Here is a 142,088-nt window from a genome sequence, read left to right on the forward strand (position 1 = left end):
GGGTCAGGGATACTCAGGTACTAGGAACTTCAGACTCCCACGGAGCTGGCATTCCGTAGATTCAGGCACTCTGGGGGTAAGGTTTACTCCTGGGGTTAGGGCACTCTGAAGTCCTGGCACTCGAGGTGTGAAACACTGGGGTGGGACACTCCAGGATCCTGGGCACTGTGTTATTACAGGCACTTTGCGAGTCCAAGGCACTCCGGAGTTCCCGGCGTCTGGGTTTCTGGGACGCTCTGAAGTTATTCGAACTCTGGGAATCCAGAAACTCCGGACAGTCTTCAGGTACAGGATGCTCCTGGGTCCCGGAGCCCCGAGGTTTGCAATAGGGCTAGGTCCTAGTACTCCAGAACAGGTACCGGGACATCGCCGCAGGGGCCGCTGGGACTACGCGTCCCAGCAAGCCGTGCGCGCGTCACTTCCGGCAGCGGGCGGGAGCCATCGAGTGTTTACTTCCGGCCGCCGGCGGGGCTGAGGCCGAGCGAGGCGCGGGCTCCGCGCAGCCATGGACTGGCTCATGGGGTGAGTGGCGGCGGCCGGCGTAGCGCGGCGCTGCGCGGGCGGCGGCTAACGTAGGGAGCGTAGGGCGGCGGGCGGCGGGTTCCAGGAGGGGCCGGGGCTCGGGAAGACAGCCAGCCGCTGCGGAGTACCGGGAGGCCGGGCAGGCGGGCGGGCGGCCGGCCGGCGGGAGCGAGGCCCGGTCCCCGAGGCGCTGTCTCGAGAGGCCGCAGTCCCTCGCCGCGGATTGACCGGCTGCGAGTCGGGCACCCGGCACTGTCGGTCGCCGGTCTTCGCGGGGCCTGCGAAAGTTCTTCCGCCCAAGTGACTTTCTTCCAATTTACTTTTGAGGAGAGTGAGAGGCGGGCGCTCCTAGCCGCGCGCTCCCCCGCGTCTCGGTTCTCTACTCTGTGGCGGTGCCCGCGGCCCTGCTGTTGGGTCAGTATAATCCTACTTGGCCACAGAGATGCCGGCCTTCGGATTCGGCAGTGCGAGAGCTGCACGGGACTCTGGAGATAGAAGCCGGGGAAGGCGGAGGAAAGTGTAGTGGTGGTACTGTCAGGACGTCTGAGACGATGGAGATGGGTTTTGACCTCCCAGTGCTGCAACCTAAGGAGAGGGCAGACTAAAGGAGCAGCCACAGGGATAAACAGGAGACTAAGGGTGGCTGGGAGCCACATAGAGCCATTTAGGGTGCTAAGTGTGAGTGACACAGGAGGACCAGGCGGAGGACCCATCTGTTTTCTTCAAGAAGCAGCACTGTCACTGGCTCCCCTCTGCTTCCTAGCTGTGTGGTCCTCTCTAGACTTGCTTTAAAGGATTGCCTGTCAGATGGAAGCTGTGAAATCCGCAGAACAGGTTTACTGAAGGGTTAACTGAGGTAAGGGCCAGCACATGTTTTGCATATGGTAAGCTTGGCAGATGATATGTCCTGATCGTTTACAAGGTCTCTGAAGTCCAGAGGTTTTAAGTGTAGGACACATATCTGTATCTAGCCTATTCCAAATCATTCTTCCTTTGTGCATTTGTGGAGAGGGCCAGCACTGACTATACTTGGCCTACCTGCAAATATGGTTTCAGTGCAAGAGAACTGGATCTGTCAGTTTGGTGACTGAAGAAACTGCCCACTGCTGTATGTGTAATTTTTATAGGCCCATGCCCATCAGTGGCAGGTGCTTCTTGCCTGGAGACTGACCAGAAGCTAGTCTTTAAACTGACTGAGGACTGTGTTTTGTGGACTGAATCATCATTGCAAATATGCAGATATTAACCATCGTCAGCCTTTGGAGGCCCTGGTTCTTGTGACCCTTGTCAAATCCCTGGTAACAAGGAGCTCTGTGGGAAAGGGCAGCAGAACCCTTATCTCTCACTCCAAGATGGGGGTTATTCCAGGCCCTAGAGTATAGCTGAGAGATACTTCTGCTTCTGGGACCTTTGGAAAGGAGGAAATAATCTGATTCACTGTAAAAAATAGTTGTAGTTACAAAGGGCAGTAGAGATTTTTAAAGAGGGATCTGGCTGCAGGGCAATTAATTGTCTTTGTGTTCGTGTTCTTAAGTGTCACATGTTACATGTTGAATATTGGTAGTCATAAATTCTTAAACAGTTCCTTGCCTAAAATTCTCTTTTGTTCAGTGATCAGGTGTAGTTCCTCCTTGGTATCTTTGGAAGATAAAGACAAGCTGCCCCAATATTCCTCATTCATCTTTCATAGTATTCTTATAAAAGTAGGAAGAATGGAAGTGAGCCTTCAGAGACACCTCTCCTCCTCCCCACCAGATATACTCCACTTTGTCTTCTGATCCCCTGTGAAAGCTGGCAAGGTGGTCAGTAGGAAGTGAAGCCATTTTTTTTGCTTCAGAGTACCCACTGTTTGCTCAGGACTGAAACTTTATCTGCAGTTAACCATTTAAGTACTTTTTTGTCTGGAAGAATTGGATAAACATATCTTTTTCTTAATTCAGACCATTCAATATCAAGGAGGAGTTTGGAATGTGGTGCTCATGTTTCAAGGTTTGCTTGCTTGCTTGCTTATGTTAAACTGAAGGTTCTGTTAAACTTCTTCATGTTGGGTGAACCCAGTGTGGCATGGGAGAGTGTGAGCCGGAAGAGAGGTCTACAAAGGTGTAAATGAAAAGCTGCATCTTACCCTTAGCTGGCTGAGGATCACGCTGGGGCTTTGAGCATCTCCTAGCCTTATCTTCTGTGTTCCAGCTGCTCAGGAGGAAGGTAGGCCCTGCAGGGAAGCATGCTTGGGATAACCATAGCAGAGTTTGGCACGTTGGGACTTGGTGGTAAACCTGCTGGGACTTTTCTGGAGAATGTTGTAGGTGTGGCTCTTAGCCACCTCTTGTCCTGTAGGTTTGTTCTGCTTGGAGAAGCTTTGAGCTGGCTGTTAAACAGTGTATATAGTCAGACTGCCTTCATTCTTTATTAGAAAGGGTTACAACTTTTGCATAGTAGGTCTTTGTTCTGTTCTGGACAACCAAGAGCAGGGTAACATCCAAGGGGAAGCTGCTCAGAATTTGGAAGAGGGAACCTCAACATGCTGTGGGATACTTTAAGCAACACTTGAGTCTTTTCTGGGGCAAGCATTTAACCAGGAGGTCTGAGTGTAGTTTGAATTTTATCTAGCAGAAAGCACAGTCCAGAAGCCCCTTGGAGTCAAAAGAATACATTTTCTCCTCTTCCCATTGATGATAGTGAATTGTCCTTTCTGCCTGGCCACCTTTACTGAACCTCTGCTCTCTCCAGTAGTCTCTCTCCAGCCTGCTACTGTGGCTCCCTTTCAGGGTGTACCTGACTCTTGTGGAGCCTTTAGATCTCTCTAGTGCAGGTAGGAGATGAAACCTGGTGTTGGCTATTTGATACAGTGTATATTCGAAGGTCTACTCTTGCTCAGCTCACAGATTAAAGCTAAATGGCCTCAGGCTTTCTAGCCTGTCTGGAGCAGGCTTTAGCAGCTTTGCACTTGGAGCAGTTGTATGCAGGTGTGTTTGCAAGGTTGGCATGGGGGTGAAAGGCTTTATCTTCTGGGAAAGTATTTCTGGTGACTGACACCTGACTGGGCTTGTAAGAGTCTGTAGGTTTTGTTTGAACAGCTTCATGTGGTATCATTCACATACCACTAAGTTTGCTCGATTCAAGTATATGATTAGGTAGTTTTTAATAAAATTATAGACTTTTGTTTAATTTCAAGTAAGAGAGAGAGAAAGAGAGAGAGAGAGAGAGAGAGAGAGAGAGAGTGTGTGTGTGTGTGTGTGTGTGTGTGTGTGTGTGTGTGTGTATGTTGCTAGGGGTGGAACCCAGGGCCTTTAAGCATGTTGGGCAAGCCCCTTACCATGGAGCCACCTTCTCAGCCCAATGGAACATTAACGGTTATCCTTTGAAAAGCCCTCTGGTTGCTGCAGGTGCCCACCTCCACAAGAGGCAGCATCAGTCTGCTCCATTCCATTATTATATTTAAATGGATGAGATCTGGTGTGTGATGGATTCAGTGGTGGGTGTCAGCAATAGTGTCCATTTGTTGCTCCACTGGGCATTGTGAGGAGACCTGCATATTCTGTTTCTCTCTTTACCTGTGGGTAGAGGTGGTTGTGGAAAATTCGCAGGCATGACTGATGATGCTGTAACCGTCTTTTAAAACTGAATTGTACTACTTCCTCAGCCAAGAATTCTGGGCACACCTATGCTGAGGGTAAGGCTTCTGAGGGCTCCAAGGTCAGTGCTTTGAGGGCTAAGGCTGGCAGAGGAGGAAGACGAAGGTGCCATCTCTTGCAGCCAGGCTCTCCAGTGGATGGCCCCTCTGCAAGATGTGATTGTAGGAATAACCTCATGAATAGCCTCTTTCCATGAGAGGCTGTCCACGTGGTTATCTGGGTTGGATTTGCAAAGGTGTCTGCTTGGGTCTCTTGTGCTCCCATTCCCTTTAAACAAAGCAGTGGTCATAAATGTTGTATACTTCAGGACACTCTGAACAACACTTCATTTCTCTTGTTTGCTTAGAGTGTCCCCTAGTAGTTGGTACTGCATTGCCAAGCTGGCCAGCAGTGAACAGGGTGAGGCCAGTGGTGTATTACACAAGAGCCCTGTTAACCGGGGACAGTTGGGTGGTACTTCTGTGCTTCCCTATGAAGGTGTGCCTGAGCATAGTGTGAAGCTAGTGGTTAATATCCTTAGTGTCCTCCGTTCAGCTGTTGTCTGGTGCTACTATAATCTACCTGTTCGGCAAGGCATCTTTCCAGGCTGCCTCCAGAACTTGCTCTCATTATTGCCTGTGGGATGACAGTTCAGAGTGTGCTTACTTGCAAGACTTCCTCTCCTCTGGTATAGCAAGGTATTAAAGGCCAGCTCAGTGGGGAACTCCCATTACAGTGGTCCTGGTAGCCCAACATTTCCTGTATCTTCCTTGCAGTGGCCATGGAAACAGAAACACTCAAACCCCATTTCCTGTGTTTGTGTAGATATGCTGTATAACCCTGAGGGAAGCTCAGCCTGAATGGTTGGCAGGGTGGGTAGACCCATATCCTGGTGGGCACCATTTGCTCTCTGCTGTTCTGCTGGGTAACTAAAAAGTGTTGGGGTGAAGTGGTTAGGCATTTCCTGCTGGGGATGTTCGTGCATCTTGCCTGTTATGGGCTAATCTGGCAGAAGAAGGTGTGAGCTGCTCCTGCCTGCCTTGCCAGAAGTTCTTCCCGTTCTGTGCCTACCTCCTGTTTGTTTTTCTTTCTGGACAGGATTTCTCAGCTGGGGCACACCCGCTGGTGCTCACTGTAGCTCCATGGGATGGTGCCTGGGAACACGGAAGTTAAAACAATTGGAATTAAAACAAAAGGTTCAAGAGAGGAGGAAGAGGTTGTTCAACAGGGCATCAAGGCCACATGTGGCCCATGGCCTCTCCACTTGGCATTGTCAGAGTCTGTGCCACAGGCCATGACTATATCTGCTGGTTTTCTTGTCTTTGAAGGTTCCCTTTGCCAGAATGCATGACCGTCTGGGTTATAGTTTTCATCCAGTTGGTCTTATAATCCTTAGTGGGCACTTCCCTGATAGGGTCATGAGGCCATGTATAATTCAGTCCATAGAGTTATGTTGTATTCTGCTTTGGGCAGCAGTGATTTTGGCTGAAGTACGTCATTGTTGTGGTGTGTCAGGAAGGCATGGGTGCTCACTTTTGTTTGAGTTTGCCCCTATAGGTTATGGATGGTTGAAGGAGAGAAGGCCTTGCTTGTCTCTGCCTTTTGCCTGTGACCTTCTGAGGGTAGGCACTTGCTCTCAGTTGCCTTTTCACTGACACTCCTTTCCTTTCCTCCTTGAGCTAGCTTATTCATTCTCAACCTTCCTAATGCTACGACCCTTTAATACAGTTCCTCATATTGTAGTAACCCCCATATAAAATTATTTTTGTTGCTACTTTGTAACTAAATTGTTGCTACTGTTATGAATCATAATGTAAATATCTGTGGTTTCTGATGATCTTAGGTGACCCCTGTGAAAGGGTCATTGGACCCCAAAGGCAACCCACAGGTAAGAACTGCTGAGCTAGCAGAAGGGACACCATCTTAGGAGCCCTTGCAGGGTTTGGATGTCAGTGTCCCTGCTGAAGGCCGCAGCTCTCACCTTGTGGGGCTATGTCTTGGTCTTTGAAAAGGCCTGACAGTGCCAAGTGGCCCCAAGGAAGTGATGTCTGGCCTTGGGAGTAAGTCCAGGAATGTAAAATTAGCTTAGACATGGTGTGTGTGACACAGAGCTTGGCTTGTCTGCATGGGACCTTGCCATATGAAGTCCTGGCTAGGTTCCCAGGCCTGTCTCAGGGTCCTTTGCAGAGCTTCTGTAAGCCAGTGGGAGCTACTCTGCCACACGGCTTACTTTACTTGCCTTTCTGCTCCTTAGCCTGTTCCTTTGGTGCCGTATGTGACAAGGCAGTTTGTGTGAGTTCTGGTGTTGTGAGAAACAGAGTGAACCAGAGACTATGGTGGAATCAAGGAGCTATCAAAGGTGGGTACTATATGAACAGAAAGGTAAGTGGCCTGCCTTTTGTGGCCACTCCCTGCTGCTTAGGGGGACCATAAGGAAATTGGAGCATGGTGGATGTAGGGTCAGGAAAGTAGTTTTAGTAAAGATCCTGAGGTTTGAGAAGGTGCTATGAAGATGACTGGACTTAAGGAGAGCTGACATGGTGGACATCTGCACAGAAGGACTGCCTGTATTATGTTTCCTAGGCTACCATAGACTTGTTCAGTCTTATAGAGTCAAGCACAGTTTATTATTTATTACTTTTTCTTATTTTCATAAGCGATTTGCCCCAAATTTAGCTAGTAGAAGTACTTTTGAATTGTCTCTTTACCCCTTGAATGGGAAAGGAGTTGGGAGAGGTGGGTGGGAGGTAGGGGATCTGAATTTCACTCTAGGGAGGTGGTTCTTAACCTATGGATTGAAATCCCTTTGGGAGGTCAAATGACCTTTTCACAGGGGCGGAACATCAGATATTTGTATTACGATTCATAACGAGCACAATTATAGTTAAGAAGTAGCAATGAAAGTAATTTCATGGTTTGGGTCACAACATAAGGAACTGTATTAAAGGGTTGTAACATTAGGAAGGCAGAGAACCCCTGTGATGGGGTTATGGCAAAGCTATTTTGACTCATGATTTGGCAACTGTCTTTTGAGTATTGTGGCTTAAAACAAGTGTGTGTGTGTGTGTGTGTGTGTGTGTGTGTAAGTGTCAGGGCTTAAAACAAGTGTGTGTGTGTGTGTGTGTGTGTGTGTGTGTGTGTGTGTGTGTGTGTGTGTGTGTAAGTGTCAGGGTAATCAGGAAACAAGCTTCCCTCCGTCCCCTTTGGGTTAAGAGTCAGTCTTACTTTAACCTGCCCCAGTCTATGAGTAGTGGAATTAAAGTGTCTGAGACCATGCCTGCCTTTATAACCAAGTTTTTTGGGGACGTGGGCAGGAAAAAAACCAAAATAGACAATATAATAAACTAACAAAACCCCTATAATGTTTCATTGGAGTTGCTATGAACTTACAGTTCTGTACAGATATTCCTCAGTATACTGAGGGGAGTGGTCTCCTTAAGTACTCAGTGCTCAGATGCTCATATTCCTTATATAAGTGACGTTTATATAGAACATGGCCATCCTCCTATATACTGCAAATCATTTCTATATTTTATTCCAACACATGACAGGTCAACCCTGTGTGAGCAGTTGCAAATTTGTATTATTTAGAGAATAATAACAGTATCTGTTAGCTGCTCAGCTATCTTTCATTTATTTCACTATCATTTCATTCATTTCACTATCTTTCATTTATTGGTTGGTCGGTTGATTTGAAACCGGGCTGGTCTGTAACATACTACCACCCTTTGAGTGCTAAACTTAGAGTTACGTACTACCACACATGGTTTATACCCTAGGGGGGGTGATCAAAAACTTCGTACCCATGCTAGACAAGTGTTGTACCAACTAAGTCACATCCCCAACCCCAAATACACACTCAAAAGTATTTATTATTACTAATGGTGTGTGTGTGTGTGTGTGTGTGTGTGTGTGTGTGTGTGTGTGTGTGTGTGTGTGTACATGAATGTAGGTGCCCACAGAGACTAGAGGAGTTAAATCTCCCCAAAGCTGTAATTATAGTATGTTGTGAGGCACTTGATATGGGTGCTGGGAATCAAACTCCAGTCTTCTGCAAGAACAGTTTGTATTCTTGACTGCTGAGCCATCTTTCTAACCCCTTCCAGATACAGTTAAAATAAAATTGAGTCCTGTTTGGGTGAATCATGGACCCCACAGATCACTGTAGTGTTTCATGGCTGTGCTTTAGACTTTGCTTGTATATGAGGAACATTATGAGTTGGCCTTGACTATTCTGGTACTTGGATAAAACCAATGGCAAGAAAAGTCCTCTCCGGAGCCCTTCTTTATTCTTCCCATGGTGCTTTTGCCACATCCTTTTGAAGTAGTGTTGGTTCTCAGCAGAGAACACAGCTGTCTACTCATGGTGCTCACTGTTTCTGCACACAGCTAACAGGGACCCTCAGTGAGGGAATGTGTATATCGTATGGCAGCTCCTGGGGCAAGTGAGAATCTGGCTCTGCATCTTTGACTGTGACCGTGCCTCAGCAGCTCAGATGGAGCTCTCCCGAACCTTTATGCTTCAGACAAAAGGGTTTTTGTTTTGTTTTGTTTGTTGTTGTTTTTTCACCTAGCCTGTCCTAGGTTTCCAGGTCACTTGTGCTGACTCCATTGATGGCTATCCTGGGAGGCCCAAGAGGTTCTTGCTTTCTTGAATGTCTTGATATTGGTTGTCTACCAGAGCATGTTTCCCCTATGTAGCTTTTCTTATATGAAGCTTCCTCCTTGACCTAGAGCATTCTCAAACTTTTTGCTCCTAGGACCTCTTTACACTCCAAGTTTTAACTGGATTCGTGTTAGTTATAGGTATCAGTATTTACCATTTTACATGTTAAACAGAAATATCTTTCACCATTTAAAAAGGATAAGGACTAAACATAGTTTAGCATAAATAACATTTTTAAATGGAAAAAGAACTTTTTCAAAGTGGAAAAGCTGGCAAGAAGAACAGCCTTGCTTTTTGCCACCCCTGGAGCTGGGTTCCAGGGTGGCTTTGTGTTGGTTCTGCTGGGATTTGGCCTTTACTAAGCCTATGCAGAGCTGCATTGAACACTAATAGGGTGAGGGTGAGCAAGGGATTTTTGGCCAACTTGTGGGTCTGGACCCTCCTGAGCTCAGTTCTCCTCCCTGGAGGAGCTTCCTACCACAAGGGACATAGGTGGAAGGGGAGAGCAGCATTTGTGTGTCAGCTTCTGTTGGTTAACATTATAGCTGCTTGGATAAGTGGGGAGGGCTGGGAGGAAAAGCTGGTTTCTGGGTGAAGTGAGATTATTGTTGGTCATGTTAGCCCTTGGTTCTGTTCCTAATAGGAAGCTGGGCAAAAGGGTAAGGCACTAAACATTACCAGGGTGACATCTCTTTTCTTACAAGGTGGGTGGAGTTCTGTGGCAGTTTAGCTTCAAGTGACCTCCAGACAGGGTGAGATAGACTTCTACCTATATCCAGCTACTTAATCCCATCCTTAAGTGATCATTACCTTCGGTTTGTGCCTGCAGTTGCATTCTGTAGGGTCACTTCTGCTGTAAACAATGGAGAGCTACTGAGGCCTGACTCCTCACTACTGAGATAAAAGGAATAAATTCTCATACTAGTTTGTTCTCAGTAGTGTGACTGGGCTCTTTCCTTGGCCCACTGTTCTAACTGTGTCTTTTTTCTGTAACCTCGTGATCTGTCTTTGTATGCCATCACAAGATATGATGGACTCTAGTACTCAAGGGCCAGTTCTCTTGACAGCTAACAAGGGCAAACAGAAGCAACCATATTGACCAGCAAATGGGAGTCTGCTTTGTCCCTAGCCTGCCTGTGTTAGGCTTTGCTTTGTATCAAAATGATTATTTTTTAGTAAAATGTTTAACTTTTGGTTTTGTTTGGTTTTGTTTTTTGAGACAGGGTTTCTTTGTGTAGTCCTGGCTGTCCTGGAGCTAGCTGTGTAAACCAGGCTGGCCTCAAACTCACAGAGATTTACCTGATTCTGCTTCCCTTGTGCTGGGATTAAAGGCATGTACCACCATTTCCTGGCGTTTAACAATTTTTAAATTATTTCTTATTCTGTATGAATGAGTATTTTTCTTGCATTTGTATGTGTACCACATGCATACTGTGCCTGCTGCTGTGGAGGCCAGAAGAGGGCCCGATTCTCTGGGGTTGTAGACAGTTGTGAGGCACTAGGGTCCTATATCCTCTGGAAAAGTAGCCAGTGCTCTTAATCGCTGAGCCATCTCTCCAGTCTTTAGTGGAATGCTTTAAAAATATCATCCTCCATTTGTATGACAACCTCTGCATGCTGACCTGCTCTGGTCTTTTTGGTGGGAATACTTCCTATATGGAATCTACTCTTCATTCTGTTCTCTTGCAAGGGACATTGCTTCCTGGTGTCTTCCTTTGGGATCTTGCTATTTCCCTCAACTTAGCCTCTCATCCCAATGCAGATAGACTTCTTTTCTACTGTCTTGCTTGGTTCACCCAGTATGGCTTGTTCCAGATATTTTGCTGGCCTCTCCCTGCCCCTTCCTTGTCCTCTGTCTGGGCAGGATGTGGCCACTTGCCTTTCCTGCCCCTTATTTCCTCCTTCTTTTCTTCTACTCTCTAATTTCACCTCAAGGTTCCTGTGACTGCAATACCAGGGAAGGGAGTGAGGTCATGAGTAACTACTATGCCCACCCCTCTCCAGTTTACACTCTAAAAGGAGATAACTCATATCATGATGGGACCACATGCCGGATGGAGGTGCCACTGGAACCACAGGCCTCCTCAGGATTGAGCCCATCTCAGGGACTCCTTCCCTTGTGCATTTTACATGAAGCCTGCATTGGGGAAAGTGTTGCCCTATATCTTGAGTTATAGCAGGACTTTGTTGGACCTCCAGCATTATAAATAATGACATAGAAACTGCTAATACAGTTTAAAGCTTAGGCCTTTTGCTTGAACAGTATCCCAGCTAGCTCATCTAACTTAACCAGACTATTTAGCGTACGACTTGTAATGTGGCTAGCTCTATACCCTATACCTTCCTCTGTTCCCTGTTGTTACGTCTGTTCCTTTCCTTGTCAGCTCCCTTAATCTCCCTCTTTTCCCTGCATCCTCTTTGCCCAGAAGTTCTGCTTCCTACTTCCTGCCTAGCTATTGGCCATTAGATCTTTATTACAACCAATCAGGAGCAAGACAACTTCTCATACAATTTTAGATTGCCTTTAGGTAGGTGAGGAAGGACGAATATTTACAAAAGAGAAAACCCAGGGATTAGCAATAGGAATGACAATACCAGAATCCTGCTGTTCTCTGCTGGTACAGAATTAACAGTTGAAAATACAGAGACACACCTTCATACAAAGTTTAAAAAAAACCAGGTTATCCCAACAGTGAGGTTATTTCTTAGTATCTGGAGGGAATGAAAAGGGATAGTTATCACCTTCTTTCACACTGATTTTGTTCCTAGACATCTAACTTGCCACTCTGCTGTGAGGACAGTAAACTCGTGAGCCTGAGTAAAGTTCCAAACCTTGCCCCTTGTTCTTAATATAAAAAAGCAGTTCTCAACCTGTGGATTTCAACCCCTTTGGGGGTCAAATGACCCTTTCACAGAGGTCACCTAAGACCATTGGAAAACACAGATATTTACATTATGATTCATAACTAGCAAAATTACAGTTACAAAGTAGCAATGAAACAGTGAGGTGACATGAGTGTCTGTTAAAGGGTTGCAGCATTGAGAACCACTGCTCAAGAATGAGAAGTGAGCACAGCCTTACTACTGTAGAAGGCAAGAACATGCTGTATGTAGTGTGAGTAGCCAATCCCACTGTGTTTGCAGAAAGGGTAGAGACTGGAGGAACACTGTGTTAGATTTGGTGGGTGGGGCCGTTACCTTAACCTGATGCTTTGACTCTGTCAAGCAGGTGCTCTATAGGAACTAGGGTATCTGAGGAAGGCTTAGTGGATGGAGGCTTTGCTTCAGCCTGTGTAGCTTGAGGGCTTTCTGTATTGAGTAGCCCCTGTCCCAAATAAAAGGACTGAAGCACTGTTAGAACCACTTAAAGCATTAGTTATATTTTGGCTTCTGAACTCAGCTAGCTCTCTGAATGCTTTACGCTGCTCTTCAGGTACTTCAGAAGCTGGGACTCAAGGAAAGCCAGCAGAGAGTGACCCATCTAGGAGGTAGGAGGAACCTGTGATTACCATCCAGTTCTAGGTAGTCAAGAACTAGAAGCTTCTGAAGCAAATAACTGTTGTTCACATGCTTGGGCTGTCTCCCCTCTTTGTTGAGCTAAGATGCTGAGGGAGACAGGTGAGAGAGGATCCCCTGTCCTACAGCTAGTGTTTCAGGAGTACTCAGGGCTTCTATCAGCACAGGCGCTGCCAGCCAGTGATTGTCAGTGAGGGAGACGGGCATGCAGTCTGAAGCCACCATTTAGCTCCAGTGCTGTACTGGTGGTATGGAGTCTATTTCTGGTCTGATTTAGTGCCCATGCTGTTTGGGGCTTGGCCTGGCAGATTTGTTTCTTGAAGCAGAGATCCTTTGACTTCCATCTGGCTCCACTAAAGCGTCACCTCCCCAGGGCTTTAGGTAGCACCCTGAAAGATAAGTGTTGGAGTTGCTCATTTAAGAAGTGTTCCTGAGTCCCCATCCTTGGTCAGGGTACTCAGCATTTCCTACATATCCTGGATTCACCTGCTGAGTGTGCTGCCTGGCACCTTGTAATTGGCAGAGTGGTATTGCTGAAGGAGGGAAGAACCTGTGACAACAGACCAGGGCAGGCGGCTGACTCCTGTGAGACACTATGCTTCCACTTAGTGACTGTATCTAGCCAGGTTTCTTTGGGAGCTGTTCACCTTAGTCATGGGCCTGCACTGGCTTTCTGGCTTGCTGCACTCTACAACAGCAGACTCCACAGGAATTTAGCAGTGAATAGAATCTGTGTTTGAGGGTCCAGTGGCCTCACAGGGAGGGTAGGATGGAGGTAGATAAGAGATTATCATTGAGCTGGACCTATTCTAGCAAGGTAGAGGATACACCACACATGGCAGTAATCTTGGCTCTTGGCTCTAACATGTGGTCTCTCTCTGAGTGAATCATTATCCTTGCCTTACTGAAGGTAGAGACAAGTCATTTTTGCAGTGGTACCCCACACAGTGTCTAGAACCTGGGAAGCCAGTAGGAAAAGTTAGGCTACCATTTTGCCTTGTTGCATTAGTGATGTTTACGACAAAGAAGAAAGGGTATAAGAAGGGCACTAGATCCTGCTGCTGTATTAACACAAAGGGAAAAGAGTCAGAATAAAGAGCCCAGAGGGCACTGCCAGTCTTGGGTAGAAATGGAATCAGGTCTGGCCATTGGGAAAGATAGGATTGAGGCACACGTTTCCTTGAAAATGTGAGCTTTTCTATCCTAATGAGCTGTTCCCTGGTGGTCTATCATGCTGCCATGGGGTTTTGATGAGGCTGGGCCTGGTGAGTGTTCACAATGCGTATTGGTTTCTTTGCCCAACTCTGAAGTTGTGTCACATCTGGGAACTTAGTACATAGGCATGATTAAAATCCTCTGTTGGATTCACAGTCCTGTCTGTTTAGAGCTTATGGAATTCTGATGGGTGTGCTTTGAAGCCTTGTATGGGATGTCATGGGAGAGGGAGCAGGTTTCTTCCTCTTATGAACTTGGTATTACATGTCTATTGTAGAAGGATGAATCACAGCAAAAACCAGAAAACAAAGTTAATTATCCCATCACTCAGATGGTTCGAGCTGTCATACTCTGTCCCCTTTTCTGTGCTGGGCTTTTAGATGTTTCCAGACCAGATTGTGCCTTTAAAGGTCCAAACTGCTGTACCTGATGTTTCAATGGGTGGAATTCTTCAGTGGCTACTAGCATATTCTACAGCAGTTCTGGCCTGTACTTATCCCACCTTTCTTGGTAGCATTAGGCAGAACAGTGTCATCGCATGGCACTGGGACCATGTGAGTTTTCTTTTGTGATTATCTGCTTTACTTATTTTACCTTGATTGGTTTTGTCTTCATTTGATGGGCATTGAGTTCTCTGTATGGACAAGGTTCTGAGTATTAGGATTTAGCTTCGAGTAGATTCCTAGAGACAAGTGAAAGCCAAGGCAGACACCATGAGGCAGGATAGGGCCAAAGCATCTCTATTACTCTGAGCTGCAGTGAAGCAGAGGATCAAGACCAGAGGGCAGAGGTACATGGGGCCAGGCAATGGTGGCTGGAGGGGTGTTGGGGGTAGCAGAGGTAGGCCATGGCATACCTGGCATTTGTTGGGCTCTGTACCTGCCCTTTCCTTTGCTGACCCTTGAGGGGTGCTCTTGAATTTATTGTGTCTTACCTTTACAGCCTGTCCCTTTCCTCCAACTGTTAGGTTCCTTATTTGGAATTCAAGACGCATTATTGACTCCTAGCACCACATTGCCTGTATGTGTTCAGTGCTGAAGCTGCAGGGAGTTTTGAGAAAGCACTGGGTATAGGACACTGTGGAAGGCCTACAGCAGTTCCTCAGACTGTCTTTTAGGGAGCACTTGTCAAGTGAAATGACCAGGTGAGTATAGGAGCCCTGGATAAGTCTAGGAAGCTTAGTAGACAGTGGTAGGGCTCTGAGCCATTCTGAATAACAACCAAGGTTGATTGTAACCAATGACTTCCACTCCCACTTCTGTCACCTGTTTTCCATACCTAATATTTACTCCCATCCTGGGGCAGGGTTGTCTCTTCCTAGTCTTTGGTCCCTGTCCTCTTCTTAGCAACTGGAGGTGATAGTAGAACAGTAGAAGGGACAAGAGACCTTCAGGACCTTGGATGGCACAGAAACATCCTCCTGTTTGTCTTCTTTTGTGTTTATGGGGTACAGATGGAGGTATAAGCCTGGGTATTCCCCTAAGCGGTCTTCCAGAAATACCTACTTCTTGCCATAGATTGTTGAGCATTTATCACTCAGTGATCTCCCTTCTATGCTCTGGGTAAACAGCATGGTGGCCCAGGTCATAGGGTCTTCTGAATTAGGACTTTCTGCCTGCCTCTCCATACCTGGCTGAGGATTCCTACTAGCAGCAGCTCTGTCTCCTAAGGACAGCATCTCTCCCTCTGTAACAGCAGTATCATTTGTGATGTTCTTTTCTTATATCATCCTTGCCTTGATAAAATGTCTTCTACATACTTGCTTTGTCTTTTCTCTGGTCTTTTACTTCTTCCTCACTCAGAAAGACAGGGTAGACCAGGAGTGGTGCTGGTTGAGTCCCTCTGCCTGCCTGCCTGCCTTCTTCTGATGATAAGCAATGGGGCTGTATTGAGTTATAGGCAGGAGACTTGTCTCCTATGCCTTGGAAATGCAATAACACTGATGGCAACACCTCCTTATCCATCACTGGAGGCCAAGGCCTTTCTGAAAATGACACTTTCAGCAGGAAGGTCACAATATCTTATTTTTCAATATATTCTGCTGTGTTTGTGAGAATGTCTTCTGTATTGGTTAAAGTGGTGCTTGGTACCTTGAGTTCTGCTATATCTCCAGGCATGAGTTCTCGGTAGGTCAGGGTGTTAGTCCTGAGTATTAGGATTTAGTCATAAGTTGTTTTTAAGAGACAGGTGAACACCAGAGCAGATAGATACCCGGGGTAGCTTAGGCTGAGGGCATATCTCCACCACTCACAGTTGCAGTGGGGATCATGGGAAAGTCAGTATGTCTGGCCGTGCCATGTGACTCTCATGGACTTCCAAGGCCACCATACTCAGTGACTAAATACTACAGTCATTTGGTTCATGTGTGTTTATACTCTTCTTGTTCTGGTAAATATTATTTGGGGGTTTCTGTCCCACTTTATATCATTTAGTTCCCAAGTAAAAGACACAAAACCTTTTATATTATAATAAGCCTTAATGCATTAGAGCTGGGGGATATCAACCCTTTACACCAGTTTGTCTACCTCTGTATCAGTAACTCCGAGGTATCACTTGCCATGTTCCACCTGGTCTGCTCCTACTCCAGCAGGCCGGCCCGCATGGCCATGTGCATGTGCGCATGCTCCCCCTCCTCAGGGTGTCTTCTTCCTTCTCCTCTCTCCTTGTGGTCTCTCCTCAGACCCTAAGTCCAGGAACTGAAGCTCTGATCACCTCTCTTCTGTCCAACTATAGGCTGTAGGCATATATTACCTACATCTTTATTAACCAGTAGTTTTAAATTAAGGAGAAAGGTTTGCACAACAAAAGCTGGCATATATGAGAATTCACTGATCTTGAGGCAACTAGGCCTTGGGATAAAATATAATAATATAGCAATTGAGACCAAACCTCACTTTTTGTTGTTGTTGTTTAAATTAAAAGGCTCTTTTTCTTTTCTTTTTTTTTTTTTAAAGATTTATTCATTTATTATATATAAGTAGACTGTAGCTGTCTTCAGATACACCAGAAGAGGGCATTGGATCACTTTACAGATGGTTGTGAGCCACCATGTAGTTGCTGGGAATTGAACTCATGACCTCTGGAAGAGTAGTTGGGTGCTCTTAACTGCTGAGCCATCTCTCTAGCCCAAAGGTTCTTTTTCTTATAATAAACACTATTGTCCTAGTTAGGGTTTTACTGCTGTGAAGAGACACTATGACCGAGGCGACTCTTAAAAAGGACAACATTTAATCGTCGCTGGTTAACAGGTTCATAGGTTCAGTCCATTATCAAGACAGGAAGGATGGCAGTGTCCAGGTTGGCATAGCTGGGGAGTTGCTGAGAGTTCTATATCTTGAGCTGAAGGAGAAGACTGTCTCCAGGAAGCTAGGAGGAGGACCTCCAAGCCCACCCTAACAGTGACATGTTTCCTCCTGCAAGGCTATACCTACTCTAACAAGGCCACACCTCCTAATAGTGACACTTCCTGGGCCAAGCATCCAAACCACCACATTACACTCCCTATGATCCCAACAGGTTTGTTCAAACATATGAAACTGTGTGTGTGGGGTGGGGTGGGGGGGTGGGAGCATACCTAGCTATGGCATAAAACAAAATATATTTCATCCAAGTTCAAAAATCCCTATAGTCTATCATAGTTTCATCAATGTTTAAATGTCCAAAGTTCAAAGTCTCTTCAGAGATTCATGCAATCTCTTAACTAATCCCCTATAAAATTAACATCAAAAGCAGATCCAATACTTCCAACGTCACAGACTATACATTACCATTCCAAAACGACATAGTGAGGAAATCCTGGACAAAAAAGGCAGCCGGGCAAACTTCAAACTCCACATCTCCATGTCTGATGTCCAACTCCTTTCTGCTTTGTTGACTGTAGCACAATTTTTGCTTTGGCTGATTCCATTCCCTGTTAGCTTTCCTCAGCAGAAGTCCCACAGCTCTGGCATCTCAAACATCTTGGGATCTCCAAGGCAACTTCACCATCTAGCTTTTTGTTCCAAAGTCTGGGATCCACACATGATCTTCTGAGCTCCTCCAAAGGCCTTAGGTCACATCTTCAGCTCTGCCCTTTGTAGCACTCCAAGGCCTAGTTGATGCCACTCCACTGCTGCTGCTGTTCTTGGTGGTCACCCCACGGTACTAACTTCTCTAATTAGCTAGAGTCTTCTCCTGCATATAATAGCCTCTCGTAGGCTTTCTTCATGCTGCTAAACCTCAACTTTTTTGCATGGTCCCTTTAGTTCTGGGCCATTAACTGCAGCTGAGACTGCACTTTTATCAGTGGTCTGCCCTGGCCTTTCACAGTGCCAAGCCTCAGCTACTTTCTATGACTCCTTCATGCCTTCAAAACCAGTACCATCTAGGTGCTTCTTACACATGACCAAGTCCAGCTGCAGCACGAGATAGAACATTGGCTATCTCTGGAACATAGCTTTGTGTTCTCAGAAAACACTTCCTAGAAGATTTCACCTGAGTGATGCTGGTCTTTTCTTAATTACTCCTAATTTCTTAGCTCCAGCTAACTACCATGGTTGGGAGCTGTTTTAAACTCCTGTGTTCTTACTTATGAGTTTTATTGGGGTTCTGAACTTTGCTACTACCTTACCAGTTCTTCTGTCTGGTGGCATGGTTCACAGCCCCACAGATAACCAGATCATAATAGTACCTAGGCATAACTATTCCTCGTTCAGTGGCAAATGCATAGACAATAAGCTTATCTGGATGGGATCTTGCCCCAAAGTCACCACTCCCTTAATATGTTTATCTTCTCCAACACAGGATTTAGCTCCATTTCACTTCCTGGTGCCCTTTATAACTTGAACCATATATTTTGTACTTTTCCTTTCAAAGCTTGCTACAACTGATCAAAATGCTTGAGACTAAACCAGAGAACAAAGTCTCTGCTGGGTTCTATTGAGACTTCCTTTGTCAATGCCATTAATAATCCCTTTGCTTTAGCCTCAGGTAGACTCTTCAGACAGAAGTGTCAAAAGCAGCCATACTGTTCACCAAAATACCACAAAAACAGTCTCTAGGCTACATACTGAAATTCTTCTGCACTGAAACCTCTTGAGTCAGGTCTGCACAGTTCAAATCTCCCTTAGCACCAGTGTCTTTCATATTCCTACTAGAATGGCCTGTAAGCCCCACTTAAAGCATTTCAAAGTCCCTAAACCCACATTTCTCCAAACAAAAGCATAGCAGGCCTATCTAAGCGATACCCCACCCTCAGTCCCAGCTTCCATCTTAAAGTTTTACTGCTGTGAGAGACACCATGAAGCCAACTCTTACAAAGGACATTTAGTTGGGGACAGCTTACAGGTTCATAGCTTCAGTCCATTATCATCAATGCGGTAGCATGACAGTGTCCAGGCAGGCATGGCTGGGGAGGAGCTGAGAGTTCTACATCTTGATCTGAAGGCTGCTAGCAGACTGTTTCCAGGAAGACCTCTAAACCTACCCCCACAGTGACATGTTTTTTCTGGGACTGGAGTTAGAGATATTTATGAGCCACGTTGTGGGTGCTGGGAATTGAACCAGGGTCCTCTGGAAGAGCAGCTGGTGCTTTTAACTACTGAGCCATCTCTCCAGTCTCCGAGGTGATTCTCTTTTTAAGTTACCCTTCTTCTTGAGCCCTGTTACTTTGTGGAGTTTTGCACTTCCCTGTCTTTTTTCAGCCACTTGACCATGAATCTTGAACCTACAAGGGCCAGATATCTACCTCCCTGTGGATTCTGGCACAGGAGAGCACACTCGGGCACTATTACTTCCTGGAAATTGGAATAGATGTTTTAAAAACCTATGGGTGAGTTGAGTGTAATGGTACACATCTTTGATCCTAGCACTTGAGAGGCAGAGGCAGAGAGATAGTATGAGGTTGAGACTTGGTCTATATATTAGAAGTTTGGGGACAGCCAAGGATATATAGATTCAGATTATATTTATGGGGAGAGAGAGAGAGAGAGACAGAGAGTGTGTGTATATACATATATATTTACACACACACACACACACACACACACACTAACAATGAAGAAAGAGGTCATCAATTTGAAAGAAGGCAAAGAGTAGTATATGGGAGGGCTTGGGGGAAGGAAGAGGAAAGGAGAAATGATGTAATTATGTTATAATCTCAAAAATAAAATTAAAACAACAAAAGCTTGTGCATTTGTAGTCCCCAGATATTGGTGGTGTTTAGTTTCTCTAGCATTTATGTGAATATCCTAAAATCTTTCTGTTCCTGGGCTTTCTGATATGTCTCCATTTCCTCTGACCAGTCTCTCTGTCTTCAGCAGGCCTTTCAGATGACCCTATGCATGAGGGTCTCCCTCAGTCTTTCAGTCTTGAAAGCTACATTCTATGCATGGTATTCTTTTAGCCTGCTCTAATGTCAGTCTGTTGTTTCTTGGCTTTAGCATTGCTATTGAGTTAGCTGTTAAGGAGTCGCCGTGCACACAAATATACATACATATACATGTGCACACAAAAACACCCTTTTCCTCTAAGCTTAAGAGTGATTTGCTTATTTGTCAGCATATAATTGGTGTGCAAATGTCTGAGGGCACTAAGACACTGAAGGACTTTGCTAAGGGATCAGACTCTTTCCTTGTTCAATACAACCCTCCACCCATGACTAGATAGCTTAGGATGGCTTTGAATTTGATCTACAGTCACTTTTAATGAACAGTAAAGGAAAATGAAGGCTTATAGCTGATGCTAGGTATGGTATTAGGGTAGTACTTACTGTTGTGTAAACTGTTGTGTAACTCTCTCTCTCTCTCTCTCTCTCTCTCTGTCTCTCTGTCTCTCTCTCTTTCTGTCTCTCTCTCTCTGTCTCTCTCTCTCTCTCTCTCTCTCTCTCTCTCTCTCTCTCTCTCTCTCTGTCTCTCTCTCTCTCTCTCTCTCTCTCTCTCTCTCTCTGTGTGTGTGTGTGTGTGTGCGCACAAGAAAGTTATAGAGCAGGGTCCCTTGGGAATGGAAGGAGCCAGCGGGACCTCTACTCTCTGTTGCCTCAGGGCACAACCATTTTAGTGACTAGGGGAAAAGCATAGCTGCTCCCTAAAAGCTGCAATAATGTTGAAGTATCTTCACACACTTGTGTCTGAGACCTTGGAGATCAGTCTCTTCTCTGGTGACAGGAAAAGTGAGCAGAATAGAAGGGAGGAAAAAGACGGGATGTACAGAATGCTGACCCCACTTCTTTGTAGAACAATATGCAAAATCTCAGGCAGTCCTTAAGTCGATGTAGCAGTCATATAACTGCTATAACCTTGGTCTTCTAGAAGAGCTCTAAAGAACCCATCACTGGTGAACATAGTCAGACTCTGTTTCCCCTTCTCTCTGCCAGTTTAGCAGTCTGGATTCTGAGTTGTATAAAGAAAGAAACTCCAGGCCACTTTCGCTTCTGTGGATTATGGATCTCCTTGCATTGTTGATGTTGAGCCAAGTATGAGGCTAGTGATTCTCAAATCCATTTCTAGACACTGTCCTAGATGAGATTCCTTTTCCAGCACAACTTAATCCCGAAGTTCTAGTTTTTATTTATTTGAAACTGTAGCCCTGACTGTTCTGGAACTCTTCGTATGTTTGGCTGGCCTCAAACTGACAGATTCTCTTGCTTCTGCCTAGGATTAAAGGCATGTGCTCTATTATACCTGGCCTGAAGTTCTGGTTTTAGTGAGACCTTTCTTGTTTGTTTGTTTTTCTTTGAAACAGCATCTTATATAGCCCAGGCTAGCCTCAAATTTGGTATATAGTTGAAGCTGGCTTCCTGCTTCCACCTCCTGGGTACCATATAGGCATAACACACATATATGACCTAGTATAACTTTTTTTTTTTTTTTTTTTTTTTGAGATAAAGTGGTCTCCTGGTCCTACCTTTTTGCTTCCCTAGTGCTGAGATTACAGGGATAAGCCATCTCATTTGGGCCTAATGTAACATACATTTATTATTATTTTGAGAGAGAATCACCCAATCATGCCTCTGCCTCCTCACTGCTAGGATTACAGGAATGTGTAACATAAGTGATGCACTTGAACTACTAGAGCTATACTAATCTTTTTGGTGTTCCTCAGCCTGGCAACAACCCAGAATATCTTTCAGCTTTCAGAAACTTATGCTCAGTAGCAGCTTACTCTCTGACCTTTGTCTTATGTCCCTGGCCAATGCTGTGATCTATCTTTACTACCAGAGACTGTCCAGAAATGATCCAGGTCCACATCCCTTTGCTTGCTTCTATCCACTGTGTGCCGATATTCTCTCCTCAACACTGGAGCCTGTTCTTGCAATATCTCTTCCTATAGACTTCATGTGCTAGCCTTCCCCTAGAAACTGGATGGAATAGTTAATTCTTGCTCTTTGTGCTATGGATGGTCTCATGGAGCTGGCCTGGGAAAGACATTGTGCATCAGTGCTCCCTCTGTTGCCATTGCTCAGCTTCTGGCTGACACTCTAGAGAGGCAAAAGGGCCCTTCCTATGCATGTAGCTTGTTCAGGGTATTTGCTAAGACAGAGCCTTGTTGTCTGTTTTAGAAGGCTCCACAAGGTACTCAGGAGAAATGTGGTGACTTCTGGTAGCTAGACTCTGAACATGTAATTCTTGGCTACTTTCTTTATACATCCTTGTGAATAAGAGTTAGGGGCCTTCTTGAATGGCTTGGGCAAATATCAACCCACTTTAGAGGTTAACTGTAAATGGGTCCCAAGGCATTAAACCCACCAGGGTACAAGAGCTTCTGCTAACTGTAGTGGATATGGTGTACAAACACTTTGTTCCATCTGTAGTCCATGGGTACCTTAGGACCCTGCATCTTTCCTTGTTAGCATAGCCCACTGCTGCAGCTCATTGCACACTGCTTGGTGTACAAACTTACAGCCTTAGGGCAGAACAGACAGACAGGTCACTACTTGGACTACCTCCTCTTCCCTCATTCAGAAGGTCTCTGTCCACGCTTGTGTCAGGACAAGCTATGGCAAGTTTTTGCAGTGGCTAGGGCAGAGAGGCAGTTTCACTGGGAATTTAGCCAACTTACCTCCCAGGTCAGAGTTGGACTTGGGTTCTCATTCACTGTCTGCTCTGCTCTGTGTTCAGATAGCAAACATGTGCATCTTTCACCTTCTACGTCTTTTTATGTAGAGCTCGGGATTTGACTACAGGTTTTATGGTCTGATTGGGGTGCTTAGGGGCTAGTCCAGGAGGAACCTGAGGCTGACCTTGGTTCTACTCATGTCTTGATTATTTCTGCTTTCCTGTACACCTGGACTGTCTTGTCATACCTCCTCAATTCTAGACACTGACTCCTGCCTTCACTCACACATGACCCTGAGCCATTAGGACTTCATTTTTAGGGCAGGTATATACACAGACTAGAGCCTGTGAGGAAACTGAAGGGGGCTTGCTTTGTGAGTACTAGGCGAATGTATACCTGTTTGATATGTTACATCTCCTGCAGGAAGCTCTTCCTCCTGAGAGACATTGGAAGAGCCAGAGAGGTATCTGAGAACTTTTCAGAAGCAAGAGCCTGTAAGTCTTGGGCCAATTGCCCAGCACATATTTTTACTCAAGCCCTAGGACTACTTTTGGGTCTTTGGTTGCCACCCTTTTCTAGTGGGAGCTCTAGTGGCTTCAACTGTGTGGGTGTGGTAATACATTGGTGCAAGAAATTGCTGTTTCTAGATTTGGCATCCTCTGCATGCACCCATGATAAATGGTTTCACAGCTGTTGTTCAGGAAGTGTGGTAGATGTAGCTGGTTACGTTGTGTCCTGAGGTTGGTAAGGGAGAACTCAGAAGGGCCATTTCTTCTGTGGAAGCTGCTTGTGAGGAAGGAAGTGTCTGTGACCTCATCGAAAGGCTGGACCTGAGGGCAGACCAGGCCAGGTCTTCAGGTCTGTAATGAGCTAATTGGGCTGACACAAGAGTCACTACATGGTATCCTGGGTTTAGAAAAGCTGTGTCAGGGTGTATAGTGCAGTGGAAGGTGAACCTGAGAGAGTTCTGGGCCTGTCCTCCTTTTTCCCTTCTCATTTCTTCCCTTGATGAAATGCCAGCCTTTCTAATCATGCCATAATCATAGTTATGTGGGCCTCTGATGGAGCCCAGAAGGCTGAAGGGCATAGCCCTTAATGTGGAATGTTGCCCAGACCACAAAATCAGAGAATGGTGTGGATAGCATCAACTTGTGGCCAAATTCCTGCTTTCCTTTCTATACCTTTCCCTTCCTGACCAAGCATTTGCTGAGCTTTATTTCTGTACATGGTGCTGGGGAGCAAACTCAGGGCCTCATACAAGGTAGGTAGGTATTTTACCACTGAACTACACATGCTTGCAACATTCTGCCCAAATATGTTGAAATCTTAGTATTCTCTTGGAAGTATTTCAGTGTACATCTCTGAAAGATGAAGTGGGTTTTGTTTTTGTTTTGTTTAAGATAGGACCTCACGTTGTCACCCAGCTTGGCCCATAACTCCCAATCCTCCTGCCTCTGCCTTCCAAGTACTTGTAGATGTATGCCAGTACTCTAGTCACAGGACGTCTTCTTTCAGTGTTCACACTTGCCTAAGCACCACATAACTATTCCTCTTCCAGCTTTTCACTCCATTTGCTTTCCCTTTACTTATCCCTCCCTCCCATCTGAGACTCAGATAAATCCCTGGGTGACTCTGTTGGTGTTGCCAGATGCCATCTGAGCTGTAAGAGCACCTTCTCTGTACTACTCTGTTGAGGAAACAGGTTTTGCTGGATGACTATCATCTGGACTTTGTCTTTCACAATGTTCGTGCTTGGGCTAACTGTCCATAGGTATCTTGGTAAAGGCATAGACTTCTTCACCAGTGTAGGTGCTTCCTCAGTTTTGGTGGTGCTGTCAGCCACTGGTCATTGGCAGGATCCGTGAAGTGTAGATGCTTCTGGACACTTCAGGATATTTCCCTTGTCTCTTTTCTCAGTAGGTAAATATCTGTGAAGAAGTGTCACTTGTGCCTGCCTGGCACCCCCAAGAAAGTCAAAGTACATGCTTGTCTTTTTTCTCAGTTTGCTAGCTGTCAGAATAAAGAAGCTGACCCTAGTTGTCTTTCAGAAGTGCCAATTTAAGATTCATATATCTGTAAGCACTTTTAGATTGAAGGCCTGTTACCTGTTATGGCTTTCACTATACCTATGAAAACCATGTCCCGTCTCGGGCCAAGTTTGTGGTCTGCTCAGCTCTGGTATCTACTGGACCTCTCATGTATATATTCTTCAGCCCTGTCAGGCTCCCTGATGCTGTCTGCTGTCTGCAAAGTGGTCCCAGTATGTTTCTTAAGCCTTGCCTCAGAGCTACGGGTGCACGTAATGCATGTACTGGATGGACATCATCACTTAAGCCCTCCCTGAGAATGGAAGCCTGAAACGGGGAAACTTGGGAAGTAGAGAGGAGGGGGGCAAGCTAGATACAGTTTTCCAAGACTTAAGTGAAGGTCACATGTAGAGGGGTTTAGATACTTTGCAGACACTAAAGCAACAGTCTTCATGGTTCAGCATGACTATATTTGTATTTTTGCAAGAGCACTTTGATGATTCAGGGAGGATTCTATCTCATAAGTATGGCTTGTTGGAGCTATGATCACATCCCACACATCTACCGTAGAGGCAACCTCTCATTTTTCTCTGTGGCATGAGATACCTGGGCAGAGAGATGTCAGATGGACAGTGAGCATAGGATAGGTCCAGCCAGGCCTTAGGCAAGAATAAGATGAGTAAGGGTGAAGTAAAGAAGGAGCACAGAGAAGTGGGACACAAGAAGGCCTGCATGGTCAGGAGTAGGGTGTAGGGAGGGATGATGAGAAATAGCAGGTGAATTGTAGGTGTGTAACTCTGCACACAGAAGGTCTGGATACAGAGGTGGCTCGTTGGATTAGGCTTCTCTGGGGATAAAACAGGGCTAGCAGTGTCAATGCAGTTAGTATTTGGCATCATTTGTCTGGCAGCTGGAAGATTCCTCTTCATGTTCATAGCAAGCTGCTCAGACAAGTCCCCTCTGCTAGGGTTCTGTTAGATTTGAAACACTACTTCAGTCTGTCCAGACTTTCTTCAAGTACTGACGGCCTTTCCATTTCCAGGTCCAGGTCCAGCCAAGGCTGTCCAGGGCTATTGCCAGATTTCTAGAAAAGTGCTATACTCTGCTCATTTGAACACACCTGAGCCATTATTTTCACTTCACAAGTAGGAAGGTAAATCACAGAGGTTGATGAGCCCAGGAAGTCTGGTTCTGCAGAGCCCACCTGGCCTGTATGGGGAGCTTCTGTGGAGCATTCAGTCAGTGTCCAAGAAATTATTTCTCCTTCAGGACCTTGCAGCCACTGTGTAGCAGTGCCTGTGCTCTCTAGCTTTCTGAAGACCTCAAGGATTGTAGGCCTGGGACCTACTGGCCCAGACCAAGGCGGCTCATGTGGAACCCACCAAAGCTGATTGAGAACTGGCTGTTGATCCTCCTGTTAGTTTGTCCCATCCCTATATGTGTCATCTACCCTCACTTCAGAATGTAATTGCATGCAGGCTGGGCTAGGCCTTGTTTCCACTAGAGGGCACTCTTGACCACTTAGGGCCCCACAGTGATCCTGTACACAGTACAAAGAACTCTGTGTAGTTGGTGGATTCTCCTGAGTTGCTGTGGGGTTAATGAGAGAATGCTAAGGGATCTCCGCATATTGAGAGCATATGCAATACCAAGTGCAGAGTTGGCATTGGGGCTAGTGCCTAGCAGCCTACACCCTTAGGTGTGTCTGTACACATGCACGCGTGACCCAGGAGCTGTGCCCTCACACTGGTGGTGTCTTGTCCCAGGAGTGGTGGGAAAATCTGAGCACTCATTTGTGCCAGCTTAGGGGGACACTAGCATTTTCATCTGTACAATCAAGTGGGCCAAAGAGATTATTCTAATTGGATCACTTTTGACCTTGTTTATTTTAACCCACCATCCTCATTACTGATACTTTGTTTTAATGGTGTCAGGTTACCTTTGACCACTCCTACATCTCAAGAGTAGTAAGGATAGCTATGGGAACATGTCCATTCTGTTTCTGTCTGGTTCTCTTGGCTCTTTATGTAGGGGTATGTGTTTGTTTTGTTTTATTTTATTCTTTTTGGAAGGAATGTCGAGAGGAGCAGCATTGACTCTTTTAGATAGCAACCCTGCTTAAAGATTATGGTCTGCTACTATCCCCTCTCACAGATTGCCCTGGGTTTGGGGGGTCATGTCACTGCCAGGATTGAGGCTGGTGTCTCTGTACCAGAGGGAGAGGGAGATTCTGAACCATAAGTCCACCTGAAAGTGGTTGCAGAATTTTGTGTGTGATGGATGTGAGATAAGAACACAGTGTTAAGCTGTGATGAGCTTGTGTGCCTCATTTCCAGTGACCTGGTTTGCTGCATCCTTCCCTGTATGTGTTGGAGAGACAATGATTGACAATTCTGCCCAAGGCAATAGAGAACATAGCTGGGTGTCATTTAGTCATTGGAATAAATCGCCCTGGAAATAGTACATCAGGGTTTTGTTATGATTTTGTTTTCTTAGCTTCTTTCTTTCCTTTTTTTTTTTCCCCCTTTTTGGTGCTGGGCAGGGGTTGAGGAGTGGAACTCATGCCCTTGTGCATGTTAAGGAAGTACTCTACTACTGGCTGTATCCCCAGCCCAAGGAGATCAGTGCTGAAGCCTTAAGCCAGGACTCTGGTGTGGTCCATGGACTTGGACAAGATGGAATCCTTGACCTTCAGGGTCACAATAGTGACACTTACCATGGAATAGGTGTGGAGCAAAGGTTCTGTCTTAGGTCTGTTTGCTAACTGGGAAGTAGGGTAGGTGTGGAGCCAACCCCTTTGTCGTGCATAGGAGTCTGCGTTACAGGCTTCCTTTGGATGCCCTAGAGTCTACCAGAGAGGGGATGGATGTTCTGATGTGCCCAGACCTCCTACCACATGGACCTTCTACCTTACCAGCTGCTATATTTGTAGAAAAGCAGTCTTGTAGCCCTCAAGAGGGTGAAGGCCATCTTGCTCCTTTTGGTACGTCATTCTATAGTTAGTGCTTCATTCAACCTCATTATTTGTAAGTTATTCTGAGTTTTGATGTTTGATTAATTGCTAAAAAAAGTCAAACTTTTTGGTCCATGGGTGTTCATGTTTTGCATGCTGAAGCATTCTGGGCAGGGAATGCCTGGCTTGCTGTGATGGAGGATGGTGGTAGTCATTGTCTTTAATTGGTTCTCCGTTTGTTTGTTGGCCTTTTGTTCTCCCACTGCTATTGTGTATATTTTCTTCCATGTCTTTTATTATTGTTTTTAGGTGTAGTAGGCATATCCTTGAGGTTGATCTATAAACACTTGAACCTATAGCATTGCCCCTCTGCTGTTTGGGTCCTTCTTTAAGATTCAGGTGACTACAGCCTACAGACCAGGCAGGACAAAGAGGACAGTACTCCTAAGTAACCTTGGGAAGATTCATAAAGATTTTCAGGAGCAGTGGGAGCCTCTGGGCAGAGGGCACAGCAAATGCTGGGGTTTGAAGAAGGGCTGTGTATGCTAGCACTGTAGGTCATGGGAGGCTGTAGAGACCCTGTGAGTCTGAGCAGTCAGAGCAAAACAAGCACTGCTCTGGCTTAAGTGTGCTAATGCTAGTGTTGTACATAGGCAGCATTCCTGCTTGTTCTTTGTCTTTTTTGCCCTTCTGCCTTAGCATGGAGACCTTCACTAGATATCAGTTTCTTGGACTCAGGAATGGAGAACTGAATGAGCCTATTATATATTTCCCACCCAGGTATTACTATGTTACATCGGCAGGAAATGGGTCAGGATGGGCTTTGGAGACTTGGATCCAAGAGTGAGTTGGGCAAGCTTGGCTTTGAGAAGGCTTTCTTTGGCCAAGGGCCAAGGGTTAGCAAGTTGCTGAAAGGTAAACTACCCTGCCATAACTGTCTAGTGAGGCAGGCAGTGCTGTCAGGCCTCTCCTCAGGGGCAGTGGGCTGGGGTCCTCTCCAGAAGCCACAGCCTCTCAGTTGCTGTTTCCTTGAAGGACGTGATGGATGGTCCCTGGCCCCTGGCCTGCTGCTGCTCTCATTTAGAACACAGGCAACTCCTCCATCTAATGCCTCCCCTCTATCTTTAAAGACAAAAACATTTTCAATTAGAGAGGAATGTGCTTTTGAGGGGACTGCCTGCCTCCCTGGTGACCTGCAGCTGGTGGAACAGCTGACCAATGAAAGATCAGTGCCCTGTGTCTTTTTGGTGTGCCACCTTCCTGCCGTTCTACCCACCCAGTCTTTCCCTATACAAAATGACAAAGACTGACAGAGCCCTGGCAAGGCCTGGTGGTTCTCCTGGGCACCTCCCTCATCTAGTATTTGTGACACAACAAACAAGGACAATACCAGGTACTGCACTGACCTCTCAGATCTAAAGAGTCCACTTGGTTGTTTCTGACTCCTCTCTAGAATCATAGGCCAGACATAGTCCTGAAGGGCTGTACATCATGCTGTGTGGTTGAAGATGCACCCCTGTGGCAGTGGGCGTAGGCTTTTCCACCTGCATCAGGTAGTGTTCCTGATGGGCTGGGGGCTAGTCCTCAGTGGAGCTATCTGCGTTGGACTCCTCTGCACTCTCTTCTGGAGCCTTTTATCCTTCCATAATGGTTCTCTTTCATTTTCCACAGATAGACAGCTTCTCTGTATCCCCAACCTCACTCCCTCCCCACCCCCCTCCCTGCCCGGCTTTTCTTTTAGGGGGAGGAAAAAACCCTCACCTAAATCCTATTGATTTTCAGGGTTTTTTTTGGTTAAGTTCTGTAATAAGGGCTCTATAAGAGGTTTCTTGCCTAGTATATAACATGGATGGGCAAGGTTGGAACCCAACACTCAGAGAGCAGAGGCACCCAGCAGGTTCAGTTGCTCCATCTAGCCAGCTCTGCTCCATCTAGCCAGCCTTGTCAGAACTGCTGCCTCCCTCTTGTGTAGGGCTCCCTGCCTCCTCCCTGTGGACTGAGCTGGGCTATATTTTGCAGCTGAGGCTTTTATACCACCAGGCAGGGAGGGGCAGCTTGGCAGGGCTGGCCATCGCCCTTTCCTGGCTGCCTGTGCTCAGGGCCTGTACAGCTTGGTGACATGCCAAGGGTGTGTGATAGACAGGATGTCATAGTCTTCCTGCTATAAATGAACTTGGCTTTGGAACCTATATGCTCCTGGGAATAGTGAGTAGTCTACTTGGTGGGTGTAGGCCCCACCTGTGATTGCAGATGAGCCTAGAACTGGTTCTATGTCTCTCTAGTATAGGGAATGCCTTAGCCATAAACACAAGTCTTCCTTCCTCCCTATACCTTCTTCCCATTTGCCACGTGTGGTAGCCTGCGAGCTTAGGACATCCGAAAGGAAGTGATGCCAAGGCCCTTTAACACCCCTGCCCTCCTGTTAGTACAGGAGTTGGGCCAGGCAGGGTGACTGTGTAGACTCCAACAGACTCTGTAATCGTTCAGTTTCTCGTGGGACAAGAGCTTGGAACCAAAGGATTTGGGTGGCTTCTTTGCCTTCTAAATTTGTCCTAGAATTCTTGCCTTCCTTCTTTTCCCTCTTGATTGTACCAGGCAGCACTTTCTTTCCAGCCTTACCTTGTTGCTACTTCCTTACAATCAGTGCCTAACCTTTACCTTAGGAGGGTGCTTGGACTGCTGTGTGGCCCCTGTGAATCTTATGCTTGCTGCCTTGGAGGTGGGACTCTTGCTAACCTCTTGTAGCTGAGTTGTATGAGTTTGCAGAGCATGAGGGGGTTTCACTTGGCTTCCTCTTGTAGCTGGGGTACCCTGCACACTGCCTACATCTTAAATCATGTGGAACTTGAGGTATAGGGACTGGGTTAGACCCCACAGCAAGGGAGGGTCTGCCTCGGCTACCAACCTCTACCTCAGTTTCCTCTCCTCTGGGTACCTGATGCTGGTAATTAAGCTGGTTCTAAAAGCTCTCCATGTGTTTCCAGCCTTCATGGCAGCTCCTTTTCTTGTGACTGCTAGGATGTTAGTGAATAGTTGAAGCTTTTCTTAAGTTGCTTCTGTGCCTCTCTCCCTCCCCTCTCCCTTTCCCTCTCCCTCCCCCTCTCCTTCCCTCCCCCACTCTCTTTTAATGGGATTTAACTGCCTTTTAAAGATTTATTTATTTTATTCTATGTTTATCACTTTTTCCTCATATGTATGTCTGTGCACAATGTATACGCCTGGTGCCCATGGAGGTCAGAAAAGGGCATTGAATATCCCGGAGTTAAGGTGACTGTGATCTACTATGCGGGTCCTAGGAATTAAACTCAGATTCTCTGTAAGAACAAGTGATCTTAACTGCTGAGCCATCTCTTAAACCTTGTGCTAGTTTTTCTCTTGCCTGGCACATAGAGGTTTCTCAAGGAGTGGTTTTCTTTTCCTTTCCTGGAATTTTAGCCTGTAGTTTTGTACTGTTGTCAGAAAGCAACTGCTTGGTGTCCTTGCCTGACTTCTGCACAGGCTATCCTGTTCCACCTAGACTAGCCTGGGATTGGCAGCAAGGTTTGGGTCTGGCCTCGAAGCCTCCATGTAAAGGATACACCTAGCAGGTGTGGAAGCCCTGTGGTCAGAAGGAAGTCTGTAGCTACTGCTATAGTCATCGCGGCTACCTCTACCCTTCCATTTATTCAGGCTACTTATTCCCCTGAAGGGAGCTGATAAGATGAACCCCTGAGTGGGATAATCTCCTGCCATTCAGAATCTCATGGTATAGCCACACAGGGTGGATGAGGCACTTGCATGCAGGAGGCCTTCATGCAAGAGGATGAAGGGTCTTAATTAGCCTTCCTTCCCCAGCTGAAAAGGTAACAGCCCACCATCATAGTTTTGAACCCTGTGGCACACCAAGAAAAGAGTATGCATTGTCTGGAAGTAAGCAGAACAAAGACTGTCTCCTAGTCACTGATTGCCTGAGACTTCTGGGCTCTGGAGGAAGGACTGCCAGGAGACTGGGACAAAGCAATCTTCACCCCAGGAGCTCTTACCCCTGACCTTGAGCAGGCAGTGCTCCTTCTGCCCATTCTTGGCTCCTTAGCTATATTGCCTGGGAGTTACCTCTGATCCTGCAGACTCTCCCTAACTCAGGGAGGAGCAGGGAGCTACTGCAGTCAGTCATTCTAGATTTCATTCTGGGAGTCTTTTCCACAGGCATGTGGCTTGTGAGGAATTGTTCCTATAGCCTTGATCAGGTATGTTCCCAATGGACTGGGACCTGGCATGCTTTATGTAGAGTGACTAAGATTGTGTGGTCGGTAGGAGCATTATTTACTTAACCTGGGCCAATTAACTAGACTGTCCAATATATGTCTGGAGGACATTCTTACTTTGCTTGGGAGGGCTCTGAGATGGCTACTTTGTTATGGGATCTATGTTCCTGGCTAGAGTGGATCTGTGGGCCTTGGAGCTTCTCAATCAGAAATTTGCCTCAAGTGTGCAAGCTAAAGGCATATGTGTGCACAAGGGTGCTTGCCTATGGGCACCTCTTCTGTGGGTAGGTAGTCCTGTGTGGGTATCTGCTGCACCTGAATCTGCAGTGTAGGAATACTTCATGATGATACCAGCTTGTTGGCCATTCATGAGTGTGAACTGCAATCGTCTAGATGCAGAGCCCTGAGTCTTAGGAGGAAGCTCTCTAGAGGCATTGTCCAGCACGCTGGAGCAAGTCTCTCTCCATCTCTTGTATGGGAGGTCAAGGCTGAAGCCAAGGCTGATGCCTCTACATTGGGATGTCAGCAGAGGTAACAATGTTTCTACCTACCATGTGGTTACCTAGGATGTCTGAGTGCACTGGATCTTTCTGCTTTGCTCTGTGGTGCCAGTGACATCTCTGCTCTCCTAATTAAATCCTGTTCTCTTAATTTAATCCTACAGGAGCTTTCCAGGTCCTCAGACCACAGTTTAGACCTTACTTCGGTCCCTAGAAGTTCCGTCCCTCTTATTCATACTCCTCCCTTTAACCTTCCACTCTTCCTTAACCCCTGAGCTTTCACCTCAAGACGCATTTCCCTGATCCTTTCCCAGTTGCCTGTTTCAAAGCTTGGCAGAATTGAACTCTCAATATAGACTAACTGCCCAGTCTTACTAGCCTTGACTAGGCTTTGGTAAGCTTTTGAAGAAAGGGCCTGAGACCTGGGTACAGGATATGAAGCCACATATCTCACACAAAGGACTCTGAATCTATAATGCAAGGTCCTCCCTTAATCTATGGGGCGCACTGTGTGCTGTCCTCCTGCCTGATGTAAACTTGGGTACCAAGGATTACTAGTTGGAGTCTTCTTTGAAAGAACATTTCAGCTTCCGTGTGTTTTAAGTACCCTCATTATGTTTAGGATGGAGCCCTGAAAAGTGGCAGGAGACTCAATTGCTTCATAGTTTTGATTGAGATTTTTGCTTTATGGATGTATTTAGCTCACCCCAGGGATTTTGCTTTGGAAGACAGAGCTTTGGGTGCCCTGCACCAGAGTAGTAGTAAACAGCTTCAGTGCTTGTCAGAGAGGTAGGTAAAGGGGTGTGTGTGTGTGTGTGTGTGTGTGTGTGTGTGTGTGTGTGTGTGTGTGTGTGTGTGTGTGTTTTTGCATGTATGCATACTTGTGTGTATGTGTGGTGAAGGAATACAGGAGAGCAAGAATGAGTGGCTAGAGCTGTAAGCTGGGTATCATGAGTCTCCCATTTCTCTTATTAACCACAACTGCCATTAGGGATAAAGCTCAGGTCTGGTGTCTTTGCTGAATCACTGGTACAGGTGTCAATAGTATGAGTAAGTGGTATCCTGGTGATACTGGTTTGCATGGAAGGGAACACAGACTTAATCTGTCAACATGGCAGGCACTATGAAGTCAGAGACAAATTATAGAAAATACTCACTGGGAAGTGTTTATGATTGAGGAGCCAAGCTGTGGCATCCAGGTATTTGGGAGAACAAACCAGATACCAGAATGGCCAGTTTGTGGATAGCTGGGTCACTGTGGGCATCCCAGTCCAGGCAGTTGCATATGTCAGAGAGGCTACTGTCTTAAAAAAGGCCTGTCCTTTCCCCATTCTTACCCCAGTGAGCTTATAATTAGAGCTTTGTGTCTGACCATGTCAGCCACACAACTCCCAGAACACTGTTCTGGATGGCATCAGAAACTATAAGAATGGAGCCCTATGAACTGAGAACATGGAAGTGATTCTTCTAAACCTTCATTGTGCTTTACTGGACACCCAGTAGATAACTGTGAGTTTCTACGATATCCCTTAGACCCCCCCCCCCCAAGTAGTTCTTACCTTGTAAAAAATATATATAATATATATATGTATATGTATATATGTATACACACACACATATGCCTTGGTCATAATGGTTAGGCCTTAGGCTTAGCCCTCTCTTCTCAGGTATTTGAGGGTTTTGACACTACCCTCCAGGGAAGGCTGCTCTCCCTTGCCCAGAGTTTGGTTGTCTCAACTCATCAGTCCACTGGAGTTCTATCATGCCCCCTCTTGACAGAGTCTGTCATATAGCAGGTGGGGTGGATTACAGAGGGTCCCTGGTGGTTTCTAAGAGATCAATGTCCTTTGTTGCCTTATCTGTTTACTGTCTCAAAAATGTCAATTCTCATATTTTGACTGGTGGTTGGTTTTTCAAAAGGAGATGAAACTCAGCCCTTTTTATTTGGTTCACTGGTTTCCTTCTGTGAACTTTGGTTTGAAAGGTGTGCTTGCTATACCTATAGCTCCAGATCTTGCTTAACTGTGGAATCTCAGGTGTGCACATCCAGAAAACTGAAGTTTTCATTGTTTTACTTCCTGCAGCTGTGAGTACTTTGTTCCCTACCATCAGGTGTCTGGCTATCTCCACATTGGACCCCAAGTAGCTTCTGACATCAGACAGCATCAGGGTAGTATGGTCCTAGGCCCTTGCTCTCTTTGCTGTGGACATGCTGAGCTGTTGGATGGCAGAGAAGAGCTGGGTCTTGACACCAGAAGAGTTCTCTTTGAGTTTGTGTCTCCAGTGCAGAGGTACTGGAGTATTCCTACAACTACAGCCCTGTGTCTGCTACACTTCCTAGTCACATGCTCAAATCACACTAGCTGTAGCTTATTTCTGCCAGCTCTCCAGCTGGACCCTCTGATCATCCGGCAGTACCATCTAAGAGCAGGCCTCTCTCCCACTTTTACAGCAAGGCTTTTGCTTTCTTATTTATTGATTATATATAAGCACACTGTAGCTGTCTTCAGACACACCAGAAGAGGGCATTGGATCCCATGACAGATGGTTGTGAGCCATCATGTGGTTGCTGGGATTTGAACTCAGGACCTCTAGGAAGAGCAGTCAGTGCTCTTAACCACTGAGCCATCTCTCCAGCCCATGTTCTTTCCTAAATCTTTATATAAACATATTTCTGTTTTATCTTGGATTAGTGTTTAGTGGTTGAATTACTATTTTGGTATAACTGTAAAAGAAACTACCAACTGTTTCCCAAATTAGTCATTCCATTTCCTGTCCCCACCATTGTTGTGTTCTTCCTCTGGCTGCTCCCCTCATTTACCCACCTTGTCATGTATGTGCATGTTGTTTGGCTTGGGCTGCTATCAGGTAGCATGAGGTGAGGGTGACATGGTAGGGGAGGGGTTAGGGCGTGGAACATGTACCTCCCAGCAATCAGCCCTGCTAAGCACTCTCTTATGCAGTACTCTCTTGTGTCTTAGGTTTTTTTTTTTTGTTTGTTTGTTTTTGTTTTTGTTTTTTAAGGTTTAAAATCACACACTTTTCCTTCCTCCCTCCCTCCCTCCCTCCCTCCCTTCCTTCTCTTTTTTTCAAAAATTTATTTATTATGTTTATAGTATCTGCCTGCATATATGCCTACGTGCCAGAAAAGGGTGCCAGATCCCATTACGGATGTTTGCAAGCTGCCACATGAATGCTCTGAATAGCACCAGGCCCTCTGGAAGAGCAACCACTGCTCTTAACCACTGAGCCATCTTTCTGTCCCCAAGTATGTTCATTTTTTAATAGCATTAAAAAGAGTTTGATCATGTTTAAATGTTGATGAAATCCTTTTTTTTTCTTTTTAATTTAGTGCTGTTTGTGTTCTGAAAAACTTTGCCTGCTCTGGGCTTTAGAGGCACTGCTGAATTTTGGTTATGTTTTGTTCTCTGATGCATCTGGGTGTGAGATGGGGCTTACCACTGCTTTTAACCGACACATTCCTTTCTCCACTGAATGATTTCATACCTTTTTCATACCTTTGTTTTGACATAGTTTTCATTTCTTTAGGTCACATGCCCAGGAGAGAAGTGGTTGAGTCATATGGTAATTGTATGTTTAACTTTTTAGAATACCTTCAAACTGTTTACCAGACTAGCTGGCCATGTTAGATTCTCTCCAATAATGATTAAGGAATCTACTTGTTCCATGTTTTGTTAGCACTTTATTTTAGCCATTCTACTAGGTGCTTTTGTGGTCTGAATATGGTTTGCATATTCTCCCTCTTCCCCTCCCCCCAGCCTGTACTCTACAGTGTAAGACATTCATCAGTGAGACTGATTCCTACCATGATGTTCAGGGGCAAGAGCTTCAGTGGGTGACTAGGGTTAGAGAATCTTTCATATGACACCTTGGAATTGAGTCAGCAAAAAAGGCAGTTGATATGAAGCTGGAGAGGTGGCTCAGTGGTTATGAGCACTGATTGATCTTCCAGAGGACTGGAAGTTTGATTCTCAGCACCTATATGGCAGCTCATGACTATTTGTAACTCTAGTTCCAGGGAATCCTGTGCCGACCTCTGGCCTCCATGTGCACCAGACACGCATGCATGACAAACACCCATATATTAATGTAATAAAAATAGAAGGGGATATTGGAGGTTGTTGTTGCTGTTGCTGTTTTGTTTTTGTTGTTTGGTTGGTTTGTTTTAGTTTTGACAGCTGCCGGATGGGGCTCCCTGAACTTCAGAATTGTAAGCTAAATAACCCACTCTTTAAGAGTCCCTAGCTTCAGGTTACCTTTGTACTAAGACAGAACAAAGTAAAGCAGGTATGGAGTGGCTAAAAGCCGTACTGGATGCAATCTTTTCCATCAGCTGTACCAAGCTCACCACCAGACCATGGCACTGTCTCCAGAGCATGTTGGTTGGGTAAGTGCTCCTTCTGACCCCAGGTACCTCAGTGCTTGGAGAAGCAGCCCAGATTCTTCCTCCATCTAAGCACATCTCACAATCAGAGAAACCTGTGAGGAGCATGAACTGGATCATGTCACTGTCCTAAATAAGTCTTTTGATGGTTTTGTGTCCTGATTCCTCCCTGGACTTGGGGCCTTGTACCGTTTGGCCAGCCTCTTTCTTTGTTTCCACCATTATAGCGCACTGATTCACCTTTTCTGTTCCCACCTTCTTTTTGTAAAATTTTATTTTTTATTGGTTATTTTATTTTACGTTTCAAATGTCATCCCCCTTCCTGGTCTCCCCTCTGTAAATCCCTCATCCCATTGCCCCTCCCCTTTGCCTCTCTGAGGGTGCTCCTCCACCTACCAACCCACTCGTGCCTCACTACTCTAGCATCCCCCTACTCAAGCCTCCACAGGACCAAGGGCCACCCCTCCTATTGATTGATGCCAGATAAGGCCATCTGCTGGAACCATGGATCCCTCCATGTATTCTCTTTGGTTGGTAGTTTAGTCCCTGGGAGCTCGGGGGCGGGGGGTCCAGTTAATTGATATTATTGTTCTTCCAATGGGGTTGCAATCCCCTTGCGCTCCTTCATTCCTTCCCCTAGCTCTTCCATTGGGGTCTCCACCCTCAGTCCGTTGGTTGGCTGAGTATCTGCGTCTGTATTAGTCAGGTCCTGGCAGAGCCTCTCAGGGGACAGCTATACCAGGCTCCTGTCAGCAAGCACTTCTTGGCATCAGCAATAGTGTCAAGGCTTGGTGTCTGCAGATGAGATGATCCCTAGGTGGGGTGGTCTCAGGATGACTTTTCCTTCAGTCTATGCTGTACTCTTTTCCTTGCGTTTCCTTCAGACAGGAACAATTCTGGGTTAAAATTTTTAAGATGGATGGGTTGCCCCACCTCTCAACTGGGGGGCCGTGCCTTTCTACTGGAGGTGGTCTCTACAGGTTCTGTCTCCCCTTTGTTGGGTATTTCAGCTAAAGTCATCCCCATTGGGTCCTGGAAACCTCTTGCTTCCCTGGAGTCTGGAACTTCCTAGTGACTACCCGCAGTCCCTCACCTCGCACTGCTACATATTTCTATTCATTTTCCTGACCCTCTGTACTTCTCTCCTGTCTCTTCCCATACCTGATCCTGCCCCTCCTTCCCTCCCCCTCATCTCTCCCTTCTAGGTCTCTCCCTCCTCTACCTCCCGTGATTATTTTGTTCTGCCTTTTAAGTAGGATTGAAGCATCCACACTTTGGTCTTCCTTCTTAAGCTTCTTACAGTCTGTGAGTTGAATCATGGGTATTCTGAACTTTTGGGCTAATGTCTACTTATCAGTGAGTGCATACCATGCGTATTCTTTTGTGTCTGGGTTACCTCACTCAGGATATTTTTCTAGTTCCATCCATCATGAAATTTGCAGGTTCTCGCCTTCTATCTGCTCTTTAGCCAGCTAGTTGGCTTGCCCTGCCTTCTCATGTCACTAGGATCTCATTTCACAGTGTGACATTTGACTTACATGTTTGTATGTTGTTCGTTTGGATACTGTTTTTACTTCTAAAAGTTGACACATACCTGCTTATGGGGTTCAGTTACTCAGGATAGTTGTCATCTAAGGATCTGTTTGTACAGACTTTCCCTCCTGCTCATACTTTGAATTTTTCTGGTTTTTTGTTTGTTTGTTTGCTTGCTTTTTCATACACCTAGCACTTTTTTATATACTACTACCAGGAAGTATATTATTCAAAGGCTCAGCTTCTTGTAACCAGACCACCCTCCAGGAGGTAGGGCCAAGCTTTTTAGCACTCACCTACTCACTTGTGGCTGAACAATCCTTTTTCTTCCTGAGAGGAAAGAGCTCTGTATAGTGAAGACTTTACAGACAGCCTAGCAGGAGAGCCAGGGCTCCTGGATCAGAAATAAATCATGTGGAGAACTTTAGTGGGAGGTTAAGAGAAGGCCATCTTCCCTTTTCATCCCATAAATAGTCTCTATCTAACTCCAGAGAAAATGTAAGAAAAACCCAAGCCTGGTTCATACCTGTTATCTCTGTGGAGAAGTTCTATAGTGTCCATCTCTTGATTGGCAGGAGAATGGAAGCTTGACTCCCACCCAAATCATAGTGGAGCTTGGGGGCAGTACCTCCCTGTCAGTCCATGTTGACTATTCTGCCCATGATGAGTTGGGGTGGGAGTGACCACTCCCAGGTATCTAATTTCTAAGGCTTGATGGTCTCCCATAAACAAGGCCTTGGTTACACAATTTGGGTACCTATGAGGTGTTCCAGATATTCCTGCTGCTTATGGTTCATAGTGGCAGTGATCCTGACTGGCAGACCTGAGGAACAGAACTGTCCAGAACCAGCTTTGTGTCCTCCAGATTCCCTAGAAGCCTGCTGACCCTTTTCAAAAAGCTGTCTGACACCCACCTGTAGAGTAGTAGCAGCTAGTGGGGTCCACTCTGCCAGGACCCTAATGGCCTGTTGATCCCTGTCCTGAGAGTGCTTGTTAAGAAAACCCTGCTTGCCTGCTGTTTCCAGGCTTCCCTCATCAAGGCTGTGTTCAGCTTAGGTCTAGATGGCAAGGGAGGGCCCCCAGGTGTGACTTGGATCTCTCTGGCAGGCCCTTCTGGCTGCTGGGTCCACCCTTTCTCCTCCCTTCTGGCCTTGCTGATTTCACCCTGCCCAGCCAGCTCTTCACTTTGCAAAAGCAGTTCAGACACTCCCCTATTTCACCAGCCTGGGCGGCCCTTACTGTGTAAAGGGAGCAGCTGTTTGTCTCTGCCATGGCTCTCATTGGCCTAGAGCAAGGGCGGAGGGCACTTCCGAGGGAGGGAACCCAGAGCTACATTGCTTGGACCCCACTTTCCCTCACCAGCTCTGCAATCCCCACATCATGGTTGGAGAGCACTGCAGTCTCCCTTCAGAGCGAACTCTGCTCAGCCATCCTCCCAAAACTGGATTTCGGTGTAAAATGGTGCTTCAGGCCGTCAGCAAAGTGCTCAGGTAACAGCCTGCCTAAACACTGTCTGCCTGGGAGGTGGTTGGCTGTAGTCCTGATTGCCTTCTCAGTAAAAAAGCCTGCTGTGCTGGGGTGGGCGTGCCGCCTTTGGGGTTGGTGTTGGGGTAATTGGTGCAGCTTGGCCAGTCTAGCCACTGAGCTCATTGCATGCTACATAGGAGCACAGCCACCCGCGCTGGGCCTTTGCTACATAAGGAGTCCTACTCTGCTCCCTCTGGAGACTGCTGGACAGTCAGTGGCCTTTATCATCAGCAAGTTTGTCTGGGTTCGTGTTTTTTGGCCAATGTCTGTCTCTCTTTGGCATGAACCTTGGCTACCCAAAGCAAGAATGTCCTGGAGCCTGTCCTTGAGTGTCCAGAGAAGTGACATGCTATATCCCAGGTGCTTGATGTATGATAGCTGCTACTGGAGTGTTGTCGGGAAAGCTTTTCAGACTTCCTACCAGCAGTGGTGTTTTTTCTCCAAGTCTGGGGTGTGTGTGGAATGCAGGTGGATGAGTGGGAGGTATGTGGATGACTTGCTGGTGGGGTGGCAGTTTCAAGTCAATCTGGGGCCGTGTTCCCCAGTCAGGAGGGAAGAGGCAATGCCTTTTGGACTCCAGTCAGTTTTCTCTTCCAGGTAGGAATCGCGTGTTTGTCTCAACAAAATGGGCCACTGTCATCCATCTTTTCTTTTCCCTTTCCTATCATGTCCTGTCCTGTCCTCCCTCCCTCCCTTTCATCCTTCCTCTTTTTTTGAGACACAGTCTCTCTGTATAGCTTTGGCTGTCCTGGAACTCACTGTGTAACTAGCCTGGCTTTGAACTCACAGAGATCTGTCTGCCTTTGTCTAGTAAGTGTTAGGGTTAAAGATGTGTGCCACTATGCCCAGCAGGACCATTATTATTTAAAATGAAAGTAAATAGCATTTGCTTTTCCAGTGCCCCTTTAAATGTGAACTCCCAAAGCATAGAACTCTTTGTGAGGCCTTGACATGCATGAATCCAGCCTGTGATAGTCCCTTGCAGTTGGCTGGTGAGTTCTGGAATGGGTTTCTGTGCCACCTACCTGTCTCTGGTCACCTCTGACCCTACCTGCTCCTCTGGGCCATTGTCACTACATCATTACCTGAGCATCCACAGGGGATGCAAGCAAGAACCAAGAACTACTGTCAATTCCAGTGTGACGCTGTGAAGTTTTAGAAGAAGCAAGGTAGTGGTATCATTTACCCTAACTTAGATGGTGGCATCATCTGCCCAAACCTGGAATTTGATTAATGGTAGTAGTAGAGGGCCACACACATTTTAGTGTTTGTATTTCTGCATATATGTGGTTAACAGATACCAAATATCAGCTCTAGTAGGCTAAGAAATGGCACTCAACTGCCAGTGACACCTGGTTGCTTATACTGTGGGAGATCCCATTGGGAGAGAGCTTAGCCTGGCCTTCCGGAGAATCACACTGTGTTAAGTGAGGATAAGTGGTTACTGTCTAAGCACACCTTAGCCCTGGTGTGTCTGTCTATTCAGTGCCTTGTTCTCCAGGTGTATGAGTCCTTTACTGGGTCAGGGACATTAATGAAAGTGTGCCTTATCTGGGGTCCTAACCTTTCTGGATGGGGGGCACAGGGGGGAGAAAGAGAGTGAGAGTGAGAGAGAGAGAGAGAGACATAGAAACACAGACACACAGAGACACACAGAGAGAATGACAGAGAGACAGAGAGAGAGAGGGAGAGAGAGACAGAGAGAGCGCTCCAGTGACCCTCTTCACTGCTTCTGATCATCTCAACCTGTGTGTAGTATGGTAGTGCTGAAGGAGGAGGATAAGATAGGACTGGGAGGATCTTCCTATCTTGGCCCTTGAAGCCAGGCATTAGGCAGTGGAGTTAGTGAGGACTTGGTCCAGATATCGGCTTTCAGTATTGGAACTGAACTTTCTGGGTACCACAGAGACCTAAGCCCTGATAATTGCTGCAGAAGAGATGGTAACCAGGAGTGAACATACTCACAGTCCAGCAGTGGGGGACCAGCTATTGAGGGGTTGGGGAGAGCCTGGTAGTATTTAACTGTGCTATGAGGGCTATGCTAGCTTGTGCTCTGTTGTCAAAGGAGCCTCTACAGTGATAGGAAGAGAGGTCATTATGCTTAAAGTTAGTGCTTTGAGTAGGCTGCATCTGACTAGAAATATGGGAGTCCCCGGTAGAATAACTCATAGCACTCTCTTCTTAGCTTTTAGCTGTGCTCTACCTAAATAGTAGTATTTCACAGACCTGGCCCAGGAGGGCTTGTATCTTTAAGATCCTCATGCCCCTGCCTGCTTGCCATACTCCCCGTTTACTAATATTTAGCCCGTGAGTATTATCCCTAACCCCTTAGTATTTAACATCTCCTTCCTTAATGTTAACCCCAGGTCTCTAGAAGCTAACTTCTGGTCTCTCATTGATAAATTCCCACTCTAACTGTTAACTTAGCTGAGGCTGTTCAGGTGGGAAGGTGGGAAGCAAACACATTCTCTGTTTCTCTAGAGGCCTAAGATGTCCACACTCAATGTTCCTACTTCTTTGGAGTGATGAACTTTGTCTCAAGACTCTTGGATGCCTTTCCCACCATCCTCAGACCTTAGTGCTCTTAAGTCCTTCATTCTTTGACTTGCCATGTATGCCTCTCCCAAGTCTGAGCATTTCTCTCCTAGAGTACTTTGCTTTGTGAGCATCTGTGTTGGGTCAGAGGCTGGGGAAGTTAAGGTGGAGCTCCAAATGGGGCTTTGTGGGGAGGGAGGAAGCAGGCTAAGCCTCACTGCAGGCCAAGAGCAGATGCCAACATAGCATCTTACCATCCTGGTCCCAGAAAGATGCTGCTGGCCTACTTCCTACCAACAGTATGAGAACCATCCCAGTTTCATGCTTGACAACTCATTGCCATAGAGATTCTTTTTACTAACTCTGCAAATTTCTTTTGCTCCTCAGAGGTCAGACTTTGAATAAGGATTGGATCATAGTTGGTGCTTGGGATGCCAAAGGGTTCAGTGTCATGGGATGTGCCAGCTAGAATAGAAGATGTGGCACTTCATAGTTGGGGTCCTAGAGGACTAGGGGGAGTTTGCCATATGGGCAGGGAGGACAGAGCACTGTGGCAGCAGAGGCATTGAAGCAGAGAGTAGGAATCTAAGGCCAGGTGAATGTGTGGGAGGCAAGAAGAAGCTGGTTCTGGTAGAGCGTGTATACCTCTAAAGTAGGCATTTTACTTAACTAAAAATGCTCTTCAGGGGCCAGCCTCAGCCTCGCTGTTGGGAGCTTTGTTTTGGGAGTGTTTTTCCAGGAGCTTATAGCAGTTTTGTGGGTATACTGACATGTGGCACCCACTCCCTAGTCCCTATAGTACAGTCTCTGTGCTGCTCACTCAAGCCTTTGTCTGTATAGTCCTCCCTCTAAATGGGTCACAGTGGCGAGTGGTATAAGTGAAGCTGGCAGAGCCTGTGACCTCAGGAAAGTGTGCAGGTATGACCAGCCACTGATGTATGGTCTTTTCAGCCTGCCTCAGAGCCTGGGAGATATTTGTTTGCCCAACCTAACCGTGTGAAAAGAGTCACTGGCGAAGGAGCTAAAACTGGTCCTCTAGATGATTCTATTGCCCTGGCTAAAACCCCGTCAGGAAAAGAGTGAGGCTTTTGATGTCCTTCAAGAAGCCTTTCTACTAGCAACTACCATATTCTTCTCAAGCAGAATGTGGGTCCTATGTTACCTCTTGTTCCTCTTGCTTAAGTGTGGACTCTGTGACTAGGACTGAGAAACTTAGGTTGGCAGTATAGTGTCCCAGAGTGCACTATGTTCCAGGGTTCAAGTTGAGCCCATGTGATGGGGGACAGCAACTAAATGGGGATATGACTAAAACAGGAAAGGCTTGGGCTTCATGTGCACATGCTGTCATCTAGCATGACATCTACTTGCTGCCTTTTAACATCACCCAAAGTTCCTGTGGCCCATTCTAGAAGGAGGGAGGCCTTTCAGGGACTCCTTTCCCCACTAGGTTGGGGAGTAGCTTCTGCCCAGAGGAGCTATGTCCTCCCTTGTAATTGTGAGTGGGAGTAAGGGTAAAATGCTGTTCATAGGATACCCTCCCTGAAAGGATCCTCAACTGTGCTCAAAGCCATGGTGATGGCTGGTTCTTACCAGCCACCTTCCTAGTTGTCCTGTCTTTACTCCCTTTAGTTTGCAGGTGAACATCCCAAGCCACAGAGCATGGAAACGACTTGACAGCTTGGCCCTCACCAGCATAGTCTTAGTTTCTAAGATAGGATACACAGAAGACAGAAGGTAGTTGATAGTTTCAAGGAAAACCTACCCTTTGAGGACACTACAGGCCTGGTCCAGCGTTCGAGAGATGGGTCTCTTCTTTCTGACTGAATGGTGATGAACTTAGCACACATCAGTAGTAGAAGACAAGGATTCAGAGAAGTGCTGAGGACAAGGAGTGTATGTGTCCCAAAGTCATTGGCAGAGCCCCTCCTGGAGCTTGTCCACAACTCCCAGAGAGGCTGAAGTCTACTCTGCTGGGCCAAAAGGACTCAAGCTCATGCTGGGGCCTTAAAGTGCTCTCTTTCTATGTGGTACACCCACACCTGCCCTAACAGATTTCCATGCTGTTTCCCTTAGAGCCTGTGCTGTGCCAGGAGCCTAAAGGCTGGGTTGTACCCTACACTGTCTTCTGCCTGGTTTTGGCTGCTTTTGGCCCTGCCCTAGAGGCCAAGCACACATCGCCTTTTAAGGCTAAGCTCTGCCACGAGAAGCCAAAAGGAAAACATTTCCCTGGCATTCAGAGAACATTCTTCTTTCCTCTTTCTCTTAAATAAACCACCAGCAACCTTTTAAAGCACAAGAAAGGAAAAAATAGGTCACAGTCAGAAAGACCTTTCACCCTACCCCCATGTAGCCTCTTGGGGCTGTGGAACACAGAATTCAGGGCCAAGCCAAGCTGCCTCCTAATGCCATGCATGGTAGCTGGCCTAATTGCCTGTGTTCTCAGGACAGAAAGACAGGTATCTAGCTGGTACCCTGGCCTGAAGGCCTACCTACATTTATCTTCATCTGGACAGGGGGCTAACTGGAGAGGGCCTGGTGAGAATCTGAGCCAAGGCTGCCTCCTGCACCACTGCTTGCATCCTCCTGATTGAAGGATTCCAAGACCCATATGTCATTCCTTTAATACACTGTTCTTCCCTGCTGGGTGGTCTAGCTGCTCCTCACTCCTGTGAAGCAGGTGGGCACAAGGAGACTGCTTCTGGGTCACAGGACCCCTCTGTTGGATCTGCTCCTCTTCTTACTTCCCTGGTCTGTTGTAGGCTCTGGACAGCAGGTGCTCCTTGGAATTGGTTGCCTTACTAGAGAAGGCCATACTGTGTTTCTTTCCTTGGACCTCCAACTGTCAGCACCTCCCATAGAATGCCATATTAAGAGTTTCTGATAAAAACAAAACAAAAAACCCAACCTTTTCTGGTCACAAGGCTTCATACCAGTATCAATTTACCTCATATTTTTAAAAGTCAGAAGAATTAATTTGATTACGTGAAGACAAGACTCAGCTTTGCTATGGGAACATTCATTGTGCTTCTCAGACTTATCACCCAGTACTCTGATCCTGAAGCCTGACCATGTCAGATCTGTGGGTGCTAGTAGTTCAGAGATTGGTAGAGACTCATTTGTTTCTAGCGTTGTGTGCTCAATGCCTAGAAGGGCCTGTTATCCAGTGTGCTAGTCTGACATGGCCAGCCAGGAGCATCTGTAAACTACTTCATTTGACTATCTCAAGGAGCTCACCAGGGAGACTTCAGGTCAACAAGTCTTTCTAATCACTCACAGACTTAGTTCATGACAGAAACTTGAGCAGAGCCATCTGTTCTGGTAGACAAGCATAACTCAGGCCAGGTAATCACTGACAGTCGGGCTCTGTAGGTCTCCTTTCATAAGGGTCACATCCCATCTCAGTGCCTGCCTAGAAGTTTGTTCACCAAGAGCCGAAGGCTCAGTGCTGCCGCCAGTGTTTGAGTAACTGAACAGGAGGAATTGAGCATGTGTGAGACTGGGGTGTGCTGCTTCATAAGTTTAGGATCTCTATTCAAGTGAAAACAATACATTTTAAAGACATATATTTGTTGTTTAAAATAGGGTTAATAAGCTCACTTTCTGTTATCAGAGCAACATAATTTTATTTAAAAAAAACTTTTCAAAACAAGGTAGAAATTTAACAAAGAGTCTTGTGCAGTTTGGAATGTGAGGAGGCTGGGTTCTCTTATTGCCTCTGCCTTTACATGGGAACTAGTAGGGGGAGTCTCAGTGCTAGGCAGAGCCTTAACCCTGGGGGTTGTTTTCTCTTGCATTCACTCCACGAAGGGTGACAGGGCTGGGAGACCTCTTTGGGTTAGCAACCTGGTACCTCCCATGGGTGCTCCTTCCTCTGAAGCTTTGATGGTAGCTGTGCACCTTTCTGAACTGGCCTGCCTGGAAGGAAGAACCTTGGTGTGTGTGGCCCATGGGGCCTCTGCTCAGGAATGTCCTTATACAAGTGTTGCAGCTCTGAGGGGAAAGGTATCCTAGCAGGTGGGAGCCAAGGAATACCACAAAACCACACCACAAACAACAAACCTCACACAAGAGATTTATTGGGAAAGACACAGGAGGGCGGCTGCATCTGCTCAAATGAGAAGCAAAAAACAGCAGGAGGTAGTGGTTCTTAACCTGTGGGTTGTAACCGCAGGGGTTACGTATCAGATATTTACATTACAATTCATAACAGCAAAATTATAGTTTATGAAGTAATAGTTATAACGTAGCAATGAAATAATTTTAAGGTTGGGGGATTACCATAACACGAGGAACTCTATTAAAGGGTTACAGCATTAGAAGGGTAAGAGCCACCCATACAAGTTTTTTTGGAGGTGGAGCTCTCCAGGGTAGGGATTTCCAGGGTGAGTTGGTGAGATTTCATGTCCTGAACTTAGGGGGATTGGTAGAATTTTAAGCCCTGAGCTTGGCCATGTGTCTCTAGGGGCTGGTCAGGCCATTATGGCCATTAGAGTGTTCTGTGAACAGAGCCTGTCAGTTGGAGATTCTCAGGGATGGGGCCTGACCACTTGAGTCCCTTTAGAGGTTTACATTTTCCCTTTCTTTGTTCACTGTTGCTAAACAATCAGGGGTCAAGAAAGAAGCAATGTTGCTCTGTGTATTTACAGGTTGTTATCAATGTTCTTAAGGGATGGATGGTACCGTAGGGCTTTGTATGTTTAAGTGGGCAATTATATCTTATCAATTGGATCTTAAAAAAAGAAAGAAAGGAGCAGTGTAATCATTAGACTACTCTCTGTTGAATGGGGTCATTGAAATCTTTGGGGCAAGTTTGATCTTCAATGTCAAGGTATAAATCAGGAGTTGCAGGCCTCTGGCTTCCTAGCTAGGGACCAGTAACCCTGTAATAGCAACTGATTAAAAGTCTGGTTAGAAATCTTGGATCCGTTGTTAAAGAAATCTAGACAAGAAGTTTATGAGGCAGGTTGTGACAATAGTGTTAAGAAAAGGAGCTAGGGTAAGAAGGGTAGTATTTAATTCCTTACTGAACCATCAATGATCCACTGGCCAGAGGCATGGAGCTGTTTCTTATGTTTTAGAGACCTGTCTGCAGTTGTTAGATCTGATTGTTTTTATTCTACCCAACTGATTGACATAAAAGCAACATTCCTTTCTGGGGAAAAGACAAAAACCACCTCTCTCTGCTGTTAGTAAATCTGATCCTCACTAATCTTATAGCAATTACAATGTGAGCCACCTGGTCAAGATCCTGACGAACTTGAGGAAAACTGATGGTAAATAGCTAGAGAAGTAGTCCTACTACTCCAGTGGCAGCACCAGGGGTTATGCCCAGGACTGCAGGAAAGCACTCCTGTGATGGGAACTGGCAAGGGTTCTTCACTGGGTCCCATTCCTAGTTTTAGAAAAAGGAACACCAGGGCACAAGTCCAAGACCAGCCAGTGGATAGGCAGCAGTAACCTTGAATGCTTGCAGAGAATTGATTGAGGCATTGTAAGTGTTTGTACGTAGCAGCTGGATGGTAGTACTGGGGGGTAAGATCTTTTTGTAGTCTGCAGAATCCAGTGTGCCCCCAAAGCATGTTTCTGAGGAGTTAAAGGAGTTTGTGATGTGGGAGAGATAAGGGTGGTGGTGATACTTGGTTTAGAGCAATTAATGAGCAGCCAGGTAAAAAGAGTTTTAATAAGCCAATGGATGAGGCCACAAATGGTGGTCATAAGTTTGACTCTGGAAGGACACACAACCAACATTCTTCAGAGCAGTCAGGCAGAACCTTATTTAATAGCTGATGTGTGGAGGTTAAGGTCTAAAACAAGATGATGTGACAGGGAGGTGAGAATAATATCATCTAAAACAGGTGATATGAGCATGTTAGAACCTTTGAGGAGCTGCGGACCACTTCTGCCATGTCTATGCTCAAGGGTTGAGAGAGTGGAATGTGTTCTGTCTGTACTATGACCGTGCCTGATTGGCAGCTGTGATACATGCTATAGTAAAGTCAACCAATGGCCCCCGTCTGCCCTCTGGGGTGCCATGGGTCCTTACTTAGGATATAAAGACCCGTCATTCTGCATAAAAGGCAGAACACCTTCCTGGAATATGCATCATGTCTCTTACAAAACTAATACGTCTCTGGCCGACATTGACAGTAATCTCTAGTTTGATCATAAAGAAAGTAAACATAGGAGACAGATGTTTTAGAAATCAATGTTTTAGACGTTACAGGGATAAGTAGCTCTTTTTGGCAACATGCTGGTAAGCAGTTTCCAGACCCCACCACATGAGTGATCTGGTTAAATCATTGAATCTAGGTTTCCTGAACCTTTGAAGTCTCAGTATGGCAATAGCTTGGAGGGAGAAGATAGAAATCTGAATATTTTTTATTACCTTAACTTCCTTTCTTAGATCTTCAGAACTTTAAGCTTTCACATCCTCAGAACTTTTACTTAAGCTTTTTGAAAGAAGTTTATGTTTCAGGCATCAGGTGCTGCCCCCTGCTGTCACACATGTGTTGCAGCCCAGGTCCACAGTGCTATCCACCAGGATTTCTATAGGTTCATGACCATTTGGATTGGCCTATGGTATCATAGCCACCCAATTACCCAGAGAAGTCTGGCCTTTGGTAACCTCGCTCCTTGCCTGCATCTGACTTAATTAGCCCAATGTTCAAAAATCCTTCCCCAGAACCCTGTGGTTTGGGCCCAGGTGGGACATGTAATGACCATGCCATCCTTCTTTCTTGGCAGGAAGTCTAAAGCAAAGCCAAACGGCAAGAAACCTGCTGCAGAGGAGAAGAAGGTGTACCTGGAGCCAGAGCACACCAAGTCCAGGATCACTGACTTTGAATTCAAGGAGCTGGTAGTGCTGCCCCGGGAGATCGACCTCAACGAGTGGCTGGCCAGCAACAGTGCGTGCGGGTGGGGAGGCGGGTACAGCAGCTGCAGGGCAGGGAGCCTCCCCCATCTCCAAGTACCCCCAGAGCAGTAGTCAATGGACAGGCTGAACTCAGGTAAACCCACTGCCTGTCACACCAACTGGAGCAGAGGAGTTTACTCACCAGGCCCTTTGCTTCTCTTCCAGCAACAACATTTTTTCACCACATCAACCTGCAGTATAGCACAATCTCAGAATTTTGCACAGGAGAGACGTGTCAGACAATGGCCGTGTGCAACACGTGAGTAGCAGCCTGGCCATAGCACGCACCTATTGGGAATGTGGGATGGGCTGTGGTTGACCTTGCTGTCTGGGCTACTAGCTTCTCAGACTACATTCTTACCTGGATTCCCTGAATAATCTCAGGCTAGGCAGAGTCTTTGTGTACCTGAGAGGGCAGGTGTCCAGCATGAGTGTCTGCTGGGTGGCATCAGAAGCCAAAGGCAGCCCATGCTTACATGGTCTCTGAGCCTGAAGAGTACCTAGTGTCCTAAGGAGCTGCAGGGCCAACTAAGCAGGTTCATTCTACTAGTAGAGGTGTCTTATTGACACTTTCTGAACAGGTCTAGTCTAGTGCTGACAATTCTCTTCTGATATATTATGTCTACATTCAGTGCTGTAGTATGTAGATATCTGCAGGGGCTCCAAGGACTCTCACTGCCATTGAGTGGCACATGTTTGCCAGAAGCTCCAGGTTGATGGTAGGAATGACTATTCTGGTGCAGGCAGAAGGCTGGATGTGGCCAAGGAGATGGAAGATCTTCCGTGATGGCTTCTTGTCATCGAGATGCTATAGGCACATGGAAAAGTGTGAGTGTGTGTAGTATAGTGTACACTCAAGCAGTCCTCCGTGTAGGTGCAGCTCTCCCGAGACCAAAAAAGGCTCTACTGTAAGTCCGCATACAGCAGGTGACAGGAATCTCTGCCTCAGCTATCTGGATATGCTCATATAGCTGTAGTGGCCACAGCTCAGTTTCTGGTGATATAGGGGGAACAGAGTGCTGGCTCTGTTCCTCCAGGAGGGTCAGGTATCACCTAAGCATTTCCAGAGAAAGTGAATAGGCTTTGGGGAACAAGCTTGGTATGTAGGACAGAGGTTGTGGCCCCTGGAGGAACCATGACAGATTTTGAAGTGGCATTTGAGAGTGTGTGTACAGTCTAAACAGTGTCAAATGTCCCCTCCCTGGCTTCTCCCGTGTGCCTTTCAGTGCTGACTTTGTTTGAGAGAAGCTTTCTCAAGAGCATAGAAGCTAGTGTTCTACAGACCTGTATATGGTGTGTACTAGCGAGCCTGGGCATCTAAGCCTTTTGCTCACCTTGTGGTATCACTTAATAATTCCTACTATAATACCCTTGCAGGAATCATGTGAGACCAAGAGATTTTGGAAACTCAAAAGTAGTTTAAAAGGATAAAGGGGGTTAGTCAGAAATCCACAGAACTCCTTACTGTGCACAGCCCTGGAGGTTTGCCTAGGCTAGGTCTCATTTCCATCTTTATAGCACCTGCAGGATAACCTTAAAGCCAGCATTGGGAACCAGAGGACCAAGACCTATTTAGAAACATATCCAAAGAGGTCCCTCAGAGACATCCCTTTACATTGGCAGAGCTGAGCGAAGCCTTAAGAACTGGTCTGTGAAGTAGCACAGATGGCAAGCATAGTAAGGCCCCATGGCATCCAGGGCAGAGCTGTGGGCCTTGGGGAAGCACCTCCATGTCTCGGGTGCTTCAGGGAAAAAGTATTACTCCACATTCCACATCCAGTGGCCATGTCCTTCAGGAACACAATTGAATGGACCACTGCAAGCTATCTGCCTGCTGTAGGAGAGTTCCAGCCATTTTTCCAGCTGTGTGACAGCACATAGGAAGAGTCACAGCAACATGAGAAGCACAGGCTCTTCTTTGCAGCTCTCAGAAGTAGTTTGAAAGTGAAACGGACTGTGGTCTAACATATTCTCAGGGTTCAGAGAAGGGACATGTGAGCCATGGTGGTGAGACGGGAGAGGTGCCTACTTCTTGTTGGTGACTAGCTTTCCCCAGCTGATGCCAAACTCAGAGCAAAATCTTGAGCGTGAAAAGCCAAATATGTACTTTGAAATTCTTTATGCAACTTCAAAAAATGACACAAAAAACATAGAGTCAGAACCATAATGGGCAAACTGAAAAGGAATAGTTAAAAGAGGTGGAGAGGAGATAGCCCAAATATAGCAAGAGCATAGAAGTATAAAGATTAAAAAACAGAACAGGCAGAAAACCAACAATGGTGATGTAAATCCAGCAGTGACTGCCACAGTGTGAACATGAGAGTTTCCAAGAGATTTTTATGAAAATATTCTTGTAGAACTAAATCTGAGCTTCCCTGTGAGAACACACTCGCTGTTGTCTGTCTGGACTGCCGTAACTAAATGCCTGTGATGGAGGCTCCTGGGCAGCACTGGCGTATTCCTCATGGACTGTACGTTCAGGTCCAGGTTTGCAGTCTGAGAAGAGCTCATTGGTTCATTTCAGCAGCTCCTTTTGAAAAGCATGAGTACTGGTCATGGAGCCCTGCCATTGTGGCTTGGTCACCTCCAGAAGCCTGCTTACCAATAATGTGACCTTATAAGGGTTCATTTTAGGGTTTGAGGGACTTAGATACACCAAAGTGTTCGTTTTGATTGATTGGTTAGTTGACTGATGATTTATGCTGAAGTTCAGAGTCTTATGCATGCTAGCGTGTGCTTTGCTACCAAGCCACATGGCCTGCTCTGTTGAAAGTTTTGTAAGAGACAGGATTCTGCCATGTTGTTTAAGCTGACCTAGAGCTGGCACCCTCCTGTCTTTATCTGCCAAGTAGCTGAGATCACAGGTTACCCCACCTTCCTGCACCTGGCTCATGGTGGCACTTTAAATGCTGTAAACTGGGAGAGTTAAGAGTAGACTATGACAAACCTAGCAAACACTACCAAGTGAGAGCTGAAGTAGCTGTGTTCATAGTAACAGAGACTCAACATCAGCCAGGTTGCAGAAGGAAGTTGTGAATTGGGAAAGGATGTTGATCAGGCCAGTGATGTTCCTCAGTGCTGTGTGCCAGATGGCAGAGGTTCACAAAGCAAACCACAGCTGCAAGGGGAAGAGGCTGAGGTGCCAGTTAAGGACATTCTGTCCCAGCAGCAAAATGAACCTTAGCTTCAACTTCACAAGGAATGCTCACCAAACAAGATGCTGTCCCAGCTCCCAGAAGAGCCCTTAACCTTTAAAGAGTTGAAGTCACATTAAGTAAGTTATTTGATTATTGTGGACTTATACGGGGAATCAGTATCAGAGATATAACAGACAAATTTCCAAACACTTTGGAGCCAGCACATTCCTAAGTAATCCATAGGTCAGGGAAAAACAATCTCAAGGGCACTAAGAAGCTAGTTGAACTAAACAGAAGTAGAAACGGAAAGTTTCAAAGTTTGTGAGATACAGCCAAGTGTGGTAGTTGGTAGTTCACATCTGTAATCCCAGCATTTGGGAAGTTGAGGCAAGAGAATCGCTGTGAGTTTGAGGCCAGTCCTGGCTGCAGAGAAGACCTGTCTAAGAAAATGGGAGTTGGAGGGAAAGAAAGAGAAAAGTTTGTGGGCTGTAGCTACAGCAAGGTAGTGAGAACAGTTTACAATACCAAGTGCACATTTTAGACAGACCTCAGAGAGAAGAGTAAAACCAACCTAAGTAGACATAAGAAAGGAAATCATAAAACAAGAGCAGAAGTCACTCAAGTTGAGTTCTAGAAATTGTATGGGAAATATGTGCTTGCTTGGAAAGAACAACAGAGCTAACAAGCCTTAGCAAGAGACACAAAAATGAGACAAAAGGTAGGAATTATGAACATAAGAAGTACACCAGTTCCTTATGAATCTAACAGATGTTACAGAGGTAGTTAGGAAACTGCAGGATCCTCTCCAAATGTTACACAGCCAGCATGAAATCAACTGTTCTTTGGAGAAGAAAACTTGAAGGCTCATCCAGTTCAGTAAGACAAGGGAGAGGGAGGAAAAGTCCTTATCAGAAAAGAAAAACCTCAGCTATCCCTCTGCAGAGAGAACAACTATGAATGCTGAAGGAATCTAGCAACAAATAAATTCTGCAAAATGAGCACACAGAAGCAATCAAAGGTTTGTGTGATTGAAAACCTAACTAATAAACCAGAACCATTTACAATAGCTCTAGAGGCAACCAAATATTTAGTTATAAACAGCATTCACATGGCTGTTTCACAGACATCCAGGATGGAGAGTCAAAGACAGCACACAAACAGCCACACTCTGTTCATGGATTGGAAGATAACAGCTTAACGTAAAAATCTACAGAGTGTATCTGTGGTTTAGAATGTTCTCAGTTAAAAACTCTATCAGAGCTATTAGCTACTAGACTACTGTGTTTTGGAATTTACATTGAACGGGCAGCAGGAGTAACCACAACAACAGTACATCTGGAGGAGGCCCATGGTTTGAAGATGAACTGTTAAACATAGTGACAAGAAGTGTGGTGTTGGCCAAATGTGAGACAGAAGTTAGTGGGTCAGAGCAGAGTCCAGAAGGAAACCCAGAAGCATAGTCCTTTGATTTCTGATGAAGTGGCTAGTGAAACAGTGTAGAAAGGATGGTTTGGTTTTGTTTCCCAACAACTGCTTCTGTGAAATACAGTATTACACAGAGGAAAGGAAAAGTACCTCAACTTTAAGGCTCGCACCTGATGCAAAGTGGGAAAATAAAACAGCTTTAGAGGGCAGGAGGAGATCTTTGTGATCTGGTATTAGGCTGGTGGACATTACACCTAAAGAGTGGCCCTCTTTAGTGAGCAGAACTCAGCCAACTGGACTTTATGATTCAGAGTTGCTCTAAGAGAGATAACGGAGATGAAAGAACAAACACAAACTATGTGGAAACATCTGGGAGGCACCTGTTGCACAAGAACTAGTATCCAGGACATACAGAGAACTCTTAGAGCAGCAGCATGCAAGCAGTGGCCTGACCAACAAGAACGGGGAAGGACCAGTTGCTGCAGTGACAGTGTGGCCGTGAGACACTATAAAGATAATACCAGGGTTTAAAAGAAACACAAATGAAGCCCACATTGGTACTGCAGAATACTCGATGCTGGGGAGCACATGTCATGCTGGTGAAATACAGGTGGCACAGCATATGTGATAACTTTGACCCGTTCTTATGAAATGATGCACAGACCTGCTGTGACCATAATCCTGTCCTCGGCTTTGCTTTAGAGTCATGAAAGCTTGTATTTAACATAAAACTGCCCCCTCCCATGGAGACAAATGTAACAATATGGCCCATAATTGTCCCCACTTGCAAAGAATCACAGTCAGCAGGAGCTTGGGGAGCATGCTATGCCTGAGTCTAGAACGCCTACGTGGTGTGACATCTCCACTGCAGTGCCAGAGGTTTGTGAGAAACTCCTGTGATCGCTTTATCCAAGATCTCCCAAGGAGATGCCCGAGGCAGTAGCAGGCAGTGGCATCAAGGGCAGCACTAGCTCCTTTGACAGAACCCAGAGTGACTGTGATAGTGCACATGGTTAAGACCCAGGAGCACTGTACATCTAGTATCTCCCCAGCCCTGATGCTGGTCTTCAAGAACTGACTACCTCGTGCATAGGCTGAAGAGTCTGGGGTGTGCCTCTAGGGGTCAAGTCACTTGACTGCAGGCATCTACTATTCCCCATGGGGAGACTGGTTTTTAATTCTGGGAAGAGGACACTGCCAAGGTTCTAGGCTCTGACCAGTCGCAGGCTATCTCCTAGACAGATAACCTGTATCCAATTAATTATAAAAGGTATAGATTTATTTAAAAGAAATAAAATCTGCAGAAGTAGGCAAAACGAATGTGTCACATTGGGCTACGTGTACATGAGGCCCTTGCTCTCCTCAGATGCTGTTCTGGGCACTTTGTCCCATTGGAACAGTTGTATATAGCTCACCACACCCACTGCTGCTGCCTTTGAGTTTGTGCTGTATGTGTGGGAGCCTACAGGGGCGGGTATTTGGCAGGGTTGACACCCTGACCAAAGTCTCTGTCCCTACAGACAATACTACTGGTATGACGAGCGGGGGAAGAAGGTCAAGTGCACCGCCCCCCAGTATGTTGACTTTGTCATGAGCTCTGTGCAGAAGCTGGTAACTGATGAAGATGTGTTCCCCACAAAATACGGTATGTCTTTTGCAGCTTGCACGCAACTTCTTATGCAAAGCCAGCAAGTTCTTCAGCACTGGACTAGAGAGTTTCTGGGGTGTGATTGCAAGTGGGGTCTAGAAGGGCTACAGTTTGATGATTCTAGCTCCTGCTTGGCACAGGGGACCTGGGCTAAGGAGGAAGGAAGGTTCCCAGGCAGAGTTCAACCCAGCTGGGGACAATGCCCACCTATACTCTAAGGCCCACCACTCGGCCCCCTTTGGCCCTGCTCTGCACTATGAGGCCATCACAGTCCATCTTCCTGGGGCTGGTATTTCCAGACCTATCAAAGTCCTAATGGGGGCTAAAATCTCACCCTGAACAGTAAAGGGGCCAGCACTGGTTTACAGGGATTCCCATGTACTCGTTACTGCTCCCTTACCTGGTCTACAGATACCCTGGGTGTCTGCTGGAGGAAGCACATGGAGCCTGAGTGCCCACTACATATTCTTTGCTGTGCAGGCGACCAGCATGGCTCAGCCAGCACCTGTTACTCTGGGCAGATGCCACTCTGGGGGACAGGTTGCTGGGAACTCTGTGGAGGAGTGGTAGCAATTGCAAGCTCTTGAGGCCCATCCAGAGAAGCCTAGTTGTAGGAGCCTGGCCTCCTTGCAGGTCTGTGACATGTGGCCTCCCCCTAGGCAGAGAATTCCCCAGCTCCTTCGAGTCTTTGGTGAAGAAGATCTGCAAGTATCTGTTTCACGTGTTGGGCCACATCTACTGGGCCCACTTCAAGGAGACCCTGGCCCTTGAGCTGCATGGACACTTGAACACACTGTACGTGCATTTCATCCTCTTTGCCAGAGAGTTCAACCTGCTTGACCCCAAAGAAACCGCTGTCATGGACGACCTCACTGAGGTGCTGTGCAGCAGCCCGGGTAACAGTGGTGCCACTGGGGATGGGGCCAGCAGTGGAGCTTCCGGAGCACAGAACCACGTGAAGGAGAGATGAGTCTCCAGGGCCAGATGGGTGCACATGTGCAAAAAGACAACTGTGTGTCTGTGTGTGCGCACACATGCCCGGGCGTGCTGGTGGCAAGGTCTGAGGGCCCCGGGCTGCTCAGAGTGTGGGCTCCATGGATGCCGCTGGAGTCAAGGCGTGTTTCCTGACTTCCCTGTTGGATGGATGAGTGCTGTTTGTAGTGAAGAGCCTTTGGAGTCATTCATTCATTCAACAAACATTTATTGGACTGATGTTTTGATTTTTCTTCTGTGGGGCTTTCCTTTCTTGGGTCTTCCATATGGCTCTTGCCCTCCCCTCCCCTGCGGGGTGGGGGGTGTAGCTCTGTGGCTTTGAAAGGAGCACCTTGTGAGAGGTGTCTCCCCCTTATGGGGCTTGCCCTGCAGATCTGGAGTTCTGCTGTGCTTTGGGGATGGGCTTTTTACAGAGGCCTGCCCTGCAGCTTTTGTCCCTAGCCCTCACCTGGATCTTGGCTCAGAGTCCCTGGGGTAGAGAGGCCTGCCTGGGATGACCCAGGAAGGCCCACACCTGCTGCTTGCTCCTATTACCCCTTCTTGCTGCCTCCTCAGTGCCCAAGGAGGCCCCATTTGTGTGTAGGGGCCAGGGCAGCCCAGGACCTGGCTGCGGCCCCATGTGGAGACAGGGCTGTCAGTGAAAGGCAGAATCTGCTTTAGTTCATCTGTTCAGACATAATAAACAGAATTCTCTCAGGTCAGAGCCTGTGTCCTCTCAGCCTGCTGTTTCATATTGTTCCGAGCCTTCCCTGAGGTTCCTTGCTAGGGGAGGGTGCAAGCACCTTAACCTTATCCTTGAGTGAAGATGGAGGTCTTCAGACCTGTAGAATTGGCTTAACATTGGGAGCCTAGGAACAGGCAACCTGCTGCCTAGACGGGAATGGGGTCTAAGCCCAAGCCTAGAGCTGGCCTGTGCCCAAGTAGGGGAAGAATGGAGTCAGACATTGTTATGGCTTGGTTTTCACACACAGCAAACTCAAATCTTTGGATTCTGGCAACCTGCTTGCTATGCCTACCAACTGGCACCAACAGCTCTGGGATGCTTAGTGCCCCCTGATAGGTTTCCTTTAAATTGTGGGACCCTCCCAGGGTTTGGGGTTTTCTTGGCCTTTTGGCTTAGCCTCTGCAATGCATTTGTGGATACTCCCCCACCCCCTTTTTAACTTATTGTACCATCAGATGCCCCTGGGAGGCTGAACTTGGGCCAGGAGGCTCTTCTTTTAACACCTGGACCAATCTCAGAGGCCATTTGTCCCTCTCTAATTTAACAGAAAATTCTAGGGTACATGGAGTTTTCTTAGCCTACATGGTCCTACTACTCCTCCATAGTCCTTCTGAAACTGAGGCAGGAAGATTGTGAGTTTGAGGCCAGCCTAGGGCTACTTAGAGAGCTCTTGTCAAACAAACAAACAAAAAACCTCCCTGTACCAACTCTAAGCTTTTTGTCTCAGTTCCTGGGAATGGAACCCACCAGACTGCCTGTGCCTTTTCCCACATCTCTTGTCTCAGCATAGACTCCTTAAGTAGAAGCCACAGGATGCCCATGGAACTGTATGTCTGGGACTGCTATAGGAGCCTGTGGTGGGACCTCAGCTGGCTAGAGGTGCCACTGTGGAGTCCTGGGGTTGAGGGATGGCAGGAAGTGACAGATATCTAGCAAAGGGACAGTTTGGCTCAGTGATACTGCCTTCTCAGCTCCCACGGACAGGGAGCTGGATTCTAGGCAGAACCCCTCAGGGAACAGCTACCATAGTCCTGATAACCTATTGGAGGGGAGGATTCCAAGTACAGAGGCTATGGCTAGCTTCTGGGAAGATGAGTTTCTAGCTGTGTGGAGCCTGAGACAGTCTAAGTGAAGTGGTATGTCTCTAACTCTCCTTGGTGGTCAGAGGGGCTGCTGCCACCATATCTGGTATGTTTGGTCTCACAGAAAGGAGTGGTAGGACCTCTGAGCACATGGTGATGTCAGAACATTAGAAAGCCATCCATAAAGGGGTAGATATCTAGTTAGGGCTGTATGCTGGGGCCCAGCTTCTATGCATCAAGGTATACATATGGCAGTTGTGCAAGCTCTCCACCACGTGGAAGGCTCCTTACAGCTTCCTTGTCCCTGCCGTGGTGGTCTTGTCTGTACATGGAGTAGGCCTGTGAAGAGCTATAGACCATCAGGGAGCTAATACTTAATGACTTTTAGCTCTTAGGCTATGTGAATGACCAAGTTTTGCTGTCAGGAAATGCTCCAGAGATAGAGACCAGATGAAACTATGAGTCCTTTGGATCTCAGCAAGGCAGAAAGGTTAGCCTGGACTGTTCAGCAGTTGCTGACACCTTATGTCAGCTCTCTAGCTCAAAGATTAGAGTAGAGCACACATCATGTATCAAGGACTTGTAGACAAGGCTTTTGTCCTAGGGATTGAATCCTATGAGAGACACAGGAGTCGGATAAGGCTCTGGAGAACAGTGCATCTCATTAGAAGCCCTGAGGTGAGAAGATACAAAAATCTATTGAGCCAGGGAGGTTTCAGGTGGAAAGCTAACTAGAGCAGTAGGGAATGCTAACTTTTTCTACAAACAGGGCTAGATCCTTGAGCTATAGAGGATGCCTGCTGCTGGCTTCCTGTTTGTCCTACAGCTGGAAGCAAATGACCTTGTCTGGCTCGTCAGCCTATCAGTGTAGAAAGAGTCCTAGGATGGATCACGCCTAACACCCTCCTTTGACTTGTAGAATGCAATTTGAGGCTTCTGAGCTAACAAGGTGAGATATGGGGCCTGACTTTGTACTATGCTATGTTGAGACTTTGGGATGTGATGAGTATTTTACATATGGGATGGAAGTTTTAAGTGGGGTCCATGGGCAGACTGAGAGAGAATAATGCCTCTCACATCATACATGCCCAGGTCCTTACCCTGGGAACCTGTTAGTGTAATTTAGCACTGACAGGACATAAGTTACAGGTGGAATGGAGGTTATACTAGCTGATGTGGACATGGCGGTGACAGTGTCCCTAACAGTGGGAGGGGCAGTAGCCAGTAGAGCTAGAAACAACACAGTGACTCAATCTGGAGCTTCTGTTTGGAAGGCAGAGGTGAGGCTATGAGCAAAGGGATAGATGGGCTCAGGAACTTCAGCAGCTCCAGGATGGCCTCCCCAAGTAGGAACACTCCGCCCTCATCTTTCTGAAGGCTCCACACCCTTGGTGACCACAACTATCCTCTGCTTTTTTTTTTTTTAAACTAAACTTCACCAGGAGACTTGGGCTAGTGGGTAGTAGTGTCAGTGGATGGTGGGCATTGAGCCTCAGGAGAATGGGTCACTTGACAAGGAACCATCAGCCAGGCTGGCTGTCCATAGTGAGCAAGAATTAATATGTTGGTTGGGGTGTACAACAGCCAACCCTATAGCTGACCTGAAGGGTTTTGAGGCCCCACTCTCCAAGGAATTGTACCATTCTGTTCTCAGAAGGTGACATGGAGCCTAGGATGGCTCACCATGATAGAGGTTGGGGTTTTCAGCATCTCCTGAGGGTACCTGGCTGTGCCACCCAGGGTAGGAAGGCTCCATTAGAGTATCCCTCTGTTCCTGCCTATGCACTTACTACTAGGCCAATCAGGTTTAGCCCCTATCCTCTAGAGGACTTTTGTTTTTTTAGTAGTTCTCATTTTAACTACATTAGACTAATGTGCATACCACTAGGTTTAATACTCAGTGCGAACTGCATAAGGCCATGTCTGGTGCATCATTTCTTGTTTGTTTTTTATATGAATAACAGGGGCTGAGATTTCTTTGATTTATGTACAATCACGACAGCTTAATGTCAGGAGTGGGATTGTGAATGGATCCTTTCTCAGCCCTGGGGGTGCAATAGTGTGCGGGTGGGAAGCTGCAGGGTCTGAGAAGTAAGCTGGTCTCTTTAGTGCCTGCTAAGCCTGACTAAATAGCCAGTGGGCCAGCTGGGGGAAGATTGGGTGGGAGTGGGTACTGCTCAGCAAAGCAGATTCAGGACTACAGGAAGATATCTTAGCATCCTGACTCCCCAGACCCAGATAACCAGGCACCTTTGGACCAGATCCTTACCTAAACCTGTATTTCAAGCTACAGTTAACTGAAAAGCTGCAAGAGGAGCTTGGTCCCTTGTCTACGCTAAGTGCCTTCTGGGTATCCCATTTCTTGGAGGGCACAGTGGCAAAGGGTAACCCTAGCTCATTGCTTCTTGTTTTGAATGTGAGTCTGCAGAGCTACCCTGCTTAGTTCACAGCAAAGCTAGGCCAAAAAATAAAAATAAAAATAAAAAAAAAATTTAAAAAAAAAAAAAAAAAGAAAGAAAAAAAGAAAAAATGCTCTTAGGCTTCTCTGGCAAGATTGTGTGCTAGCTAGGCCTCAGCTCCAGAGCAGGGCTGCATTTGGGACCGCTCTACTCCAGAGACACATGGTTAACACAGGTGTTAGAGAGCACCTGGCTACTCCAACAGGGTAGAAGACAGTGGGCATCTATTATGCTGTGTCCCACAGTGCATGGCAGTATCCACCGTGGAGAACCACCAGCCTCCCACTGTCATGTGCTGTCTCGTAGAGGACTGCCACCAAGCAATGTGGCACCTGTGCCAAGTGCACAGCTTCACGGACTGAGCACTTTGATCTAATTCCTAAGGATTGTCCAGCCTCAGACTCTTGGGCATTCAAGACATGGTACAAGACCTGTCCTAGACTTGTCCTCCATGTAATAGCAGCGGAGAGGTGGTATAAGGCCAGGGCAGCCCTGGCTAGTCACAGGTAGTGTGGTAGGGACTCTTCTCTCAGAGAAAGTCTAAGTGCTAGGTGACTCCAAGCATATTTGGGGTGATGGAACTGCCATGAGGAAAACAGCACTGTCATTCCTATCTTATCCAGTGAAGCTCAGAGCTCTCTGCTAGTCATTGTCTCTAGATTGTTCTTTCCCTACCCACGATTCTCACTAGAAGCCCAACCCTGGTGAAAGACAGCCATGAGAAACACCCCAGCCTGATTAACTGACCCTAACACATGGATCCTTATCCAGGGGTAGATCTCTCCCCTTAGCACAGCCCAGAGGGGTACAGTTGGTGACAAGAGCCACTTCTGGACATCCTGTGCCATTTCCCATGCCCGCCCGGCCCGGACGGAAACCTTGCATCATGCGTCTTTACGGAAGGAATTTATTGTTCCAGAACTGAAGTTGCTCACAGTTATTTGACAGGGGTTACACCAGATGGGGCTTGTCCATTTTTGTGATGTCTGCGAATCCGCATGTGTCCAAAGTACAAAAGAGGAAGGCTAACGAGAGGTATTGCTTTCAGTATCCTGACACCGTAGGTATGCCCCTTCCCACTTGTACTGCGTGGCTTTGCTGTTATTACAGGTGTTTGATTTTGTTCTATGTATAGAAATCCCAGCCTGTGGTGGTTGAATGTAATAGAAGCATTAAAATCTGTACATGAGGGGAAGAGCAAAGGCATGCATGAAACCTGCCCCCAGCCCCTCCCGCTGCTACGCTGGGCGCCTTGGGCCAGCTGGGAGGGACTGGCTCAGCCAGACGGAACGGAACACAGACAAAAGCTGGAGATGAGGGAAGTGAGGTGGGCTTTGGTGGGCAGCAGGCAGTGGTGTGGGCCCCTTGCCCTTGCCACCTCCAAGAGGAACCCACTGCAGAGCACTCTGCTAACTCCATTTCTGGCTTTAATTTTTTTTAAACATTTTTATTTTAATTTAAAAAAAAAAAAAACCAACTCGAGGTACCACTGCCATCCTGTGTGTAAGTAGTAGGGTGCCAGCTCAGGGCCTTCTCCCCCTTCTCTATCAGACACCAAACCAAGATCACTCTTGGCCTGGTACAGCAGAGAAGTGCTGGGCAGTGCTTCCGGGCAGCGGGCACAGCTGGCCAGTGCAGGCTGACGCCTGTACCCTGAGCCCTCGTGTGGAACTGGAGCTGCTGCTAAGTAGTAATAAAACAACCCGGGACAGAGCTAACCACATCGTTCTTTAAATATATATATATATATATATGTATATGTGTATAGAAATAGCCAAGAGCGAGGAGCCGAAACACAAACCCTAGCTCTGCCCCAGCAGCCCCACCCGACACCCTTTTCCAAAAACAACCAAGAAAAGAAAGTTTATAAAAATATCTTGCAGGAATTCTTTTAAAGTTTACAGTAGCTTGCCAGTGCTGCATCCACTGGCTGGCTCCCCACTGTCCCCAGCCCCACAACGGCTCTGTCCTCAGAGGGAACTTGGGCTCAGGACCCACCCTGCCCAAGTCAGACAGACAGAACAGACAGACAGATGGCAGGAGGGCGCTGCTGCTACTCCCCCTTCCCTGAACAGAGAACAGAGACATAAAGAAACTCAATAAATTAAAACAGCAAATAAATAATACTGGTCTCAGCCCAGGCCCCTGGCAGCTTTGGAGCACCCAGGTCTTTTATCTCCACTTCAGCCCATGAGAACCATCACAGCTGGAGCTCTGCAGCCTGGCAAGGTGGAGCAATGGATGCAGATGAGAAGAGGTGGCCCTGGTGAGGCCAACGTGTGGAAAAGGCGAGGTGAATGGCCCAGGAGGCCTCCAAATGCGCTGTGGAGGACAATCCATTCCCACTGCTTCACCCACCATGGTCCCCTACCCTGGAAGATGGTGGACAGGTTGTCCCTGCTGAGGATCTGGTCACTGGGAATCCAGGGTGGCTGGGCTAGAAGAGGAATTCCCTGGGAGGCAGGCCCTCCTCCCTTGGGCCATGCGGAGCTGCCAGGGAACAGGCAGAGGTGGTGGACAGTGGGCTAGCCTCTCTGCCCAGCAGCAGCAGCAGCAGCAGCAGCAGGAGGAGGGTGGTCCGCAGCAGCTGCCTTCGGTCAGCCAGTGTCCACACGCAGCACAGAGGATGGCCTCGTGGAGGTGACATGTTAACTTTTCGGGATAATTCCTGGTATCAGAGCGGAAACAAGCGATGCTGTCAGAGACAGGCAGAGACAGAGACCGCAAGAGAGAAAAGAGAGCAAGCCCAGCAGCCCAGCCTGCGGGCCGCACCCTGGCCACTCTCCTTTCCTCCCAGGCTTGAGACAAGGTCTGGGCAGGCAGGTGGGGCCTGGTCCACACAGGGCGGCAGAAGGCCACAGTCAGTGCTGTGTTGTGCTGTGCTGTGCTGTGCTGGGGAGGGACTAGTGTCTAAGGCTGCTCACGGCGGGCGGCGGGCGGCCCCATCTTGGCCATGTCCTTGCCCATCGGGTACTCGGTGTCCCCTCCAGGGCCAGCGGCCGCGGAGTCACCCAGGGGGCCGTGGGCACTCCGCTTGGCGGGTGTGCTGGGGGCCTGGGCCGCCTGCCCGTTCTTCTCGTCTGAAAAAAGTTGTTTAATTACGTCAAAGAAGTTACTCAATGGGGTGCCTGGGTACACAGAACAGAAGACAAAAAGAGAGAAAAGAAAAAAAAACGGGGCAAGGGGAGAGAAGGAGAAAAGGAGAGAAAGAACAAACAAATGAACGAAGGAGCCTTGACAAGAGAAAGAAAAACCCAACGAGATGAAGTCAGATGGGATGGTAAAGCAAGGACAGGCAGGTAGCAAGCAGGGTGGGCAGGCGGCCAGTGGGGTCCCTAGTGCCAGGAGCAATGCAGTGGGAGAGGCTGTTGCTGTGGGATAGACCCTCAGATTCCATACCTCCAAAGTGGCATGGGACCTGAGGGCTGCTTCTGAGAACTGAGGCCCAGGACAGGCAGTGAGATTCCTCCCTCACCCAGTGTCACCTGAAAGTCCTGGGCCTCCCTTCCCAAGTGTCAGGGTCACATGAGCTGGCCAACCCGAGGTGTAGAAAGCAACAGAAGAAAGATCAGGCCTGAGTTGGATCCTGGGGTTGGCTGCTGCTTTATGGGTAGTGATTGCTCTTGGAAAGGGTGGCCAGAGCCAGTGAGCAACAGCATACAGGGAGACCGCTGCCCTGGCTAGCACAGACAGTTCAGCAGCAGACAGACAGGATTAATGGTGGGTGGGCAGGCAGCGAGCTGGGGACAGGCAGCCACAGCTGGATTTCTGTTCCCGGAGGGCAGAAGTAATGGGTGACCCTCCACCCTCCTGGGCCTGTGCTTACTACCCAGCTGGGCCAATTGGATATGGCCAATTCCATTCCCTTGCCTGACCTCAGTCCAAGCCCAGTGCTGCATACCTTTCCTCTTCTAACTGGCATGGTCTGTGGACACATGTCCACCTTGCCCTCCGAGGCAGTGCTACATGTAGGACCTTTATTGGCCTCAAGCACAAGGACCTTTTTCTCTGCTCTGGGAATTTAAGTCCCTCTTTTACCTAGCTTGATTGTAGAAATGGGGAACAGGAAGTGAGTGGTTAAGACTACTCTTCGCAGAAGATGGGGCCCAGGGGTGATGGGTGGTCCAATGCCTGTGCATACACAGGGGACCCAAGACAGCCCAGGGACAGTGGGATAGCACTGGTCAGGGTAGGCTGTGGGGGCACACAGTGGAGGTGGCAGGCTAGGGGCCAAGTGAGCATGAGGAATTCTTACCACATTTGGAAAGCCGCCCCGTCATCACTTCCATACAGTTAGTGGTGTCTGGAGCACAGAATGGAAAGAGGGAGGGAGAGAGTGAACAGGCTGCCCACCTGCTACCTGGGGCTAGCTGGCAACCTGTGGCCAGCAAGGCTAGGAAGGCTTGGGCAGGGTCCGAGGGCTGGATCCTGGAGTGGGCCGAGTCCAGAGGGGCTGGAGCTCATAGAGAAGAAGGGATAGGAGTAGGCAGGACCCAAGGATATTAACTGGCTGGAAAAGAGGAAGGAGCTGAGCCTGTAAAGACAGGGTGATGGTACAGACAGGCCTAGGGAAGTGTAGTGTTTGGAAGGGGCAGAACTGAGAGCTGGGGTCTAGGTCAGAAGAAGCCTATGACTACAGCTGGGTGTGAGCAAAGGTAGATAGTGGAAGGTCACCCTCCAATAGCCAAAGCCAGAAGTCTGGATTTGACCCTTTTTTCATGGTGGGGCCTGTCTTCCCTGGCCTGCATAACCTCTTTGGCATGGTTTAACAGGCCACCTATACTGTGCCTGCACCTCATTACCCACTGGCTTCCATACACCCCTGTCTCTCCCACTATGCTGGCCTGCTGGCATCAGGAGACCTGGGTGAGAAATGTCTAATAGGCCTACTCATTGGAGGGTCCCAGCCTTCTCTCCCTGAATAGGATTCCTGTCTGGATGGCCTCCAGGTCTCCTGGAGGTCTGCACTTCTGCCTACATCCAGCAGGGTCTTTGGAACCAAGCTCATTGGACAAGAGCCCAGGACACAGGGACACAATGGGATGGCATCAGGGGGACAAGCCAAAACCCAAGAATGGGTGGATATCTAACAGTCTCTCAAGGGATGACTGAGTAGAACTGATGGGTGGGTTCTGTGTATAGGCCATACCCACCATATTCCCTGTGACATCTGGGACACAGTACTGGGGCAGGGGGTATGATAGACCATCTCATAGGATAGAGCATGGAGAGCTGTCCAATATTCAGGAGTGCAGGAGGGCTGCAGTGTCTGATTGGTCACCATGAGCAGAACCCCAGCAGCATGCTAGAGACCTTGGCTTTACTTGCATTCATTGTCCTGGCCTGCCTCTGCTTGTCATTCCTTGTCCTCATTTTCCACTACTACTGCTGTGCCCCAGCCTGTTTTCCTTTTTCTAAGATGGAGGCCTAAAGCCCCAGAAAGACAAGGTTGACTGAAGTACAGTGCCTCCCAGGGGTACTTGGCCCTGCTTGCTCTCTTCCAAGAAGAGTGGGTAGCTGGATGAGCCCAGGGCTGCTGAGGACTCTAGCCCCACCTGCCAGGGGATGATGAGGCCCATGAAGAGAGCACATCTACAGGCAATGAAATGAAGATGGAATGGGATGAGGAACAGGTGGAAAGGACCTACATACACACGAGAAGTAACCCTAATAGCCCCAGCTGTGGAGATGATAAGTTGGGAATAGGGCTCAGAGAAGCTGGCCCTGAGCCACATCCCATCTCTTCTAGACTTCTCAAGTGCCTAAGCAGTCCCATACCATATACCATCAGCCTGTCCCATTGCTATATAGACTATATCCTAGCTATTACTCTGACATACGGGTCCCATGTGTGTGCCTATGCATAGGGCCAGACACACAGGTACTGCTTCCTCCCATAAATACCAGCAGCCCAGGGGCCTTTCTTGAGCACCCTACTGGAACTAGAGCCTCAGACTTAATCCTGCTTAAGGCAGAGCTCTGGTGGTCAGTGGCATTGAGGAAGGTAGTCCCAGCCCTTGTAGGGTGCTACAAGGGGAGCCCCAAGGATCAGGGCCTTGGGCCCTACTCCCAGAGCCTGCTTATACTGCCCTCATTTCTAGCTGCCTAGGTGCTGACCCTGTAGGCCTGTCTGGAGCTAGGCCAGATGAGTGGGCACAAGGTGCCCCTCTAAGGACAAGCCTGGCTCTTTCAGGAGGCCCTGCCCACAGCCCCTCCCCTCCCCGGCAGCAGGCCGGACACCTTACCTGCCAGCGTCAGAGGCTACTCTCGTAGCTGGTGGCCACCTTCTGGCCCTTAAGCCCAGCACCCCAGCTTAGTCCTGGCGCTGGCGGGGGTGGTTCTACGGTGGACAAGAGGCGCCTTTCAGTGTGATGCAGCCCACCATGCCCGGGGAGGGGCCCTGCTCCCTGAGGGGTGCAGCACTGCTCGGGGCAGGGAGGTGGGCATCCGTCAGAGTAGGAGGCCATGTCAGTTCTCATACCTCCCATCCAAGCAGCACTAGCCACAGGCGCTGTGCTGAGCCCCCGCCTCACCTGACAGGTGCTGGGCTGATGGCTGGTCATGGGTGCTCAGCAGCTGGGCCTGGATGGTCTCCACTACCCTCTTGAAGCGGCGACTGGGGCCTAGGGGAAGACTGGCTGTCAGGACACTGGAAGCACCAGTGAGAGTGAAACACAGCCACGAAGTCAGCTGGCTTACCTGAGAGTAAAGTGAATGTGACTGAGTAGATGCCATTCTCCTTCTGGGCCTCTCCACCCTCAGTGTAGGTGATGTCCACCTGGAACTTGACCGGCTTCTGGAACACTGCTGGGCCCCCTGTGGCCTTGTATTCAGCCCTGAAGCTTGTCTGGGAGATAACGCTGTGGCTGAGGCTAGGGATCTGCAGTGTATACAGGCTGGATGTGATAGCAGCCTACCAGAAGGCCCCACTAGCCCACTCCTAACCTCTTGCAGAGGTGGCATCAGAAGTGCCAGCACTGTGTGGGCACCAGACACAGACCCAGGCACAAACCCTCCAAACCATCTCCAGTCTTGAGAACCAAACATGACACAAAACTAACAGGTGGGCCCCCTTGCCTAGCCACCCAGGGTGCATACTAGAAGAACCCTAGACTGGAAGGGTTAAATGGCCTTACAACCCTGAGTTGGACAGGAATGAAGGCGCATCACAGCAGTGACTAGTGAAGATATGAGGTGTGTGAATTCACAGCACTGAACTCTGGTCACATTGACATGACAGTAGCAAGAGCAAAACGAAAACAGATAGGCTCACCCCAGGTTATAGGACTAGCTACCATGGGGAAGTAGATGGGAGCCCCAGGCTGATCTGGTAACCCAAGGCCCTTGTGAAGGGATGGATTTGATGGAGGGAGGAGACAGGCTCACACCAAAGGGTAGGAGTGCTAAGGAGCACAATAGGCCCAGAGTCTGGCCAATCTGAAGTACAACCACTCTATCAGATATGGCCTTCCCTGGCCTGAAGCTTCTAACAGACATTTTCAGCTGACTCTAGGGCATCAGGGAAATCTTTTAGCTAGGTAACTTGAAGGACTCCAGGACAGAATGTCTAATGAGGCAATAGCATCCTAGAGCCTAGAGCAGGTACCTTCAAATAAATACTCATGAGAGATGACTCCCCTTGGCCAAAAGTCAGCAGACTAAGGCCCTGGTGTGGGAGGTATATGCTGAGGAAAGTCTCAGAGAGGCCTGGCCCAGCATAAGGCAGCCCTACACAGGAATCACAAGAGACAGGGTCAATTCTGAGAGTACTCTGGGAGTTCATATCCTAGCTGGAGAGTCTCATCTCCAGTCTTCATGTGCTGTTCGGCTTGTCAGAACCTAGAGATGCCTCCATGTTTTGAGAACCCCAGCCTCTACAGGCAAGCTGGGGGCCACGGGAAGTCACAGACTTCAAATAAAGAAGTAGCCTGGGAAATAGACTCTGGGCTTCTAGAGATCAAGTGGGTGGTCACAGCCTCTTCTTGATGCGTGTGGCCACCCGTATTTCACCCTGAGTCTTGGGGAGGTTTCACCTGGAGACCAGCACACCCCAGCCATAGACAGCTCCCCACTCCCAGAGTTGCTGTGCAGCTCCCAGCAGGATGAAGGCCTAGGTAGACAGTGGTGGTCCCGGCAGAAGGACAAAAGGACGGGTTAGGTGTACACACGTTTGTGTGAATGAGAGAGCCTATGGTCGCCTGGAGGCTGAGCCCATGGATTTGAGTGTCTGCCTGGCTCTGCCATGGCCTCACCGACAGGAAGGCATGCACGATGTCAGCCTTGATGGAGCTCAGGGGCTTGTCCTTGATCACCACAAAGATCTGTTCCTCCTTTTCCAGGTTGATGAAGTTCCCGAACCATGATTTCTTGGCCAGCCTAGGCAGAGCAGAGGCTGTCATGATGGGGATGTGATGCCTGGTCCACTTCTGTAACCTCCACAGGGGCTGGGACCATAGAGCCCTTACTACAGAGCAGTGTTCCCCACATCCCAGACCAGCCATGCAGCCCTTATGCTAACCTTACCACACCCACTCCCCTAACTCCATAATCCAACCCTAAGGGTGATCCCCAACTCTAAACTCGCCCCACAAACAAGATAAAACCTAACCAAATACCTCTTACTGTAACCATAAACCAAAAGACTTAACCCTAACCAAACTTCTCTAACCATAACCTCTAACATTACCCTAACATTCATAAACTTAGACCTATATCCCTAGCCTGAACCCTATGTCACTAACCTATACCCCATGTCTTTAACATGAACCCCTTGTCCCAACCTTCACTGTACAACCCTAATCCCAATCCTATGTCCTTAACAATAAATTTCACCACAACACACTCCCATCTGCAAGTCCTTGACTTTCACTGGATGTCTGAGAGCCACTTTCTAGACATTTCATTGTGTAGGACGGGGCAGGACAGAGTGTCTTAAGTCTCAGCTTCTATTTGGGTCCCTACATTTTGGGGAAGCTCACTCTACACCTTACTGGAAGAAATGTTCCCAGACAACCAGAAGCTGGTGTATGCTAGAGTCTGATATCAAGTAAAGGTTATGTGGCTCTACACCAGCTAGTAAGATCCCTGGCAGACCTGCAGGGTCAGTTAGGGAAGGCCTGCCCAGAGCTTCAACAGCCGCAGCCTCACTCAGGCCTGCCACACATTATGCACCCACCACAGGACTAGTTTTCTTCCCATGATAGCTTGACATCATGCTTGGCCATTACTCTACTGCTGCCCAGAGGGCCTCAGCTGTCTGGCCAGATGACACCAGTAGAACACAAGTTCCACTGCAACACTCCTCACTGCATATACCATCTCCTGAGTTGTGGATACTGTACTCTAAAGTAGAACCTCCTGCCGGTCCAGTGGGATGGAAGGCAGACAAGCTTCCCAGCCTCACTGTGGAGCTCCACCTATTCCCTTCTAGACATGTGCATAGCGTGAGCTCTTGCCACCTTTGCTGACGGGATTCCCGAAGAGCTGCAGAGGCCCCAACCTAACCCAACTGCAGGACTACTTTTCTTCCCATGATAGCTTGACAATTGGCAATTGGAAGAGATTCTTTCCTAGCCCTAGAGACCACAACGCAGAATACTCAGTGAAGTCATTGCTAGATGTCTGTTCAAGAGACCCTAGGGGAGGCTAAGCTGAAGGCTGTCTTGTGGCAACTCCCAGTCAACATGGCTAGGCAGACTTCCAGCTGCCTGGTGTAAGTACAATGGGGGCATAGCTAGCCCTTCAATCAGATGCATCCCTGCACCAGGGACTTGGGCTATAAACTGAGGGAAGTGGCAACAACAGCCACACTGGTGCTCAGGGATAGGGTTGGCATGTGGCCAGCATGAATGAGAGTATCTGTGCTGGGCAGCACTAAGCCACTGTTAATTTAGGCTGTATGAAGGGTTTCCTGGTTGTGACTTCCCCCTTGTTCATTTCTGGTTCTTTTGCTTCTGTGGCTGACACAGCCCCCAGCCCTTCTGTGCTCCTGTTGTAAGCTCTGTCCTGTCCTGTGTGTACAGGTCCCTGATATAGGCCCTTGTCCCACCTGTACCCAAGGCCCATGCCTGGACCTGGAGACCAGCAATGCTCAGGATATTTCGAAGCAGACAAGTGGTTCTAGAAAACATAGTTTCTGGCTGAAAATCACAAGTGCAAGCAGTCACACTTAGCTGGTATGGCATGTGAGACATGGCCATATCTAACAGAAGCTGTATGATCAGAGGGGATTGTGTAGCACAGGGTGACACAGTCCATGCTAGAGCTCTGGTATCCATTGTTCTGGGCCCAAGTACTAGCCTGGGCACACAAAATTCTTGGTGTGGGCCATAAAGGCGCATGAGAAAAGGACATAGGTCAGTAGGCAAAACATGTTCAGCTTAGTGGGCCCCAGTTAACAGCTGAAGGCGTAAGGGGGAGGGTTGAACTCTACAGACTGCTATAGTTCCCATGGCTTCTAGCCAGCTGGCCTGACATAGTAGACAACCAAGCAAGCCGGTTCCTGGTTATGGTTCTTTGGAGGCTATGACCAATGAGGGGCTTATGACAGAAGATGAGGGTGTAAAGCTTTCCTGAGCCAGTATGCAGGGCTTGGGGGATGGGAAATAAAGTCTCTAAAGGTCTTGATCAAGGAGGAGGAAACCAAAGGCCTTTCTCAAGCTACTGTTACCAAAAAAAAAAAAAAAAAAAAAAAGTATTAATAAATGGATCTCTAAAACCTTTTATTAGAGCAACATAAAGGCCTAACCTAGTCCAGAATAGTCATATGTCCCCAGAGCCTCAGGGCAGTTATGGTGAGCTTAGGCCTCTGACCTCTGCCTGGACCAAAGCACAGCAAGTGCGTCTGCTAGCACAGAGCAACCGAAACCCCTTACTAAGTTGCCGGCAACAGCTGAGGCCTCTCCTCTTGTCTGGCCACAGAGTAAGGTCACCCAGCTACAGTGATGCAATCAGTGGTCTTTGCTAGTGCTTTCCCTGCCCCCAGCCCCAGTCATATGGCATTTTCCTACCTTCACACCAGTAGCTACCAAGAAAGTAACTACTGAGAGGCCACTGTGGAAGATACAGAGAAGCCACATATACAGATATGCAGCATCTGCAGGGCAGGTCCACTGGGTCCACTTGCATTCCCTTCCCTACAGCTGAAGGCTAGGGAATCCTAGAACAATTCTAGGACAATCCCTGGGCCCTCTATCTTCAGGCTGTCTTTCTTCCTCAGCACAACCCTGTTTCTCCTCATGTCCAAACCCTCCCTGTGATCCCTTAGACTCCTGGGAAGCCCAGAGTACACCTACGTGTCCCCAGCCAACTTTAGAGTCCTCTGAGCAGAGTCAGGACCTGTTCCACCACTGGTATTTCTCATGTGGACAGGACCTAAAGTTCATAAAGACTCATGGGCTGAGTCAGGCCCAAGGAGTTCAGGTCAGGGACCAAAAGCCCTCAGGTGGTTATCCCCTGCCTGATGGCAAAGATCCTAGGTCCCTCTCTCACCAGCCTCATGCAAAGCCACTTACTCTGGAGAAGATTCTGGGGTCAGGTTGGACATCTCCTCTGGCGTGGGAACTGTGCACAGGAAGGGACAAAGGCAAGGTTGGTGAGTGCTGCAGGTTTGAGTCTCAGGACCATGTCCATTCCTCCCCAACCCCATCCTGGCTCAGGGTGCTGTCCATGCTGTGGTGCTGAAACACCATTGTGCTTCTCCAGGCCCCAGATGAGCAGAGGCACTGGCCCCAGCACAGCCCAAGACCTGTAGGCTTCCTGACCACCCAACAGGCCTCACTGAGCATAGCTGCTGCCTAGAAGACAATAGAACAATTCTGGGACAAGAGGGTACAGGGCAGGCTCAGAGGCCAGTGCTTGTGGAGAGGCTCACAGACCCGCCAACTGTTGGCATGTCCCATCTGAGCAGTACAGTACCCACCCCCTCTACAGATTCCACCACCTACCCAGCCCCACACTACTGCTAACCTTGCAGTTTCCGGCGGTGGAAGCGAGGTGAGCCCAGGAAGCTGTTCTTGATGGAGTTGAGTCGTGTTCGCCAGGGCACTCCTCCAACACTAGGGCTGGACGGTGGTGTGGGGTTGGGTGTGCCAGCTGGGCTCTCCTTTGGCGTGTGAACAGGCGTCCCTTTGGGGGTAGGAAGGGGACTACCCCTTGGTGAGGGGTGAGGGGTCACCTGTATGGTGGGGACAGATTTGGTGTTTGGTTCAGTCCCAGTTGGCAGGAGCCGGGCAGGGGCCGGCAGGGTGGGTGGCCCAGGGGACAGGGCCAGTGGAGTGCCAAGGCTGGCTCCAGGAGGCTGGGTCTGAGTGCAGGCTGGGAGCGGGTTGGACTTGGTGCCCTGCAGCGGCTTGTCAGTCAGCTTGGCCTTGCACGGCAAGGTCTGAGTCTTGGGGTTGGGCCGCAGGGCGGCCTGTGGAGAGAGGATGTGTCCTGGCCGAGAGGTGCTCCGACAAGCTTCCGGCTCCAAGGAGGTGGCCAGGGGGCAAGCCACATAGGGGAGCTCAGGGGGCAGAGGGGGCAGGACAAACTTCCTAACAGGCTACAGTGACGCAGAGTGACGTCAGGAGGGGTGACCGCGAAGTGGAGCCCATGCCCACCCACCCACATGCACACACAGCAACCAGGATCAGCAATAGCATTCAAGCAGGAAACCCAACCAGGACCAGAGAGGAGGGACAGACAAGGGAAGGTTTGCCAAAAAAAAAAAAAAAAAAAAAAAAAAAAAAAAAAAAACCCCAAAAAAAAAAAAACAAACCACACAACAACAACAATAAAACAAGTGACATACAAGAAAACGGACAACACAAAACAAAAGAACATGCAGTTAGCCAGAGCCCAGCAGCAGAGCAGCAGCCAGGAGGAGCCCACAAAGGAAGCCTGTGTGCAAGGCAGAGGTGGGGCTTTTTCCCAGTCTGTGGAGGCCCTGCTCCCCATCCCCAGGCCCTCTAACTATAATCCCTTTTTATTTCATGAGGCTAGTCCTGTAGCCTAAGGCTTAGGTGGGGTGGTCACTCACCCGAGGACTGCTGAGTGGACTCGTAGAAAGGCCTGAGGAGGCACCACTGATGGATCGAGATCTGGGGGAAGAAAGCAGAGTGTCTGTCAGTTCAGCAGGAGAGAGCTCCCGGTTCCTGCCCCCTAGTTGGCTTTTCTAGGAAGCCTGGGGTCCTGACCCAGAGCTCCAAGGCTTCTACCATGCCGAGGAAGGTCTCTAGAGGCACAGCTGTGTCCGGGGCCATCCTGCTGGCCTTGGCTGTCACCACCCAGTATGTATCCAAGGTCCCTAAGGCTCCTCCACACACAGAGGAGCCACCCACCATACACCCCAGACCAGGCACAGGAAATGTACTAAGGGGCTCTCAACAAAGTCCACAGATACTGTGGACAGAGATGCAAGGACACGGTGGGGGATTCCTGTTAACTAGATCCAGCCTCATGCATTCCACGACCCTGGCACCCAAGACCAGCCTCTCCAGGGCTGTACTATACAGCATTCAGTATATGGTTCACTACATGGGTACTTGCCAAGTCCTTTCACATCCGCAGCCACCTATGAGAGAAGCCCAGGGCCAGCCCACAGCCTTCATCTTAACCCACTATTGCCCCATTGGGCTGAAGACCTAGCCTGCAAGTAGCTGGAAGCAGGTACTAGCTCAGTGTGTGTTTACAACATGGTGAACAGCTAGCTGCCCTGCAGGTCTGAGACCAGGCCTTCCATCTAGCTCACCGTGAGAATGGACACAAAAACTCAAGTTCACCCCTGGCTGTGGGACCTGCCATCTTTGTGGGGAAAAGCGGGGGTAGGGTGCAGCCACGGGACAAAAGAGGATAAAAGAGCATTAGACCCGCTCGCACTGCCCTGGCCTGCCCACACTAATTAGACCGTACACAGTGGGCTTCTGTTCCCATCCAGGTAACACCAATCCTTATTAGCTCCTCGCCAGCTCCTAGAGCACCTGTGAGCAGAGCCCTGTCTCCGTGACTTCCAAGCCTCTCCACTTACTGCTAAAGGAGCCTGGGGAACAATGGAGACCTGTGGCCAGGGCAGCATGCCTTAGTCAGGGTAGTAACGGGGCTCCCCACTGGAACAAAGGTCCAGGTGTACAGCTAGGAGCCGGTCCCTGAGAAGATGGAGATGGGGATGGAGATACCCGAGGCCAGGGAAGAGGGGATGCAGCCACAAGCGGTGAAGCCTAGCCTAGGCCTTTGATTCCACCATGCCAGACAGGAACACATTGCTGGGCACAAGGGAAGAAGAAGGGAAACTGAGGCATAAGCATAGGAGCCACATCAACTTCTCCGTTTAGCAATGCTGGAATTGAGCTGCAATTTGTCCAAAGTAGAAAAGATGACTCCAGCCCTGAGGGAGGTCAATAGGCAAGAGGCAAGCAGGAAAGGGCACAGGCAGGCACAGGGGCAGTATGCAGCTCAACAGGGTGTGGCCTAGCCAATCAGCAGCAAGAGTGGGCAGTAGCTGTTACTGGCCTGCTGCCACCTGCCAGGGGCATGGAATACTTAGCCACTTCATCTAAACTGGCCAGCCCTTGTGGGAACAGCACCCAAGGCCATCTGGACAAATGAGTGGCAGGAGGTGGCAGGCCTGCAACCATAAGGTAGGTCTGTGCAGGATGCAGGGCAGTGCTCCTGTCCTGGGCCTATGTGAGTAAGCCTTGAGTATGCGGGCCTCTGGCTTGGGCTGGCCATGGGCCTTGCCCCAGCAACCCCACCCTTCCCTGTATCCTTACAGCTGCCCAGGTCAGACTCTTCCCTGGTCTGCTAAAGTGCGAGTCCCAGAAAGGAGAGGTGAAGTGTCTGTCAGTGAGCCCTGCCTGCAGCCCCGCCTCTTCTGCCCGACTCAGGCAGGAGCCCTGCATCTAGGGCTGGGAGGACAGATTGGATGGGCAGGGTGTATACCTGTCTTCTTTGCTGAATTGGGGATGGGCTTCAGCGATATCCAGGCTTTTACTGAACACTGCTTTACTACAGCAGGAACAAAGCGAGAAAACAGAGTTACTGCCCCGGCCACACGCACGCAGGTCAGCTGCTGGGCCATGTGCTGCCTGACCACACCGAGCAAGCCCTCCAAGCATGGCCCACCAACCCCAGGCCAGGGTACAGAGATGAAGAGAGAGGAAGGGGACAGAAGCCACAGCACAGCCTGCCCTGGGTGACCTTCCGGATAGAGAGGTAGCCAAGCTTAGAGATGTCTAGACTCACCACCAGCCACAGGATCTCTTGTCCCCACCAGTGGTCCCATCAGAGGCCAGTGTCAGGGGGCAAAACCAGAGCAGAAGCAGGCTAGATGTGCCAGGACAAAGGGCCTTGCAGATTCCCTTGGAGACAGCCGCCATCCCACATATGGGCCCACCCTGCAGCACATAGGCCTGGAAGCTGTATTAGAAACCAGGAAGCTCAGAGCTGAGCACTGACCCTTAGCTATCCTTTGGGGTTCAAGAGAGGCCAAGGAAAGGCAATCATCTCTTGAGTGCATGATGCACACTAGAGCTACTGGGAGAGTTCTGCTGAGGTGAAGCATATCCACAAGAGGCGGAATCCAGGAAAAGGATTAGGTAAGAACATGGCCAAGGGGGACCCTTGCTGTCCCGCCTTGTTGCCAGAAGCCAAGGGATTGTGAGCCATGGCTGGCTAGAAAGTTGAAAGAAGTTTCTCAAGGAGTGAAACTTTGAGGCTGGAACATGTGCTAGCCTGGATCCATGGGGAGGACCTAGTAGGTCAGAAATACCAGCACACTAAAGTTAAAGCAGAGGAAGTGTTATCTTGATGACTACCTAGCCATGACATGACTCCCAGTTACTGACAAATTCAGGGGCAGACCTGGCCTGCTTCAGCATCCAAGCTCCCAGCAGCAAGAATGAGCAGTGGGTGCTTCAGGCAGAGTACAGTGCTGACACTGCTGGCAAGGCCCGTGGGATCTCCCAGCTTAGGTCTGTTTACAGATGACCAAGACCCCTGCCTGTTAGGGAGCTCCAGTCAGCCAGGGCAGGCTCTGCAGGCTCTAAGTGCCCTTTCTACTCAGCACTCTCCTGAATTGTATATCCTGCCCACAATGCTGCTACTGGGTACCTGGAGATGCCCAAGCACCAGGGAGGGATGAGCTTGCTGGGCAGGGGTCTCTGAACAAAGCTGTACCACACTACAGTCCAGCTCAATCCAGATCAAAGACAGCAAAGCACCAGGAAGGGACAAACCTGATGAGTGAGGGGCTCTGAACACAGCTGCACCATATCACAGCCCAGCTCAATCAAGAACAGAGCAGCCAGGCACAGCTTAGCCCAGCCTAGTCCAGTCCATCCCACTTCAGCTCAGCCTAGTTCAATCTGGTCAAGTCCTGTGTAGTTCAGTCTTGCCCAACTTAACCCAGCCCAGTTTATAAAACCCAGGCTGGACCAGCTCAGTCCAGGCAAGCTCAGCATAGACCAGTTCATTCCAGTCTAGTACAGCTAGATAAGTAGAACTAGCCCAGATAAGGCCATCCAGTCCAGTTTAATGTAGGACAGTCCAGCCAGACCATATGATTAGTTCAGTCCAGCCCAGCCTAGATTAATCCAGGCCAGCACAGCTCAGTCTAGTTCATCCCAGCTCACCCTGGTCTATTTCAGTTCTGTCCAGCCAGTGTGGCTCAAACCAATACAACTAGTCAAGTCCAGCCAACCCCAAGTCAGGTAAATACTGTCCAGTGTAGCCTAATCTAGCCTAATCCAGTCGTCCCCCCCCCTTCTCAAGCCCAGCTCAATCAGCTCAGTATAGTGCAGCCCAACTCAGCCCATGCAGCCAGCCAGCATGCTTAGCATAGTGAACTCCAGCCCAGTCCAGTGACCTCAGTCCAGATCCCACGTGCAGTGGGCCGAGACAAGCAAGGTCAGGCTAAAGGAAGTAGACTGAGGACCTGATGTTGCCCTGACCTGGGCAACAGGAGGGAGGCTTGGGCTCCCAGGGCAGACACATACCTCTGGCCATGTTGGGCCATCTCAATGGCTCTCCGTGCAGGCACTGGGGAGCCGCCATCTGTCACACTGAGCACCTCCATGGACTTGCGCTCAGGTCGCCTCTTGCCATGCCGGTTCAGCATCGGGGAGTCCACGCGCTTCCGGGGAGGGTCTGTGTGAAGACTGGAGTCAGACTGGGCCAAGAGCCAAAAATGGGGGATGGGGTAGGGTGGGAGCTTTGTACCTATCTCATTCCTGGGGGGCAGGTCCTCATCCTCATGGCTGGGGTACCGTTCTTTCCGGTCCAGGAGGAGGAAATAAATCATCTTTTCCTGATTCTCCCTGCAGCAGGTGAGAAGTGCCAAGGAAGGTATGTGGTGACATGGGTGCCTGACAGTAGCCTTGCAGGACTCTACTCTGGCTATGGCCACCTACCTTAGAGGATCCACAGGGACCAACAAGGATGCCCCCTAGAGCAGCTAGACCTTGGGACATGGAACCCAATGACTAAAGCACTCCTACCCCACCCCAACATACTCCTCAGATAGCAGGTCCTGCAGCAGCTTGTTGCGGTCTCGGAAGCAGCCCAGTGAATGCATGCTATCCAGTACGTCAGGGTCAATGTCTTCCAGGCTGGGCAGTGAGCGGATCTGCACCTTGCGTGGGATGGGCTGTTCTGGCTCTGGCTCATTCTTGCCACCTCTGTGGATGACAGGGTACCCAGCAGCAGTCACTCATTTCTGGCCTATCCTGAAAACATTCCACCCACCCTGAGGTGGCCAGGAGGGTGGGAGATCTACCCTTACGTTAGCCCAGGTCCTGATGCTAACCCTGCACCCTGCCCTGCAAACCTCCTGCATCCTGTAACAGCTCAGGGAGGTGGAGAGAGAGAGGCTAGGGCAGCCCGGAGCTGGCTGGCACCCTCCCCCCTTCCTAGCAGGCCTTGCAGGCCACAGCAACAGGCAAAGCAGGCGTTAGTGGGCAGAGAAGCTACTTACATATACCATATGTGTTTCTGAATGTGCTCTAGCTACAAGGAAAGAGAAACAGGGGTTAGTACCAGGGGGAGCCCACGTTAGGAGGTGGGGGCTAGAATGGGAGAACAGGAGAAGGCAGGGCAGGGGCTGCGTTCTCAGAGGCCCAGGCCAGCACCCCTACTCCTGCCCCCACCCCAGATGCAGAGGAAGTAAAGCCAGGGAAGGAGTTGGGTGGGGGGACAGGGGTCCACGGAAAAGAGAGGCAAGGAAGCAAGCAGCGCCGTGGGGCACCTGTCCTGCCTGGTTGGACCCTCCCAGATTAGAGGGCATTATGTGAGGAACCAGTCCAGGAAGCAAAGCCAGGCGGCTGGGAGGGGCTGGGTGCAGATGTGGGCAGGAGGCTGGGGTAGCCCATTACACCTTTCTCTCCATCCTGACTCAGAGACAGGGATAACTTGCTTTGTGGGAGAGAGCAGGTGGTATCTCTTCTAGAAAAGGCCAGCCCACCAGGCATCCTGCTTCTTTTATATGGGCAGATGTTGTGTGGCTCAAAACAAGCTGCTGGGGCTTCCTTCACCTACCCCATAGCTGATGGAGCTGTGAGCCTCACGTCGCCAGGAGGCACACCACAAGGATGTCAGAGGGGCAAGATGGCAGCAAAGGAGGGGCAGGCCTTCCAGGGCTTACCTGAACCAACCACTCGGGGCTGCTACCTACCATACCTGTGCCCCTAAAATTTGGGCACAGGGTCCCTGTGCCTGGGCATACATGCAATTATGTGCAGATATCTCTCTCTCTCACACTCTCTCTCTCTCTCTCTCTCTCTCTCTCTCTCTCTCTCTCTCTCTCTCTCTCTCACACACACACACACACACACACAGCTGCACACAGCCACATATATGCACTATGCACATCTATGTCTACATACTGCTATGTGTAGGTGGGGCACACCTACAGACACCCTACACACAGCTGGGGACAGGCTTCCCAAGCTGAGCATATACCATACCTCACAGTCTATCGCCACAGCCCCTGACACGCGTGTGCGCGCGCGCGCGCGCACACACACACACACACACACACACACACACACACACACACGCATAGGTAACACACACGTGCACTCACCTTCCATGTAGTTGTGCACATTTTCCCCACAGTTGGGCACATACTCTCCCTGCACATACCTGGGCACATGTGGTGGCCCACGCAGACCCACACTTGAGCTCATCTCTCTGGTACAACACAGACACACATTGATATACATGTGGTATGCCGGAAGCACACACTCAAGACACAGGCGGGAAGCCCCACCCTTAGGGGCATTTTCTCCTTAGAGTGCCCAGGAACAAGTGCCAGACACGGAAGCTTAAGACTCCACCAGTACAGAACTGTCTGAGGAAGGGACAGGCCCAAGAAATGGTGTGAGGGACAAAAACAATGCACAAGGGCCTGGCTCCCCATGGGCACTCAAGTTCTGAATGGAACAGAGGGGTAGACAGGACGCACCGTGAGGCGCCGAGCTGCATCCACCTCAATCATGCCACGCAGGAGGCTCTGGCAGTCTGGTGGGATGAAGTGTGGCATGTGGAACACACCACGCTTGACCTTCTCCAGCAACTGCCGCAGGTTGTCATCATCAAACGGCAGAGCCCCCTGTGGGTACACAGGACAGCACTCGTCATGGGTAGCAGCATAAGGGGAGGGAAGGGGGAGAGAATGTGGGGAGATAGGGGAATGGAACAAAAAGGTGAGGCGGGTGGGGCTCACCACCAGCAAGGCGAACAGGATCACACCACAGCTCCACACATCTGCCTTGCGGCCATCATACTTCTCGCCCTGTGGGAGGAGGGCAATGCCAGATGTTGGCAGTGTGCAGGGTACGGGTATCTAGTAGGGGAGTGGGTCTGAGGGAAGGCAACTGAGCTGTACCAGCGGTAGCAGGATGAGGGGTCCTTCCACCACAGGGCCCCCAGTGACTGCTTACCCGAATCACTTCCGGACAGGCATAGTGTGGAGATCTATGGGCAAAACAGCAGGTCAGGGGGCAGGAGGCCAGGGCGCATAGCCCAGACCCTTACACCCTCCCTGAGGCTTTCTCCATGAGCTCTGCCCTAGGAAGCCTGCATACGAGGTTCACAGGCCATGGCTGGGCTGGTTCCAGGGGGCTGAATGGCTTTGAGACTAAGTCCTCCCAACCTAACTGTCCTGGATGTTCTGATAGTGGATGGAGGTTTGGAGCCTGGGAACTGCTCTGCTTAGACCTGGCTGCCCATCTGCCAGACCCAGGAGAAAAGGCTCAGTGAAACTGTCCCCTGGCTCCCTCCGCTGAAGGAAGATGCCCGACAAAGCGTCCCCACATGCTTACTGTGAGGACAGGAGTCCTGCCTTCTGACCCCAGTCTAGCTCCAGTGCTACAACAGCAGGTACATGGGCTCCCACCACAACATCCTGTAGCTCTTCAGCCACAGGCCACCAGCCGCAAAGCTTGTCCAGTTTGGGCAGAAGTGGCTGTGGTATCTACCCCCAGGGCCATGCCATGGGCCTGTGGGGCACCACTCACTCACCCGCAGCTGGTCTCCAGCAGGCTGTCTCCCACCTGCAGGGACGCCATGCCAAAGTCTGCAATACGGATGTTGTTCCTCTCATCCAGCAGCAGGTTCTCTGGCTTCAAGTCTCTATGGCTGGGGAGGAAGGGTCAGGTGAGCCTAAGTGCAGCCTGCACCCACTTCCCCGTTCCCGCTCTTTGATGGAGACTGTTCTGCTTTCCACACTCCTGTTAGTGGGACAGGTCTGTGACGATCTAAGTGTACAATATACAGGCAGCTAACACTAAGTGGTCTTCCTGCCTTGGTGACACGGATGCTGTGTCCTCCAGCCCTTGACAGGGATGAAGCCTAAGTGGGCTCCTGGTAGCCTTTCAAGACCTAGACAGAGCCCATAGAACCCCACCACCCTTGAGAGGCAGGCCTGACCCAGCCTGGCCAGGCTCGCACCATATGGAGTGGCTGTGGCAGAAGTCCAGTGCAGAGATGATCTGCCGGAAGAACTTGCGGGCCTCCTTGGGGGTCAGCCGGCCCTTCTTCACCAGGTAGTCGAACAGCTCTCCCCCAGACACATGTTCTAGCACCAGGTATCTGTGGAATGTGGCAGGGGGACATCAGTGCCAGCATCATGACCTGCCCTCCTGCTGCCTAGTCAGAGAAGCCTCATGCAGGGCTCACAGAAAGGCCCCAAAAAGGGCCCACCTGCTGTAGCTCCTAGTGGCTCTCACGCTAGGCAGCTGGATCCCATTGAAGATCACATGGACTCCCTGTAGCTGGGCAGTGGGTCAGGAAACCACAGAATGGAGTGAGGCTGATCCAGCAGGGCCTGCCATCTCCTTCCTGCCCAGGTTTTTATCAGTCCCTTGGGGTCTTGCTATATAGCAGAAGCAGAGGGGACTGGTTTCTAGGGGAAAGTGCAGGTAACGTGGGGCTCACTCTCAGTCCCTTGGGATGTCAGCTGTATAACAGGACTCAAGAAGTGACCAAGACAATATGTGGGCGACAGTCTGATGAGCTCAAACTGAACAAACTCAACATAGGTAAGGCCTCTGGGATAAGAACAAAAGGTAGCTAGTGACATAGTCAAAAGCCATCTCATTTGGTTACAGGAATCTAGACTGGGTGGGGGCCCTGCCAACAGTGGTTAGCTGACCTGGGTCCAACCCCAGTGATTAAGCCTTGTGGGATCTAGTAAGAATTAGGGAGCCAAAACAGATCCTACAGAGGACACACACTGGGACCAGCATTGAGGGACACAATGGGAGAGGCTAGCACTGCCTCAGTAGAGCCCCTCCCAGTTCCCTTCTGACCATCATGGAGGTCCAGGATTACCAACTGCCCAGCACCCGGGCTTATGGAGGCTGGTGCTCCAGTCATTGATCCCCACTCCCACCACACACCCTCGGCAAAATCCAATTCTTCCTTTTGGCTGTTTCCTGTCAGATATTTGGTCACAGTAACTAGTACAGCAGCCAGACTGGCCCGCTATGCAGTGTCCAAGCTATGTCACTCACACCCCACACCCCCCAGTGGCCTTGGAAAGCTATTGGTCCACTGTCTGCCCAGACTGTCTAACTGAGCCTTGGTCTTATTGGACAGTAGGAATTGAGAGACTGATGTAGTCCCACAGAGGGACTACTCGGTAGGGGACAGTAGTACTACTGGCCCTAGACTCCAGATCGTCCTCCAGAGAAGCCCTTCCCATTGCTGGCCTCAGGTTAACAGCCTGGAGGTCCCTGGAAACACTAGCCACAGTTCTGGTAAGGAACATTTGGCCACTGTGGTCAGGGCTGAGAGCCCCTCAGCTGGATGGCAACACTAACAAAGCCAACTCTCCAAATGCAAGTGTGGCCTGGGTCTCTGCAGCCACCCACCCCGGCCTCCCCAGCTCTCCAGGCCCAGCAATACCTACAAATATTTTTTGTTTTCATAGACGTCATGCAGCTTCAGTACATGTGGATGTTCGATGAGCTTCAAGATGGCAATCTCTCGCTCCACCTGCAGAGAAACCATGTCAATGCCCTGCAGCCAACCAGAGCCCACTCAGACAGGCCTTGCATAGGCTACCTGCAGTGTACCCCATGGTTGTGACACTGCATTTGGGACTGAGCTGTATAGAAAGGATATCTGCAGCTTGGACCTTGCTATCCCATGGGGCCAGGCAAGAGTCGATGCCAGGACAAATGCTTGGGGCAGGAGTTCTGCATCAGTTGGCGGTAGGGACCAGGAGACTAGAGGTGAGTGTGCTTGTTGCTCTGCATATGTGCAGGGGCTGCATGTGTGTACAGAGGGCTGCATGTGCATGCATATATAGGATATAGAACTGTGGTCCCTGTGCGAGAACACAGGCTCCTATTCTACAGTCTCCAGGCTATCACAATTCATGAAAGGAAATACGGAGTCTGTTTTAGTGCCCCCACCCCCAGGTCTGTTTCTGAGTTTAAGGGTAGAACTCTGATCAGCATAGCTTTGCACTTAACCACCTTGGCCTCACGGGTACTGGCAAGGAGAAGCCACTAGTCTGTGGTAGATACTAACTATTCGTAGGTCTCTCTGTCCCCAAAGCCCCAAAGCTATAGATCCACCCTCTGCCCAGTCTCACTGAGCCTTGGTCTTATTGGGCAGTGGGAGTTGAGAGACTGATGTAGTCCCGCAGAGGGACTACTCGGTAGGAGACAGTAGAAGGAGGACTGGCCCTAGCCTCCAGATCTTCCTCCAGAGAAGCCCTTCCCATTGTTGGCCCTTATGCCACTCCCAGACAGTCCCATGTATACAATGTCCACGTACTAAAACCTTGTTCTATATCTCGGGGCCACTGTACCATGGACTCTATCCAGCCAATCTGTCTCCAGTTCAAAACTGGTCAGTCCACCAGTGCCAAAAGTTCTCCACTTCGCCCAAGCTGTTATCTTTTCTTACAGTTGCCACCCACTTAAGTCTCTTAGCCTGTCCACATCAGGAGCTAGAGCCTAGCCAGCTCTCTTCAGGACTGCCTGGGCCTGACAAGAGTGGTCTCAGAGGCCAGGGGCAATTCCTCATTCTAGTCAGAGAACTGGGAGCCAGTTAGCTGCTCTAACATGTTGGCCCCAGTAACATCACTGAGGGCCTGTCCTCCGAACTAGCAGGGTCAGGCACATGGAACCCTTCCTGAGGATGGAATATCCCAGGAGCCACGCTGACATTGCTCCAGCAGGAATAGACAGGACTTCATGAGTCCAAGTGGGGTTACAGGAAGACCAGAGGGCATCCATGTTAGTCCCAGATACCTAAGTCCATCCCTCTAGGTGGTGACCCTTCTAACCTCAGCCCACTGCCTCACCTTCATCAGCACCGACTCACTGAGCTTCTCACGGTTGACGATTTTGATGGCGACCTTCTGGCAGGTGACACAGTGGATTCCCAGCTTCACCAAGCCTGTAGGAGAGAGGCCAGATTCAGCCCCAGGGCTACATCATACCCACCTGTGGTGGTCTGAATAGGTTTGACCCCCATAGAGTCATGTGTTTGAATGGTTGGCCCATGGGGAGTTGTACTAGTGTGGCCTTGTTGAAGGAAGTGTGTCACTGTGGAGGTGGGTTTTGAAGTCTTCTCCTATGTTCAGGCTCCTTCCAGTGTGAAGAGAGCCTCCTCCTGGCTGCCTGCAGGAGACAGACTTCTGGTTGCCTTTGGATCAAGATGTAGAATTCTTGGCCCCTCCAGCACGGAGTCTGCCTGCATGCTGCCATGCGTCCCACCATGATAATGGACAGAACCCCTGAAACTGTAAGCCAGCCCCAATTAAATGTTTGCCTTTATAAGAGTTGCCTTGGTAATGGTATCTCTTCATGCAATAGAACCCAAAGACACCACCCTAGATAGCAGGGACCTCATCCTCACTTGGGAGCTCTGCATCTTGTTTTGCATTTCCCAGGCTGTTCAGACCCTGGCCATTGACCACCTTGCTCACTGATCAGAATGGCTCCATGGAAGAGTGGCTTGCACCAAAACACTCCTGAAACCTGAGGTCTTTATGGACCCTTGCCCCTCTCCCAGGTCACCAGAGCCCTTCCTCCAAGCCAAGTCCATCCTCAGTTGAAGAGGCAGCATCCTCTGAGTCCAGAGCCACTCTGCCCTCCAACACAATCTTACTCAAGCCCCTTCAGCTGTCAACCTCTCCAGGGGTTGTATTCTGTACCCCAGCACCTTCTCATTCCCAGCCCCTGTACACAATCCACATGGAGGAGTCTAATTTGAGGCTAGTGCCTGAATCTGGAGGAGGCTCTAGTGCCCAGCGTGAAACATATGGGTGCTAGGCAGGCTGGAGGAGGTAGCAGGGTTCCTCTCTGGGATCCAGTATAACCGGTGGGAAGCAAAGCTAGACTGAGATCTCCAACCATGAGGCAGAGACGCTCTTTCCAACTCAGGATGGGTCCAGATATTGTTCCAGCAGAATGAGGCACAACAAAAGGCATGAGAACAGTGCAGGGCAGATTTCGTGGAAAGGTAGAGTAGGGCTAGAAGAAGTATTTCCAACATGAGACTCTATCTCCGTCCTCCACAAAAGATTCATTCCCCAGTCAAATCAAAGTGATATTGCAGCTCCAGGGAAAAAAAATGCATGCATGCACACATTCTCTCTCACACATACAAACATACACAGACATGTGTGTATGTGCATATACAAATCTGTGTACATATACATGCATATGGCAATATTTACAAATTGGCCAAAAAATGGACATAAAGAAGATAAATACGTGGAAAGAGTTCACATTTTGATTAAGATCACAACAGAGATGTGGCTGGAGCTGGGGCCTGGGTAACTAAGTGCAAAGCTGAGTTTTCATGATGGAGGGAAGTCCAGGCTGCCTGCCTTGTGAGAGCCCCAGCTGATAGGTGGCCACAGTGGGGCATCCTAGCCAGGGAAGCCATCTCAGGCCTTGCGCAGGCTCTGGTACCTCTTGCTGGCTGTCTTTGATGCAGCATGAATGTCTGATTCCTGCTCGGATCAGGAGAAAGAAAACTAGCCAGGAGGCCAAGGGTACTAGTTATCTACTATTCATAATTCAGTAACCACTGACATTGGTCACTGACACTAGTCATTGGCACTAAGACAGGCATTCATCTGCACTTGGTCAGACAGTGCATAAGAGCTGGTAAAACCATCAGTTCATGAAATGAGACTGTAGGTACAAAAGAAGCGGGGAAGGACAGAATGACGAGGGATAAAAGCCTCTGGCCTAGGAGGAAGGGCTCCTACACACCTATAAGACCCAGTTACATAAGGATAAGGCCACAAGGGCAAAGTAGGAGATGAGAGCAACCAGAAACAATGTGTACCCCCAGGAGATCCAAAAGATCAGGAGAGCGCAAAATCCAGGTTCTTCCCAAGAGCAGGGCTGGCAGGTAGAAGGAGGCATGGTGAGCATCCGCAAATGTGTTCCAGGCAGAGGCCCAGCCTTTCATCTGACTGTACGTCTCAGCATGTGAGGAACAAGGAACATGAAGAGTTCCATATGTCATCACAGTTCAGCAGGCAAGCAAACCTAGTAGCCATTAAACCAATAGTGCGACCTAACTGTGAGTTCCTTACTGACGTCCCAGGACACGCCGGGCCCTTGCAGAGATGGCACATCTCTCATGTCCTCTCTTACGTTCATACTATAGGCATACTCACACTTATATGGCTGTGTGCATGCCTGTACCCCAACAATGTGCTTATGCATATCCACCCATACACTATCTGCATGCCTATGTACTCTCTCATACAACCAGTGGCCTACACATTCAACCTCACATGTATGTGCACACACATCAGAACACTCAACATCTCACTTATGTGTATGCCCCTCTCATGAACGTGCACACATACTCCACACTCAACCCCACACGCATGTATTCATTCTCACGTATACTCTGCAGCCTGTACATGGTCTCAGGCATAAGAGGGACATAGGAAAATATTGTCCTGCCTCAGGAACTGGGAGTAAATGGTACAAGACTGGGGTAGGCCACCAGCAGCCATGGGACAATTTCCCAGATATCAAATATTCAGAAGACAATGCTGTCATCTCCATCCAGTGTGACTTCTAAAGTCTGTCAAGCACAGCTGTGTGTCAGGCACTGCCTTGTGCCCCACCTTGGATCTGAGGGAAACTGGGGTTATGGCATCTGCCTAGCTGGCTTCTAAAAAGCCAAGAAGACAGAGGGCCACCAGAACAAGGTGCCCTGAGCACAAGCCTTCTCTAGAGGCTTCCTGCTCAGGGGAATGAGTGGCTCTGGACACGGCATGGCTAAGGTACAGGGGAGCCACCTGGACCCCTTCCTTCACCTTCTTCCACTTGTTTCCAGTATGCATAGAGGGCCGGCCCATTTCCCATCCGTGTAACTCAGACATTGCTACACACCTTATAGAGCCTAGCGTGGCAAGGTGTCTCCTTAGTAAAGCTCTCCCAATATTCCAGGCCACTCCTTTCCTACTTCCATGTGGCAAAATGGGATCCTGCCTCAGGAATGGGGGACAGTGGGGGCCCTCTGATGTCAGATGTCTGGATTATGAGTTCTGCCCGTTCCATTTGACAGGGAGTGGGGGTATGCACTAAGGAGCCCTGCCATTTGGCCTGCATCCTCAGGGACAGGCGGCTTTCTGGCGGGAAGCCCGCAATCACCCCTTGTCACCCAGCCCTCTAACTCGCTGGGGCTTATTTTCCAATTGTGATTTTATCTCTAATTATTATCTTTACACAGAGGCAGCCTCACACAGAAGGGGAAAGTATACCATGTCACAGATAATTACATGGGGCTGTGCCAGGGTGGGGCTGAGCTGGAAGCATGAAGAGCCACTAGCTCCAACGTGCACTGCTTCCGTACGGGGCAGCAGCAAGCTCAAAGGTACTGGGGCTTCTACGCCGCTAAGGAGGGTCCCCGGGCTCCCAGAGGTGATTCTGACATGAGTGTCAAGGCTCCAGGCCCTTCCAGGGCTACTCCTACCCACAATCACCTGGGGCTTCTGAGCCTGACTAGAGAATCAGAGGTGGTAGGCAGGTGAGCAACTACAGCTGGCCAACTGGAGCACCAGGCAGGCGCTGACTGGGCCCCCACCTGCCCAGGGAGCACAGGATGTCTGGATTCTGAGCAATACTGAGCCTCGCTAGAGGTAGAGACTGAGTAGTGTGCCAGAGTGAGGGCAACAGGATGACCTTCCAAATAACACCTGCCCTCCAGCCAGCTAAACAGCAAGACACTCCATGTGGGCTGGGCACTTTCTAGGGGGTGTGGTGTAGTAGCTTGGCACACTGCTCTGTCCTCAGGACACTAGCAACCCAAAGGATCACTGCCTCAGTCAGGGAGAGGAAGGAATGATCAAGCCAGGATACCCCAGGGATAACTTTGGGCAGTGGGCATGCAAGAGGACAGAGCCACCCTCTGAGAGGAAGATTTGGCTCCCTATGAACTTGCAGGAGTCCTTGGCTGATGGCCAAGTGCCCTGGCGCACTGGACACAGACTAGGAATCAGTGCCTCTTCCCTCCTGCCCTGCCGCTGCTGGCCTGTCTTATAGGCCATGGTCCTTCCGAACACCCTAGCTGGGGTTCTTTGAGTCCTGGGGATCGTGAGTGCAAAGGTCAGAGAGTTCTGGTCCCACTGTCCATTGACAACACACCAGGATGGTCTGCTGCTGTTCTGTGGTTTGGGCAGCATACCCTAGGTGGGCAACAATACCTGCACTGAGGAGGGCCTTCTGTAGTCCCCAGCACCACAGGCCATGGCCATGGGTTGGAGGGGAGGGGTGGCAGTTCAGAGGCATCCTATTCTGAGATATACAGTGTCCACTTGGGTGGCATCGTCAGCCATAGATGCAGCCTGTGCTCGCCCTTCTCACAGCTCTGTCAGCTCAGAGTGACTAGCAGGCGAAACTTGGGGCTGCACCACACACCCCACTGGGTCTCAAGCACAGTATTCCTGCAGAGGCATCATGGGATACCACAATCCATCCTATTGCCAGTTCCTTCCCTCAGTCTTTCCACACCTGGCCAGGGTACCCCAGGTCACCCAGTGCTACCTCCCAAGACCGTGGACTCCCCCATCCCCCAGGATTCTTACTAGGAAGGTGTGGGCTGTATCCACTTGCACTCACATTTTTCAGGCCCTCAAGCTTCCAGTGTCCCAGAGTCTCCTGGTGTACCCAGCCCTCAGCAAATCCAGGCTTAGGGCTAAGCTCACCAGGCCCAGCTCCCCTCAATGAAGGACACTGGTCTCTCCAAGTCACTCTTCTTACAAAGTCAAGATATGGCCTGTCTACAGCAGCCTGAGGGGAACAGTGAACATCAACCCTCCTACAGGGTCATCCCAAGCCTTTCCACTCCTACTGCTCTACCTCCTTTCCTGCCAATGACATGACAAGCAGACAGGCCCTATATGTTCACTGCATATAGACCTCAGTACAGGCCTGACTAAGTTACAATACTGCCTACCCTGTGCAGATGGGAACCCAGAGCTCACAAAGCCCAGAGTCCAAACTCTTAGGTGTGATAGCTGCCCATGCATGTGGGCCACTTGCTGTCAGGAGCACATGGTCCAAAACCAGGCTGGACATGGAGGAACGACTCCCACAGACTCCCAGATCACTCCACATCATACAGACTTCTTAGAACCGTGTGCAGCAGTGCTCAGGTGGGAAATGGCTGTACCAAAATCGGGCTGTCCCCATGAGCCCTGTCCCACAACTAAGGAAAGGCAGCACCTTAGTCAGGAGCTCAGGAGACAGGTCCAATGAGACCTGGGCCAAGTCTCCTGTCCTAGGCCATCTCTAGCCAGCCACTCTCAGATTCACCCCTTTCTAGTCCTCAGAGGGTCCAGTGGATAATCTGCCTAGGCCCTTCCTTGGCATCTCCCGAGCCTTGTCACTGGTGGGCTCAGCTCTCCACAGGAATTCAGGAATATCCCGGTGTGAGGGAGTACCTCCTCTGTGACCTGTATGCACATACTTGGGTGCATTTGCCCTGCCACGACTGTCCATGAGGTTGCTCATCTGCCTGGGGTCACCCTGGGGACCCACTTGGCTTCTCCCAGCTCCTATGCTAGCCAGAGTTGGTCTAGAGATCGGAAAGGAGTCAGTTCTGCCTAAGGCAGAGTGCCAGTGGTCAGATGCAGTACTAAAGCAGGATGGAGAGAGCAGGCCAGGCCTGAGAAGCCTCCTGGCTCTATCAGCAGGCCTGATGTGGACTGCTGTCCTTGGTGCTGAATGCAGTGGACCGGGGCCTTGGGGCTTGGCTGTGGCAGCTTTGGGGGGCAGGGTCCTGCAGTCAGCTAGTGTTTGGGTGCAGTGTGTGAGTAGCTGGCAGCAGCCTCCTCTGCGGCTCTTGAGGAGGAAGGCTTATCACCAGGCAGGATGCGCCTGAATGCTGGCCCCAGTCAGCTGATGAGCACACCACCCCCAGTTCAGGATTAGCCCAGCAGGGGGCACCTGACTTGAGACTGATGCTGAAGAGAAAAATGCTTCAAGGGTCACCTGTACTTCCCCACAAGTGACTTGCCTTTGGGACCAAGTGCATCTAATCCAAAGACTCCTGCCTCTACCTCGTGTGGCTCAGCTTCCAGGGCAACCACTGTAGCACACAATGACCTATTTTCCCCCAGTTCTCTGTAGGCAGCACCGTAGGTGTGTGAAGGGGCAGTGGCTCCCATTTCCCTGAGGTGACAGATGGGACTCACAGCCAGCCTGTGTGGGGTTGGCAGGAGGTGGCCCCATCCTGGGAAAATGGATCACAATGTAGAGTCCAACATGCCCTGGCCAGCCTGCCCATGACAGCAGCAGGTTAGTCCTTGAGGAAGCATCTGGTAAGATGCACCTAAGAAATGGGGTCCCCACCCTTGTCAGAAGGGGGCATGTGTTCTCCATCAGACACTGAGTCCCACTGAGAGCAGAGTAGTTAAAACTACACCTGCCAGCCCACAGCTGTCCTTGAACGTCCTGACAACTCTACAAGCTCTGCCCAGAGAGCTGGCACCAGCAGCCTCATGGTGGTCTCAGCTATCACTACAGGTCACATCCCTAACACATGCACACACGCATGCATGAGCACACACAGGGGTGGGGGTTAGGGGAGGCAGGAGACCACTGGTGCACAGAGCTGGCTGGGTTCCCATGGGTTCCTAAAAAAAAAAAGCTGCCCCTAGAATTGGGGAGAAAGGCCAGGCGGCAGCAGCCATGCTGGTAGCACAAGATGAGGAGGTAGGACTCTTGGGTATAAGAAGCCACAACTGCCCAGTGGGCTAACCTTCCTGGCCTTAGCTCTCCCAACCTCTCAGTCACTGTTTCAGCAAACTTCCCCAAGGCCCCCAACAAGCCAGCCTGTTGGAGCCACTACAGACCCCACTCCTAGCCATGGGCCCTATAAACATGGACATTGTTGGGGTGATGCTCTGTGGGAAGCCTTCTACAAAGGAATGAAGTTTTTGTACAGCAGCTCTCTGGCCCTGAGCAATGGGAGTGGCCTTACCTCCCAACAACATCCCAACTATACCTCATCAGACCATGAGCCAGGACTACTGCTAAAACAGGACCACAGCTAAGCTAGGATCAGAGCTAAGGCAAGGCCACACTTAAGCCATAATTGCAGTTAAGCTGGGACTGCAGCTAAGACAAGGTCACCACTGAATCACTACTAAGCCATGACCACAGCTAAGCCACTGCTAAGCTGCCCCAAGTTCCTGATACTATAAACCAGAAGATGATGGTGTTTGCCACCCTAGGCAATTCAGCAAGTCATACAACAGTGATGAGCGCTCAATCCCTAAAGGCCTCCAGATGATGCTAGGACAGACAGACAGGCATAGGGGGTAGCCATTCACTGCAGCAGTACTCCAACCAGATCCAATCCCACTTACCATGTGGTCTCTAAATTGCTTCACCTCCTCCCCTCCTCAGGCCAAGGAGGACAAGACTGAGCTCTTCTTGAGCAACAGAAGGTAAGACTCAAAGGCATCAGCCTGCTTAGCTCCATAACACATCCCCAGCCATGACCACAGCCCTGGAATCTTTCCTGATGAAAGTCCTGTAGCAAAGCACCCTCCACCCCATGCAGCAAGAGCCCACACTGCTCACTAATCCTATCAGGTTCAAAGCTTCAGCCTCTCAGACCAGAACAGAGGAAGAGGGACACAGGCCGTCTGCATGGACACTGGAGAACGGCAAGGCAGCAGGGTCTTGGCCACTTTTTGCCCTTGCTCGATACCAAGAAGTCTCAGATTCTGTATCCCTATCCCCATTTACATGCTGGCAAAGTTCTCACTGCTGGATTCCTGCTCTAGTCAATGAACTCCCCATCATACCACATCCCACGTGAGGACTCCACAGCTCCTCCTCTACCTCCTTGGAAGGCAGGGTCCTGAAGGTGAGCTGGAGGCCGCCCCAGGAGCACCTCCTCTCCACCTAATCCTCCCCACTCTTGCCCTACACAGACTCACCTGGTGCTGGGGAACCCAGGGTGGGAGGCAACTCAGGGGTATGGAGGTGATAGATCTGGTGTAGATGGAGTTGTCATGTACTTATCGCTGAAACCTGCACCCATCATGGGCGCCAAGCCTCAAAAGGGACACATAGGGAATAGATGATGACCTACTTGGAGGGCCTTTGCATGCGATTAGTCAGTTAAATATTCCAGTGTGAGGTCAGTGTGGGGTACCAGCAACCTCCCAACACCAAAAGGAAGCCAGAAGGAATTTCCCATAACCCCAGAGACTACCTTACCTTGCAGTATGAGACCACACATTCTCTCATACTGACTTCTGTCTGAGGCCCAAGGAGCTAACACATGTCATTTCAGCTCTCTCTCTCTCTCTCTCTCTCTCTCTCTCTCTCTCTCTCTCTCTCTCTCACACACACACACACACACACACACACACACACACACAAATGTTCTTCATCCCAAACTGGTCACATCTCCACAAAGGTTTGGTCACAAAGACCTCCTTGCTCATTGCACCATAACTGCCACCAGCAAATACAACCCACACTGGCCAGAGGCGCTGAGACCTATCAGCATCCGTGGGCATGAAGGACAGACTGGTAGTGGGTGTTCTGGCAATGCCACTGTGTGACGAGAACGAGGCTCACATCCACCTTTCTCTGTAATCACAAATCTCTGCTCTTCTTCTCAGAAGAGGAAGCAGGCTCAGGCCTGGGGTCACAGGGTCTGAAGTTTAGGTTCACAAGACTTCAGGCTGCATTCTCCTGCCGTAGTACCAGCACTCAAAGCTTCCAGGTGGGTGGTGTCACAAGCATTACCTCTGGGTTCAAGCTCAGGGTGTCTATCATGCCTGAACAAGTGGATAATCAGACTGAGAGAAGCCAAAGTTTATCTACAGTCAACCACATGGGGTAGACAGTCCAGGGACAGGGCAGGTGGGAACACAAGGGTCTCAAGAATCTTAGGGTCATGATCACTCTTTGACACCATGGACAGCTACCAGCAACATGGCACAATGCGGCTGCCAGGTAGAAAGACCTCCTACCACCAAAAGCTGAGCGGCTTGGGAGAGCAGTCTTATTCAGGTCTAAGCTGGGAGTGTCCTTGGAAGCTGGTTGCCAATGTTCCCAAGTCATCAGAAGCCGCTAAGTCTCCAGAGCCCACGTCTGGTGGGGCTTCAGGTTCCAGATCTCTAGAAGCTGACCCCTCCCTCTGCCTGCTGAGAAAGTTCTGGAGAGAGAGCCTGGCTTCTGACCCAGAAAGGTCCTGGATTTCCTCCCGCCAAGCCCTGACTGGCCCTTTTTATCCTGATCCTGATGAAAGATCCCATCACCCATCAGCCTGGACATCAAGGCTGGTGGCAGAGGATCAGAATGCCTGGGCGCACACAGGGGAGGGGATCTGGCTCCTGGGCTGGGGGTGCTCAGACCCAGTGGGTAGCTTTAAAGGCAGACTGGCTTGGAGCATGCCTCTCCGTCAGCTGGGTTGTGGAGACTTTGAAGTTGCAGACATCAAAGTGTTCGTGTTCTCAGCAGCCACACAGCTGTGGGCGCTGCAGCAGCCTCCCCAGCCGCTCACATCTCAGCCTTCACCCCCACAGCTTGGGCACTAGTGTTTCCAAGCTACGGCAGTAGTCAGGATTCCCCAGTGCTGGGGGAAGCTAACGACATGGTGCAGGCAGAGCTCCTCCACAAAGATCCCGAGGACGCCCACCAGTGCACCAGGGAAGGCACATGCCTCTGGGGAGACAACGATTCACACTCCGAAAAGGAATCTCTCAAATTAAATTAATTAAGCCCCGAACTATTTCACATGCCTGCAGCCCTTTGGCTGCCTCTGCGTGCCCGACCCTCCCCTGCCTGTCACATGAATGGAGGGCAGGTGCCTTCTATTCTGCGAAATGTAACCCCGGGTCAGTACCCACTAAAGGAATCTCTGACCCAGAAAGGGAAGAGAGGTAGAAGGGGAGAGGAGCATCATCCTCAAGTGACCTTGCTATCCTGTATCCCAAGTCTCTTACCAGGCAGAGTGAGGTCATTTAAGCAGCCCGGGGATGGGCAAGGAGGGCTTCACTATTACCTGGTCTAGAAGGGCCCAGGTCCCTCTAGCCTTGCTGGGGGGAGGGAAGGGGGCGTCTTCTGGATTCCTTTCCTAGTGGTAAACATCAAATATGAAGACTCCACATTTGAAGTCCCATTAACTTGCTCATCTCATCCCCCACTGAAATGTGGCTACGACCTCACCAAGGAAGAGGCCCAGGTAGGGGTCAAGCCAGGAGACATCCTTGTTGCCCAATGGCAGACTTGGGGCGTGGGGGGCTTAGATACTGAGTTCCTAGGCTTCCAGGGACAGGCTGCCATAGGTTTTGAACAGATGGGAGAGAATGTCACTTTTGTCCAGGAGTGGCCACAGTCAGGTAAGGGTAAGGAGGCCACAGAGAAGCTAGAGGAAGGAGACAACTCCTAGGAGGCCTTCCTAGCAAAAGCAATGGAGCAGGGGACACTGCATGTAAACGGAGTTTATAAAATCAAACTTATAAAAGGTAAACAATGCCACCACTGGGAAAGGGGGCAACTTAGAACGCTAGGAAACTCAAAGGCACCCCAGTGAAATGTAAACGAACCACATCAGGATTATAAGGCACCCATGGTGTCAGATAAAAGCCTACGCAGCAGGCTCCCAGCCCCTGACCTCCCAACTCTGTGAAAATCAGGTCTCAGCCTAGAACCACAATGCAGGAAGCAGTGCCCTTCCCGCGGGTCCCTCACTACACCCTGGCTGACCATAGCTGTCCCTAGCCCACCTGCCTCATTTTCCTGCCTTTTAGCAACAAGAAAACAGTGAAATTAAGTTGATCCATATAATGGGAACATCCTACCAAGTGGCCAAGAACTCCATTTTGATTGGGGAGAGATTACCCCTCTGCCTCTCTCCTACTTCTCCAAATAGGCCCTAATGGTGGATATTTCCAACAGAGAGTTCCTCCTGCACCAGGACCCAGAGGACCCAGGTCCCCTGCATGCATTCCCTTTCCAATCAGAGGGCAGCTGAGGAAGCCTAGCCAACCTCCGTATCAGGCCAGGGGCTTTGGTAAACTTTGAGGCTAGCCTGTGTCACCCCTGTGATCTCAAGTCTGATAGCAGACAAAGCTACCAGGTTCCCCCTGCAAGGGGACATGGGGCTTATAAGGTATCACCCACCACAGCAATGAGGCAGTAATCCCAACCCACCCAGCCTGTCAGCCCAAACGTCCTTTGGTGACAAGTCAGTGCCATTTCCCACTGCTTGCCCAGGACAGGAAGTCCATGCTTGCAGGTGCCTTGCAGTGACTTCCTGGGAATCAAGAGACATGGGCCTGGGGCTAGAGGGGTCTCAACAGCCAGGCCCCATGGCAGCTGCCTCTTCCTCCCCTTTGCTTGGCCCAGATTCTGTGTACTGGGCAGAGAGAAGAAAACCTTTCATAGAAGCCCTTCGTTTCCCAACATATCTAAGGATGGGGGTCACTGTTTCCTTCCAACACAAGTGTCAGGGGCCCCCACAGGCTAAGGTGACCCACTTGAACCCCAAACCTTCTATACTGGCACTATAGGAACTCACAGCCTCTTGAGTTGGTCCATCTCCCCTCAGCACCCTCTCCCGTTCACAGGGACCATTATTGCAGGGGCCTTGGAGGTCAGATCAGAATGCAGGAACTGGGAAGAACAAAATTCCCAGGATTAATAGGGGGGATGGTGGGCTTGGCATGTGCTTACATCAATCATGTCCTACTGAAGTCATCCAAAGGTAGTAGACTAAAGGTGGGAGAGAACACCGACCACAGTGAAGTCCACACAGTACAGGACCACTAGAGGTACCCATAGGTCAACTGGGTCCAGCCTTAGTGTGAATTGGGGTAGCTATGAGACAAATACCTACCTTACCATCCTCCTTGGGAGGCCTGGCTGGACCACCAGGCTTGTAGCAGACAGGAAGGGGCATATAGTGAAGTCCATGCAGTGGCTGCCAGGTGATCTTAGATACTATCCTTTGCTCTGTTTGGGGCCCAAGGAGATCCTGTCCTGTACTGACTCTGGACAATGAGAGCCACATGGTGGTGCCCTAGGCTCCGCAAATGCTGTAGGACACTGTATCACCATGTAGTCTGGGACCCAGAGCCTAGGCAGGTGATCAGTGTTTTCTCTGGGGTAGAAAGGACCATGGGATCCTTACCACTGTCTCTAACTGAGGAAAGGTCTTCCCACTGACGCCAGCCCCTTCCTCTTTACTCCCTCCCGCCTGCCTAAGTACTGACTGAGGTGACTACTCTCTTCCACTGGGCCTCATCTAAGGAACCCATACCCCAGTCCACTGGCTGTCAGGGAAGATGCAGCAGGACTGGTATACTGGGGACTAAAAGCTGCACTCCCGAGGAAAGGCAGGTTGGCAAGTTGCTCCTGGGTACCAAGGCTTATAGTCAATGATGACCTCCCTCTCAGAGGGCGGTGCCCAGCCCAAGGCCTCAGCTCAAGTGCCAAGCTCCCACAGTACATGGGAATGCAACAGCTGGCTAGGGCTGCTTCCCCTCCCCGTGGTGAAAGTTTCCACTGTTTTCGCAGGCATTTCCCTAGGCCTACTAAGAAGGCCAAGTCCCTCTTTTATCTCATCATAAACCAATATGAACTAGCACAGGCTTTAATGTCCCACGCAGGGTTGCTGAACCTGCAGACCTACTCTCAGGCCGCCTTTGAAGAGGTCAGAGCACTGAGTGAAGGCTGAGCCTGAGAGTGCAGCCAGGTGGGACTCCATAGCCTGGTTCTACCTGCCAGGTCAGACCAGGAAGCTCTCTGGGGAAGAGGAGAGGAAGGGTTCAGAGACATCTTGGGCATGACCATCAACGTGGTGAGATTGGTGTCCCAGGGAGGCCTTTTCCCTGGCTGCAACCTTCCCTGAAGGTTGGGGGAGACAGAGCCATGCCCAATGTCAAGCTCTCCCTCATGTTGTTTACTTCAACCCATCAGATATCCAGATGGGGACATGAAACCCTTCCCATCCTATCTGCCATTATACCCCAGGAGCCAGGTTGAGGTGTCTTAAAAAGGAGACAGTCCTACTCCAGAGCCTACTCACAATCTTGGGGGTCGATGGCCTAGAGAGAGGGACTGATGCTATCCCTCCCCCTTGAATGATCCTTGAAGGATCCCTGCTTCCAAATCCCAGTCACCTCATACAGCATCCTCCTTTCTTTCTTTCAAACCTCCATCTGTTGCCATGGTGACAGGAGCAGATAAGGCAGGAGCATCCAAGGCTCCCCTTTCCTTCTTGCCTCCTTCAGTTGGGGCTCTGACCCCACTGTGCCCCAGTCACTGCCCTGGCCACTGAGCCAGTGTCCCTGCTGTGCTCTCACCTACTGACAGCCCAGAAAAGGGGTGCCGGGGACATCATGGCTGGGGTCCGTGGATTATTCCTGTGTGGATAACCAGCTCCTAGAGTCAGAGAATATGGCTTCCTCTTTCTGTGTCTACTACCCACAAAATTTTCAAGGGCCCAAAGAGCAGAGGAGACATCCAGAACCCACCTTTGCTTAATACTGGGGACTCAGAACTGTCCAGGACCCAGAGCAGCCAACATCAGGGGCCCCCTGAGACTTGCTGTCCAGTGTACTGTGGTCTTCTCAGCACCACTCTGAAGTTCTCGCCCCCCACAGAGCAGAATGCTAGGCACTTGAGCCTCAGAGACTAGGCTGCATGACGGAAAGGCCACATGACAAGTGGCAAGTCGGGAAGGGGACATGGGCCCATCCCTAGGGCCTTCAGTTCCTACCTTCTGTTTTGAATTGTCGATGGGCCCCCTGAGACTTGCTGTCTAGCATTCCCACCTTGGCTGCATCCTATAGCCATCTCAGTAGACTTGGCTTACAACAGCTACAAGAATTTCAAGCATTCATTTGGTCTTGGATTCAGCACTTAGGTACTAAGTTATCAGCCAATCAGGGGAGCCTACACAGCCTTCACCCCCACAGTGTCCTTGTGTTCTCTGCAACCGTGGCCCACTTCCATCGCTGTCATGGTCTGCCCTCTGCCAGCTCACAACTCATTTCACATGGTACATTACCCCAGCCCTTGGGACACCACATTGACCCTGACTTAAAAGTGACTTCTGCAATCCAAACTCATCCCAGAGTGACTGGCTGGCGTGGATGGGGATATGAGGCCTGTTGTATCCAAAGAGCTCTGGTTCACTAGGGGCATGACAGGTGATTCTCCAAGGTGACATAGATGACTGAACAAGTGATGATGAAGGACCAGGGAATCCTGGAGAAACTGTCCTCACCTGCCAGCCTAACCATGACAGGAACCTGGAGTGTTCAGAATGGTCCGAGACCATGTCAGTTCCTCAGGCTGAGAGACAAACTTCCTGGGAAGGGGGAGCCTTCATGTCAAGGAAGACAAAGGGACAGAGGAATAAGAAAACCCTGATACCAACCAATAGCCTTGGCAGGGCCACCCGCCTGGGGCTGGGTCACCAGTCCAGCTTTCCCAGAGGCTCACTTGTTCCCAGGATCATCACGAGGCAGATGAAGGGGTTTGACTTGGCCCTAACTCTGTGGCCAGGCTATGGTCTGCAGGTAGGTTCAGAGCCAATACTGGACTAGTGATGTGGGTGTCTCCAGGTGAGGCCCAACACCCCAACCTTGCCAACCGGCTTAACACTCACGGGTCTGGCAGGAAGGATGTATTCAAGCTACAGGACAAGAAGACATGGGTACTCTACAGTTGTTTCAGCAGCTATGCCGTAGAGTCTGACCCAGGCCCCTGGTATGAGCAATGGCACACGGAGTAGGCACTGAACTCCAACCCCTTAAAGCCAGGATTCAGGATGTACAGGTGAGCTTCCCCAAGGGCAGACCATAGGTGTGTACAGAAATGGGGAGCAAGGACTAGGCAGAGGAAGGGCTACTAGACTGTAGCAAACTGTAAGCCCCACTATGGAGGAAGCTACGCTAGGGCTATACTCCTCAGGCCATGAACTGGGCATCACAGTTCCTCCATGCTAGCAAGAGGAACAGACAGACTACAGGTTGGGTGTCCTAGGAGGAGAGGGTTTGGGGAGGCCAGGGAATGCTGAGCAGGATCCTGAGAGATGGACTCTACAGCTAAAGGGTCCAGGTCCCTGGTACACTCCAAGACCTGCCATCAACACTCCTCAGTGAGGTATCCTGTGAGGTATCCTGTGAGGGAGTTCCACGTCTCCCATTCATGGAGGAAGAGGGTTCAAGTACCTACAGTGAAAAAGACTCTTTTCTCTTGGTCAGTCACAGTTTGGTAGCTGATGTCCCAGCCCCTGAAGAGGCAGCTCAAAGATAATGTGATGTCAGTGAAGTCCCATCTGCAGTTAGAGTCCCAGCAAGGCATAAAACTAACACTTATATCCCTTGAAGCCCACCAGCAGGATGATCCCCACAAGAGACCCCAGCCTCCCCTAGGGAGCACAGTGGGTACCCTTACAGTTCCCTGTGGAGGACAGCCTTCCTCTAGTTCCCTTATCTGGAGTCACATGTTTTATGATACTGAAATTTATTGGGCACACAAGGAATCTAGCAGGATACTCCTTGTACCCCACTCCCAGCATCCATGCTGGTGCCTTAGCCAGTTCTGGGAACTCCCTTTTTACTGAGCCATATCTATAGAGGAGGGTAGGGACCCCACTCCAATCCCTGTAGTGCCAAGTGATCACATTACATTTCTATTAACCGGTCTCTGCAATTCAATACTGTAAAATTACCCCAATGAGGTATTTTTGATGAATCCTTTATCTGTTCAGTAATTCAATTGAGGGAACCGTTTGTCTAAGCTGGTGTCCTAGTTAAGGAAGCCTTGCTCATCTTACCTCCCTTGTGCAGGACCTAGGGAATGGAAGCAGGCGATCAGGCCACTGGCGGAGTCACTTTCACAGTGAGAGGCCTGCAGACCCCAGATGGAGAAGGTCCTGACGGAGTAGCATTGTTCTAGAAGGCATGTTTAGGATAAAGGTGGACAGGAGAAGAGGGGCTGGTACCCACACCTAGAGATCCAACACTAGGAACTCCCACTGGCCTCCATGAGGTTGGGATGCATACCATGGAGTGGCAAAGGAGACACAGTGAGTGGCAGTGCTCTGACCAGCAGCTGTCTGGCTTCTGAGGGACAGGCAGGGCAGAGATGACAGGATTACAGTGTGGAGCAGTCTATAATGCTCTAGGAAGGTAGGGGCCTGGAGGAACCACTGTGGACCTAACTGTGAGGTCTAGACAGACACCACTCCCATGCTTCCGTGTGCTGGCAGAAGTCTGAGTCCTGCAGTTGCTATCTCCTGCTTTGCACCTGCCAGGCCCCACCCCTCCAGTGCCCAAGGGATGGGCAATAGGGTTGCCATGGTGATAAGGTTGGGGATGCCTTCCTTGGGAAACCCCAGGGAGTCTCTATCATCCCACACACAGGCAGACATGGGAATTCAGACCTTCACAGACACACCAGCCCTATACATATGTGGGTGTGGGTGTGCGCACACATACACACACCACTGCATACACCTTCACACAGGCCTACATGCCCATAGGCACACAAGTCTACAAAACACAGGACATGCATGTACATGCATGCTTACACACACACACACACACACACACACACACACACACACACACACACACACCACACACCTGCACACTATGACACAGGCCTCTAGACCTTCATGCACCCTCAGATTCCATCCCAAAGCAGAAGAAGGCTCCAGGCCTCCCCATCTGAGCATCCTGGAGTCTTCTTACACAGGGTCTCCCGGCCCAGCAATGGGCCACCCCAATGTCCTCCCAGAAACACAGCCAGTACTAGGGACAACTTGCAAGACCCGGTGATATCCCAATTCCACTTCACAACCACCAACAGTGCCCCTTACAACACCCTCCACAGGCATGCAGTGCCCTGGTAGGTTGCCCTGGGTCTTTTCACCAGCAGAGTCCCAGGATCACCTTGAGGAATGCAGGGGTAGAAAAGACCTCCATCCTTAGTCTTTCAGGGACACCTCTGCCCTGTTACTGCTGGCAGCTGTGAGAACCAATAGGCCAGCATAGGCAAATGTGCTCTCCATGCAGGTGGGACTCCGTGCCTGCCTTGTACCAACCCTGTTGTAGGAATCCACTGCAGTGAGCAGCCAAGACAGAAGCTTTAACTAAGAGAAAGCTGAGGTGCCCGGCTATCACCGATGCATTCTTACAGTCAAGGAAAAGGAAGCAGCCTGGCCAGCACTATTCCCACGTCTAGAGAAGCAACCTCCCTCGGGGAACCATACACAGTTCAGGGACCCCCGTCCCTACCCGCCCCCCAGGGGGACGTGCTGCTCAGATCATCAAAGAGACAGGCAGATGGACCCATGCCTGGCCTACAATGCCAATGGGAAGCCCCAGTCAGAGGGGAGTCACGCTGAAGCCTGCAGTCACCTGCTGTCAGGGACAGAAACGCTAGCCCCACCCCTGTGCCAGGGCCTGCCAGTCCGTCCTCAAGCAGGCGGCCAGTAATCTGCAGTAAGGTAATAATAGAATCTGCTTAGTGGGCAGCAGGCAGGAAGGACAGGGAGAGGAGAGAGTCAGAGCTTGCCGGCCCACACTGATGCTTCCCAACAGCAGCATCTGTCCCTAAGTCCCATGGAGCTAGTGTCCAACTGAGAACCTAGCATTACTTTTCCCCGGCCACCTCTTCCTCTCCGGGCTGGCACTCAGGCTGGGGGTTGCCCTGTCCTAAGAGCTGTGTCTGTCTTCATTCCAGTCCCTGATGGATACCAGAACCTGAAGTCAGAAGGCCTGGTACTATGCAGTGGGGTCTCTACTCCCATGTCTGACTCCTGGGTTCCAGGTAGGGCTATCTGGCTGGCTATGCCCTCATATACCCACTCTGAATCCTGCAGCTCTAGGAAGGAGTCTCCGAGGAGAGGCTGTGACACAGGAGGAAGGGTCAGGAAGAGTACGGCATTGGGGATGGGAACAGAGTAGGGAAGGGTAGACAGGGAAAGGAGCGGGTATGGAGAAGTGAGGCCTGCACAGAAGAGCAGCCCTGGTACCTCAGGCCCCATAGCCCCGAAGGGTTTGGGGTACTGGAAGTCAGGAGGCAAACCATGTGACCCTGGCGAGCCTCCCAGGGTAGGCAGAGCCTGGCTGGAAATGCTGTAGGAAATGCAGGTGCTTCTGAAGGGCTGGGAAAGAGCATTAGCTCTGGAAGCTTCTACCTAGAGAGTAGGTCAAACCACACTGGGCAGCCAAACCCAGACTTGGCAGCAAAAGTAGGCCTGGAGGCTGGCAATTATTTGTGAAGATACCTCCACCCAACCTAGGTGTCTACCAGCCAGAGACCAGCTTCAAGGGCATCAGATCAGCACGTCACAGCAATCACTCTGTACCATGGAAAATGGTACCCCATCCACGCAGGACCCACAAGAATTCTCCCTGATGGGATTGTCATCCCAGCACCACATCAAAAGATTCAAGGCAGAGGTCCCCACTGTGGCATATGTAACCAGGGGTGACAGCCATCTGCCTGCCTTCCTGGGCCTGAGAACTGCCACTGACCCCAAACTGACCTAATCAGGTGCCGTATTCCTCCCCTCCAGATGATGATAGGGTATGTCAGATAGTGCACAGGCCCTAGAGTTGTGTGTCAGGGAGAGCATGTGACAACAAGAGAGGGGCTGGGCCAGGGTACTGCTGCAAACTTACTTGCCTGTAGGTGCTAGTGTGTCTAGGACAGTAGGCCAAGCTCTAGGGGACAATGGGACTGCCTATGCATGACCTCTTTCCCCACAGACGCTGGGTCCTGATATCACTGGGTAGTGCTTCAACTTGCAGACTGGGATGGCCCTCAGTGTATCCTCTCAGGGATGGGACAGCACACTGGATTGTGAGCTCACTCACTGGGACAGAGGTATGCCCACCTTAACACACTGTGGCATTTGCTATATACCGTCAGTGACACTAAAAACTAGTTGTAAGTCCTCTGAGATTTGGGGTTTGGCACCCACAATCCTACACTCTGTGATGATCCTGCTTCTTTATAGATGCCCCAGCAGCTGTTCCCACACTAATCTTCTGCCTAGCAGCCTCTTCAGAGCCCCCAAGGCCTCTCCTTATTCCAAACACGACCTGTTTCCAGTCACCACCATCTCCCAGTTAGCCTGAGAGGATGGCAGGGAAGATGGACTCTGTTCAGGGAACCCCCGGGGCTGGCCTAGAATCAAGCCGGGAGGAAATGAAGAAGCCAGAGGTGAGCACCGGCAACCTCTCACCTCCTAGAGGTAGGGTGCAGGGATCAGCCTGACCTACAGCCAACTAGAAGCTGGCTCCCCCAGGCCAGGCCCCAACAGCCACCCAAAGCTATCACATTTGTTAATACCATCCACCCTTAGAACCATGAAACAAGGGGCACCCAGGAGTGAGGACAGGACAGGCTGCATCTACAGTAAGAGTCCTGCCCCCACTCCAAGGTACCAAAAGAAAGGCCATGTCCTCATCTTCCTGCAGTCAGAGACACTCAGGGGAGGATCTACCACTAAGAGGTCAGTGTCAGAGTCTGTGTCAGTGAGAAGCATTCTCCTCCGGAGTCAGCTGGAGGCCTCCACCTAGTACCCTTGAGTTTGCAGGCCAGGCCAGGACCAGCAATATGAGGCCCAATGTGTTTAAGTTTCCTCTAGCCCTTAGCCAGGTCCATGTCCCAACAGCAACCCGAGGCCATCACAAAACCCAAGGCTACACCTGGGAGACAAATATGGAAATTCACCAAAGACCTCCAAGTCCCTCACACAGCTTGGCACAGATAGCTTGGGGACTGAAGACCAGCAACGATCAGAAACACCTTTCCCCCAACCTCACCTGGCAGAAGTTGTGGACTTCAGCACAGTCTTGCTGGACAGCTCCCAGCCACCCAGGAGTAAAGGCTTAACTTAGGATCTCCAGTCTGAGTGTATGCCCTGAGAAAGACCCAGGAACTTGAGCCTTCTGCACCCTTTGGGCTTGCCAAAGGCTTTCTCTGCAAGCTAGGGTGGGCAGGGGTCACTAGATGTGGGCACCCAGCAGTCAAGGGCTCTCAGTACAGAGTGGGCATGGTCTGGGGTTGCTTTAAAGGCTAATAGTTCCAGGGACCCCTGAGCGCTAACATCTCTCAGACACGTGGACTGACAGATTGAGGAAAGGTATAGTCTTCTAAGTTGCCACAGTTGCATGCATACCCAAGACTCCTCTGCTCTAGAATGAACCCCAGCTCACAGGCACTAAGCTTAGCCTCTCCAACAGCAGCTCCAGCTCCAGTGAAAATACCCACATTCCCCAGGGGTCCTCCCCACGCCAGTTCCCCAGCATCAGTTAGATGCCAGGCAATGTGACCGTGCCTCTCATGGCTCACTGGCTTCCAGCTCCTAGCACAGCCTCCTGAGCCCACATAGAGGCCATAAGTTAGTGTGTTAGCATAAGAGCTCCATGAAGAGAGGTCCTAGGATATGGAGTTTGGAACAAGAGGCCTGGGCAGGCTGGGTCACTTAACTGAACTCCATGCTTACTGTACCCACTGTCATCTGCTGGAAATTAGTATACCCAGAGGCTCTCGCAAAACCTTCACACTCTGACTGGACAGAAGTCCTCCTCCCTAGGGATGGAAGCTGTATCAGGAGCCATCGGGCAGGAAAGGAGACTTCTGCCCTGCCTGGCATACAAGAAAGCTCACTCTGAGAAGCAACTCTGTCATACAATTCCATAAGAGTTTGAGAGACACGGCCTGAGCTGGGATGCCATCCTGCTGGTCCCACCTCTACCCTCAGCTGCTGAAAGCCTCAGGACAGACGGCGGGATCTAGGCCAATCCCAGTATTCTCCCTTGAGAGGCCCATCCCACCCAGGCTTTCTGGAGTAACAGATGAGCAGATGGAAGTGGCCAATGGAAGAGGTCCGGTCCCAGGAAAGCTCTTTACTCTCATCCCAGTGCTGGGCCAGCTTTTGCTCCAGAAGTCAGAGTTACTGCTGGGGGTGGTAACAGCTCTGTGATCCTTGGAGTCTCTGTCTTTTTTATATACATACTGAAACATTACCAGGTAGGATTTTTTTTCCAAATAAATGGAGTTGAAGCTAAACTGGGTGCACAGTACTGATGGCTGAAGCTGAGCGTGTCAGGGAGGGGAATGCTGTGATTTGGAGACTGCTCTACATCCTCTCTGGACGTGCTATAATCCACGTCAGACCCAGCACTGGGCGCACAGTTTCCATAACTGCCACAATCCACAGAAATCCCCCAGGGCTGAGTCTGGGAGGATACCCACAGCTGGCTTACTGCCATAAGTACCCTTCCTCCATGCCCACCAGGCTGGAGCCAGAGCCAGAGCAGGATGAGCTCAATTCAGTAGGAACCCAGGGATTTGCTTGAGGTTCCATGGGCATGTGACAATAGACGCATTCAGCCCACTCACTAGTTCAGGGCCTGTGAAAATGGCAGAGGTGCCATTCTGAGCGTTAGGAGGACTGGGCCTATGCAGCATCCTCTTGGCTGGCAAAGGTGACCACAATCCTATCACCGCTCACTGCCTGCTGCTACGCAAACAAGAGCTCCAGGAAATTCCCTATGTGGAAGGGGCCAGCAAGTAGAAGGGCCTATATGTCTTGTTTCTCTTCGTGCCTCAGTCCCCTGATCCCAAGGTGGTCTCTCAGCGCAGCGGGAGGCACAGGACTGCTTAGTCTCATGTAAGAATATCCCCCTGGGATCATCTCATTTTCAGGCTCTCACCAACACGCAGACAGGGAAACTAAGGCATGGAGAAGAGGGAATTCCATGTTGTAGTCTGGTCGCTCAACCTAAGCCCTAGAGATAGACCTACCCAGAGACATGGCGCACAAACTATGCCATAGGACAGCCATGACTCCAGAGCCTCCAGACAGTTGCAAACACTAAGTGCGGTACCACGGGGTGGGGCTCACCCAGCTCCTAGTGGGATGGACTTGCCTTTGGTGGGAATCAGGTCAGAGGGATTATGCCTGTAGCCCTACCAGTCCATAGGAAGGTGGCACAATATGGCTCCAAAGACCAGAAACCTGGTTTGATGATGATGTGTATGAGAATCAGCTGCTCCCCAAGAACAGCAAATCTCTGTGTCCCTCAATATAGTCTAAAACAAGAAGGGTTAGCATTCTAGGTATTTGGGTCACACTGGGTATACATACCCTCAGCACCTAGGCTATGCCAAGGGCCAGCTGATAACACCAAGACAAGCCGGGCGCTATATTTGAGAATAAGGTTGAAGGTGGGTCCTGAAGCTCATTGACCTGAGGGAGGGACTTCACCTGGCTACACAAGAAGCTGAACAATCCCTTACCTGGCCAGTGGACTCCAGGCCCAGAGCACAAACAACTCCACCTTAGGTACAGCCTTCTCAGTCCTAGCATCAATAATCCCTCAAGGTGGCCAATACCTTTTCTCGGGCAAGGACTTCTGGTCAGGTTGAGAGAACTCTCAGTCCGGGACAGAGGCCACATGCTGAGAAAACCAGTATCCAGGGGCCCAAGAGCCCAGGAGAGCTTGTGGAAAGCTAGCCCATGCGGTAGTAATCCTACTAAGCTGGTTGTGCTCTGGCCACGGGTTCCTGGAAGAGGTTCTCAGGGACCCACATCCATGTGACTCAATCTAGCAACCCTACTCTTTGAGCACTGAGGGCCCACTGGGCATTTCCACCACGACTCCCATCCTGATACTTTCACCCTTGCAAGGGCTGTAGGCAGCTGGGGTGACTGGGACTCCCAGGCCTAGCCTTCCCTCAACAGGCACATTCACAGTCTCCCTGCACAAACCGCCCACGGCTCTGAGCCTCGGCTGACGTGTAGCTGCCCCGACTTGCGTCACTAGCCCTGAGGCAGCTGTCCAGGCTGCCCTCAAGTCTCTGCCCAAAGGCCAGGAAGACCAGCTCTGTTCTCAAGACCCTGAGTGGGCAGTGGCACTGTGAATATTCCTACAGCACTTTCGTCCCCAAGAAAGCTAAAGAATTTCTGTGCCAGAGCCCCTCAGAGGAACCTTGGAGTCCCATGGGCTCGAAGAACAGTTCTGTGCCCTTTTCTAGCCATTCTAGGACCACAAGGGCCCAAAATTATCCATTTATCTCTGGTCAGGTTCACAAGGATGCTACGTCCACCCAGAGAAGGTGGCTATGTCCTCCTACACAGTTAGGGAGTGGGGACACTACTCCATTCTACATAGATTGATCAGTCACTCAGGAAGATGCTGTCAAACTCTATGCCTGGGTCAAGATCCCAGACCTGGCCTGTGACCAGCATGCCAGAAGCCACCCTCAAAAGGGGGGAGGTTTCTTATCAAACAGATGGACTTTCAGGATGTTGTCCGGCAGGCGGGGCTGGCTCCCAGCTGCTGGGATCCTGAACACTGGCCCTTCAGAGGCAACAGAACAAGGCCCGGACCAAGCGGGCTGGGCCCTGAGTGGTGGCCACCCTGGCACAATCCCTGCTTTGTCCCTGAAGCTGCAGCCGAAGCCCAGCCTCCATCCTGTTTAGAACTCTGGGCACTCTGGCTCATCAGAGTCTCTAGGTAAGGCCTTATGGACGCCTGTGGGCAGCCTGGACATGTTAAGCTGGGACCTGAGTTGCTGGGCACATTGGCTACCATGCAGGTGTGCTCAAGCCTTACTTCTGACCAGGACAGGAAGCACTCTCATGGACCTATAAACTCCCTACAGAGCAGGGCAAAACAAGGGGCCCCATCAAACAGATAAGTCCATGTCTCTCCCACAGTATTCCCCAAAAGGGCCATGATAGGAAGCTTACTGTCTCCTACCACACAAGGTCCCAAGAAAACCCCATTCCCAAACCCATTTGTAAATGTGGCCGAAGGCTTAAAGCCTTTCTACTATAGTTAGTAGCCAGTGTACAGCCTCCAGAGTCCACAGCACAGAATTGCCTGCACTAAGTTCCAGGTGGGCACAGGACTCCCAGGCATGGCCCACAAAGGACAGCATGCACAACCAGGTGTTAACCTACCCCAGGGACACTCCAAAAGAAACACCCAACTAGGTCATTGTGAAGGTGTCCTCCTCGATACTTTGCCAGAACCCAGACAACTAGGCTTCCTAGTGACTTACTTGCACCACCCTTAGTAACTGGTGGCTGTCCTGGGGAGGACCTGCATGTCCACTGTGTGGCGTAGAAACTGGGTACTAAGATAGGAAGGGGTTAAAATGATACACTCTCCCCTGGCCCACTCCATAAACACCAGGGAAGAATCTGGGGCAGATGGTCAGGGCACGGGGACACACTTGACAGGCTGTGTCCAGGAGTGGGTCTGTCTGGTGCTTCTAACAGGGGGTTGGGGTGGTGGTGGTACAGGCCTTGCCAGCCTTACACTACTACCCATGTGACTAGCTGGGGGGTGGGGGGGTGTCTACACACCGGTTGACACAATGTCTGACCACTTTGAGAGAAAGGAAGGGCTCTGTCTATCTCAGGCAGCCAGGGATATAGTGGGACCTGGACCCCCACAGAGCCTCAGCCCACTACCACCGACTGCTGTGGTGGTTACAGATAGCCAAGTGGCACTCAGCTCTGAGACTGCCTGATGATCTGTCAGAAACAAAGCCTAGGGAGCAGCTGCAGGAGCTGATTCTGCTTCGAGTCATGGTAAGGGCTAGCCCTGGACCTACTTCAACGCAGGTGTGCAGAATAGCTCACTCCACTGCTTCTAGATGCAGTTCTCCCCATGCAACGGCAGGACAGAGGCCTAGACATAGCCCACTCTGGAAGCCTACCCTGCATAGGCCTACTCTACCGAGGCTCTGATGTCTAGTCAGGCAAAGTCCATATAGGTCAGGCCCATGAGCACATCAAGGGAGGCTCTGTGCAGGCACATCCCACACCTCGAGTGAGCATCCTTTCTCCTTTCCAATACAAGCAGACCCCACTCCATGTCAGGAAGCTCGTGGGTTAATGAAAAGGCCTCCCTGGTCTTCATCACTGCCTGTAACAAGGCAGAGACCCAGGTGCACAGGGACACAGATGCACTCTGAGCCACCTCAGTGGGCTGGGACAGGATGCAGTCCTGGGGTTCCCCCACCTCTACCCGAAACACTTACTCTTCAAGCACACCTCCTCTTCCGTAGCCTCTGTACCCCACTGCCTGCAGAAACAGCTCTCAGAGAGAATAGGAACTCCTGAGTAAGTGTGAACTGTGGGAGGAGGGCTGGCCGTGCCCAGGCTTAGCCACGGTGAGGAGCAGAGAAGGGCAGACGAGAGGCAGGATAGCTGCATGCCACCTGACATGAGCTCTGAACAAGGCAAAGCCCTTTCTCTGTTCCCAGTAAGCACAGCTCTAACGGAGTGCTAGCTTTGAAGCCACAGTACCCTCACCTGTACAACTAGGTCAGATAGCCAGAGCCAGATGTGGGAAGAAGGCTGTGTAATCCCACGAGGGACTCACAGCAGGGACCAGAGGAACGTGCTGAGTAGTGATCACCAGACACTGCACGCCACCCACCTTCACTGCTGCAGAGGCCACCAGCCCCTTTCCACCCATATAGGGGCTCTGGGCCTTGGCCCCACACAGCTTGTGTCTCAGCCCCTCACCAGCCTGGCCCATCTACAGGGCCTGAAACAAGACACTCATTAGTTCCTGCTTGACATTCAAAAGTACCTTGGTCCAGCAGCCACCTTTACTCCTGTTCACTCTCTCGCCCTCCACCCACGAACACCAACATCGCTGGTCTTGCACACCCACAGGTGTGCTTCCTGCTTCTCACCTGTCTTCCTCTACACCTGTCTCCCTTCTCACCCGTCTCTCCCCGATCACTTGTCTCTCATCTCTGGTCCTTCTCCCACCTGTCTTTCACCTGTCCTCTGATCAACCCCTTCACACTTCTCCTTGCCGCCTCTCCTTGGTCTGGTCTCTCCATGACCCAACTCTTCACCCTTACTTAAATCTCCTTGACCCACTCCCCAGTCGCCTGTCTCTCTTACCCATCTCTCCCTCGTCCCACCTGTCTCACCCTCACAGGCTTCTTCTACCCCATGATTCATCTACAGCCTGGCAGTCGTCAGAGCTCTCATCCAGCCCCTTAGTGGCCGCTTGAAAGTGTGAAATGGACAATTCCATCTACTGACCTGTGAGCCCAGTCAAGTAAGCATGAAGGCTGTCCCGCTCATTCCTCCCCTTCTCTCGGCCTGACTGACCACTTCTTGCAGAGTAGTGGGCTCTATCATCACATCCTATAGTATGTCTGTGCTGGCTAGCTCACCCCCAGTCCCTCTCTCCCTCTCTCTCTTTTTTTACATCAACACAGGCTAGAGTCATTTGGGAAGAGAGGAGATCAATTGAGGAAAAAAATGAACCCACCAGATTGGCCTGCAGACAAGGCTACAGGGCATTTTCATGATTAATGATTGATACAGGAGGACCCATTCCACTGTGAGTGATACCTCTTGGGTAGGTAGTCCTGGAGTTGCACGAGAAAGCAGGCTGAGCAAATCATGAGGAGCAAGCCAGTAAGCAGCATTCCTCCATGCCCCCTGCTTCCGTTCCTGCCTCCAGGTTCCTGCCTCGCCTTAAGTTCCTGCCCTGACTTCCTTCTGTAATGGACTGTCATGTGTAGGCTGAAGCAAACCCTTCATTCCCCAAGTTGCTCTTGGTTAAGGTGTTTTGGCACAGCGATAGAAATTCTAACAAAGACAGTCCCATGGCCCTCCTGGGCTGTGAGCCCACAAAAGCAAAGTTCTAGTATGGGCAGAAAAGTGCCCTGCTCTGCCTGTGACAGGCAGAACACACTGACAGGCAGAGCAGCGAGGCCACACAACCCATTCAACTCTCCCTCTGGTCCTGACACCACCTGGTTTGAAACATCTCCCATTCCTCTTCCCAATTCACTCTCTAGGGGTGCCTTCAAAGGTAAGGACTGTTTCCCGTCTCTGCAGGGGTCAAGTCTGGAAGGAACTGGAAAAAGCACGTCTCGGATTAGAGGAAAGTTCTGCTGGAACCTTTGCCAGTGGATTCCCAGTCCAGCCCAGGGACACCTGGGCCTGGAGAGCCAGCAACTCCTGAACAGCCTCTGTGGGCCAGTCTTCCAAGTGTCACTCAGCACCTGGACCCAGGTGGACAGTCATCAAAGGGCCTCCAAGGTAGCTTTACAGGTACGAACACATGACCACAGCCACGGCCGCCAGAAGCAGAGGCCAAACACCAGCAAAAGTGATAAGAGAAACTCGCTGGGTCCCAGCCACCCATGTAAGGCTGTGCTATTGCCCAATGGGTGGTCTAAGAAGAGGAGCATTGGATGCTCCAGAAAGCATAAAGGAGCCACAGACCTCCCACCTCATCTAACTCTATAGAGGCAAGCTCTTGAGGTCCAGCTTCCCGCAGGCGATGATGGGCTTACACTACTCCACAAGGCTCAATGCCTCCAGACTATGCCCATCCACAATCCCAGGAAGCAGCTTCTATGTGGATAGACAGACACAAGCAACATGGAGCAAGGGTTAGTGTTGAAACAAGCAGGTGGGTAGGAACCGAAAGCCATCTGTGTGTGTGTTCCCAAGACATGTGGTCATGCCAGGAGAGGCCCTCAGATCAGCATGTAAGCAAGGCAGCCGTGGACAGAGGTCTGGCCCACACTCCCTCACCAAGCTTTCCTGGCAAGAACTCTGCCTCTGCCCGATCCCGGTATAACACCTAAGCTTGAGATACAGCAGTTCTGCTGACACTCTGGTGCTAAGTGGCCGGACCCAGCAAACACAGTCAGGATCTACCTACATCCACCAGAATGACCCTCCAGTAGTACAGAGGCACGTGGGATGAACAGTCCCCTGAGCTGCACACTTGCACTCCTCAGACAATCAGAAGTCCGGACAGGGGATGCATCCAAAGGGCCCAGGAGCACTGTTGCTAGGGTCCTTCTACATCACCCGCCATCACTGTGTCATTAACTATACGACCGTGTAATGCCACAGAGAAAACAAGGAGACCAGCCGCTACCCAGAGTCCACAAGGCACCATGCATCACTCACCACTCTCATCACTCACACACCCAGGGCTTCTTATAACGACGTTTTATTGGGACGATAATTAGATTATTTCACTGCCTCCTGCATTCTGCTGCTCCAGGCTCTTCCCTCACAAACTCCCGTTGCCCATCCCAGGAAACACGCGCATCCAGAACTCAAGAGAACACCAGCTGCCTATGCCTTCCTCGCAGTCCTGGGCCCCTTGCTCAGTGCCTTGTTGTTGACTGCTCAGCTCAGGGGTTGACTCCAGGGTAGGAAGATGTAGCCATGGGGCTTAAAAAAATCCAGGAGCGGCATCTGGGTTACAAGTCTCCAAGGGAACTCAGCCTGGCCCACCTTCTTCTCAAACATCACCTTCTACCACTGCCTCCCTGAAGCCCCAGGGGTGCTTGTAGAAGGCTCCCAAGTCCCCACCGGAACCAAACTGCACCTTCCCACTGTCCTCCACTCCCCAGCCTGCACTGGCTCTGGGGAACTTTTTCCAAAGGGAAAGATGTGGGCAGTGCCAATCGGACCTTTGGGCAGCCGGAAGACAGGCCAGTCCTGGGAGAAGAAAGAAAATGGCTGAGTCCCAGCCTCCCACAAAGACGACTGTGTGAATGCGCCTCGCTGACCAGATGAGGGGGCTGACTAAACCTCACCCGCCCCAGAAAGCTGGCCAAATATAAGGTAGTCGAGTTCACTGCTCATCCATGGGAAAGCTGTGCAGAAATGGAACCTGCCCAGGGAAAGACAGTGAGGACTCTTGGGGAGGTTCATTTCTGCTGTAGGCCCAGGTTTGTTTCAACCGCCAGGCGGTGATGTATGGCCCAAGCCCAGAAACCGTCACCCTCTACCTCCCCAGGGAAGCCCAATGTCGCAGACACTCAAGCTTGAGACTGGGTGCAGAAGAAGGCGCTGTCCAGCTTTCCTTAGGTTCCTGCGCTGTCACCCCCACCAGAATGAAAGGTCCAGGCTAGGAAAGCCAGGCCAGGACCTGCCGGGCGGTGGCTGCTGCCTGGAGGTGGGGGTCATGCGGCCGGGACGCAGCTGCTCAGGCAGCACGCCTATTAACGCGGCAGACGGCAGATGGGCGCCCGCTCGTCCCCCTCCTCCCGCGGCACAATGGGCCCGGCGCTCGCTCGGGCGCACAATGCGGGCCCCGGGCCGCGCACCTGCAGCGGGACTGTCGGGAGCCGCCAGGCCCGGCCCATGCTGCCCCAGTCGCCGTGCGCCCCAGGCCGCGCTGCATGTCCTTGGGCTGCGCCCGCCCTCCCGCAACCAGTGGGCTGAGGGGCTCCACGGCGGGACCCAGGAGTGCGGCGGACACCAGCGCACCGCCGCCCATTGTTCGCGGCCGCCGGGCCCAGCCTGCAGCATCCCTGCTCTGCGGCCTCCTTCGGCCGGGTGGGGCCGGTCAGCACGGTCTTCCCAGCCCCACGGCCGCGCGCCCGCCCTGCATCCCGGCCCCGCCCGCGCCCCCAGCCGCCGGCGCGCACGCACCTGTCTGCCCCTTGCCCAGCGTCTTCTCCAGCCGGTAGGGCCCCACATACTGCGCGTGCTGCGCCCCGCCGCCGTCCTTCCCCGTCGATGTCATCGCTCCCGGGCCCCGCGCCGGCGAGTGGGCGCCCGGGCGCGCGGGCAGGGCAGGGGCCGGCCAGCCGCGTCGTCCGAGTCCGCCGAGCGCCGTCCGCGCTCACCCGGCCTGCGGCGCCCCCGGGCAGGCCGCGCTGCTCCGCGCCCCCGCCGCCCCCCACGCCGCGCCCGCCGCACCGTGCGAGGCCGGGCCGCGGGGATGCCTCTCTCCCTCTCTGAGAGGACCCGGCGGGCGGGGGCACCAGGCTTCCGCCGCCACCTCCGAGGCCCGCGCCCCCGCGTTCCCCCAGCGCACGCCCGTCCGCGGCCGTGCAGCCGAGCCCCGCCGAGCAACCGAACCGAGCCACTCAGCCGAGCCCAGACGAGCAGCCGAGTCGCTTCGAGTGCGGCCGAGCCCGAGCCGAGCCCGAGCGAGCGCCACCGGCTGCAGCTACCGTGACAACTGGTGCTTGCAGCTGTCAATCAGAGGCATGGCCCAATCAGCGCCGTCCGCCTGGACCGCCCCGCCAGTCTCTAAGAGCGCGCTGGGCCGCTGGGCCAGGAAAAGCGAGATTGGGGCGGGGGCGAAGGGGAGGCCAACATTTGGCTAGGAGCCTCCGGACCGTGCTTTAGCTGCCTGGTGCCATGTCATTAAAACGAATGTTGGAGTAGTGCAGGCAGCAGGCCTTGGGGAGACGTCCATGTGGCCACCTTGGTCTGGAGGTTTCTCCCTGCATCCCTGGGTTTTGGAAGGAGTTTTCCGCGCCTCGGAGCGTCTTTCATATAAAATGGGGCCACTGGACCGTGGCAGGGTACTGCAGTCGGTTTTGGAGTGTTGGTCACCCGGCGCAGGTGCTCCCCTGCAGGGTGGAGATTATGAGCACTGGTGAAGATATGGCATGCAGGCCCCGGTTCTGCAAGCGGCGTGGAGATACTGCTTTTAGGTTGGGGTGCTGCATTCAGCGTGGGTGCTATGTGCAGTCTAGAGCTCTGAATGCAGGTAGTGATAAGAGGCGTAATGTTTTATGCCAGGCGAAAGAGCTGTACACTGCAGTGCCCAAAGTGCCCTGGAAGCCATTCTCCACCTGCTGTTTCTGATCCTGTGGGAAGAAGGGGACAGCGTTTCCTCGGTATGCTGGTAGACACCAGTACAGCAGGATCAATGAACTCTAGCAGAGGCGCTCTGCAGCAGGCCCCCTGGTGCCTTCAAGACTTTGGCTGCAGACACCCTTCTATATTTAAGAGAAGCAGTGAGTCAAGGGGCTTCATGGCACCTACGTAATCCAGAGAAGCCTCCAAAAAAGAGGATGGCCTTAAGGCTGGTCGTGAAGGCAGTCAGACCTACAAGACCCTCTTTTTCTTTCATGAAACCCTTGTATTTCCTTAAGATGTGCTGTGGAAGGTGGTGGAAGAGGAGAGATGGGGACCAGGTGCAGAACTTTACATCATACTTAATGTATACCTCTGTCAGTCAACAATGTGCTAGGTCAGCAAGTCCTTGGGTGTGAAGTGTCACCTTTGCCTCAGCCACCTGCTTGCCATGGCCCATCCTAGGTGTCACAGGGTGAACTTGAGGAGGGCCCCACTCTTTCCAGCACTATCCGGGAAGGCCAATGAAGAGTGAGGACATTGTGACCTGTCCATATTTCCAATGTAAGAAAGAACCAGCCCTTGAAACAGCTTCCCCTCCAAAGAGCTGGCCTGATCTTTAGCAGCGGTCGGTTTAGGGTTCACTGGTACTAAATGTCCTGGAATGAGCAGTACTGTCTTGCTAACAGGGATACACAGGCGGCCACAGAGGGAGAGCTTGGGGTCAATGCTCATACCTCTAGGGGGTGGTGATTTCTCAGCTGCATGTATTTGGGACCTTGGAGTGGAGTATTCAACGGGATTTGGCCAGAGGTGGTCAGTAGAACACAGGCACACAAGAACGGCCAATGATCCACATGAGTAATGAGATACCAGGTGCGTTCTTGTACCTACCCTGCTGGTCACCTGGCCCCTCTGCCTACCTGCCACCATTCCAGTGTCCTTGGCAGCATTTGGTCTGTGGCTATCTTCATCTAGTTCCCAACACGCTTATATCCAAGACTCTGTTTTCTCCCTACCTGCTTTCTACCGTGTCTGCCTCTTGGTCTCGTCCCCTCTCTCTGGCTGTCCAATTTTGTGTTTTCATCTAACGGGCACCAGGGTCAGGGGTAGCATCTTTCCCCTTGGATGTGCAGCCCTCCCTCCAGGAGCAGCAGTGTCCCTGCTCCACCTACAGCTTTCAGCAGCCTAGTGACTCTCTGGCCAGGACCATCTGGAGCCAGGAACCAGCCAAATCCGTCCCAGAAATCCTCAACTTCTACAACTATACAGCAGACCCCACAACCCCCGTTCCCATCTTTGTGAAATCACAAACGCATGCTTTGGCCAGTCTGCCATTATCCCGGTTTAGCAGGTCTGATACTGAGGGACATTCCAAGTAATGGCCAGCTAAAAGGCATTGTGACCATGGCTAGTGGGAGACCACTTGTTCCACTGTATCTTGGGGACAGGAGCTGTGACAGGTCTGGTGCTTTTGAGCAAATTGACCTGCTCCAGAGTTCCAAAGGGAGGTCCTTGTTCAAGCCAAGAGCAGTCTCCCTTCCCCTACATCAGGACTTTCAGAATTAGTTCACGTAACTCAGGACCAGATAAAGACAGGCAAACAAACAAACAAACAAACAAACAAACAAAGGAAGTGGAAATCCACTACCAAGGACCTAGTAACAAAAATCCTTAACAGAGCATCAGCAAATTGATTCCAGTGACACATGGTAAGAAAGCATGGGGATTTGTAGGGCTTTTGTCCAGGAATGTCCAGTTAACATTTCAAACTCATTTTAGTAGGTTAGGCCATTGGGCCAGGGAAAAAACCTATAATACACATCATTAAAAAAAATGTTTCCCCGTTGCCCTGCCTAGTGTCTGAATGGTCCCAGAGCCCTTAGCCTGAGGGTCCCACTGTAGTGCCTCAGCCTTCTCCACCTGCTTCTTTTTCATTTTGTTTTGAGACACACTTTTTTTTACGTACTAGATGTAGGCTGGCCTTAAACTCACTTATGTAGCCCTGACTGGTCTCAAGTTTACCATGATCCTCCTTTCTCAGTCTTCCACTGTGTTGGGATTACAGGCATGTGCTGCCCTGCCATGCCTGTTTTTGCCTGCCCAGGGAGAGGGGCTAAGAGCATTTAGGAGGACAGCTAGGAGGGAGACCAAGAAGCAAGGAAGGACGAGGAATGCCTGCAGACCAGGCCTGCTTCTAGTTAACCTGGGCTGATCTGGACACAGGGATGGAGCTGGATAAACCAAGACCAAGACCAAGGTTGGTCCCAGGACGAAGGCCACTACTTTGGGATTGCTTTTACAGAAATTCAGCTGTGGGGCCTGAACTTGGGAAGGGGCTGATCCATTTGTGGGACTCAGGGACGGCAGATGGCCAACCTGCAGGACCATGTGGGGTGCAGTAAGAAAGTCCACTTGCCGTCACTGGTTCCTCCACCCTGCCTGTGACTCCATTCACATTTGCCCACGAAGGAGACGAGGCTGAGAGAGCACAGCGCTGGCCTTGGGAAGGTAGGGCAGCACTCCGAGTGCGGTTAAGAGCCTGGCTGGCGTGTGGATACCTCTGAAAAGGGCCGCAGACACCGTGCGCTGTGTGCATTTTCCCACGCTTTAACCAACTGAAAGCAGGCTGGAAGGTCACATCTCGAAGCCAGAGCTTTTGTTTCTCTCCTCCTTTACTGTCTGGCACATGGGATATCGTCGTACAGAATCTGGGGGCCCCCACGGTCAGGGCTCCAGAAGCCAGAGCCAGATGCAGGATTATGGGGAGCAAGGAGAGGCGACATTGTTTCCAAGGCTTCCTGGATTGCTTTAGAGCATTAATCCATTTCCCGGGAAACAGCCCAGCCCCCCCCCCCCCATGCATTCCCTGGGAGACAGCACCAGGGGGGCCCTCATCCTGGCTCCTTACTGTCTTGTACATACAGTATGGCAAAGCACAGTCTGGGAGTATGCACTCACACTCAGGAAGGAGGGGAGAGGAAGGGGGTTTGCAGTGGCAGCGCTAAGCAAATGCAGTAAATGCAAGTAGGGCAGTTGCCAGGAGCATTCTGAGATTCTCCTCCCTCCGCTCCTCTGGAGCAAGCCTCAGAGAAACTGTCCGAGGAAATTGAGCAGACTCTCTGCATGGAGTCTCCCCAGCCCATTGAATCAAGATGGAACTGTAAGCTAATACCTTCATCCACCATGTTTTTGTTTTGTTTTGTTTTGTTTTGTTTTGTTTTGTTTTGTTTGGCTTGACCCTCCGGGTATTGACTCATTTAATGAGATGCTTTCTGAGGCAGGGGTGAAGTCCCAGGCAGCAGAGGTGCCTCGCCTCGCGTTCTCATCCCGCCTGCTCTTGCCTGTAACGAGACTATTTATGGTTTCAATTTAGTTTTTATTATTATTGCTGTTTGCTTTTCAGAGTTTGGGGATGTACATCAAGGCTTCTCCCGCCTCACACGCCTCCAAAGCGTTCCTCGGCTGCCGGGGAAGAAGAGCGTCACACTCCTGGCGAACGCTGATAATTAAAGTCAACATCTCAACGCACTGAGTCAATTTCTTGAACACCTTTTTTTTATTGCTAGGTAACCCTGTATGTCACTTCACTATACCCAAATAATTAGTGGGTTCCCCCCCCCTTTTTTTCCAAATTTAATGTCTTCTCATGAAATTTACGTTTAATGAAGGTTGCTTTCCTGCCTTTCTCAGGAGCCTCCAGTATGGTGGTCCTCTCTTGGTCTTGACCCGACCGTTCCTCCTGATGCAGGAGGGTAAGGGGCTGCCTATGGTTGTCATGGCACTGTGTGCGCATTGCAGTGCCCCATGCTTGCTCACACATGGAGGAACACGAATCCTGTTTCGCTCCAGCAGTGTGGTCCTTGGACCTCCAACTTCTAGAAGAAGTCACGGGGCCCTGTCTTCCTGGCCCCCTCCCTCAAGGTTCAGGGTGGAAACAAAGTCGAGTTTCGAGCCGTAGTCCCACCACAGCCCTGAAGCTAGGAGCACCCGTCACAGCTCCCTGGAGTGATTCCAACAAGAGTGGTTCATCTCTGTCCACCGTGATGCCGATTACGGTTGGGCATAGTTGTGGGAGCTCATGTAGAAACCACAGGCCTCCCTCTCAGATATAGGACCTCTGCAGAGAAACTGTGGTCCAGGTGGTTATAAGGATACTGGACTTAGAGGGCTCCCTTTGCGAAGGGCATCTGTGGGCACCCTGTTATTCAGGGAGAGCGTCTCAGTGGCCCACAGTTCTCTAGAGTTTGAACTTTCTTCTCCACTCTTGTCCACCCTCTGCTCAGTACCATTGCCCCCCAGCTCCTCAGTGGTATTCATATTCATTCAGGTATAATGGCAACAGCAAGGCAACTTAAGGTCTTCCCAATCCTCTAGGGTCTAGCCCCACGATCTTCACCTTGACAGCAAAGCCCATGGAATTTCTCATTGTTGAGGCCACCATCTCCCTTTGTCCCCCTTATCCCTGACCTCCTGGAAGCCTTGATCTTCAGCTGCCTCCTTGTATTTACAGCTGCCTGCCCCTGTACATCCATGATCACCGCTTGATCTCTCCCCAACTCATTCTGAGCCCCCTATTCTCTGAGCCTTTCCTCAATGCTTCCCCAGGACTGGAGTGCACCAGCGTTGGTGTGAATGCCAAGCACACTGTGATCACCTCCTGAGCAATTGTGCGTAGGTCCTTGTAAACCCAGGGCCCAGACCCAGGCCTGTGGGAGGAATGCTGGCCTTCCCTAAGGCCCCCTCACAGAACCAGCTCTGGATCACTGCTGACATGACCAACGGACCTGCTTGGTTAGTGTGATGTACACAGAGTGATCACAGACTTGCACCCAGCAGACCTTTGCGCTTCTGTCAAGGCTGTAAGAAGAAGAGGTCTCAGGTAGCTTCTCCAGGTATGGTCCAGGGACAGAGAGACTCCAAGGTGCAGCCTGGAGTCACAGCACTGAGCCACAGCTCGACTGCCCTGCACACCTGTTTCAGCTGCATACATGTTTGTACTGCACACTTCCAAGCCTGAGGTTGTTGGCTGTGCCAGACTTTGTCTTAGTGACAGACGAGGGTTCCTACCTCTCATTCTACCCCAGCCTGGTGACCTCAGGCCACCATCCAGATAAGAATCCAGTGCTCCTTGGCAGTTCTGCCTGTGTCTGTTTCCCATAGCCCGTTTCTCCTCCTGACAGGTCTTTCAGCCCCAAGGACTAGAAGCAGCGAAAACATCTGATCTTCCTTCGACAAAGACAAACAGCAGACCAGAAGGAAAATTGAGAGCATTTTATTTTCATTAAAACATATCGGATATTAAGAATTGTGTTTTCCTAATCGGCGTGCTGGGCTTGAAGCCAGGGCATCTCTGCTGACATCAGCTGTGTGTGGATGCAGGCATGGCCCATCCCCCTACGGGTTGAGAGCTTTCTGAAGTTGCTGGGAGCTGACACTCTCAGAGGCTACTCTGTTTCCCTGGGAGGCTGGGGTGGCCTAGTGTTAGGGGCATTCATTCGCCACCTGTAACAGGTGCTGTACTCCTTTTGATTGTAGATTTCGGCTTTGCCGTCCACCCAGAGTCGAGAGCCACAGGCATTGCTGCACATGGGTGCCTGCCAGTGACTAGTCAGAGGGGTCCAGGAGTACAGCACAGAACCAGCATGGGGAAAGAGGGGCTGCCCATCAGGGGGTGGCAGCCTGGAGGCTCCTGGAGCCACAGGTTTCCTGAGCTCAAAACAGAGCCCCAGGAGCCAGGTGTCGCTGACATCCTACCTCCTCACCTGCAGATTTTGTCTCCTGGCAAAAAGCCTGTTGGGGAGGCTGGGTCTAGGGTGTAATAGCCACTTCATTCCTGTCTACCTTCGGCTACGAGGCTTGGCCCTTCATGCTTATGGGCCAGATAATTCACAATGTTCTTCAAGGCTGGAGTGTGTGTAGTGCCAAGGCTAGTATGCAGAATAGTGAGCTAGCTAACTGCTCTAATTGAGAAGACCCAACACCAACCACAAGGGGAAAAAAAAAGAATCCCCCATCCCGATCTCAAAAACAAAAACAGAAACAAGCAAACAAAAAAAACTCTCTTGAAGGGAAATCAGTGTGTGTGTAAGGGGTGGGGGACACAATCTCTGGGACATGCCAGAGACCTGGGATGAGAGGAGGCCCCAGCATGCCTGTTTGGGTGATTCCAGCAGACTCCTAGCAGTGGGGGTTATCAATCCTGAAGTGGCCACTTCCTGTAGCCAGGCAGGGATAAGAATAGCAACCCACCCACAAAACCTTCAACCCCTTGTGCCCTGCCTACGAGACACTCAAAGACAGAGCAGAGGTGGAGAGAATGGCCAGCAATGACTGGACCAGACTCATCCCATGGGTAAGAACCAACATATGACACTATTAATGATACTCTCTTATACTTGTAGACAGGAGCCCAGCACAACTGTCCTCTGAGAACCTCCACCCAGCAGGATGCAAAGAGCCACAGCTCAGGGAGTCTTGTGGGAGAGTTGAGGGAAGGATTAAGGGACCTGAAGAGGACAGGGACTCCACAGGAAGACCAACAGAGTCAACTAAACCTGCACCTTTGGAGCATCCCAGAGACTGAACCACCAACTATAGAACTGAGCACAGGCTGGACCAAGTGTCCTGCCACACACATATGTAGCAGATGTGCAGCTTGGTCTTCATGCTGGTGTCCTAGCAACTGGAGCGGGGCCTGTCCTTGAATCTGTGGCCTGCCTGAGAATCCTGTTGCCATAACTGGGCTGCCTTGTCTGGCCTCAGTGAGAGAAGGATGCACTTAGTCCTGCTGTGACCTAATGTGCCCTGTGGCGGGGGCGGGGCAGACCCAGGAGGCTCCCCATTATCAGGGGGAAGGGCGTACTAGGAGAGGGGGCTTGATAGTGAGATGTAAAGTGAATAAATAAATTAAAAAAAAACAAATACAAACAAAAAATAATCTCTCTTAAAATCAGAATCTGGTTTCCTGGACAGCAAAACAGGCCCTAAGATCAGGATGAAGTGCAATTCAGGACCTTAGTCTTAACCAGCTACACTGTTCCAGCACAGGGGATCCAGAGTGACGTGTCGTGGAGGACACTGTGGCAGGAGGGGGCCAATGGCTGTTTGTGAGTGGGTGTCTTCAAAACCTAGTAGGCCATGCTGTGAAGCAGCTCTCCCAAACAGTGGCACAAAACCCTCGTTTATGTTGCTAATAGTGTGAAGATCAGCCCAGCAGGCCCAGCTGGGAGACAAAACGGCTGGCCCTGCCATAGGAAAGTGTGTTCCCATACTGCATGCTTTACCATTTGGCTGGGGTCCTTAAGGATAGGAACTGGCGGGCAGGTAAAGAGAAGCTCTTCTAGTGCAGGCAATCCCTGCCTCCTGAGTGCAAAATACCCAAGCTTACAACCAAGTCCTGAGAGCTGAAGGCTTACTGTTCAACGTTTTAGAAACCAGAGACTTACGGTTCTCAGTACACAGCCTTATTACTCTGCACTTTGACCTTCAGTGACCCCAGCACTTAGCAGCTACGTAATCCCCAGCCTCCATCCAGAATGAGTGGCAGCACTGAGCTGCAGAAGGCAGAAGCAGGCCTAGTGCTGACCTTCCTAAATAGCCTATAGGTGACCCCAAGCTGCCACCGTGGCTAGTGCTACAGGTGTCGTCCTAGAGAAAAAAAAAACCAAGAAGACAGAATGAAGGAAGGGAGGAATCCTTCCACCGTTGATAGCAGCTGGAGTTACAGCTCTTGGGCCTAGGGGATCTGAAGCCCTTGGCCCTGTGGCTTAGCAGCTCCCTGGAACCTTTTGCCAGCAACCAAAACTACAGTTTCTCATCTTCAGCTTCTGTCTTTCTTTTAAAATGAAATCCAGGAGCTGGAGTTACAAGTGGTTGCCGCTCTTGCAGACGACCTGGGTTAAGTTCGCAGCACCCACATCGGGCAGTGCATCATCGCCTGTAATTTCATTTCTAGGGGACCTGATGCACTCTTCTGGCCCCCACGGGCTGCACACAGTGTACAAACATACCCCCAAGAATGCACACATCTGCATGCAATGGTAAATGAAACTTTGAATATTTTTGCTTTATTTATTTATTTTTTTTTGGATGCACATGCTGGAGTGTGTGTATCACAGCATACATGTAGAAGTCACAGTTCTGAGAAATCAGTAGGTCCCTTCCACTACACAGGTCCCAAAGATCAAACTCAGGCTGTCGAGCTTGGTGGCAAGCATCTCTTTCTGCTGAACTGACTCAGTTTATTCTCCTCTGTCTCTGTCTCTGTCTCTCTCTTCCCTCCCTCCCTCCCTCCCCCCTCCACTTCTGCCATGCCTCATCTTTGCAGCCTCCCCCTCTCTGCCCCCCACTGCCCATAATTTGTTCTGCAGCCATTTTTTGGAACTCCTCAGGCAGCTTCTCATTTCTGTTGCCACTGCTGTCATTCCCACTGCCAGGATAGCAGCTGCCACCTTCACCTTCGTTACTGCCCTGCTGCCACCGTTTCAAAAGGCACTGACATTTTATCCTCATGTTACCAGAATGTTCAACTCTACCAACGATAAAGATCAAAAGTCAGCAAGAAAAGTCCTCTCCAGTGACACCTTATAGTATGTCTGTGCTTGTTGGCTTTTTTCCATTTTTCTTTTTTTTTATTGGATATTTTATGTATTTACTTTTCAAATGTTATCCCCTTTCCTGATTTCGCCTACAGAACCTCCCTATCCCCTCCCCCTGCTTCTATGAGGGTGCTCCCCTCCCACCCACCCACTCCCACTTTCCCTGCTCTGGCATTTCCCTACACTGGGGCATTGAACCTTCACAGGGCCAAGAAACCCTCCTCTCACTGGTGCCCAATAAGGCCGTCCTCTGCTACATATGGGGCTGGAGCCATGAGTCCCTCCATGTGTACTCTTTAGTTGGTGGTTTAGTCCCTAGGAGCTGGGGGTGGGGGGCGGTCTGGTTAATTGATATTGTTGTTCTTCCTAAGGGTTGCAAACCCCTTCAGCTCCTACAGTCCTTTCTCTAACTCCTCCATTGGGGTCCCTATGCTCAGTCCAATGGTTGGCTGTGAGCATCCACCTCTGTATTTGTCAGGTTCTGACAGCCTCTAGGAGACAGCTATATCAGGCTCCTGCCAGCAAGCACTTCTTGGCATCAGCAATAGTTTCTGGGTTTGGTGTCTGCAGATGGATTGATCCCCAGATGGAGTACTCTGGATGGCCTTTTCTTGGTCTCTGCTCCACACTTTGTCCCCATATTTCCTTTAGACAAGAGCCATTCAGGGTTACAAATTTGGAGATGAGTGGGTAGCCCCATCCTCTAACCAGGGGCCTTGCCTAACCTCTGGATATGGTTCTCCCTCCCCTTTGTTGGGCATTTCAGCTAATCTCATCCTCTTTGTGTCCTGGGAGCCTCTTGCTTTCCTGGCATCTGGGACTTGCTGGTGGCTACTCCCAGTTCCCCATCCCCCATTGCTACACTACTCTGTTCAAATTCCCAACCCTCTGTATATTATTCCCATCTCCTCCTATATGTGATCCTGCCCCCTTTTCCCCTTTTGCCTCCTCTCTTCCTCCCAAGAACCTCCTACCCTCTATCTCCTATGAGTATTTTATTCCCCTTTCTAAGAAGGACTGAAGCATCCACACTTTGGTCTTCCTTCTTCTTGAGCTTCATATGGTTTCTCAATGGTATCTTGGGTATTCAGAGCTTTGGGGCTAATATCCACTTATCAGCGAGTGCATACCATGTGTGTTCTTTTGTGACTGGGATACCTCACTCAGGATGATATTTTCTAGTTCCATCGATTTGCCTAAGAATTTTCTGAAGTCATTGCTTTTAATAGCTGAATAGTACTCCATTGTGTAAATGTACCACATTTTCTGTATCCATTCCTCTGTTGTAAGACATCTGGGTTCTTTCCAGCTTCTGGCTACTATAAATAAAGCTGCTATGAACATAGTGGAGCATGTGTCATTATTATATGTTGGGGCATCTTTTGGGTATATGCCCAGGAGTGGTATAGCTGGGTCCTCAGGTGGTACTATGTCCAATTTGCTGAGGAACCGCCAGACTGATTTCCAGAATGGTTGTACCAGCTTGCAATCCCATCAACAATGGAGGAGTGTTCCTCTTTCTCCACATCCTCACCAGCATCTGCTATCACCTGAGTTTTTTTTGTTTTTTTTTTTTTTTTATCTTAGCCATTCTGACTGATGTGAGGTGAAATATCAGGGTTGTTTTGATTTGCATTTCCCTGATGATAAAGATGTTGAATATTTCTTTAGGTGCTTCTCAGCTATTCGATATTCCTCAGTTGAGAATTCTTTGTTTAACTCTGTACCCGATTTTTAATAGGCTTATTTGGTTCTCTGGAGTCTAACTTCTTGAGTTCTTTGCATATTTTGTGAGTTTTTCTTTTTTTTTTTTTCGGAGCTGGGGACCGAACCCAGGGCCTTGCGCTTGCTAGGCAAGCGCTCTACCACTGAGCTAAATCCCCAACCTTTGCATATTTTGAATATTAGCCCTCTATCAGATGTAGGGTTGGTAAAGATCTTTCCCCCAATCTGTTGGTTGCTGTTTTGCCCTACTGACAGTGTCCTTTGCCGTACAGAAACTTTCCAATTTTATGAGGTCCCATTTGTCAATTCTTGATCTTAGAGCATAAGCCATTGGTATTCTGTTCAGGAAAATTTCCCCATGTGTTCAAGGCTCTTGCCCACTTTCTCTTCTGTTAGTTTCAGTGTATCTGGTTTTATGTGGAGGTCCTTGATCCACTTGGACTTGATCTTTGTACAAGGAGATAAGAATGGATCAATTTGCATTCTTCCTTATGCTGACCTCCAGTTGATCCAGCACCATTTTGTTGAAAATGCTGCCTTTCCCCCCAATAGATGGTTTTAGCTCCTTTGTCAAAGATGAAGTGACCATAGGTGTGTGGGTTCATTTCTGAGTCTTCAATTCTATTCCAGTGATCTACCTGCCTGTCTCTGTACCAATACCATACAGTTATTTTTTTTTTTTTTATCACTATTGCTCTGTAACACAGCTTGAGGTCAAGGATGGTGATTCCCCCAGAAGTTCTTTTGTTGTTGAGAATAGTTTTTGCTATCCTGGGTTTTTGGTTATTCCAAATGAATTTGCAAATTGCTCTTTCTAACTCTATGAAGAATTGAGTGGGAATTTTGATGGGGATTGCATTAAGTCTATAGATTGCTCTCAGCAAAATGGCCATTTTTATAGTATTAATCCTGCCAATCGATGAGCATGGAAGATTCTTCTGTCTTCTGAGATTTTCTTTGATTTCTTTCTTCAGAGACTTGAGGTTCTTGTCATATAGATCTTTTACTTGCATAGTTAGAGTCACATCAGAGGATTTTATTATTTGTGACTATTGTAAAGGGTGTTGTGTCCCTAATTTCTTTCACAACCTGTTCATCCTTTGAGTAGAGGAAAGCTACCGATTTGTTTGAGTTAATTTTATATCCAGCCACTTTGCTGAAGTTGTTTATAAGCTTTAGGAGTTCTCTGGTGGAATTTTTGGGATCACTTAAGTATACTATCATATCATCTGCAAATAGTGATATTTTGACTTCTTCCTTTCCAATTTGTATCCCTTTGACCTCCTTTTGTTGTCTAATTGCTCTGGCTAGGACTTCAAATACTGTTGTGAATAAGTAGGGAGAGAGGGGGCAGCTTTGCCTAGTCCCTTATTTTAGTGGGATTGCTTCAAGTTTCTCTCCATTTTGTTTGATGTTGGCTACTGGCATGCTGTATATTGCTTTTATTATGTTTAGATATGGACCTTGAATTCCTGATCATTCCAAGACTTTTTATCATGAAGGGGTGTTGAATTTTGTCAAATGCTTTCTCAGGATCCAAGGAAATGATCATGTGGTTTGTTTTCTTTGAGTTTGTTTACATAGTGGATTACGTTGATGATTTCTGTATATTGAACCATCCCTGCATCCCTGGGATGAAAACTACTTGATCATGGTGAATGATTGTTTTGATGTGTTCTTGGATTAGGTTTGTGAGAATTTTATGAGTATTTTTGCATCAATATTCATAAGAGAAATTGGTCTGAAGTTCACTTTCTTTGTTGGATCTTTGTGTGGTTTAGGTATGAGTGTAGTTGTGGCTTCATAGAACAAATTGGGTAATGTTCTTTCTGTTTCAATTTTGTGGAATAGTTTGAAGAGTATTGGTATTAGATCATCTTTGAATGTCTAATAGAATTCTGCACTAAACCCATCTGGTCCTGGGCTCGTTTTGGTTGGGAGATTTTTAATAACTGCTTCTATTTCTTTAGGGGTTATGGGACTGTTTAGATAGTTTATCTAATCCTGATTTAACTTTGATACCTGGTATCTGTCTAGAAAAATGTCCATTTCCTCCAGATTTTCCAGTTTTGTTGAATATAGGCTTTTGTAGTAGGATGTGAAGGGTTTTTTTTGTTTGTTTGTTTTGTTTTGGTTTTTTTTTTTTTGGACTTCCTCAGTTTCTTTTATGTCTCCTTTTTCATTTCTGATTTTGTTAATTTGGATACTGTTTCTGTGCCCTCTGGTTAGTCTGGCTAAGGGTTTATCTATCTTGTTGATTTTCTCAAAGAGACAGCTCCTGGTTTTGTTGATTCTTTGTATAGCTCCTTTTGTTTCTACTTGATTGATTTCAGTCCTGAGTTTAATTATTTCCTGCATTCTACTCCTCTTGGGTGTATTTGCTTCTTTTTGTTCTAGGGCTTTCAGATGTGATGTCAAGGTGCTATGTATGCTCTCTCTAGTTTCATTTTAGAGGCACTCAGGGCTATGAGTTTTCCTCTTAGCACTGCTTTAATTGTGTCCCATAGGTTTGGGTATGTTGTGCTTCATTTTCATTAAATTCTAAAAAGTCTTTCATTTCTTTATTTATTCCTTGACCAAGTTACCACTGAGGATTGTTCAGCTTCCATGTATATGTGGGCTTTCTGTCATTTTTGTTGTTATTGAAGACCAGCCTTAGTCTGTGGTGATCTGATAGGATGTATGGGATTTTTTTTCTATTTTCTTGTATTTGTTGAGGCCTGTTTTGTGACCAATTATATGGTCAGTTTTGGAGAAGGTACCATGAGATGCTGAGAAGAGGGTATATTCTTTTGTTTTAGGATGAAATGTTCTATAGATATCTATTAAATCCATTTGGTTCATAACTTCCATTAGTTTCACTGTGTCTTTGTTTAGTGTCTGTTTCCATGATCTGTCCATTGATGAGAGTGGGGCGTTGAAGTTTCCCACTATTATTGTGTGTGGTGCAATGTGTACTTTGAGCTTTAATAAAGTTTCTTTTATGAATGTGGGTGCCCTTTCATTCGGAGCATAGATGTTCAGTATTGAGAGTTTGTCATGGTAGACTTTTCCTTTGATGAGTATGAAGTGTCCTTCCTTATCTTTTTGATGACTTTTGGCTGAAAGTCAATTTTATTCGATATTAGAATGGCTACTCTAGCTTGTTTCTTGGGACCATTTACTTGGGTAATTTTTTCTAGTCTTTTACTCTGAGGTAGTGTCTATCTTTGTCATTGAGGTGTGTTTCCTGTGTGCAGCAAAATGCTGGGTTCTGTTTATGTATCCAGTTTGTTAATCTGTGTCTTTTTATTGGGGATTGCATCTATGGATGTTGTTAAGAGATATTAAGGAAAAGTTATTTTTGCTTCCTGTTATTTTTGTTGTTAAAGGTGCAGTTATGTTTGTGTGGCTATCTTTTTTTGGGTTTGTTGAAAGATTACTTTATTGCTTTTTCTAGGATAAAGTTTGCCCCCTTGTTTTGGAGTTTTTCATCTATTATCCTTTGTAGGACTGGATTTGTGGAAAGAAATTGTGCGAATTTGGTTTTGTCATGGAATATCTTGGTTTCTCCATCTACGGTAATTGAGAGTTTTGCTGGGTATAGTATCCTGGGCTGGCATTTGTGTTCTCTTAGGGTCTGTATGATATCAACCCAGGATCTTCTGGCTTTCATAGTCTCTGGTGAGAAGTCTGGTGTAATTCCGATAGGTCTGCCTTTATATGTTACTTGACCTTTTCCTCTTACTGCTTTTAATGTTCTTTCTTTGTTTTGTGCATTTGGTGTTTTGATTATTATGTGACGGTAAGAATTTCTTTTCTGGTCCAATCTATTTGGAGTTCTGTAGGCTTCTTGTATGTTCATGGGCATCTCGTTCTTTAGGTTAGGGAAGTTTTCTTCTATAATTTTGTTGAAGATATTTACTGGTCCTTTAAGTTGAGAAACTTTGTTCTCTTCTTTACCTATTATCATTAGGTTTGGTCTTCTCAATGTGTCCTGGATTTCCTGGATGTTTTGGGTTAGCAGCTTTTTGCATTTTGCATTTTCTTTGATGGTTGTGTCAGTGTTTTCTATGGTATCTTCTGTACCTGAGATTCTCTCTTCTATCTCTTGTATTCTGTTAGTGACGCTTGCCTCTGTGACTAGGTTTTCTATCTCCAGAGTTGTCTCCCTTTGTGATTTCTTTATTGTTTCTATTTCCATTTTTAGATCCTGAATGGTTTTGTTCAATTCCTTTACCTGTTTGGTTGTGTTTTCCTGTAATTCTTTAAGGAATTTTTGTTTTTTCTTCTTTAAGGGCGTCTACCTGTTTACCTGTGTTCTCCTGTATTTCTTCAGGGGAGTTATTTATGTCCTTCTTAAAGTCCTCTATCATCATCATGATATGTGATTTTAAATCCAAATATTGCTTTTCCTGTGTGCTGGGGTATTCGGTACTTGTTCTTGTGGGAGAACTGGGTTCTGATGATGTCAAGTAGCCTTGGTTTCTGTTGCTTAGGTTCTTGTGATTGCCTATCGACATCTGGTTATCTCTTGCTCTCTCTGACTGGAGTTTGTCCCATAGGCCTGTGAGCCTGTGACCTTATGTGGGTCAGCACTCCTGGACGACCAGCTCCCTCCAGGCAGAATCTCAGTGTGGAGAGCTGTATCACAGGGTTAGCTCGAGGTGCTGATGGAAACTGGAAGGATCCTGTCCCTGATTGCTCCTCAGTTCCTGTGCCCTGTGTGCTCCTGGCAGGTCCTTCATTGTATAGTTATTAGAGCAAAAGTGGTGGTCTCACTTGTGAGCTTAAGAGTGACAGTGCTCTTGGGAGACCAGCTCTCTCCAGGTAGGATTTATATACGGAGGGCTGTGTGACAGCCTTACCTCTGACACTTGTTACCTTTTATCCACTTGACACAAGCTAAGATCAGCTAGGTCCCAGATTCTAGGAAGAGCAAACATCAATTAAAGAATGGCCTATATCAGATTGGCAGATTAGGTAAGTCTGCCAGATGTCGATAGGCAATCACAAGAACCTAAGCAACAGAAACCAAGGCTACTTGGCATTTTCTTCATTTATGGTTGATATGGGAGGGCCCAGATCACAGCTGGTGGAGTCACTCTTGGGCAAGTGATGCTGAATTGTGAAAGAAAGCAGGCTGGGCAAGCCATGGAGAGCAAACCACTAGGCAGCATCCCTCCACAGCCTCTGCTTCAGTTCCTGCCTCCAGATTCCTGCCTTGTCCTTTGATGGTGGATAGTAACCTTCCTTCCTTCCCTCAAGTTACTTTGGTTATGGTTTTTATCACAGCATTGGAAAACAAACTAGGACAGTGACTAATGTTGCAAAACCATGAGGCAGTACTAGATGGTGCCTCCTGTAAGACTAGAGAAGTGAGGCAAACATCTTGCTTCTATATATATATAGAAGAGAACATGGCAAGGACCTTTGCACCAACCATAGAACAATCCTTCCACAAATAAAGTTGTGTTTACAATAATCACAGGTCTTCTTGCTGGGCTGCTAGAAGCACTCCTTCTCTCCTGGATGAAGGTGGATCCTAGAGAGGTTTATAATGGGAAAAATCTAAAGTAAGCAGGTATTGTCCATAGCTGGGATGTCTGAGTTGTGCTTCAGCAGCAAGCAGCTGTGTTGCTATGTAGCTTCATCAAAGCAGCCATGGAGTTTCCAAGCACTCAGACTACCATAAGAGCAGTCCAGCCTAGCTACTTTGCTAATAGTTTCTGCTTAAACGAACTAGGGTCTCCAGGAAGGGTCTAACAGTTGGGAAGTCAGATCACACAGCCCTTACATCTTAGCTTATTTAGAGATAAACATTAACATTAACAAGTGTTTACCTGCATTTAGCAATCCACTCTTAACCAAACACCATCTGCAAAAGTTGAATCATTTCATCTGGCCCACGTTGACTCTAGAAGTTGTCTGGGGCTGTCAGTCGATTTCGAATCTTTTCACACATTGCTCAAAGGCTCAAGGGTGGTGGTCGCCATCTCTTGGAGGGCAGTACTGGGTTCAGGAGAAAACTGGAACTAAGAGTGGCATTGCAGCCATTCTCAGACTGTGTGCACCATACTACATGAGCAACAGGCTCTCGTGGAAACACTCTTCCCCTTCCAGAAGGACTACCTGAGCATACCTCTCTCCTTCTTGCTGACCTCTCAGCCCCTGTTTTCTGAGAATTTCCAGCCTCTTCCTGTCTTGATTCCTTAAAGTCTAGGCATAAAGCATGCTGAGCAGCCCTGTCCCATCCCACCCTGACTCCACTACGTACTTGACTGCATCTTCATGCCATTCCAATTCTCCTATGTGCCTTTTCTCAGAGAAATCCAGAAGAGGAGCCTTGGGCTGGGTTTACAGCTCTGAGCTGGGGCTTCCGGGCAAGCCTGAAGCCGTAGGCTCCCAGTAGGGGATCAGGACCCTGCAGAAAGCTAGTTTCTCAGTGAGCCCCACCTAACTCTTCAGACCCCTCTCTACACACTCTTTGTTGTTATCCCTTCTGTTAAATTAATTTGAGCTCATCCCTTTGTCACCAGCATAAACATGGGACACCGAGGACCTATCGCTTTGACATTTGTGGATCTAACTCTATGGTGTGAACAGAACTCTGTATTTCCTCAAACAGGTTTACCTACATTGCCTCACTCGACAAATAGCCCTGCAGGATGTTCTCCATTGTTCCCAAGGGCATAGGTGAAAGAGATGGGGCTCATCTCTTGTGTCCAAGACTGAGTTTCTTACTGAGGAGAGAGACTATGGAGGAAGATGCTGACCTAGAGGGACCCAGGGACTTGCCTAAAAGCCAAAGGAAAGAATTCTCAGGGCAAGTGGATCTTCCTCTACCCCATCCCTTGAAGTACTTTCTGCTGGGGTGGAAAGGTTCCAGGAAACGGGTCAGGTGAGGACTTGATACAGCCTGGGGAGAAGAGTTGGGGGACACCTCTGAACAGTTGCCGTGCTTCCTCTCCATGCTCTGCATCCCGAGCTGCAGTGCTCATATGCTAACTGTACTGATAACCCTGCCAGCTGCCAACCTCCCTCCTCACCGATGCTTCCGTGTGTGCCTCGGCACTGGGTACTAAGCAAACAATATATTTAATACCTGAAAAGGGGCCTCTGAGGGTGGTATTTCTGGGAAGAAGTACATTTGTGGTGTATCAGACTCCTGTGGGGTTATTACACTGGCTCCTCGGCACATCATGCATCATTGTTTACAGAAGGAAGAGGGTCCTGGTAACAGATAGGGATTCCCTGACTTTTCCATTGAGTGCATTGGTTTTCCTTTCTTTTTATCCTCCTCTTCCTTCTCATCTTTTTCTCCCTACCTTTATTTTTTCTCTTTTCCCTTTTCCTTCTATCTTTTTCTTTTCCCCCTTCCCTCCTTTCTTCCTTCCTTTCTTTCTTTCCTTTGGGGTTGGGTGATAAAACTTCATGTAGCCCAGGTTTGATTTCAATTCACTAAGTAGCAAAGGATGACCTCGAACTCATGATCCTCCTGTCTCTGCTTCCTAAGGCTGGAATTACAGGCATGTGACACCACAGCTGATCACTGGCTTTCCTTAAAATGAGAAGAAACCATCACAACCAATGGAATGCCAGTATTTCTGGTGAAGTCAATTTCATAAATTTTGGCTGAGTCACACACTCTCCTGCCCAATGCGTCACCCCAGAGGAGTTGAGGAACATCCTAGATATCATATCAAAAGCTTCCTTAGAGACTGGTAATACATGAATCAGGGGATAAAGGTACTTGCCACCAAGCTTGAGAACCTGAGTTCAACCTCTGGAACCCACATTGTGGAAGGAGAGGTCAGCTCTCACGAGGTGTCCTCTGACCTCCACATGCGCTCTGTGGCTTTCACTTCATGCATATACACACAAGCATAATGAATGTATTAAAATTAAACACAGAGGCTGGAGTTCAGCTCTTAAGAGAACTTTCTATTTTTTGCGAAGGACCTTGGTTCAGTTCCCAGAACCCACATGACAGTTACCTACCATCCATAACTCCAGTCCCAGAGGATCTGATGCTCTCTTCCCGCCCCCCTAAGCACTCATGCTTTACCCATACATGAAATAGAAACTGGTCAAATAGCCATTTCCAAGTGCACAGCTCAGCCGCACAAAGCTCCCTTTACCCTCCACCTACGGACTTTCCATCCTCCCAAGTGAAAGTCTCTCCCCATGAAACATTTTCTTCCCGCCCCTCCCCGTCCCCTAGGAGCCTATCCTACTTTCTGCCTCTGTGTTTCTGATGGCTTTGAGGACATCCTACGAGTAGATTCTTACATTACAGTCTTTTGTGTCTGGCTTATTTTGTTGCGCCTGTCCCCCAGGTCCATCCATGCCGTAGCATGTGTCAGAGCTTCCTCTGAAAGCCTCATCGCATTTTACCTGTGTTGTGGGTGGACCACCTCAGCAGAACACAAGAGGGCAACTGTTCAGACCTCACGCACAACTCAGTCACCAGCTGGCCTTATGAACCCCATGGGAGGAACCCCAGAAACATCAGTGTCATTACTGGAGAAGAGCCTTGTGCACAGGTGCAAGGGGGCCAAGAGTTCCTGTCTTGCCTCCTGAGTTCCAATGTGTCATGTTCATAGGATAAGGGCTCAAAATAAGACAGAGCAAGCTAGGCTGGTGTGGGGGTTAAAGTGAGAAAGGTGCCCCCTTAGCTCAGTATTTGAAAACTGGGTTCCCAGTTGATGAAGTTGTTTGGGAGTTTATGGAACCTTTAGGAGGTGGATTCTTGCTCTAAGAAGTGTGTCACTGGGGGCGGGCTCAGAAACTTTAGAATCTCCCTCCCACTTCCAGTTTACTTTCTCTGCTTTGTGCATGTGGTTGAAGAGGGATCTCTCAGCTTCCTGCTGCCAAGCCTCCTCTGCCATTATGCGCTTTCCCTCTAGACCGGTCACCCAAAATAAACTCTTCTCTAAGTTGCTTTTAGCCATGGTGCTTCATCACAGTGACAGAAAACCAACTAATACAGCAGGAGAGTGGCTCAGTCAGTAAAATGCTTGCCACACAAGCATGCAGACCTGGACACCATCCCCAAAACACCAACATAAAAGTGTGTGGGTGGTCAAAGTGCTTTGTACTGGGCACATACAGATGGGAAGGTCCCCAGGCTCCCTGGCCTGCCTGCCTAGCCTCATTGGTGGGTTCCAGGCCAAGTACAATCCTGAGTCTCAAGAAACAAGGTACACAGTGCCTGAGGAAAAACACTCAAACATAACCTGTGACCTTTAACGTGTTTTCACAGGCACACATACATTTACAAAAAAACAGTAATACTCGTAAGTGTGTGTACACATGCATACACACAGAGAGAGCACATGCCAACACAGGCACACATATGCACACATACACGGGCGCGCACACATACACATACGGGGCGAGGGGTGGATGGGGTGGGTTGAGAGGTTGAGAAACTGTTCCAACTGCTGCTCCCTGGCCCAGGGCCAGAGGCGTGAAAGATGCAGCCTGGGCAGTGTCTTTCCTGCCTCCCCTTGGTGTTCCTCCACTGTGTCTGCTTCACTCCAGCCTCTGTCTCTGCATTCTCATGGCCCCACTCCTTTCTGCCCATTCCTCTTTGGTCTCTTTTGTTAGCACACTGTACCAGGGTCACCCTAATCCAGGATGGTGTCATCCGGAGATCCCCCACTTGATTACACCTGTGAAGGTCCTTTTGTCGTGCAGATGCCCTCATAGGTGCTGTGGGTTGGGCATAAGTGGATCTTTTGGGCCTCCCCATGCTCCACTCCACTCCAGCTCTATCTAACCCTACAATGTCACTCAGAGTGAGCATAAAAGCAAGGGGCCCAGATTCCTGGGTAGGGGCCCAAACCTGTTCTACCTGTGGGGGTAATGGCCCTTTCCCAAGGAGTGGAGGATGGGGCTGGAAACACATGGTCCTGAAAGCCCTGTGCTCAGGAACACCCAGGCTATGGGCCTTTCCAGGAGCTCCAGGATGTGAACCCAGAAGCAAGCTGGGTGTCATTGGCTATGAAAGAGCTACTCTAAGCAGCAGATGCTCTAACTACATCGGCTACCCCCAGGTGAAGGCTTGGGTTGGACCCTGGTAGAGCCCTGACTAGTATCACACTCACTTTCTGCAAAGGAAGAGGATGCATAGCCACTGGGGCAAGGGTGGTTCTGAAGCTCTCCATGACTGCAGACTGAGCCTTAAAGGTAATATCTACTTCCACAGGCCCAGAAGGCTATGAGGGGGCCTATTTCTCCAGCTTCCTAGACCTTGCTTCCAAGTTAGTGCAGCAATGCTACCATGGTTATCCTGGAACTGCACGGGGGTTATTGGCCTCTTGGGACAGAACCTTACTTTCCTGAGGCTGTGGGTCAGTGCCGTGGGGGAAACAGATGGTCAGTTTTACTCCGGGTGTGAGTGACAGACTGGCCTGCCAGGTTCTTAAAATGTCCTGGGAGCTCTCAGGCCAACAGGGAGACCAGGAACAAGGCAGAAGATTGCAGAAGCCAGAACCACTGACCCGAGGCACATAGAGGCCCCTGCGAGGTCAGGTCATGAGGATTAGAGGCAGATGATTCTACTGGAAAAACCTTGCCACCCAGCTCTTGATCAGACCCCATCATCCTGGCCAGACCCCTCCCCTGAGGAGTGGAAGCCCACAGCTTGGTGAATGAGAGACAAAGGGAAGGAAGGCCCAGCAGCTGGACTCTGAGCCTGCCCCCACAGCAGGCAGCCTATCTCCCAGTGTCAGACCAGACGGAGCAGGTGCGGGCCACCACCGGGACTGGGGCTTTGTGCTGTCAGCCTGGGGCCTGATATACATCATCCATCATCAACCTGAAGGTCCCTCATCTGCATTCTAATGAGAAAGGGGGTGGGGACTACATGGAGCAGCTGATCCACCAGCCAGGGTCCCAGGGCCCCACAAGGCCAGGCAATGAGAGGCTGCCTCCCAGAGAACAGAAGTGTGAGTGCCCATGGCTTTCCTGGAGATCCACTCAGATTGTACCACCTGCCACAGAAGGAACTGCAAACAGCCCCTGCTTGCTTGTAGAGAGGTCTTCTTGGATCCTGGCCAGTCCAGCTTGGTGAGGACTGAGTTCTCCTGGGCCCTAATGCATCTGATGCAGATTTTTTTCTGCCATCAGCTGACCTCGTGTACAAGGAATTATAGATGCCCCTTCCCAGATGGGTGCTGTGTCCCACAATAGGCCCTGCCTATGCATTGGCTGGAAATATTACTGCCTGGCACTCACTGGGACACCAACAGGGCCACACATCTGTGCCTATGGAAGGATCAGGTCTGGGTTTTGAACTTCTCAGTAGGAGAGGCAGGTGGAGTTTGAAATGCTGTGGAGAGGGTATGAAGGGGATGGGGTTTGTGGGAGAGATCCCCAAAGACTATGGAAACAGCTGCAATCTTATTCCAAAGGAACTTTCATTTATTCCCAGGCAGAAAAGCAAAATCTGGGTCAAGTCCTGTGCCCTGAGCAAAGCTGTTAAAGAGTGAGGAAGATCCACTGACTAAGGCTCCTAGCTGTTTTTCTCCTTAAAGAAGAGGGTGAAGAAGGGTCCTCTGTGGGGCTCTGGAGAGTGTGTGCTGAGGCCAGTTGGAACCAGCCAGTGACAGAGAGTTGGAGGTTAGCGGTACCTTTTGGTAACTGTATAAAGTGGCAACGGCTAATGCTTTCAGGATAGTCACGCAGCCGGCCTGTCCCTGGCATCAGTGTGTGTTGATTTGATCGTTTGAGGCAAAGTCTCAGCTATGGACCTGAACTCAAACATCAGGTTGGCCTTAAATTTACAGAGCACTGGAACTAAAGGTTTGCAGCGTCATGCCTGGCATGAGTTAAAAAATGATAAATCTTTTTAATCATTTAAAAATTACACATATTCCCTTACAGTGTGTGTGTTCGCACGTTTCTACCTGGTGCACATGTGGAGATCAGAGGACTTGAGCTGGTTCTCTCTGTTCACCACGTGAGTTCTGGAGGCCACACTCAGGCCATCAGGTTTGGTGACAAGTACTGTTCCTTTTCTCACTGGCCCAGTAGTGAATATTCTTAATTAGTTTGGAGCAAAATTCCACGATATAAGAATTAGACCTGACATTTTGAAGAATAATAAATAAGAGGCCTAGCTCTCCAGAGCCAAGGAGACACCCGTGACTGTCATCCACCTCTGCAGTCACCAAGTCTAGGAAAACAGTTCTGTCTGCGCTGAGCATGGATGATCCTCCCTTCACCCCCAGAGCCCAACTATTAAACCGACATGATACCCTATGTCTGTGATCCCAGCACGAGAAGGCTGAGAAAGGAGAATTACAGATTGGAGACCGATAGGTATTACAAAGTAAGTCCCAATGGTGTGTGTGTGTGTGTGTGTGTGTGTGTGTGTGTGTGTGTGTGTGTGTGTGTGTGTCTATGTGTGTTGTGAGAAGGAGAGACAAAGGGAGAGGGAGAAGGAGAGAGAAATAAAGAACCATTACAAAACAAAACAAAACAAAACAAAATAAAACAAAACAAAACAAAACAAAAAACACCACAGCCCACTGCTTATGTGGGCTTCTGTCTTTAGAACCCAGGTACACAGGAGAATTGTATGTCCTATGTAAGCATCAGGCTATTTTTACCTACAGAGTAGAGCTGTTATCTTTACCATCCTTGGTTTCAGTCTCCCATGGAAACTCGCTTTTAATCAATAAAAAAGATTTGGGGGGGAAGGGCTGAAGAGATGGCTCAGCACATAAAAAGTGGCTCAAGCTCACCTTCTGATCTTGCACAGGACCTGCACTCAGTTCCCAGCACGCACAGGGTGGCTTGCAACCTTCTACAATTCCAGTTCCAGGGGAGCTGACACTCTCTGCTGGCCTCCATGGGCACTTATATGGTACACATAAATTCATACAGACACATGCATATGATAGATAGATAGATAGATAGATAGATAGATAGATAGATAAGATGTTTGTAAAAGTTTGGATCGAGAGGACAACATGAGAGAGGAGCTAAGACCAGAGCAGGTGTCTGAACTACACAAGCTTCCACTTAAAAGCAGTGCTTTCCCCTCCCCTCCTTCTCATGGAAGGGTCTGTCTCAGACTGAAGCTGTAGTCCTCTTCCCAGCACCTCTTGATGTCCCAGTGGGCAGAGCAGCTGCTCCTGAGGGCTCTACCTGCCCCACACAGACTCATAGCCTAGCACCCTCTGGATTAGGTCTGTACTCCCTTTTGAAGGCTGAGAGTTATTTCAACACATCTCCATCCGTGGCTTGGAGCATTCCCTTGTCATAAACATCTGGGCTGCATCCTTCCCAGAGGTTTGCGTGAGTTTCTGTGCCATCTGGTTCCCTCACTAGTTTTCCTTCCTCTGATTTTACTGTACTGTATTTGCATGTGCACATACATGTGTGTGGCATGACACGGATGTGGAAGTCAAAGAACAACATGGAAATCTGTTCTTTCCCTCCACCATATGGGCCCTGGGGATTGAACACAGGCCATCAGGCTTGACAAAGGGTGCTTTTCCCTGCCGAGCCCACTTTGTCAGGCCTCCCTCACAAGTTTTCTACCCCGCTTGCTCTGATACAGGTGTTTTGGGTTCTTTGCCAGAACCTTGGGGTCAATGTGTCTGATTCTACGACTCTAGGTCCTTCATTTTCACCAAAATGGCCCAGAATTTGCAAATTAACATGGGAAGAGCTGACATCAGCATGGCACTTGGTCCTCTGTTCTCAAGAGGATACTTCTTTCATTCACCAGATGACTTGTGTATGTACTGGGCACATGAAGGTGTTCCCTACAGGTCTTAGGTCAGCAGCATGGCTCACGGCAGCTGCCACTACCACCAAAGGGAGGTTTTAAGTGACAGGCGCCCATGTTGCTGTCCCAATCCTGATGTGTAAGGAGTAAGAACTCCTCAGAGACCCAGCCCTAGCTCCCATGCCTCCTCTATACATCTCTGTTGAGATCCCAACCATGCCTGAGTCCTAGAGGAGACCCAGAAGCCCATTGCTCCAGCAGAACTGAGGTAATGATTGTGATATGGCAGATGAACTTCAGAGAAGATAGCAAGTGAACGTGCGCCTGGGGCTTACAGTACACGGGACACCGGGGACAAAGGACCTATGGAGGACTCATCAGCAAAGCCCATGTGTGAACAGAGGGGAGGAAGGAATTGTTGGCTTTTCTCAATTGATGCTGGTAATGCTTTCAATAAGACCTAACATTCATTCATAATAATTAAACAGAAAACAGTCAGCTAGGAACAGAGAAAATGCCTTCAAGCATCCTGGTGAGTCACATAAGCCATCCTTGATGTTATGAATGGAGCTAAGGCTTGTAGGAAACTGCCTTCAACCCTTGGCTCTGGAGAGCACAGAGAAAAAGCAGAGTGCTAACCTCACGTGAGACACAGCTGGACACACAGACAATCCAGCCTCTATCCCCAGTATTGCACACTGTGACCCTATGGTGGGGCCAGGTAGGAAGCAACAAAGTTATAGAGAGGTCACCAGGACTGGGGACCCAAGAAGAAAAGGATTTCAGGGTGCTCATGCTGCTATAATCCACCCTAATGAAATTCATCGGGTTACCAGGAGAAAAATAAAGATATAAAGGTGGAAGATGCATTAGTTGTGAAAAGGAAGGAAACTGTTGGGAGTCGGGGTGGGGCAAAAGACAATAACGAGGGGATGAATATGATCAAAGTAAGTTATATACATGTATGAATGTCAATGAAATCCATTATGCATAATTACTATATGCTAATAAAACACATTTAAGAAGAGGCCGGGGGAGATGGCTCAGTGGGTTAAGCACTTGCCATGCAAGCATCGTAACCTGAATTTGAATCCCCAGAACTCACATGAAGCTGGGTGTGGGAGCATGCATCTGTAATCCCGGTAACTCCATGGCAGGATGGGAGGCAGAGATACAAGAATACCCTGGAAGACTGTAGGCCAGCGGGCCAGCTTACTGTAAGCAACAGGGAATGAGAGACAAGAAGGATACAAGGCTGGTAGCCAAGGTTGTTCTCTGCTCTCCACATACATGACTAACCCACTCATGTGGATGTGTGTACACAGAAACAGAGAGGCACATGAACAGAAGGCTCTCAATGCTTATAGGTATAGGCAGGAAGATCAGGAGTTCAAGGCCATCCTCAGCTAATTAGACTATGTCTAGAACAAACAAACAGCCAGCAACCACCACAGCAACAAAAACTAAACTCAAACCAAGCTGGAACAACAACACCACAACCCAAGTTGTTCTCATGCTAACAGCAAACTATGGTTAAGTGGAGACGGTGTTCATGATATCCCCCAAATATCAAATACCTGTAAATAAATCCGGGAAGGGGTGTGTCAAAGAACTGTACAAGAATTGTAACAGTCTGAGAGAATTTAATTCATAACCAATAGCAGAGTAAAACCCCTCAGCCATGGGCCAACAACTTGAAACTGAACATGTTGGACCTCCCTAAATTCTCCTTTGTGTTTCACTTCAGACATGAGGAATGCCCTGTCCATCTGACATGGAAGTCAGGGACCACTGCTGGGGAGTGAGGGGGCTCTGAGCCACATCCTGGGCTGCGAAGGCAGTGACTTCTATTCCTGATGCACTTCCCGCTCAGCGCGCCGAGCCGGGTGCAATAATAGACTTCCTACTGTTGCCGCCCTCGCGCCGAGATAACCCGCTTCCCACCACGACTAACTGCTATTTTCATCCTCCCGTTCCTAGTGTCTTATTTAGGAAGCACAAAGGCAGCTCTGTGCGTTTCCACAAGTGTAGAGAACCACAGTTCCAAGCCTGGAAAACCATTTATCTTGGGAGGGGGCAGGGGACCGGCCATAGGAGACAGCCATGGGACAGGGACACCTCCTGAGTATGTGGCACAGGGACTAACGTAAACTGAAGAGTGGACCTCCTTTGAGTGTTTGTCTTCGCCCCCTCTGAGGTATTGTCCTGTGGCTTTCTCTTTTGCTATGTTTCTTTCTTGGCGTGAGTGGGTGTACCTGTGGATGTGTGACATGGAGGTGTCTGTGTCTATGTCTGTGTCTATGTCTGTGTCTATGTCTATGTCTATGTCTATGTCTATGTCTGTGTCTGTGTCTGTGTCTGTGTCTATGTCTATGTCTATGTCTATGTCTATTTATGTCTGTGTCTGTGTCTATGTCAATGTCTGTGTCTGTGTCTATGTCTGTGTCTGTGTCTGTGTCTGTGTCTGTGTCTGTGTCTGTGTCTGTGTCTGTGTCTGTGTCTGTGTCTGTGTCTGTGTCTGTGTCTATGTCTATGTCTATGTCTATGTCTATGTCTATGTCTATGTCTAGTGTTTCCCTGGGCCTGCCTGTGAGACTGATCTCTGTGAATGTATGTCTAGGTGTGTGTGTGTGTGACATGTAGACTGTCTGTGTATTTATGTGTATATGTCCGTGTGTGTGTGTGTGTGTGTGTGTGTGTGTGTGTGAGAGAGAGAGAGAGAGAGAGACACATGGATTGTCTGTGTAAATATCTGTGTATATCTTCGTGTGCTTC

The 142,088-nt window shown here is 49.5% G+C and overlaps 2 protein-coding genes across 24 annotated transcripts; one reads left to right on the forward strand and one right to left on the reverse strand.

Annotated features, from left to right (window-relative positions):
* Positions 1-427: 427 nt before the first annotated feature.
* Positions 428-57,124, forward strand: Mob2 (MOB kinase activator 2). 7 transcript variants are annotated; one of them, XM_032891394.1, is made up of 5 exons: positions 428-522; positions 49,035-49,195; positions 49,369-49,462; positions 55,286-55,410; positions 56,073-57,124. In XM_032891394.1, the coding sequence occupies exons 1-5, from the start codon at positions 506-508 to the stop codon at positions 56,381-56,383; spliced, it is 708 nt and encodes a 235-aa protein (XP_032747285.1). In that variant the 5' UTR covers positions 428-505; the 3' UTR covers positions 56,384-57,124. The 7 variants fall into 7 exon arrangements, with proteins under 7 accessions (XP_032747285.1, XP_032747291.1, XP_032747289.1 ...); XM_032891400.1 differs by lacking the exon at positions 428-522 and adding an exon at positions 960-1,378 and having other exon boundaries at positions 49,035-49,146; XM_032891398.1 differs by lacking the exon at positions 428-522 and adding an exon at positions 961-1,378.
* Positions 57,125-61,561: 4,437 nt separating this feature from the next.
* Brsk2 (BR serine/threonine kinase 2) lies at positions 61,562-114,280 on the reverse strand. 17 transcript variants are annotated; one of them, XR_004386788.1, is made up of 22 exons: positions 114,102-114,278; positions 84,463-84,557; positions 83,056-83,141; positions 81,594-81,734; positions 81,165-81,281; positions 80,585-80,618; positions 80,368-80,436; positions 80,107-80,253; positions 78,619-78,650; positions 78,158-78,322; positions 77,865-77,962; positions 77,642-77,792; positions 75,588-75,653; positions 73,690-73,750; positions 72,639-72,846; positions 72,185-72,233; positions 68,924-69,047; positions 67,371-67,551; positions 67,205-67,294; positions 66,917-67,011; positions 64,927-64,974; positions 61,562-63,339 (listed from the first exon to the last, which is right to left on the reverse strand). XR_004386788.1 is itself a non-coding variant. In XM_032891402.1 (21 exons), the coding sequence occupies exons 1-21, from the start codon at positions 114,193-114,195 to the stop codon at positions 63,582-63,584; spliced, it is 2,226 nt and encodes a 741-aa protein (XP_032747293.1). In that variant the 5' UTR covers positions 114,196-114,280; the 3' UTR covers positions 61,562-63,581. The 17 variants fall into 17 exon arrangements, 15 of the variants coding, with proteins under 15 accessions (XP_032747293.1, XP_032747292.1, XP_032747302.1 ...); XR_004386789.1 differs by lacking the exon at positions 61,562-63,339 and adding an exon at positions 63,714-63,751; XM_032891402.1 differs by lacking the exon at positions 66,917-67,011 and having other exon boundaries at positions 61,562-63,751; positions 114,102-114,280.
* Between the last annotated feature and the right edge of the window lie 27,808 nt (positions 114,281-142,088).

The sequence above is a fragment of the Rattus rattus genome, chromosome 2, assembly GCF_011064425.1.
Source record: "Rattus rattus isolate New Zealand chromosome 2, Rrattus_CSIRO_v1, whole genome shotgun sequence".
In the NCBI taxonomy this organism is placed as follows: domain Eukaryota; kingdom Metazoa; phylum Chordata; class Mammalia; order Rodentia; family Muridae; genus Rattus; species Rattus rattus.

Coding starts and splice junctions, on each gene's coding strand:
- Mob2 (XM_032891393.1), top strand. CDS start 39,609: ATGGTTGGAGAGCACTGCAGTCTCCCTTCAGAGCGAACTCTGCTCAGC. Junction 39,719..49,034: donor GCCGTCAGCAAAGTGCTCAG/GTAACAGCCTGC, acceptor CTTTCTTGGCAG/GAAGTCTAAAGCAAAGCCAA. Junction 49,196..49,368: donor CGAGTGGCTGGCCAGCAACA/GTGCGTGCGGGT, acceptor CTTCTCTTCCAG/CAACAACATTTTTTCACCAC.
- Brsk2 (XM_032891401.1), bottom strand. CDS start 114,195: ATGACATCGACGGGGAAGGACGGCGGCGGGGCGCAGCACGCGCAGTAT. Junction 81,282..81,593: donor TGCCACAGCCACTCCATATG/GTGCGAGCCTGG, acceptor CTTCCTCCCCAG/CCATAGAGACTTGAAGCCAG. Junction 72,847..73,689: donor GTCCACTCAGCAGTCCTCGG/GTGAGTGACCAC, acceptor CCCACCATACAG/GTGACCCCTCACCCCTCACC.